Source organism: Mus caroli, unplaced genomic scaffold (genome assembly GCF_978045245.1).
Source record: "Mus caroli unplaced genomic scaffold, Mus_caroli_1 scaffold_10, whole genome shotgun sequence".
Taxonomy (NCBI): Eukaryota; Metazoa; Chordata; class Mammalia; order Rodentia; family Muridae; genus Mus; species Mus caroli.
This window is the reverse complement of record NW_028227265.1, coordinates 9,392,416-9,534,544: the sequence shown is the minus strand read 5'-3', so window position 1 is coordinate 9,534,544 and position 142,129 is coordinate 9,392,416. Positions and strand designations below refer to the sequence as shown.

General features: G+C 49.9%; 2 protein-coding genes across 5 annotated transcripts in view; both read left to right on the top strand.

The window, feature by feature from the left end:
• The window catches only part of Usp10 (ubiquitin specific peptidase 10), a 47,749-nt gene extending 2,495 nt beyond the window's left edge, over positions 1-45,254 (top strand). For 2 of the 3 annotated variants that reach the window (XM_021170187.2, XM_085843548.1), the window contains exons 2-14: positions 18,568-18,636; positions 23,325-23,382; positions 27,998-29,023; positions 34,247-34,338; positions 34,870-34,979; positions 35,587-35,642; positions 35,849-35,952; positions 38,266-38,365; positions 39,766-39,943; positions 41,010-41,175; positions 42,586-42,730; positions 43,935-44,000; positions 44,285-45,254. In XM_021170187.2, coding sequence (XP_021025846.1) covers positions 18,568-18,636; positions 23,325-23,382; positions 27,998-29,023; positions 34,247-34,338; positions 34,870-34,979; positions 35,587-35,642; positions 35,849-35,952; positions 38,266-38,365; positions 39,766-39,943; positions 41,010-41,175; positions 42,586-42,730; positions 43,935-44,000; positions 44,285-44,472 — 2,358 coding nt within the window. In that variant the 3' untranslated portion in view covers positions 44,473-45,254. Of the gene's footprint in view, positions 1-18,567; positions 18,637-23,324; positions 23,383-27,994; positions 29,024-34,246; positions 34,339-34,869; positions 34,980-35,586; positions 35,643-35,848; positions 35,953-38,265; positions 38,366-39,765; positions 39,944-41,009; positions 41,176-42,585; positions 42,731-43,934; positions 44,001-44,284 lie in introns of all 3 variants that reach the window. The other variant, XM_021170186.2, reaches the window with a different exon arrangement.
• Positions 45,255-81,810: 36,556 nt separating this feature from the next.
• On the top strand, positions 81,811-141,646 carry Crispld2 (cysteine rich secretory protein LCCL domain containing 2). 2 transcript variants are annotated; one of them, XM_021169838.2, is made up of 15 exons: positions 81,811-81,905; positions 99,468-99,784; positions 103,047-103,165; positions 104,323-104,455; positions 104,706-104,821; positions 107,703-107,803; positions 112,563-112,697; positions 115,056-115,116; positions 117,988-118,054; positions 118,453-118,583; positions 119,593-119,636; positions 120,290-120,362; positions 122,634-122,709; positions 129,057-129,190; positions 140,094-141,646. In XM_021169838.2, exons 2-15 carry the CDS (start codon positions 99,545-99,547, stop codon positions 140,146-140,148), a joined length of 1,485 nt encoding a protein of 494 aa, XP_021025497.1. In that variant the 5' UTR covers positions 81,811-81,905; positions 99,468-99,544; the 3' UTR covers positions 140,149-141,646. The 2 variants fall into 2 exon arrangements, with proteins under 2 accessions (XP_021025497.1, XP_021025496.1); XM_021169837.2 differs by having other exon boundaries at positions 112,560-112,697.
• The last annotated feature ends 483 nt before the right edge of the window (positions 141,647-142,129 follow it).

Genomic DNA, 142,129 nt, shown 5'->3' with positions numbered 1-142,129 from the left:
TTTTGGAGACAGGGTTACAATGTTGCCCTGGTGTGCTTTAGACTTGAGTTTTCCTGCCTCAGCCTCTCAGGTTTTAGGGAGGAGCCTAAATATACACTCGGGCTTTGTTGAAGTAACTGTCACAGGTTTACAGTTAAGGGTCAATTTTCAGTGGACTTTCAGAGGTTACAGGTTAACTCTTTCATGTCCATGTTTTGGGTTTGTTTGACTCCTGTTTTGTGAATTGAGGGCGACTGTGAACTTGGAAAGACTCTGAGTTTAGGGCGTTCCTGTCCACCAGCTAAACCAGTTTAGAGAAGGAGCTCTCACCTGAGGTGGAAGTGAATCTGGCATTCTTGCTGTCAGAACTGGCTCAGTGAGCTGAGCAGATTAATTTGAAGCTACCAGCTTTCCTTATACTTGAAAAGCTGGCCTTGGGTCCACAGTGTAGATTCTGTACCCAGGTTGGGTAGAGTGCTATTGGTTTCTGTTATCCTTAACATAGATCCCCACATTTTACATGCCGGGAGTTCCCGGATACAGTTTCTAGCACTGTGGCAGAGTGTTACACTGTTTTGGACCTGCCTTTGTTACTGATAGCTAGATTGGGGTAATTCTTAAAGATACTTTCCCATTTTTGAAACAATGTTTCATTATGTAGCCTGTGGACCTAACTGTAGGGGCTGCAGGCAATCTCACACTTCCTAGTCTCCCGAGCTACCATACTCTGATACTAGATCAGAATCTTACACAGCTTGTGCAACTGAACTAACAGTTTTGAAGTGGCTATGGGGTATTTGGAGATATTTTTGTGCGTAACAACAGCAAAACACTTCCGTCAGTGCTGAGACTATAACTGCTATGAGTCCCGGAGCTGGGAGTCCTCTGAACACTTATTGTGTCTCTGGGCTTGCCCTCCTTCCTCTCAGCTCTCCTTGTTGGGAACTCATCACCAACAGTTAGTGGACAGACATGATTCTGGAGTCTTTTCTAGGGCTACCACTAGAACAGGTATCCCAATTTATGTTACGTGGGGGTAGCATGATTTGAATAGTGGTGTACACAGGAAAATTAAAAGGAGAAAGATGCCATAATTTGGTGACAGCCTCATGCAGACTAAATTGTCAAGGGTGGGGAAAAGCTGTCCTCTTCTCTTGGATGAGGTACATCAAGCCATGGTAGTTTTGCAAATCAGAGTTGTGTGAGCATTTCTGAGCGATGGATCAAGTTTTCAGGATGCACTAGATGGGGCTGGGAGACACTTGTCATTGATAATTAACCAAAGTAAATGTTTATGGGAAGTGGTTAGCAGAGCTTGCTTTTGAATTTGTGGTTAGGCTAGTGCATTGCAGTTGACTGGCACACATGAGGAGCCATTGCTGCAGAGCAGACACACGGCTGCAGTGGAATTTGCTGGCCATGGGATGTTGGATTAGTGTCATTTGTCTTTTAGTGCCACTTCAGCAGGGCACTATTCATTTCTAAGACTTGCATGTGCTTGGACTGCAGTTTTTCTGTCTGGAAGTGATCTCCCAAAAGGCCTTGTGTGACCATCCTGTCTGGGCAGGCTGGATTAAGAGCTGTTAATCCAGGGCCTGGAGAGATGGTTCTGTGGAAGGAACACTGCTGCTCTTGCAGAGGACCTGGGTGTGATCCCAAAGGGGAGCTCATAGCCTTGTCTGTAACTCCAGTCCCAGGATACCTGGCACCTTTTCATGGCATTTTTGGGCACAGAATGCATGTGATATCCAGACATAATGCAGACAAAACACACATATTCATAGAGTTGAAAGAAAGAAAAAGAACAAGTAAGCCTTGGACTAACCTTGGTGGTGCACATCTGTTATTCCCGAGTGCTGGGATTAAAGGCGTGCGCCACCACAACCGGCATTTTTTTTTTAAAGCTTTTATGTATGAGTACACTGTAGCTGTCTTCAGACACACCAGAAGAGAGCATCAGATCCCTTTACAGGTGGTTGTGAGCCACCATGTGGTTGCTGGGAATTGACCTCAGGTCCTCTGGAAGAGCAGTCAGTGCTCTTAACCACTGAGCCATCTCTCCAGCCCCAAGGTGTCCATCTTTTAATCCTAGCACTCAGGAAGCGGAGGCAGGTGGATTTCTGAGTTCCAGGGCAGCCAGGGCTACAAAGAGAAACCCTATCTCAAACACTGGCAACCCAAATTGTGTGTGTGTGTATGACTTTAAATGTAGCTAAGGCTACCTTCAGACTTGCCCCCTAGCCAGGGATGACAATAACCCCCTTCTACTTCCCCAGTGCTGAGATCACAGTAGTATGACACCATGCTGGTTTGTGTGATTCCGAGGCCACAGCTCAGAGCATTGTGTGTGTAGCAGTTGGCATCCAAGTGCTCCACAAGAATTAGACTCAGAAAAGTACTGAGCATGCAGCACTGGCCACGCTATAGGCCAGTGTCAGTGGGTGACCAGGCTGTGGCAAAGAGAAGCTGCCTGATGACGAGTGCACCCTGAGGCCTTAGTTGGTCTTGTGGCTGGCGGGACATATTTGGTACAGCTCTGTGTTCACAGAGACAGAATTTGGAAGACTGAGGTCTTGCTGTGTCACAGTTGCTGGCCAGGAACGGGCAGCAGTCATGTCTCAGTCGCCTGAATGCTGTGATTAGAGGTGTATACCCTGCAAAATTGATCTTATGAAATACAGAGTGAGGCTGAAGTAATATATGGATTACATTTTGCAAGACATGGACCTTGTCACTAGGCTGCCAAAGAACATTGAATGGACTCCATTAGAAAGCCAGAGTCACCTTTGCATGAGCGTTTGTGGCTGCAGCATTGAACTCTCACATGCACACTGGTGCCCTTGCTGGGACAGAGGGTGTCCACCTCGACTCCATCACTGTCATCTGAGCAGGCTCAGGACCATTATTAGCTTATGGATTGATTGGGATTCCAGCAGCTGTCAAGAAGCTTTCTAGAATTGCTTTCTTTCTGTCTCTTGCATCTTGCCTGTGTTAGGCAGCTTATCTCAGAAGTAAACCCACCGAGGGTATCTCCTCCGTGTGGGAGGTGCCTGGGTGCCTGGGTGGGAGCTGGAGGACTGGAGGGTTAGTGGTCGCTTTCACTGTAGGTTTTTTTCTGTAGCTCTGGTAGTCCTGTCCTGGAACTCACAGTGGAGAGCAGGCTCTTGTCAAGATTCACCTGCCTCTGGAGCGCTGGGATTAAAGGCATGCACCTTCACTGCCTGGCTCCTTCCACTTCTGTGTGGGTTCCAGAGGTGAGACTTAGTATGTATGTGAGTTTCAGAAGTAGAACCCAGATCCATCGATTGTAGCCACAAGCCCAGGGTGTAACATCTTTTTGTTACAGTGTACCCATCAAAGCTGTGGGGTAAGAAACCACTTTGAAAAGGAAGCTTAATTCCAGGTTTTGTGATACCTGCCCATTCTACCATCCTTTCCCCCACCCACAGTCCCTCTTGTGTATGAGTGTCTGCATGTGTTTTTGGACCAAAAAAACTGTACTTGAATTAGAGACAGCTTTGAGCCACGGTTGTGGGTGCTGGGACCTGGGTCCTTTGCCAGAGAACAGCAGTGCCTCTAACCACTCTACTATGCCCCTTCTAAAATTTAAATATTTTTTTTCTGCCCTGAAGCAAGGGTGTGCCTGGAGCCACAATCCTAGCCCATATCTTGATATATCTAAACTTTTTTTATCACCTCCCCTCTTCTGCATACAGGGTTTTCCTGACTGTCCTGAAATTTGCTCTATAGATCAGGCTGGCCTCAAACTCAAAGAGATCCTTTTGCCTCCCAAGTGATGGGACTAAAGGCGTGCCCACCACACCACACTTGGCTTTCTTTTTCTTTTTCTTTTTCTTTTTCTTTTTCTTTTTCTTTTTCTTTCTTTCTTTCTTTCTTTCTTTCTTTCTTTCTTTTTTTTTTTTTTCTGAGACAGGGTTTCTCTGTAGCCCTGGCAGTCCTGGAACTCACTCTGTTGACCAGGCTGGCCTTGGAACTCAAGTCTGCCTCTGCCTCCTAAGTGCATGTGCCACCACTGCCTGGCTAACTTTTTTTTCTTTTAAGAGTAATTTAAGGATTACAGCAAAATTGAGACGTTAAAGACATCTCCCACATAACCTTTTGGTATTTTAAGTAATGGTTTCCTTTGGGTGGGTGCCAAGGCTGTCACTCTTTAAGACCAAAATTAGGCTTCCTGGGTAGGTGAACATTGGACAAGAAGGGGTATACTGTATCACACCTGACTTTGAAGGGACATTGCAGTGGCTGGCACTGTGGTCCTCCTGTGTGGCCTGTGTCAGCTGTCACATACTGTTATCACTGTCCCACACACCACAGAAGAGGCAGCAGGCCTCTAAGTTAAGAGGCTGACAAGTCAGGGTTAGGTCCTTCTGGTTTGAGTTTTCTACTTCATAGAATTGCTTTTACAGAGGATATAGGCCAGGGCTTGATGTCCACCGAGGGATGTTATAGTGATCCTCAAATGAGAGCTAGAATCAGAGACCAGTTGAGATGAAGAATGTCGTGAATGTGTGCGTGCCTGCCTGCCCGCCTGCCTGCCTGCCGGGGTTACTGTGCATTAGTCCCGCAGTCCAGTCCTTTCTGATGATTTTTACTTCTAAAACAAAGACATGCTATCTTGTGAGCCACTCATCCCCTGCAAAGGAGGTGGGAGATGTGAAAATAAAGAGTTTCTTCACGGATCCTTCATCTTTACCTTGTCATCTGGATGTTTTCGGTTAGACCTTTTTGTTTTGGTTTGATTTAGAGACAGGTGACAGGTTCTCTGGACAACTTGGCAACCTGGACAAGGCAGTGTGTTTGGAACATGCTTTGTTGCCCAAGCACTGGGGTTAGGTACTGGAGCTGCCTCACACTGTGTGTGTGTGTCTGTGTCTTGTGTGTGTTTTAATGACAGGCTCCTCCCACCCCGCCTTCCCATCCTGGCATCACACTTTAGGATTATAGTGTACCCCATACTTGGAACAGTTTAGAAAATATTCTGAAATTTGGTAAATTTTATTATTATTTTTTAAAAGATTTATTTGTTAACATACATAAATACACTGTAGCTGTCTTCAGAGGCGCCAGAAGAGGGCATCAGATCTCATTACAGATGGTTGTGGGCCACCATGTGGTTGCTGGGATTTGAATTCAGGACCTTCAAAAGAGCAGTCAGTGCTCCTATCTGCTGAGCCATCTCGCCAGCTCTTATTATTTTTATGTGTATGGGTTTTGTACCACATGTATGCCTAGTGCCCACAGAAAAAAGAGAAGGCATTGGATCCTCTGGACCTGGAGTTTCAAACAGTTGTGAACCACTGTGTGGATGCTGGGAATTGAAGCTGGTTCTTCTGAAAAAGTAGCCAGTGCTCTTAACAGCTAAGCCACTTCTCCAACTCCATAGTCCACTGTAGCTCTGTGCTCTGGCTTTATACTATAAAAGAGACAATTCTCAAGTTAAGTTCTTGTTTCCTCTTCTATAGGGCCCTAAAGGACAAACCCTCCATGGTTTGGAGAGAGTGGTAGGTCATCTGCCTGAGTGGCTAGAAAAGAATCTGCCAATTAGCCTGAAATGTTTCTTTTTTCTTTTAAAACATTTTTCCTTTTTATGTGTGGTTGTTTTGCTTGCCTGTATGTCTGTGCTGTGTATCACACACATACCGTGCTAGTAGAGGCCAGAAGAGGTGATACCATGGAACTGAGTTAAAGGTGGTTGTGAGCCACCTTGTGGGTCCTGGGACTTGAACCCTGGTACTCTGGAAAAGCAACCATTGCACTTAACTGCTGCTCCATCTCTACAGCCCCTTAACCTGAAGTGTTTCTTCTGTCCTCTCCAGAGTTATCTTTCTTCTCATCAATGTTCTGCAGTGGCCAGATAACCCTCTAACTCTTGCCTTTCCAGACTGGCACATTTGCTTCACACCCTAATAAAATGCAAACCGAGGTCTTCTGTATCAGTTCCTTCGTCTCCCCTCCCCTCCCCTCCCCTCTGCAGCTCTGGCTGTCCTAGAACTCACTGTGTAGACCAGGCTGGCCTCAAACTCACAGAGATGCAAAGTCACATAGAGCAAGTGCGAGATTTCAGTCCTAGCACACTCTGGGCAGAGGCGGGTGGATCTGAGTTCCAGCCCAGCCTGGTCTACAGAGTCAAAGTTCCTGGACAGAAACCCACAGATGGCACCTGCTTCTGCCTCATGTGCTAGGATTAGACGAGTACCCCATGCCCTGACACAGTGCCTTTTTTTTTTGGTTTTTAGAGACAGGGTTTCTCTGTGTAGACCAGGCTGGCCTCGAACTTAGAAATCCACCTGCCTCCCAAGTGCGCCACCACAACTGGCCCGACACAGTGTCTTTAATGCCTCCAGTTTGTGTGGGTGTGAACGCCAACAAGAACGCAGGCTTGTTCTCGGTGGTAGTGTCTACTAGGTGCAGTGGGTGGGACTGGCCCCGAGGAGCCTGCAGTCTCGCCCTGTGAAGGTCTGTATGTTAGCTCTTCAGTGTGGTATCTGTTTTATTTATGGGTCACTATGTGTGACTAATATCCTTCAGCAAACATAACCAGCTTTTGTTTTCTTCCCCTTATCTTGTTGCAGTTCATTTGTTATAGCCATAGGTGTCCCCCAGAGCAGTGGCTAGTGGCCGCTTCAGGTCCCTCTGGAGTTAGGACCTCAGACTCACACTGTTAACTGAGCACGACGGCTTGAATTTGAAACCGCTGGCCTGGAATTCCCTGGAGTTGTACACAGCTTTGAGTGGGAGTGGTCGAGCCTGGGTGGCTCCTGGTCTTGGATGCGCCTCCTCAGGATGTCTCTGGGTTTTCACAGGCTGATGCTTCTGCTTCCTCTTTACTTCTGAGTGACTCCTGCTGCTGCAGCCTATTATGGGTTTATGTCCCCAGTCTCTGTGCCTGCTAATCACAGAGCCATTTAGAATCTTAAAAACGATTCTCGCCAGATCTGGCTGGATGCTTAGTTTGAATCCAGGGCTAAGCTCATGGCCTTCCCAGTGGATAGTGTGTGTAAGTGAAGGGAACATGGTAGATGTGTGGGCTGCTTACTGCCTTGAAGGGCTGATTAGGGTTCGGGAATGTGCTTTGAAGATTTTCTTTAGATGCATTTTTATGTGTGTGGATGTTTTTGCCCATATGTATACATGAGCCTCGTGCCCATGGAGGTTTTCAGAGTCCCTGGAACCGAAATTATAAGAAGTCGTGAGCTGCCACGTGGGCAGTAGAAGTTGAACCCAGGTCCTGTGCAAAAGCAAGAGCTACTTTGCATGTATGTCTGCATGACAGAATAGAGCATCAGATACCATTATAGTTAGTTGTGAGCCACCATGTGGTTGATTGAACTCAGGACCTCTGGAAGAGCAGTCAATGCTCTTAACCGCTGAGCCATCTCTCCGGCCCCCATTAAATCATATTTTTATTATACTGCCATTTTCTTTTTCTAAAAAAGATTTATTTTTTGTGAGTGCACTGCAGCTGTCTTCAGACACACACTAGAAGAGTGCAGAGGATCCCATTATGGATGGTTGTGAGCCACCATGTGATTTCTGGGAATTGAACTCAGGACCTCTGGAAAAGCAGTCATCTTGAATTTTGAGCCATCTCTCAAGCCCCCATTAAATCCTATATATTTAGTATACTGCCATTTTCTTGCAAGAGGACAATACCATCTTTGTCCCTGTTTCCTCCCCATCTTGCGTTTTAGTGTCCCCTCTGCCTTCATGTCCTCATGTGTGTTTGTAATGAAAGGGTCCATGGGTGAATGAGGAGAGCAGTGGCTTTTGTCGTCCTGAGACTGCTTTATGTGATCTCCAGCAGGGCCCACCTCCCTGCAAATGACGTAGCTTCATTCCTCCTGTGGCTAGAGGATTGTTGTCCACTATGTGTGTACACATTTTCTCAGTTCTTCTGCTGTTGCTGTTCGAGGTTTGTTTTGCTTGGTTTTGTTTTGTTTGAGGTGGGGATTCTTGTAGCCCAGGTGGCTCTGAACTGTACCTGAGAGTGACCTAGAGCTTTTGATCCTCCTCCACTGGAATTAAGTAGTATAGTACTGGAATTAAGTAGTATAGTACTGGGATTAAGGTTGTGTGGGCAGTGGTGCTAAGGATGGAGCCCAGGGCTTCCTTCCTGCATGTTATGCAAGCACTCTACTGGGCTACATCCTCAGCCCCAGGATTCTGTCTACATAGGTCATAGTTCAGGCTTATCTCCAACTCCAAGTCCCATCTCACCTCCCAATTGTGCCACCACCATGCCTGCCCCTTAATTCAATTCCTCCCCTTCCCCTTCTCCCTCCCCTTCCCCTTCCTTCCCTCCCTCCCTCCTTCCTTCCTTTTTCTTTTTTGAGAGAGGGTTTCTCTGTAGTCTTGGCTGTACCAGAACTGTGTATGAACGAGGCACAGCGAGCCTCTGCTGGGATTAAAGATGTGCACTACTACTTACTCCTAGTTCTAGTTTTTTTGTTTTGTTTTGTTTTGTTTTTCGAGACAGGGTTTCTCTGTGTAGCCCTGGCTGTCTTGGAACTCACTCTGTAGACCAGGCTGGCCTTGAACTCAGAAATCTGCCTCTGCCTTCTGAGTGCTGGGATTAAAGGTGTGTGCCACCACTACCTGCAGACTTGCTGGGCGACCTGAGACCTGATTTTTCTTTTTGGGGGGGGGGGTTTCGAGATGGTTTCTCTGTGTAGCCCTGGCTATCCTGGAACTCACTCTCTAGTTCTATTTTTAAGATGCTCTTCTGATAAGAATTGTAATGAAATAATATTTCTCAAAACCAAAAATGTTTCTTCAGGCCAGGTGATAAGCGGCAGCATGTCCTGTTGAAGTTTCTGTATCATATTCCCCTGTAGTTCCTGACAAGTGCAGTCCTGAGGGCTGAGGGAAAGACAGCACCCCTGTAGAGCCAGCAAGCACAAGTGCATTAGTGAGCATGCCAGTTCCCCTGCTGGCCTGGCTGAAGCCACAACTGTCCCTGAAGCCTTAGGACTCTTCTTAAGGCCACATCTCCTAATTCTTCTCAAACAGTTCTACCCATTGAAACCAAGGAGTCAAATATATGAGTCTATGGGGAGTCATTCTCTTTCAAACAACCATAGCCTGTCTATGTGCGTGTGCACTGAATGCATGCCTTGTGCTTGTGAAGGCCAGGAGAGTATGCTGCATCCGATTGCCAAGCCAGCTCTTCAGCCCCATTGCTGCTGTTGTCATAGACAAGGCCTCCACATAGTTCTGATGATCCTGTAACTTTCTATGTAGCTAGTCTGGGTTAGCTCAAAGAGGATTAAAGATGTAAGACACCACACCTGGCATTGTTTGTAATTGATTAATTAATGACAGACTCTCACAACGTTGGTTGGTCCAGGCTGGCCTCAAACTCAGATAGCTCAAGCTGGCCTGAAACTTGGCAGACCATTGGCTTTACCCTTCTACTTGCTGGGGTAAAGGACATGAGCCAGTATACCTGGCTTTTAAAAAGCCATCTACCGTTGCTAATGATCAAGAGGGCTCAGAGATTCTCTCCGTTGGTCCATCTATCCATGAGTAAATGGTCCAGATAACTACACAGAGGAGTAGTTCTGACCTTCCTGTTTCCGCTTAGTTTTTCTCAATCCCCTCTCTCCGTCAGGGCTGACAGTGGAGTAGCACAGGTTTCTCTCAGACCCTGGGATTACCCCCAGTCAGAGATTCAACCCAAGCAAGTCAGAATCAGTCAGCTCAGTGTGTCTCAAAGCTGGGATGAGGGCTGGACTCCACCCCAGCCACTGATGGGAGTTGTTACAGGCCTGGCCTATATGCTGCAAGCAAGCCTAAGAGACCCTCTAGAGACTTCCCGAGGCTTCAGGTTACATTTTTCTACAAAAACAAAACAAAATAAAACAAACACACACACACACACACACACACACACACACACACACGCACACACGCACGCACACACACCCACCCCTTCAGAAGAGAGCATCCAATCCCCTGGGATGGAGTTAGAGGTGGCTGTGTTGTTGGGATGGAGTTAGAGGTGGCTGTGTTGTTGGGATGGAGTTAGAGGTGGCTGTGTTGTTGGGATGGAGTTAGAGGTGGCTGTGTTGTTGGGATGGAGTTAGAGGTGGCTGTGTTGTTGGGATGGAGTTAGAGGTGGCTGTGTTGTTGGGATGGAGTTAGAGGTGGCTGTGTTGTTGGGATGGAGTTAGAGGTGGCTGTGTTGTTGGGATGGAGTTAGAGGTGGCTGTGTTGTTGGGATGGAGTTAGAGGTGGCTGTGTTGTTGGGATGGAGTTAGAGGTGGCTGTGTTGTTGTGGGTGCTAGGAATTGAACCTGTAAGATAGGATAGCAGTGATCTTAATTAACTTCTGAGCCATTTCTGAAGCCCCTAGAAACTTTATTTTATGTTGTTTTGTGTTTGAGACAGGGTTTCTCTGTATACTGTAAAGAAACTTTTTCTTTCTTTTTTTAACATTTACTTATTTGTCCCTGGGTGGTCAAAGGACAACTTTGAGAGCCAGTTGTAAAGCAAAAGTCAGGGTTGCGCTCAGATTGTCTGGCTTGGCAGTAAGCACGCTTGCCTGCTGAGCCTTTGCCACTCTTCCCTACTAGAGAGGTTCTCTATTGACCTCCTCCTTAAAGTGGGAAGAGGTGTGTGCTTCTTAACAGCTGCTCTAGATTCTTGGGGTTTAAAACCAACCTTTGGGGAAGCCAGCAAGCCAGGTCAGTCACGGCCTGAAGCTTTGTTGCTGTGACTTCCTTCCCTGCAGCTGACCTTCAGCTATTGGGACTTTTGTTGGTTTTGATCCAGCAATTCCATTCAGTGGGGAGTCCTGTAGACCTCAGGGCACCTGCGGGTGTCTGCCTGTGCAGAATTAACACCTTGGGGGTGCTGGGCACTCAGTAGTTAGTTGGTGAGGTCTTGGCCAATGAACTGGCAGACAGCAGTGTGTTGAGCTGTCCTGTACAGTACGTGTGCCCACCATAACTCCTAAGACTTACAGAATATTTCCTTGCCCAGAGGTTCCCACTGTTGGAGGCACTAGTATCTGCTGATGAGTGCTCACCCCTCAGCCCTCAGCCCCGGGACTGCACCTGCCCCTGCCCACCTTTATTTATTTATTTATTTATTTATTTATTTATTTATTTATTTTACTTACTTACATGGTTCTTTTCCTGCTTCTCTTCAGGCTGGCCCCGGGACTGCCCCTGCCCCTGCCCACCTTTATTTATTTATTTATTTATTTTACTTACTTACTTACATGGTTCTTTTCCTGCTTCTCTTCAGGCTGGCCCCGGGACTGCACCTGCCCCCTGCCCACCTTTATTTATTTATTTATTTATTTATTTATTTATTTTACTTTACATGGTTCTTTTCCTGCTTCTCTTCAGGCTGGCCCCGGGACTGCACCTGCCCCCTGCCCACCTTTATTTATTTATTTATTTATTTATTTTACTTACTTACTTACATGGTTCTTTTCCTGCTTCTCTTCAGGCTGGCCACAAGGTGTCTGCGGCAGCAGAGAGTATGTGGGACTTCTCCATTTGTCCACTTGTGTTTGTTAGCAGTTGTAGTGTGAGGAGAGCTCTGTTAGCATCCATTGCTGCTCTGTCGACAGGACTGGGAAGCTGCTAACAGTGGGGTTTTCTTACATGAATCATGGTTTCTAATTCTGAGATTGCGTCTGTAGCAACAACTTAGCTCAAATTTTCAATGAAAGTACCAAGAATATGCAGCCAGCCTGTTGAAAGCCTGACAAGATTTTAGTACTTGGAATAAAATAGGCAAACAAAGTAGACACCAAACCAAAACCCACACTTTCCAAGGCTGGGTGCCACTCTGTTGTGGCTTTGTAATGCTAATGACGTTGTTCCCTTGGCTCAGAGAGATAGCCCTGAAGTACCAGCCCTTTGTAACATTCACCAGCCTGCAGTTAGCGTGCCTTGTGACAGCCATCGAGGGTTGTGATGTCCCAGTCTTCAGTATCTGCTCACGTTATCCTCAGTCTCACCAGTTCACTTGGGGGAATTGTGACATCAGTGAAACTCCCGGCTTGCAGTGTCACCTTCAGGTGTCCCCCAAGCTATCACACCACTCTCTCCAGAGTGTGACTTGTCTAGTGTGGCTGTTACTGAAGCCATTTAGCATCGACCTTGAAGTGTGTAGCAACCCAATGCTTTTCCTTCGGGTACAACTCAGTCTGAGGCTTATTGCTACCGCCCTGTGTGGGACAGTGGTGTGACACTGTCCCTAAGGTATACACACTCCACTGTCCCCTTTCTTGCCTTCCATCCTGCAGTTGCTCTGTGCTGTTCCCTCCCTGCACCCTGGGAAGCTTGTGCTCCCCATGTGAGCGGAGCTGCGGGCAGTTGGCCTTACCTTACTCTCTGACTTTTTCATGGGTTGTTTTTGTTTTTTTTTTTCTCATACACTCTATTTTGATGTTTTTCTCTTCCCAGATTCTCTCCATCTCCCTGCCTATCCAACAACATGTTCTGTCCGTCTCCCCCCACCCCCAGTCCCCCAACAAAAAACGAAGACAAAAACCACAAACAAGCAAAGCAGCCACAGAACTTGTTGTGTGCTGGCCAAGTCTGCCTAGGCATGGGGCCTCCTGAGGTGTAGTGGTTAGTTAGTTGGTAGACCCAGTGACAGACACTCCTGAGAAGGTGACCTCCTCTTCCCCAGCAGGCATCAATTGTAAATGGTTTCTTGGTTAGAGTAGGGTTTAGCATCTTCCCCTTTTTTCTTTTTCTTTTTCTTCTTTGGTTTTTTGAGACAGGGTTTCTTTGTATAGCCCTGGCTGTCCTGGAACTCACTTTGTACACCAGGCTGGCCTTGAACTCAGAAATCCACCCGCCTCTGCCTCCCAAGTGCTGGGATTAAAGGTGTGCGCCATCACGCCAGGCTCCCTCTTTTCTTTTTGAGACTTTTTTTTCCTGTCTAGCCTTGGGCTGTCCTAGAGCTCCCTCTATAGACTACAATGGCCTCAAACTCAGAGCCACCTTCTACCTCCTGAGTGTGCGCCACCACTGTCTAGCAGACCGTGTTTCTCTGTATAGCACTGGCTGTCCTGGAACTCACTTTGTAGACAAGGCTGGCCTCAAACTCAGAAATCTGCCTGCCTCTGCCTCCCGAGTGCTGGGATTAAAGGCATGTGCCACCACTGCCCAGCTTCTAGCAGACTTTTTAAATACATTTTAAAAATAATTTTTATTTTATGTTCATTGTTTCTTTGACTGCATGTATGTCAAGCCCCAGCATTGAAGTTAATGTAGATGATGTGAGCTGTCATATGGGTTCTGGGAATTGAACTGGGTCCTTTGGAAGAATCAGTGTTCTTAACCATTGAACCATCTTTCTAGGCCCCATCCCAATATTTATTTGTTTGTTTGTTTTGAGGCAGGGTTTCTCTGTGTAGCCCTGGCTGTCCTGGAACTCACTCTGTAGATCAGGCTGACCTCTGACTCAGAGACCTGCTGCCTATCTCTGCCTCTCAAGTGCTGAGATTAAAGGTGTGGCACAGTGCCTGGCTTACTTCCCCTTTTCAGTGCTGGCCTTTTTTCGATTAAGGTTTAGAGTGTTGAGTAGGTAGGTACTGGTGTGATGTGTGCAGGTCCATGTTTCTCTCTTTTTTTGTTCATGCTTGTGTTTTGCTTGTGTTGTTTTGTGTTTGCCATGCTTGGGGCACAGCATAGAGCCTCACCAATGCCAGGCACCCCCATCCTCCCACTTCCCCCACCCCCACCTCCCCAGTCCTACCCATGGCTTCCTAATCCTAGTCAGGCCCAGGACTCTTGTAGTTGGTGAGAAATCTGGAGCTTTGTGGGCGACCTCATCCTCTGCAGAGAGAATGAAGGCTTTGCTCCCTCATAGCATTTGTTGTCTCATAGGATGGCCCTGACCTCCCAGGTAGAGAGGCTGGCTCTTCAGCCTGCTTGCATAGTTGTGCACTGCAGTGGGTAGCTGTCCTGTTTGGTCATCTCCCTTGATACTGAGAATCACTGAACAGAGCAAAGGGTTAGCTGATTACTTGCTTCAGAGCCACTTCATATTACCAGGTAAAGAGCACTAATTTGGGTCAGCTGACACACCCTCAGTTGAGTTTCAATAGCCCCTTTGGAAGCTTAGAGGCTGAGGAATGCTGTTCTCCAGTGCCCCCTAGTGTCACACCGATGGCAGTCCTCAAGTTTCCTGTGATACTGGTCTACACTCTGCAGTAGCCTGGGTCACCTCTCCACCTTCCCTGGGAAGAGACAATTTTTGAACAGGATGTCTTGTCTTGGTCTTTCTTCCCCGTCTTTTCTTACATTTGTAAATCCTGTCTTCCACTCCCAGGAGCTTTCTCTGCCTTTTGCAGTTTATCAGCATGTTGTAATTTCCCTTTTCACCTTCCTAGAAATGTAAACTGTTAAAATGTGTCCGATAGGAAGTACTCTGTGATAGTGGTTAGGCCTTTTCAGAAAGACTCAGTATTTTTTTTTAAGTTTCTTTTTTTTTTTTTTAAGATTTATTTATTTATTATATGTAAGTACACTGTAGCTGTCTTCAGACACACCAGAAGAGGGTGTCAGATCTCATTTCGGGTGGTTGCGAGCCACCATGTGGTTGCTGGGATTTGAACTCTGGACCTTCGGAAGAGCAGTCGGGTGCTCTTACCCACTGAGCCATCTCACCAGCCCCGACTCAGTATTTTTAATTTAATTAATTATGTGGGTCTTTTGCCTGCACATGTGTCTATGGACCATGTGCTCTTCAGGAATCCCCTGGGACTGGAGTTACGGATGCTTGTGAGCCACCTTGGGGTTGCTGGCAGTTGACCTCCAGACATCTGGAAAAGCAACCAGTGCTCTCAACTGCTGAGCCATCTCTAAAGTGATCTCTCAATGGTGTGCATGGCTGTAAAGCCTTTAAAAGGGATGGCACGTGATATCTGCGCTTAACATGGTCCATGCATCACCCCGGGAAGTTCTACCTGTTTTTTAATATTTATTTTACTTACACACACACACACACACACACACACACACACACACACACACACACACAGTGTTTTGCGAACATGTGTACCCTTGGAGGCCATAAGAAGGCATTGGGTTGCCTGGAACTAGCATTACAGGTGGCTGTCAGCCATTATGTATGTGGGTGATAGGAATAGAACTCGAGTTCTTTGGAAGAGCGGCAAGTGCTCTTCCTGGGGCATCTCTCCATCTTTAACTGGTTGCCTCCCAGGTATGAGTCACCTTGATTAGGCAGATATAATTATGTATCTTGTACAGTAAACCCCACCTCCCTTTTTTAATGAGTCCTTGGCCTCCGATCTTAGTGTCTCCATCTTCCCTGACTTTGACAGTGACTTTTCAAGTATCAAGGGTTCTGTTACACATTGTGACTTTGTCCCATCAGAATGATTTTTGAGTGAACAAAGCTGGTGCCTAGGGAAGGCCTATAGGGATGCATTAGCAATCAGAGGTGGAGACAGACCCTGGCGTATCCAGTGCACCGATGTTAGAACCTTGCCTGCTGGTTTCAGCTACAAAACTGAAGCAAGACGTTTTATATGTTGGTGTAATGGCTCACTGAAATACCTCATGAAAATAGATCTCATTGTGGCAGGGGGATGTGCTCTGTGCGTCTTGATGGGATTCATTGGTGCACAGGAACCCGTGGGAAGGGAGTCAGGATGGAGGTGCTAACAGCCCTGCTGTCCCCTTGTCAGTCACCAAATGATGTTTGGTGTCGCATAGCTCCAGTTAACAGGTCCTACAGTGTCCTTTGGTGGATTCAGTATTCTCAGCAGGATGTAGCTGAGGTCTTCACCACACACACACAGTTGGTGCCTGTGCAGCAGGGGATTTAAGCAGGACCTGTGAATTCTGTTTTTTATACCAACACAGTTTTTCATTTTGAATTTTGAGATGTGGTCTCTACACATCCCTGCTGTACAGGAAATCACTCTGTGGACCAGGCTGACCTCAAACTCAAGAGATCCCCCTGCCTCTGCTTCCCAAGCGCTATACTGCCATCCTATACTTAGTTTCTGTCTTGCCTGCATGTATGTCTGTGTAACAGGTGCATGCCTGGTGCCCATGGCGGCCTGAAGAATGTAATAGAATAGAGACAGTCAGACAGTTGTGTGACATCACGCGAACATAAGGAATTGAACTTCAGGAGTAACTTATCTTAGTCATTGAGCCATGTTTCCAGCCCCTAGTCAGTTTCTTGAATAAAACATGATTTAAAAAGAAAAATTCTAAAATAATACACCCTACTAACAACACTCCCTCCACAGAGCTCTGTCAGGCCTGGCTAGGTCACTAGTCCAGAGCTTCTGAACAAATGTGTGCATTTTTATTTCGCATCATGTGTGTGCCCACGCACGGGGGTGGGGGTGGGGTGGGGGTGGGGCTCTTTGATCAGCCTTATGTCTCTGTCTCCTTGTCTGTCTTTAACAGGCCCTCTTAGGTGGCCTTGAACTTAGACATCTGATACCCGTCTTCCTCTTCAGTGCCTGGATTAAAGGCAAATGCCACCATGTCCTGCTATGAATTATTTGCAAGAAAAGCACTCTGGCAGACTTTCAAGTGACACCAAATAAGGAACTAAGTGGAAGTCCCAGGAGAGATTGTCACCTGGTTCTTGTCACCTGGTTCTCCCCCCAGGAGGGAGCCTGGGTTCTGCAGTCAGACTGCACATTGCCAAGGTTTAGCCCTTTCTGAATTAACCATTTCTTTAAAAAAAAAAAATGGATTGTATGTGAACAAACTAGAAAGTGTGTTTCCAAGTGAAATTTAAGTGAACATTTCTGAGCTGGAGAGATGGTTCAGTGGTTAGAACCCTTGCTGCTCTGGTGGGTTTAGCTCCCAGCACCCACATCAGGCAGGTCAGAGACACCCATAACTTCAACAAGTCACACTGATTTAATTCTCATCCATAGATATCTTTCCTACATTGTTAGTAGTTAGTTAGTAATTAGTGCTTATTCCTAAGAGGACCCAAAAGGCTTTCTGAGTGTTGCTTCCCTTGAGAAGGGAGGTGTGGTCTCACTGGTGTCTCTGAGTTTCATTGGCTTTCACTGTATCCATCCCTGTCTGTCACCATAGTTCTCTTAATGGGGTTTCCAAACTTCCCATAGATGTCAGGATGTCCTGACCCCAGGCCCCCGCCGCGTGCTTTACAACTAACCACACCCCTGCTCCTTGAGGGTGAGTAACGTATTTATGGGATGGAATTCTGTGGAAGTAAGACGTCAGCATTTAGTTTCTTCTTGAGTTTTTAAAACCTCCTGATTACTATATACATTCTGCCACTAAGCACAGCAGTTGAAGTTTTTAATAAGTAATTTGAGTTGTCTGTTGTTCACCATTCATACTGTGGTTCTCCTGTTTCCTTCTCACACACTGCTCTGTGAGTGCTGTTAGTATAAGCTCTATGCTGCGAGCAATTGGTAAGAGGCTGAGTCAGAAAGCATTCATGAGAAAACTCTGTTTCCACCGTGACACGACGGCGGTCCACTGTCTGCTTGTGGTCCAGGACGTGTGCGGACTGCGGGAGAGGACGGCTTTGTCTTCAGGGTAGCCCCAGGGTGGTCTCCCTGTCACCCCCCCCCCAAGTGCTTTTGCATAATAAAGAGTGTTTTCCACTTACTTGGTGATAGGGTGTGCTTTGTAAACTTCCCTGGAGGCTGCTTCTGAATTTTTAATTTAATTTTTTGTTGTTGTTGTTTTTCCCGAGACAGGGTTTCTCTGTGTAGCCCTGGCTGTCCTGGAACTCACTTTGTAGACCAGGCTGGCCTCGAACTCAGAAATCCGCCTGCCTCTGCCTCCCAAGTGCTGGGATTAAAGGTGTGTGCCACCACGCCCGGCTATTTCTAGATTTTTAAGCTGCAGTAGAGCTGGAGAGACAGCTCTGCTTGTTTTCAGGACCCAGGCCTGAGTCTTATATATATGTACTTTGCTGGCTGGCTGGCTGAATGAATGCATGCATGCATGCATGCTGTGGAAATTCCATAGTGATACTTGTTAGTGGCAGACTTCTTGAAGCTCTTAGGAGCTGGCAGTCATGTGGCAGAGTCACCTGTGCTGTACCAGATCCTGTGAGTTAAGGTCACTCACAGCAATATGAAGCTGGAGTCCTGTTCTACTTTATGTTTATAATAAATACACATCTCTCTTGAGATTGTTAGTCAGGGTCACTGACATTGCCCAGTGAATTGTCCTATCCTTTGGCAGGGAACAATAAAATGGAGGTAGGTAATAACATGACTCAGCAGAAAGCTAAGTGGAGGCGAACCAGGAAGACTGGTTGGGGAACGGCAGGAGCCGACATACTCTGGGACTAAACTTGATTTGCTTCAAAATAAGCTTTTTCAAATTTGTTCTTTGACAATTTACAGAAAAGGCTAGATGACGTTTTCTTGCTGGTCATGGGGAAATACTGCCTGCCTTAGGAACCTTAGCTTGTAGTCCCTCACTGCTTACTTGAAAAGGATTTGGAAAATTCTACTATAGATGCTTCCTAAGACAAACACGTGTAAAATATGTGGCTTTTACAAAGTAAGTCATGTGTAACATGTAATCAAGTGTTCTTATTTTATTGTTTCAGTATATCTTTGGCGATTTCAGCCCTGATGAATTCAATCAGTTTTTTGTGACTCCCCGCTCTTCTGTTGAGGTAAGAAAAATTGTTGTCATGTACATATTTGTAGAGGTGATTGACAGTTCACTTTCACTTTAGTTGAGAGTTCTAACTCATAAACGAGTAGAGATTATACTAGGAGTGCTGGGCCCGCTCGCTGGCTTTTGTAAGTCCTCAACAAAGAAGTAAGGTATATCCTCACACACAGGCCAAGCCCCTGTTGCTTTCTTCTTCACGCCTGCCTTCCTGAGGCTGCACTGTGGGTGGGGAGCACTCTGTCTACAGGAAGGGTTGAGTGCTGTGTGTGCCTCCAGATATCCCTTTGCAGCTCACCTGAAGAGGATGCTGAGTTCTCCATGCTAAGACATTGCTGCTTTGTTTTTGTTTATGGTATTATTTGTTCATTTCTTTAGTGAGTATGTGTTTTGCCCGATATACATGTGACTTGCATGCCTGGTGTCCACAGAGGTTACAGGAGATACCCGACACCCTGGAGCTGGGATTACGGATGCTTGTGAGCCATGTTGTGGATGCTGGTAACTGAACTCCGGGCCCTCTGTAAGAGCAGTCAGTGTTGAGCCACCTCTCCAGCCCGTTTTCTGACTTTAACGGCTCAGCATGGTCCATCACACATTGTGGTTAATTTGCAACAGTATATTTGTGTGCTTATTTCTAGGGGCTTCCTGGTTGCCGAAGTGGGTTCCTGAGGGAGTCCCTGGTGGTGTTTCACATTCCCATAGATCCCTTTCCCACCATTTACCCATTTACCTATTTATTTATTTATTTATTTATGGCAAGGACTCGTTGTGACTCAGAACTTACATAGCTCTGGTTGGCCTTGAACCCACAGAGACCCACCGCCTCTGCCTCCCAAGTAGTGGGATTAAAGTGCACCACTACAACCAGCTTTAACCTGGAATTTTAATTGTGTGTGTGTGTCTGCATGGGGTTTGTGTAGTACTGTGTGTGCAGTGTCCCCGGAAGCCATAGCTGTCAGATCCCCTGGACCTAGAGTTAGAGGAGTTACAGGCTGAGGTGAACTGACCATGGTACCCCTGTAAGATGAGGCCTTCTGACTGAGTAGAGGAGGCAACTGGAAACATTACCCTGTGTAGGCTGCCCCTGAAACTTAACTATGTATCTCAAATTGAATTCATGGTGAATCCCTGCCTCTGCCTCTTGACTGCTGGGGTTCCAGACAGAGACCTTTTGTATTCTGAGCAGCTGTATAGCTGGAGAAGGTGGCCCATTTGGATGGTTCTGCTCATGGTGTTGCTGTGTCCATCGGCACAAGGGACGTTCTTAGTGAGGCTGTCGTTGATTGGGTGAAGGCTGCTGCACACCCAAGAGCAAAAGTAATCATAGTTTTCCCAAGTTGTACTCTGCGGTGCAAGCTGGCCTCACACTCAGCAATCCTCCTGACTCCACTTCCCGAGTACTGAGACTGCAGGTGTGCATCACATACCTGTTACAGTTTAACATTCTTCTCTCATATACACATCCCAATTGCAGTGTCCGCCTTGACCTATCTATCTCCTGTTCCCCCTGCCCGCCCCCACAAAAGAACAGGCCCAGGAACATCAGGCTTATATGGCATAACAAAGCTACAATAAGATCAGACACGTAGCATCACATCAAGGCAACCCAGTAAGAAGAAAGGGCAAGAGTCAGGGTTAGCCCCTCATTCCCCATTGTCAGGATCCCTACAAGAAGACCAAGCTACTCAGCCGTAGCATATATACAGAGTCAGGCCCCGAGAGACTCCTGACCTCTGTGAGGCCCAGAGACTCCCAGGCAGTTGATTCTGTGGGTCTTGTTCTCCTAGTGTATCCCCAGCCCCCTTGGCTCCTCCAGGCTTTCCTCCTGCCCCTGAAGGACTCCCAAGCTCTGCTCAGTGTTTGGCTGTGGGGCTCTGCATCTGCTCCCATCAGTTGTGGGGCAAAGTCTCTTGGTCTTTTTAATGACAATTCTGCTAGGCACTGGTCCCAGAGTCTGCAGGCAGGACAAACTGTAGGTCAAAGCTTTTATGGCTGGGTTGGTGTCCTGATCACTCCACTCCTGGCCTTGTCTGGTTACATAAGATGGCCGGTTCACGATCCATGTTCCCCATCATGGAGTCTTCGCAAGGGTTGCTCTCGTAGGTTCCATGGGGTTCCCACTGCACTAGATTTCCACCTCAGCCCAGTGCCAATTCCAGTCATTTCTCCCACTCTTCTCCTCCCTCCCCAACCTGGTGCCTCCTGTTCTCAACCCCACCTGCCCTGTTACGTTGGGTTTTTTGTTTTGTTTCGTTTTTTGTTTTTTCGAGACAGAATTTTTCTGTGTAGCTCTGGCTGTCCTGGAACTCACTCTGTAGACCAGGCTGGCCTTGAACTCAGAAATCCACCTGCCTCTGCCTCCCTAGTGCTGGGATTAAAGGCCACCATTGCCTGGCCCTGTTAATTATTTTTACCTTCATTTGTGTGTGTGTACGTGTCTGAGTATGTGTGGGAATAGAGGACAGCTTGTTGATTTTCCTCCGACTGGGCGGGTCCCTGGGATGGTAGCAGCTAAAGTAGGTAATAGTGTGTGCTGGAGGTGGTGGTGCAGGCACACACTTTATCCCAGCACTCAGGAAGCAGCTGCAGGTGGGCCTCGTGTGTATGGGGCCGGGTGCGATGGGAGACCACACAGAACTACTTTGTGGAGTCACTTGCAGGAATTAAACTCCAGTTGCTAGACTTGTTCAGTAACCTTCTTATCTGCTGAGCCATCTCACCAGACCCTAAAGAAAAATGCCCGAAATATACTCAGTATACAATGATAGTAAGGCTGGAGAGGTGGCCCAGTGGGTAAAGGTCCTTCCTGCCAAGCCTCATGACTTGACTTGAGTCCCCAGGATCCATATGGTGTCATGAGAGAACTGACCCTCGCATCCCAAGTAAATGATAAATGAAATTTTTGTTGTTGTTTGTTTTTTTGTCGAGACAGGATTTCTCTGTATAGCCCTGGCTGTCCTGGAACTCACTTTGTAGACCAGGCTGGCCTTGAACTCAGAAATTCGCCTGCCTCTGCCTCCCGAGTGCTGGGATTAAAGGCGTGCGCCACCACACCCGGCTGATAAATGAAATTGTCATATTGCCCCAGTGATGGAAACAGTTAGCCTGACAGTCCTATTCTGCTGTCTCAGAAGCCCCCTCCTGAGGTCCCGGGAGCAGGAGTGTTGGGAGCCCTTGCCCATCACAGCGCCTCGCTGTGCTCATTGCTGGTGCCATTAACAAGTCTTGCTGGAGGGCGGCTGGTGGTTTTGAGAAGAGCTGCTTAGCTGTCTGACTTACAAAGTCTGATGGTGGGAATGTTGGTAGCTTGTGTTGATAAGACCTCCGACCGAATAGTCCCAGGGGATTATCCTCTCTGTCTCAGTCCTCTTGTTCTGCCCTACTCACCCGTCTGCCTTTTCTACTTCCCAGAGACCCCACCTATGCACATTACAAGTGAAGTTTCTGCTTCTAACCACACTGATGTGAAGCTTTGGCAGGGAAGCTGGGTGCATTCCTGGGGTGGTTTACCTTCCCAGCAGGTCTGGGCACCATCGCTGCTCCTCCCTAGGCTTTCCCTTCTAGATTCAGAAGGTTTCTTTCCCAGTGTTAGGGTGACACTTGTGTGAATGGATTGATTGACACCTTTTTAGGCGTCCAGATTATACACACTTCCGTCTGTCCCCTAGTACCATCCACAGAGCAGACAGTCTCTGTAAGGGTGTCTTGCCCTTTTGTGACCTAGATTTGGTGAGAAGCTGTGGTGATGTTGCTTCTGTGTGCTGTCAGTGATGGCATGTGGAAGTGTTTGCCTCTGTGTCAAGGTGCTAAGTCCTAGGCGCCAGGTCCTGAGTGGTTGGGCTCCTTTCCAGCCATGGTTGGTTTTTTCTTGCTGTTTGTCATCACCACCTGGCGAGAGAACCCAGCACTTTATTTTGGGGGAAATAACCTTGCCTCGTTATAACTGTTGCATTGGCTAGCCAGAGTTCATCCGGACACATGAGCCTAGGAGGCCACGGGCACAGCCGACAGTGATTGCCCTGGGCTAGAGACTCCTGGACTTCAGTGACCAGACAGATGGTGTTTGGGGCTAGGTTCTGTCAGCTGACTCACTTCTCAGACACCCCCAAATCCAAAATAAATAATAGAATTAGCAGGAAGAAGTATTTGAGAGGTTCATAAAATTTGCCAGGTTTTCACAAAGTAGCCAGACCTATGTTGTTCTCTTCCTTTCTTCATACAAGGAAGGTGACTTTAAACCATTAACTCATCTGCACGGCGCACTGTAAAATGACAGCCAAGGGCCCAGCCCTTTCTTCTGGGTCTGGTTCACTTCTGCCAGTGGTGCTGGCTCTTCAGTTCCCACTGTTAACAGATGGAGTGTTGGGGTTGGGATCATCCTGCCTGCCTGACACTCTGGGAAGGGAGGGAGGGAGCGAGGGTGGGTTTTACAGTAGCCTGTTCATGTGTCAGCAGGAGTGTGTTTTCAGTATCCCAGTCTCGTTTGCAGTGTATTTAGCAGTGGTAAATGATTGAAAGCATTCCTACACTGTTTGGTTCAGATTGGAGTGAATCTTTGTGTTGTTCTGGGAATGTGATGTCCTGGCGAGTTGCTTGTGCAGAGCTTAGAGGAAGGGCTGTGCTGATGCAGTGGCTTCTGTAGGGCTTTGATAATCTGTTAAGATTTGTTTCTGACTTTTCTCGCAGCTCCCTCCATACAGTGGGACTCTGTGTAGCATACAGGCTGAAGATGAACTGCCAGATGGTAAGCCGGGCGCATGGACTGGGTGGGCAGGAAACCTGCAAACATGTCCAACATTGGGTCATCTTTTCTCAACTCAAATTTTAATTTATTCATTTATTTTGGAGTATGCTTTTATGTGGATGTCAGCGGTCAGCTCTCTGGAATATGTCCTCTTCTGCTTTTGCCTGGGTTTGGTGATTGGACAGAGGTCATCGGGCTTGTGCAGCAAGTGTCTTGCTGAGCTGTCTCCCTGATCTGTCCCTGTTGACTCCCATTCCTTGTAGGTTAGCAGGCTCAGGTTTGTGATCTTAGCTCAGCCTCCCCAGAGCTGCAGTGTCAGTTCAGCCGGAGTCAGCATTTCATTAGAGCTTCAAGCTTCTGCTCTGACCTGCAGCTCGCTTAACTTCTGTCTTACAGTTTCCATCGCTGTGAAGAGACACCATGACCAGGGCAGCCAGTATGAAGGCAAACATTTACTTGGGGCTGGTTTACAGGCTCAGAGGTTCAGTCCATTATCATGGAGGGAAACATGGCAGCATCCCGGCATGCTTGGTACTGGGAGCTGAGAATTCTCTATCTTGTTCTCAAGGCAAACAGAAGTCTTGCAAGCAGTGAGGAGGGTCTCACAGCCCACCCCCACAGTGCCAGTTCCTCTAACAAGGCCACACCCACCCACAGTGCCACGGCCTATGGGCCAAGCATACTCAAACCACCACAACTACCAAGTCACTCAAATTGGCAGGTGTGCTTTCAAGGTTGTGCCACGCTCCAGAACTCTGGGCATGGTAAGTTGTGGTCAGGAGAGAGGTGCTGTAGTCTCCTCAGCAGGCCCTGGTGTTGTGGGTGTGGCATCCCACATGGCTGTGCTCAACTCTGCCCGGTCCAGGGAGTTGTTACAGCAGTTGGTGTTCATGACCCATGCCTGGGCATTTAGGCCTCCAGCATGAGCCCTGGCCGATTTACGCCTAAGTGTCATGTTTATCAAGGTGCCCCAGTGTTTGTTACTGAGGTGTGTTTAACATATCCTGGCTATACAGTCACTGCAGGCCCACGTGATCATTTCTAGTCAGGATTGTTTTAGGTTCCTTGCTTCCAAGAAAAAGAAAGTCGTTTTTTTTTTTTTTTTTAAATAGAACCAAGGATTAGATTCCATGTTTAGCTAGCATGTCAGACCTGTGTTAATTATAAATCAGGCTCATGCATGAACTTGGAAAGACTAAGGCAGCCTTATCCACGGGAATATCTCTGAAAGTGAGTAGAAATGTTGACAGTTAGTGCTGACGGGAGAGCCTAAGGGCCAGGGCAGGCTTAGAAACAGCTTAGCATAGTTAGCAAAGTGAGCAGAGCTGCAGAAGCCAGCTGTCCTTTGATCTGCTGCTGTCCAGCTCCAGGTGTGGGCCCGTGGGCATCGCTGTGTGAGCTGGCGGTGGTCATTCTTTACCCTGTGGTAAGACGTCTAGGGTCCTACTGCCTGCTTGCTCAGTCAGTTGGTACAACCACTTAAGGGCTCTTTGTCTCTAAAATCTGTGTAGCCTCTTTTGTTTTCTCTCCGTAGAGCAGTAGTTGTCAGCCTGTGGGTCACAGCCTTTAGGGGTTGAGTGGCTCCTTCACAGGGGCACACCAGATGCTCACATTATGATTTATAACTGTGACAAAATTGCAGTTAGGAATTAGCACCAAAATAATTGTATATTTGGGGATAAACACAGCAAGACAGACTGTATTGAAGGGTCGCAGCATCGGGGAGGCTGAGAACCATTGCCCTAGGGCCTTCCATACCGAGTTAATGAGTCTGCCTCCCTTTTAGGCTGTCTGGACGTGGATGGCAGGGACCACCCCCATATCTGAATGTCTGCCGTGGCCTAGTGTCTAGAAAGTGTGTGCGTGAGGAAGAGGAGCTTCCTTCTTGTCTGTCTCCCAGCATGGGCAGTCACGGCAGGTGACCTCAGGACACCGCAGCCGCAGCCGCAGCCGTGCCTTACCTGCCACCGTTTTTGTTTGTTTGTTTGTTTTTTTGTTTGTGGCAGCTGCTGAACTTTGTAGCAGTGCGTACTTGCTGTCCATCCAGTTAACTGTTGAAGTCCTACTGCTGTCTGAATAGCTTCTGTGGGAATTGTGCACAATGCTGGAATTAAAGGGTGTCACCGCACCCTGCTGGGACAGTTATTTTCATCACACTAACTTTTGAGTCTTCTCTTGCCCTTGGCTGGCCAAGTCAGCCTCCCTCTGAGCCACACCCGAAGCCCTTCTTGCCTTTTTTTTCCCACTGTTACCTCACTTGCTCTCCCCAGTAAATGTGAACTCACTGAGCCATCCCTGCTTGGGAAGTCTCCAACCGCCATAGAGATATGCGTACTTGATGGAACTCACTTTGAGAAATATTGCTTTAAAATGCCCTCGCCTTTTCTTCTCTTTTTAATGTATATGTAAGTTTTTTTACCTTTTATGTGTATATCTGTATCCTGTGTGTGTGCCTGGTGCCCAACAAGGACATGGAATCTCTTGATCTGGACGTCCATACAGTTGTGAACTCCCATGTGGTTGCAGGGAATTGAACCTGGGTCCGTCCTCTGGAAGAGCAGCCAGTGCTGTTAACCACGGAGCCATCTCTAACCTAGGCTGTCTGGCTTTCCCTGAGCTCCTTTCCCAGCAGAGATACTTTCACAAGCCCAGGGTGTTGTCCTCCTTATGCGGTGCTGAGCTATTCAGAGTCACATATGTAGGCCTCACTTTTCACCCGTTCACCTGAAGGATGGATCTAAGTCTGAGCTTTATGCTGTGAGTGTACACACACACACACACACACACACACACACACACACACACACACACGAGAAACTGACCTGAAGTACTGTGCTGTGATATCAAGTCACACCTAGAGTATTGTTCTGGTAAGATTTAGAATGGATGTGAAAGGCCCTTTTCTTTCTACTGGAGTAAGCAGTCCTGTAAGCTTTACAGCCCAGCACAGTAAACCCGAATGATTTCACAGCAGCATTTGTGTCTCAGCGGGGAGTCATCCAAGCACAAGCACATTAGTGTTTATGGCTGGCAGCTCCAGGCATCGTGGATGTGCTTGGATGTGGAGTATCATAGAATCTAGACTCTAGGTGTAATAGAAGCCATTGATTTTTTTTTTTTTTTTTTTTTTTTTTGGGTAATCCATTCTAAAGTGAAGGGAAAAAATTGCTCAGTCAGTGACCCGCTGCAAACACAGGCAAAACTGCTGTGTCACTGCTAGTCACTGTTTGGGGTAAAATTGCCTTTCTTCCTTCCCCAGCTATAGGCACCTCTACCCCACAGTCAGCATGTCACTGGCTTAGGCACCTCCACCCCACAGTTAGCATGTCTTTGGCTTTCTGCTGGACCTTCATTTCCCATCACAAGCCCTCCAGGGTTAAACATTCTTAGGACATAATTTTTGGGTTATGATTATGTCCTTGAAATGAGGGACTTAAAAAACCGTTGCCACCTTGTACCACAGTTTAAGGCGTTAATTTTAGATGCATGGCATTTCACACAGTGGTCTTCCATGTTGTTGAAGGGTACAGTTGATTCTAGTAACCTACTTGCGAAGATGTAGACTAAGATACAGTGTCCACCGTGACGTGTATGGGAGGAGCAGGCTAACACTGACTGGGAAGAGCATATACTGGAGCTTGCAGTGTGAATTTTCAAGTTCAAAACCCTGGGCAGGTACAGTGTTTGATGCCTGTGATCCTAGGCCCCAAAACAGGCTGGGCTGGCTACACAGTAGATCCTGCCTCAGAGTCCCTCAAAGTTTAGTTCTAACTTTGGTTTTATAGGCTTGCAAAGTGGCTTTACCACCGCCAACCCCACCCCCACCCTCACCCCCGTCTGAATTGAGTAGTCACTAGCTAGCTGCTATTGAGGCAGGGGCTGCATCTAGACCTCAGTCAAAGTGTTCAGTGGAGGAGTCCGAGAGAGTGGGATTGTGCACACAGACTGCCTATGGGGTCCTGGTTCTGCAGCTTCCCGGGAGAAGCTGACGTACCAGTGTCTCAGATTGTGCCACCAGAGCCCACATTCCCTCTGCTTAGGCATGAAGCACCATGAGGTCTGCAAGGAGGGACAAGGTCTCACTGTGCCGTCCAGGACTTGGACTTTTTATGCCTCAGCTTTGTGTGTCAGGATTACAGGTGTGAGCCAGCACCTGTCCCTGTACCCCTGAAGACACGAGTGACTCCAGGCAAGCGTGCTGTCTGCCGCTGACTTAAGCCACAAGATGCATGTGTGTGGGTTTGTACAATGAGGCTGCCAGCAGCCACCATGGAGTGGAGGGTGACCTTGAATTCCTAATTCTGCCTCGCCATTCCAGGACTGAAACAACATACCCCAGTAATTTTTAATTACAAATTTAATTTCTACCCTCTGTTTTTTAAACTCTTAGTTACCCAGATATCCAGGGATGAGAATAGACTTCTATTTTTTATATACCCAAGTTGGTCTTGTTTTAGATGTCATTTTCAACAGATTAGGCTAAGGCCTGTCATAGCCCTGTTAGGAAATGATACAAAGTGTCACCTCTCAAAGAGGACTAGTGGTTTGGGTACTATGCACCTTGCACCCTGTAATCTGGATGGACGGGCATTGACTGATCATTTCTTCTCAGCAGGACAGGAGCACCAGAGGATCGAGTTTGGTGTAGATGAAGTCATTGAACCTAGTGAGGGGCTGCCGAGAGCCCCTAGCTACAGTATTTCAAGCACCTTGAACCCCCAGGCACCCGAATTTATCCTTGGTTGTACGACTTCCAAAAAGATCCCTGATGCCGTTGAAAAAGACGAGACCTACAGCTCCATTGACCAGTACCCGGCCTCGGCCTTGGCTCTGGAAAGCAACTCTACCGCCGAGGCCGAGACCCTGGAGAACGACAGTGCTGCTGGCGGCCTTGGTCAGAGGGAGCGGAAAAAGAAGAAGAAGCGGCCCCCTGGATACTACAGTTATCTGAAAGATGGCGGTGAGGACAGTGCTTCCCCAGCCACCCTGGTCAATGGCCATGCCACCTCAGTGGGCACGAGTGGCGAGGCTGTGGAGGACGCCGAGTTCATGGACGTGCTTCCTCCAGTCGTGCCCAGGACTTGTGACAGCCCTCAGAACCCCGTGGACTTCATCAGTGGCCCTGTCCCTGACAGTCCGTTCCCCAGGACACTAGGAGGCGATGCCAGGACTGCAGGGCTGTGTGAGGGCTGCCACGAAACTGACTTTGAGCAGCCCTGCCTCCCTGCAGACAACCTGCTAAGGACAGCTGGGACGCAGCCCTACGTTGGCACCGATACTACTGAGAACTTCGCAGTTGCTAATGGAAAAATACTTGAATCCCCAGGCGAGGACACTGCTGCCAATGGGGCAGAACTGCACACCGACGAGGGTGCAGACCTGGACCCTGCAAAGCCAGAGAGCCAGTCACCTCCTGCCGAAAGTGCGCTCCCTGCCTCTGGCGCCATCCCCATTAGCCAGCCTGCAAAGTCCTGGGCTAGTCTCTTTCATGATTCTAAGCCCTCTTCCTCCTCACCCATGGCGTATGTGGAAACTAAGTGTTCTCCCCCTGTCCCATCCCCCCTGGCCTCTGAAAAACAGATGGAAGTCAAAGAAGGGCTTGTTCCAGTGTCAGAGGATCCCGTAGCCATAAAGATTGCAGGTACAGTTAAAGGACAGGCTGAGTGGGCCTGGGAGCCGGCTGTTGGTACCCAGTGGTGGTAGCTGACCGGTGTGCAAACAGTAGTAAAGTAGTAAAGTATGTGTTAATGTTATCCAGTAGTCAAACGGTATACGTAGGGAGGAAGATGGAGGGAGAGGGTGCCATGCCTTTATGTAAGCAGGGAAAACTCACGTCTGTTATGACTTTGTTCTGACAAACTCCATGTCCATTTCTCGGTGCCATACTATTGTCATGTATGGCACACATGCCCTGTGCTGTAGCTAGGGTGTCCATCAGGTCTAGTAAGCCTTCTCAGCTCACACTCACTGTGTACGCTCTTTCTATATCTACAGAAGAAGGCACTCTAAAGAATAATGCACCCCCCCCCCCCATCTTCCTTCCCTTAGTGACTTTGGGTTCAGTGATGGATTTCATTGAGAATCATAGCAACAGAGTAAGGGGAGAAGTCAGGCAGGCGCCAGATGCGTGGTGCAGAAGCAGGTCTTCAGGCCCCAGCTCCTGAGACAGCTGCAGCGGGCCCCTGGAGTGCTCAGCATCCCTGCAGACATTAAGGCGTATCCTCTTGATGGTTGGGGTGACAAGTTGAGGAGTTTAATCACATTGGAAACACAGACCTGTAATTCCAGCGCTTGGGAGGCAGAGGCAGTTTAAAGTCAGCCTGGCTTCAGCAGCAAGACCCTGTCTCAAAAGAAGCCAAAACAAAGATGGTAACATTTTAGGCTGTATGTGATAATACTGTTCTGAATAGTCTTAGTGTTCTAAGGTCTCTTCAAATGAGAAAATTGATGAAATTTTTATTTTTATTGTTTTAGGCTTCATATGTATGTTGGTCTTTGGTATAACATCTTATCATGTAGCCTAGGCTGGTCTTGTACCAGGCTGTATTCAAAGTGGATTTTTTTCCTGCTCCCACCTCCTGATGGGGTGCTGGGATCACAGGGTTCACCGCTGGGCTCTGTGGGGGTCGTTATTTATTAATTTTGACTTTTATGTATGTGGGTCTTTGCCTTCATGTATGTCCAGGCAACACTTGTTCCAGAAGATGCCAGAAGAAATCATCAAATTGCCTCCAACTAGAGTTGTAGTCTGTTGTAAACCCTTGTGAGGGTGCTGGAGAGTTAACCGGCCTCTTCTGGAGTAGTAGCTGGTACTGTGAAAGCAAAGTGGTCTTCCTCTCTACATACCACCCACCAGTACCTTTTTCCTTTTTTTTTTTTAAATTAAAATTTTATTTTACTTTATGTAAATATGTTATGTGTGTTTTGCCTGCATGTGTGCCATGTGGGTGCTAGGAATTGACCCCACATCTAGAAGAGCAACAAGTGTACTTACCTCTGAGCCACCTCTCCAGCCCATTTTCTTTTCAGTTTCACTTTGTATCGCATGCCTTTCACAGATTGTAAAGTTTTACTGCCCGTCTCCCAGGTGCTGGACTGGGAGATGGCTCAGTACATGAGAGGCCTTGTTATGCAAGCCTGAGAATCTGAGTTTGATTCTCTGTCATACGTGTAAGAAAGCTATGGCCTGTCACTCTGTCACTGGGGTCAGAGACAAGGAGATTCTGGGAGCTTGCTGGGCAGCAACCTAATCTAGAGGTGGATCTCTCTGACTTCTGTGCCAGCCAGAAAATCTTTTTTTTTTTTTTTTTTTTTTAAGATTTATTTATTTATTATATGTAAGTACACTGTAGCTGTCTGTCTTCAGACGCACCAGAAGAGGGCATCAGATCTCATTACGGGTGGTTGTGAGCCACCATGTGGTTGCTGGGATTTGAACTTCGGACCTTTGGAAGAGCAGTCGGGTGCTCTTACCCACTGAGCCATCTCACCAGCCCCAGCCAGAAAATCTTAACAGCACAAGGAGTACTAGTTTCAACCAGGCAGGTCTGGAGGATGGGAGACACTCACTCTTCTGTTTACTTCGGTTATTCTAAGTGCATATTGGCCCTTTGTGTAGTAAGCTCAAGATAGTGTCTGTGTAGCCCTGGCTCTCCTGGAACTCCATCTGTAGACCAGGCTGGCCTCAAATTCAGAGATCCACCTGCCTCTGCCTCCTGAATGCTGGGACTGAAGGTGTGCCCCACCACTCACCTATATTGGCCAGTTTTAGTAGGAGTAACTGAATCAGGAGATCAGTGGAAGGAAACTTGAGAACCATGGAACTGGTATACTGCTGACGGAAGAAGAATGTTTGCACCGCTCTCGGGAGTAAGTGAGCAGCTCAGGGCTGACTGCCCAGGGCTTGCGGAAGGACAGCAGTCTGGGGACAAAGGGCAGGGCATGTAGCTTCTCCTGAAGTACCAGCATTCCAGAGACTCTAAGGTGCTGAGCCGTTTCTCCAGCCCCAAGAACAATGGAGTAATTTTTAGGGAAAAAAAATCTAGGTCTCTCTTCTGTACCTGCCTGTAAAGAGTTACCCTGCACTTGAGAATTCTACCAGAAGGAAGGCAGCCCTTTGAGCACTGCCTGTCCTGTCTGTCCTGTCTGTTGCACAAAGTGTTCTGTCTCAGGTCTGCTTGCCTGCAGGTTTTGAACAGACCACTGGGTGGCGCTAAGAGACAGGCTCGCTATCTTGGAAAATGGATCCTGCTGGTTCTAGAAGAGAAGACCATGCAGAAATGAGCCTTGAACATGTGGTTTCCCAGTTGGGAAGAAGTTGACTAGAGCTGGCTTCAGATTGGATTGCATTCTCCTGTGTCACCTGTGGGAGCCCCCAGGCTATTGAGGCTATTCTCAAGTGCAGGGTAACTCTTTACAGGCAGGTACAGAAGAGAGACCTAGATTTTTTTTCCCTAAAAATTACTCCATTGTTCTTGGGGCTGGAGAAACGGCTCAGCACCTTAGAGTCTCTGGTCCACAGAGGCTTGTTCTAGGGCTTAGCGCAACCCGCTTACCCAGTTCCCTTTTGAAAAGGAATTAGCTGTCACATGTGGTGCTGGGTTCTTTTTTACACTGATGCAGCACACCCACACCGCTAGTCTTACGGTGTGTGTGTGTTCACGCATGTGTGAGTGGGTGTGCATGCTTGCTAAATAAAGGCATCTCGTGGTGTCAGAGTCAGCTTTTAGGGAGCAAAGTCTTACTTTGACCTATCTTTAAAGCAGTGTCTTTTGTTTCTGCCACTTCACTGCATGCTGTACCCAGGTCAGGTACCCGCAGGTTTGGGGAGATTCTCACCTTAGCCTGCAGTCTCTCTGTACCCCTGGAACTAACTTGCTGTGTAGTGACCATGAACTCCTGATGCCCACTGTAGCCTCCGAATTGCCAATTTATAGGCAAGCGTCATCACATAGGTCTCTCATCTTTTAAAAATGTGGCCTAGTCAGTGCCCGTGCGAAAGCAGGTGTGAATATCATGGTGCCCCATCCCTTCCAGCCTTCAACTGACAAAAGAAGGCTTTGCCTTCACTAGGAAAACAGAATTTTCTCCGCCCATGTGGCTCTAACTTCTGGGCCAGGCATCCCGCTGAGCAGTGTATACTGGCTTCCACCCTCTTACCCAGATCTCTGGCTTGCTTCTTCATATTGATACTATTAGTCTGCACTGTGAACCTGAAGGTTGTGCGTGACCATGGGAATATTGGGACTGCAGCACGCTGATGCCTATGTGTAAGTCGCCATTCAGTGTTCATACTTCCTGCTGTCCTTTCCGGATAGACAGACACCTTTCCCCCACTGCCTGATTTCTGATGTCTGCGCCTCCAGTCATCTAGCTGTTCTCTTGGTATGTCTGTAGGTGAAGCATACTCCCCAGACTTTTTTACAGTCTGTGGCGCTGCCCACCGGGACAGTGAGCCCTTCATTACCTGTCTGAGCTGGCCTGGAGCGGGGCTAGTTGCAGGCTTGGGTGCACGCGGGATATATTAGCTGTTCTTACAGAGGTCAGCCATGGTAGGAAGACCGAGCTTCTAATTCTGTAAAAGCTTGCCACGCTGTTGATGGCTGCTGTAGAGCCTGTGGTGTTGCGTGGGGTGTGTTTTTGTTTGAACACACAGGTTTGGAGGTTACTGTGATCAGTGCTGTACTATGGTTCCTCGTTTAGCCCAAGAACAGGTGGCAGAAGGCTGTGGGAGGGGGGAAGGGAGTGCCCCGCCTCACAGAATATTTAAAAACATTTCTTCCTTAGACTTATTTGCTCCTTCTGTGCTTGCAAGCATGTTTGTGTGTATGTACAAGTGTGCAAGCATGTTTGTGTGTATGTACAAGTGTGTGTGCTTGTGAGGTCAGGTTGTGGAAGTTGGTCGTGTTTCTACCACAAGGGGCTGTGAACTCAGACCACCAGGCCTGGCAGCAAGTGCTGGGAACACCTGAGCCCACCAGGTAGACCCACAGTTGTATCTGGCTCAGTGCTGTGACTTCAGTTTTCTCATCTGTAAGATGAGGTGTCAGAGTCCCTTCTTGGCAGAGTTATGACTATGCAGTTGAGTGTTACTGGACAACTCCAGGATTGGTGGGAGCTGTCAGCATGCGTCTTCCTGTCCTAGATCCGCACCGCACACCTTTCACTAAGGGACTGCTCTCAGTGGCTGTGGCTGGTGCTTCTCTGGAGCCTGTAATGGTTTAGTTTCTCAGATAAAGTGATCTATGGGAGCCATATCAAGCCACTCAACTGTGCCTCCTCAGCTTACAGCTTTCTTAAAGCTGGAAAAAAGTGGTTTCCGGGGTGTCAGGAGAGAAGCCCCACCCGCTTCTGAATGGAGTGAGGAGTTAGGGGACGAATGGTTGATCTCACTTCTGAAGGGAACCGTGACTGGCAGGAGCCGCTGCTCCCACTTAATATGCGGCCGTCGAGCGCCCACTGTGGTCTGCCCGGTTTTCTGGGAGCCCGGTGGCACACTCCTGCCCCCACAGTCCCTTTGAAGCTGGTATCCAGGGGACTTAGCTGCCGGTGAAGCATGCTGTCAGCCTTGGTGGGGAAGCCAGTGTCTTCCACCTCCGCTCTCTGCTGCTAGCGATTGTGTATTGTGTCGGTGTCTCTGGCCATGGAATGTCCTAGTGTAAACTGAGAGGATAACTGTAAATGTTGATGATGTTCAAGACAACTGCCCCCACCCCCCACACCCCCACTTAGTAACAAAGCGGTGCTAAATGCAGGCTTTCAGAGGACACACTCTTCTGAAGGAATCTCTTAGCACTTCAGAAACGCCCATGCATGGATTCTGACTGCAATGTTAATGTCTTCCTTTGCTTCTTCACTCTTGCAGAGTTATTGGAGACTGTAACCCTAATACATAAGCCAGTGTCATTGCAACCCCGTGGGCTGATCAATAAAGGAAACTGGTGCTACATTAATGCCGTATCCTTCCTGGCTGCCAACCCCGCGCCTGGCCACCATGCCCACTCTCCCGTCCGGGTGTGTTTGATTGCCGCAGCGTCCCCAGGGCTGCCGGCCTGCACTCTGAACACGGAGACTGGGCCATCGCTCGGTCTGCCTGCCTCATGGTCGGTGGTACTCTGGAGCCTCTGTCCAAGGATTGATCTGTTGGCTTGTGAAGGGTAGAGTCGGGCATGTTCTGTTCTCATTGGAGTGGTGGTAGATAGTAGGACAGAATGGCCGCGTAGAACTAGAGGCTTTGCTCTAACTAGCGGGAGTGTTTTGCTCAGCTAGCTAGGCTCTTGAGTGTCCTGCGGCCGGCTGACAGAGAGAGGATCCTTACATGGCCTTTACAAGGCAGCTGGCTTCTCATGTGGTTTACTCCTCTTTGTGTTTACATATCCCCGTAGCTGAGTGTCCTTGGCTTATCTTTTTTTTTTTTTAACGTGCCTTTTAGAAAAGTTCCTCTGTGTCTGTTTCATTTCCTTTACACTTCTTTACCACGAAATTTAGACCCTGCAGGCATTGGTGGCTTGCCCTCCGATGTATCACCTGATGAAGTTCATTCCTCTGTACTCAAAAGTGCAGCGGCCTTGCACATCAACGCCCATGATAGATAGCTTGTAAGTAAAGCGCTCGCACACGTGCCAGTGGTTGGGGGCTCTCCCTGCGGTGATGGGAACGAGCGGTTTGGCTGAGCAGGTGCTCCCGGGGCTGACACCAGCTCTCAGTTCTCAATTTGCTACAGAAGAGTGTTCCACCATCTCCCCCGTCCTGCTCTTACATTTATGTGAATGCGTGTTTTGCCTGCATACATGTAAGGGTACACACCACATGTGGGCGGTGGCAGGCAGAAGACTTTGGATCCCCTGAACCTGGAATTACAGCTAGTTGTGAGCTGGCAGTGGGTGTTGAGAACTGAACCCTGGTCCCTTGTAAGAGCAACAAGTCTCTGAACCTCCAGCCTCTGGAGTTCTCCTTTAAAGGGAGATGCTGTTGGGATTTTCTATGGAAGTTGATGTGGAATATAACTGGAGAGTTTGCTGCCCTTCAGATTCCATAGAAGAGCCCGTACTGTTTACCAGCTTAAAATGCCATCTGGAAATGGTCCCATAACATGTGTAGATTTTAACACAGAGCCCCTGGGTGCTGTTCCAGCTGCTGGTTAATGTGCCGCCGTGCCCAGGCCCACTCCTAACGTGGGCTCTGCTTTGCTCTTTCTCCATCTAGTGTTCGGCTCATGAATGAGTTCACTAACATGCCAGTGCCTCCCAAGCCCCGCCAAGGTGAGTCAGAGCTCGCGCCGGGATAGGCGCCTTGTCATTGGGGACACGGAGCGAGGGGGTGGCGTGTAGTGAATGTGTGGTCTTACTGAAAAAAGTGTCTTATTTAAACCAAGGTGTTTTCCCCGTGTGATGGGAGTTTGGGTGGATTTGCTTTCACCTCTATGTGGTCTCTTTACTTACCAGAATCTTCTGGTTTTTTCTTGCAGCTCTCGGGGATAAAATCGTGAGAGATATCCGCCCAGGAGCTGCCTTTGAACCCACATACATATACAGACTCCTGACAGTCATCAAGTCGAGCCTGTCTGAAAAGGTCTGGGGTGCTCTGTGGTTGCTATGGAAACTGCTCCCAAGAGCTGGGGGAGGGGGCATGCCTGCAGTCCTAGAGCATAGGGGCCAAGGCAAGAGGATCTCTGGGAACCAAGCCTAGCCTGCTACAGAGCAAGTTACAGATGACCCTGAAGTGGCTGTTGGCGCGTCCCTCATGCTGTGACTTGGTGGGCTGAGGACTGGGTGAGGTTTATGGTGGAGACACTCAGTGACTTAACATGTGCCAGTTACCCACATTTAATAGCATCAAGAACCAAGGACTGAGTCTCACTGGCTCCACCAGCCTGTGAATCCACTGCTGATGGGCAGAGCCTGGCTTCTGAGTCTGACCCTTGTTGCTGCAATGTGCTTGGGTAGAGGGGGGTTCCTCCTGGTCCTGGAGTGCTCTGCCTCCATCTTAGTCCTGCTCAGGCTACAGCAGTGAGTCTATCAACTCAGCCATTGTAGCCTGGTTTTTCCTAAAATACTGCATAGCAGGTAACTAAGGGGAGGTGAGCAGGTGAGCGAGCCAGGCGGCCTTCCAGTGGTCATTGTCTAGAGCATCCAGCTGGTCTTCCAGTGCCAAGTCTAATGCATTGGCATGAGCAGTGCAATGCAGGTACAGACAGGAAGCTTACTCAGACAGGAAAAATAGTAAGAAAATGCCATTTAAATGAATAGTCTGAAAGCTGTATTGCTTTAAATAGAGTGAGCATCCAGGTACATAAAGACACCAGCTGCACAACTTTAGCTTTTCCTTTCTCCCCACCCCCCTCTTTTCCCTTCCTTCCTTCCTTCCTTCCTTCCTTCCTTCCTTCCTTCCTTCCTTCCTTCCTTCCAAGATAGGGCTTCTCTGTGTACCCCTGTCCTGTGCACTCTGTAGACCAGGCTCAGAGATCAGCCATGCCTCTATCTCCCTAGTGTTAGGATTTAAAATCCTGAGATCCTGAGCCACCGCCCCCACCCCACCAGCTTTTTTTTTTTTTTTTTTTTTTTATGCCTGTGATACAGCTTTTCTTGTTTTGGAGTTTCACTTTCCACTACATGGGATTTGGGGTGCTAGGGATGCCTCCCAAGGGTGGGGATTAGAAGCACAACCAGAAGTGTAACAACAGTGTGCAGATGCAGTGGAGCGGAGGTGGAAGGCACCCAGGGACCTTCTAGAACTGTGGACGTTTTCACAACGCTGAGTGGAGCTCTTGTCTAAGACCAGCTTGGTCATTTCCTAGCTGGAGCTGGGGCAGCTGGTGTGCAGCGGGCACAGTACTGCAGCAGACAGATCAAAACCTCAGACTGCCCCACGGTGTCCTTCAGTATTGCGTGGTGGCCCATGTGGTTGGTAGAGGGGCTCCTGGAGCTCCTCAGGTCCTCAGGGACTGCACTGGAGCTCAGCACTAAAACACAGTGCTGTCTGCGTACACAGACACAGTTCTTTCTCCATTCTGGGATAGGTTCTCAGATCTCAGCCAGGGGCCAGCCTGCAGGCAGGCCTGGCCTGGGATTCCACGCTTCCATGTCTGCTGTGTGACTCCTGCTGTACCATGCCCCGAGTCCTTGTGTGTGTGTGCAGGACTTTTATTTTGTTTCGTTTGTCAGTTTGTTGGCTGTGCTGGGGATTGTGTCCATGCAAAGCAAGCGTAAGCAAGCAAGTAGCCTTGAGCTCTAACTCCTAGCCCCAGTCTCTGTAAGTTGCCTAGGTTGGCTTTGAACTGGGCAGACTTTGGAGAGCATATAATAAACCTGTGTGCTCCACCCAGAGGCCCAAGCAGATGGATGCCCATGTGAGCCCTGTGTAGCAGGTGACTGCTGTCTCGAGATGGGTTTGCAGGTACAGAGTGTAAGTGTAGGTGCCGTGAGGGCTCGCAGATAGAGCTGAGTGTATGTGGTGACTCAGTTTGTGTTGGGAAGTGGCCCTCAGTGCCTTGTTCATGGGCTATTTTTTAAAGCACTTTTAAAATAGTCATTTGTTTGTTTATTTATTTAGAAAATAAAGTGTTTCATTTTGTAGCCCTAACTGGTCTGGAGCTAACTGTAGACCAGGCTGACCTAGAACTCAAAGAGATCCCCCTGCCTCTGCCTCCCAAATGCTGGGAACAGGTGTACGCACCACCTTGCCCAGCCATTTTTTAAAACTATAAAGCAGTACCTGTGGCTAAGAGGTTAGCTATAGAAACAGGCTGCAGAGCTCTCATGACCACTCTGGGGTTGGGTGCACTGGTCTAGAACATTCATCTAAGGTGTAGTTGCTCTAGGTGCTGGGGCTTCTCGAGGCCTTCCTCCAACTGCTTGGAATTCATGTGACCATGTCTGTCCTCAGGGCCGGCAGGAGGACGCAGAGGAGTACCTAGGGTTCATCCTCAATGGACTCCATGAAGAGATGCTGAGCCTGAAGAAGCTACTCTCACCCACGCACGAAAGTAGGTTCTTCTGGGTGAGGCTGTTTGCCTGATAGTGGCTTAAAGGAAGGTCACATGTCTGTGCTATAGATACATACACACGGGCATGCATGTCCATGTGCAGGCATGTACACCGGTCAACAGTGCTTAGGACACATTAAAAGCCAGCTGCTGTTCCTTTCCTAGTAGAGCAGTGAGAAAGTTGGCCTTGGATAACCGAAATGTATCCAGCTCACGCACATTGTTTCAACTTTTACTCTAGAGGGAGATTCTATAGTTCCTGTTCTGTTGCTGTGGGGAAGCAGAGGAAAGGCTTTGCTCTGGCTTAGGGTTAGAGTCCATCACAGCGGAGGGCACACTGGCAAGCTAGATGACCACGTTTACCCACACACAGGGAGCAGAGAGTGGGCAGAGCATAGAGCCAGGCTGTCCTTCTCCTCCAGCCAGCCTCTACTGCCTAAGCAGTGCCACCAGCCGAGCCCTTGGGTACATTTCACATTCAAATGACATCTGAGATACAGAAAGACAGAAGCGTGTGGGAAGACCCCTGTGGGTGCAAGCTCACTCCAGGCTGCTCTGCTCATTTGCCTTAGGGATGGGAGGTTGGTCCCCTCAGGCCACAGAGTATCTTCAGATTTTTCCAGTTGTCCAAAGACAACTGTGAAATGTGAATGTCTCTAGATTTTGAGACAAGCTCTTTCTCTGAATCTCTGGCTGGCCTGGAACGCTTAGCTTAGTCTTTGTGCTCGAGCCTGTCTCAGTGCCCCGCCTAGTGTGGCATTTCCAGAGCTTGGTGTCTGAGTGAGTGTCCATTGAGGCTGGCTGCTTCAGTTTCTTACTGTGACTTCCAGTGTAGAGAATAACTAGATCTTTTTATATGTGTGGATTTGCTAGACAGGGTTTCTCTATGTAGCCCTGGCTGTCCTGGAACTCTGTAGTCCTGGCTGGCCTTGAACTCACAGATTTGCCAGCCTCTGCCTCCCAAGTGCTGGAATTAGAGGTGTGGGCCACCACTGCTTGGTCACCTGTTTTGGTTTTGGGGTGGGGTCTTTGTTCTTTGTGGGATTTTTTTTGTTATTTTGGTCCTTTCTGTGTGTGTGTCCGTGTGTGTGTGTATGTCCGTCCCCCCACCCACCCATGTGCAATTGTAATTGTGTGTGTGTGTATGTGTGTGTGCTAGAGAGGCTTCTGAGGTAAAGTGCAGGTCAGAGGACAAATCAGGAGTCAGTTCTCTTCATCATGTCGCCCCAGGAATTACATTCTCGTTGTCGGGCCTAGAGAACGTGGCTTTACCCGCCGAGCTTCTCCCTGGCCCTCATGAGTCTGTTTAGCCAGTTCTTATCATAGAATCTGTGTGGACGTACTTGCTTGGATAGTTTGTTCTTGAAAACAGTAGCCTCAGCAGGCCCTCTCCTTTTTAGAGCACTCTGTTTCCAATGGACCCAGAAGCGACTTGATAGAGGACAAGGAGCCGAAAGACACGGGCGAGGGCAGCGAGGACGAGTGGGAGCAAGTAGGTCCCAAGAACAAGACGTCCGTCACCCGGCAGGCGGACTTCGTCCAGACGCCCATCACTGGCATTTTTGGGGGACACATCAGGTCTGTGCTTTCCCATGTCCCATGGGGGAGGGATGACATCTGGATCCTTGCCTGCTTCCCCCTTGCTCTAATGCCCTGCTCCCACTGCCTGTGTGCCTCTGCTCCCAGGGCTCTGGCCCATCAATTGACAGTTGGGGTTTCTCTGTATATAGCGCTCGCTGGTTGTCCTGGAACTGATTCTGTAGCCGAGGATGGATTTGAACTGTCTGAGTGCTGGGATCAAAGGCGTGTGCCACCACTGCCCTGGTTTATTTTCATTGATGTTTTTCAACTTTCTTTTGGGAACCGAGGGGGCATCAGTCATTGCCTGGCACTCAGGAGGAAGGCTGGGGCATTTGACTCTGACAGGAAGGATTTCAGCTGGGTGTCACATCTGTCCCATCAGTCAGAGCCACCTCCCACCAGCTCTGCTTTGCTCATAAACTGGGACACCAGGTTGCACAAACAAGATTGAATCATAGAGTGTTCCCTGGATGAGGTGAAATGAGAGATGAGACACTTATGGTTTTTATTCAGAAGAAGTTAGAAAAAGAAAGATGAAGAAAAACAACTGAGGAAACAGCAAGGTCGAGGTGGTGCCTTACCCTCAAGGCTGGTCGTCTCTCCTCCCAGACCACCAACATGGTTTTATTATCGTTAGCCTGCTCCCCGTCCCCATCCTGATGTTTTTATAGGAGAGCAGCATTAAAAGTCCTGGTCCCTGGGGACTCCCACAATCCCCGTTGCACTAGAACAGGCTGTGGCACTTTGTTAAACATCTCCACCCCTACTCCACTCAGTTTGTTAGCTGGTGCATGCTGTACTCTGGTGTACAAGCAAAGAATTTGGAAATTGAAGTGTCTGAGCCAAGCTGGGAAAATGTACAGATCAATTGCTAGTCACAGAGGCTGGTAGTCAGCGGAGTTATTTTTAAATTCAGGGTGGTTTCGGCTGTTCTGTTGTCTCTGGTCCTGTGATACTGAATAAACTGGCTTGTGTACTTATTCCTTCTCTGTTAGTTAATTTTAAGGGAAAGTGACAGAGAGTGGCCTCTTACTTTTGTTTGTTTTCAATTGGCAATCTTTAGGTCTGTGGTCTACCAGCAGAGTTCCAAGGAGTCAGCCACTCTGCAACTGTTTTTCACGCTGCAGTTGGACATCCAGTCTGACAAGATACGCACAGTCCAGGATGCACTGGAGAGCTTGGTGGCCAGGGAGTCTGTCCAAGGTTACACCACCAAAACCAAGCAGGAGGTAGGGTCACCGCTGGCTGAGGGAAGCCCACCTGAGTCCGCCTCTCATGCAGTTGCTTTACTGAGAAGGCCCAGGGTTTCAGGACGCAGTAGTTGAACCAGACGGACTCCCAGCTGTGTCTCTGGCTTTTGTGACCCGAGGGAATGTCTATCTTCTGCCTCTGTGTCTCAGTTCCTCAGAATCTAATCCTGGGATCTGCAGCTAGCCTACTTCTAGCAGAGGGAGGCGTTAGGATGTGAGGGAGTTCCGGGCACATCTGTGTTGCATAAGCATAGATACAGACTATTCTGATGCTTGCTGCTCTTGAATGTTTCCATCCTGGACAGTCAGGAGCTGGGCTTGCAGCTTATGGAGAGGGGTTGGTGTCGTCTGGCTCTCGGTGACCTGCCCGACTGCTCTGCAGTGGAGGCCATCCTCTCTCAGGTCCTTTGTAGACTGTGGCATTGAGGTCATAAGGCAAGATGGATGCTGGCTAGTTAGGGTGGCGCTGTTCTGAAGAGTTCTTGGTATTGGAAAGCTGGAAACACTCAGTGGAGTGTAGAGGCTACAAGGTTAAATAAGAGTTCCGACCTGTCTTCAGAAATGTCCTTCTGTGAGCTGTGTACTGAGGAGTGAAGACACCCCAGCCTCGGCTCCCTCTGAGGTCTCCTACTCTGGCTGGCCAGCCATGCCACACTCTGGGGACCTGCAGAAGGAAGGTCTCCACCGTGTTGTCTGATTTTGGGCCTGGTGGTTGTTAAGTACCAGGAGCCAGGGACAGAAGCCCGGTAGCTGGCCTGAATAAGAAGGCCTGCAGCAGAGGGCATGCGGGTATCCTTGATCTGGCTGTGGGCAGCTGCTAGCTGGCTCAGCCTGTGTCTGTGGGTTTCTGTCTTTTAGCTTATTACTTAAATTCTCTTTCTCTTCAAGTAAATAATGGGGTTTTGAGGAGTGAGCGACTGAGGAACCATTTGGTGGAGACAACAAAGAAACCCTAAGTGCCCTCATAGCTGGGAAAGTGCGGTGGGCAGAGAGAGTCAGGGCTCCAGTGGCCAGGCCGCACTCTCCTGAGTTACACTCCATTGAGTTTTATCTTCATTGTTGCTTAAGGATCTTAAAAGATTCAGGAGGCCGTGAAAGCACTAAAATGCCCAGGGAGTGAGTGGCAGGACAGGTGGCTTTAGGATTACTTGAAATGTGTGTTTGAAGAAAGATTCTAGATAGGTTTGTGAATGAGATGAAGAGACAGGCTAGTGCTTACCCGTTCCAGCCTTACCTCAGCCAGCTTACTTCATAGCCAGTGAGCCAGTGTATCACTTAGAGCCAAGGTCTTCGGATGGCTCAGTTGCAGGTGTCCATAGGGGTGGGGTGCCCCACAGGGTGCAGCTGTAGCCAGGCAGGCAGCCTGTGACCCTAGCTACTCTGTCCCAGGTTGAGATCAGCCGCAGAGTGACTCTGGAGAAGCTGCCCCCAGTCCTCGTGCTCCACTTGAAGCGCTTTGTCTATGAGAAGACAGGCGGATGCCAGAAGCTGGTCAAGAACATTGACTACCCTGTGGACTTGGAGATCAGCAGAGGTAATGCTGGCCTGTGCCCACCGCAGGCCCAGGAGCCTGTCACCACCCAGTCACCAGGGAGACCTTTAGTTAGGACTCTCTTTGTTTAAATTTATTGACATTTGTGGACTCTATACGGAAATGCTCATTACGGTGGTTTTCTTATTTTTAAATTTGCTTTAGGGGCGGTTTGCCTGTATGCTCAAGTTTGCCCTGTGTGCTTGCCTGGTGCTGGCAGAGGCCCAAAGAGGGCATTGGATCCCCTGGGTTTGGAGTTACAGGTGGCTGTCAGCCGCCATGTGGGTACTGGGAATCAAACCCTGGTCCTCTGAAATTGGACAGTGGTCTTTAAACTACTGAGCCCTCTATCCAGCTCCTCCTACTTTGCCTAATATTTTAGTCAAGTGTTTTATCTTTGTTTTAAGGCAGGGTCTCTATATGAAGTACTGACCGGCCTGGAGCTCTCTATGTAAACTAGGCTGGCCATGAACTCTTATTATAGTGATTTGCCTGGTGCAGGTAGTAGCAAAACGTAATTTAACTAAATCAGAAAGCAGGAGAAGAGCAGCTGGTGCTGGCAGGGTCTTCACCCGCCCACACAGCAGCACGGTGCCTGTGCGGAAATGTGCTGGCTTCTGCGTTCCACAGGCCTCTGTGGCTCAGCAGCGGTAGCACCGCATATCTGCCCGGTGCCCTGCAAGGGCAGCCAGTGCTGAGGCATCTCACTAGCTCTGACAGCAAGTTTTGAAGAGCCCTAAGAGACAGGTACTTACTATAAATGCAGGTTGTTTAAATAGGTGTGTGTGTTGTGTATGTGGGAGTGTAGGCATTCATACCAGAGCACATTTGTGTTGGCTTTTATGTCCTAGCCTTCATGTGGAAATCACAAGGCACCTTGGAGGAGTTGGATCCACCATGTGGGGGAACATCTTAGATGGTGCTGGAGTGTGGCACAGAGTACAGAGAACGGGAAACCAAGAGACAGTTGTGTCTTGCTCTGCTCTGATCTGCTCTAAGAGAAGCTCCTGGGTGGAGCTGGCCCTCCTCTGTCCCAGCACTGCCTACCCTGATCTCCTAGTCCAGGAGCAGGGTGTGTGCTTGCCTCTCCTGCCCTGTGGCTGTCTGACCCTCAAAGTGTGTGTGTATGGGGGGGTTGTTTCGGGGGACCCTGTCATCAGCCAGCCCTGTGAAGACTTTGTTTAAGTGTTGCTATTTTGTTTTTCAGAACTACTTTCTCCAGGAGTCAAAAATAAAAATTTTAAATGCCAGAGAACCTATAGGCTGTTTGCAGGTGAGTGTGTTTGCCTCTGGTCCCCCCAAAACACAGTGAACAGAGTCTAGGGTGCCAGGCAACACTCCCACAGAGATTGTTCTAGGAGAGCCTGGTTGTCAGGAAAGCATTCAGGACCGTGTTTGCCCTGAATTGTGGCTGACAGGAGAGTGTCAGTGTCCACCTGAGTCAGTAGCCTGCAGGCCCTAGTGGGGCCACCTCCCTGTGGAGGGGGTCGTGGGAGTGGGGGCCTGTGGCAGCGGAGTGAGAGCCTTTTCTCATGCCTGCTCGGTGCTGTCTTCCAGTGGTCTACCACCATGGCAACAGCGCTACAGGCGGCCACTACACTACGGACGTCTTCCAGATTGGGCTTAATGGCTGGCTACGAATCGATGACCAAACGGTCAAGGTTATTAACCAGTACCAGGTGGTGAAACCGCCTGCTGACCGCACAGCCTACCTCCTGTATTACCGCCGCGTGGACCTGCTGTAACCGTGCCCGTGTGCCCGTGTGTGCCTGACGCTGCTTCCTACAGTTCCCAACTCACTCACTACCCACCTCTCTAGTGGCTCTGTAGAGAGACTCCCTCTGCGCCCGTGGGCTTGGATGGAAGGTGCCCGCGGGCTCGCACAGCGCAGCTTGTGCTGACTGACTTCAGAGACTGGACTGTTGCCTGGGTGAGGGCATGAGAGCCGCCGCTTCTGAAGAACCGCTGGTTCCCGGGCGGAGGAGGCGGCTCGCACGGTGTCCCAGTCTGATCGCATAGTGGAATAAGTCCCGCACCAGCAGCTCTTGTAAATTTGTGAAAATGAATTTTATCTTTCCTTAAAAAAATAATTTTTTTAATTCATCACACTCTCCTCCTTTACCCTGTAGTTTTTGATAAATGACAAAATCGAGCCAGTCGTCAACAGAGCTCGCTCTTACTTCAAAAGGAAATAAATACAAAAAACTTGTTGCTGGTAAGAGGAAACACATTTTAACGATTATGAGAGGGAAACCGCTGACGTAGACACCGCGGGTCAGACATGTGGGTAGACGTCAGGCTGCAGAGGTGGGTGACTGTAACTTTATTACCATGAAAAGATTTCAAATCACATCCATGCTGTGTACACATGAACAGTGGGCACAATGATGGACCGACAGTTCCCAGTGTCTGCTGTGTAACTTCCTGCCACGCCTCTCTGATGCCGTGTCCCCCACGTACACAGTGTATTGATTCCTAGGAGTATAAAGTTGTCACCCATCAATAAAGATCACAAAGTTGGTTTAAAGCTGTGTTTCTTGGTGTGCTCAGCCTCGGAACTCAGCCAGGACCCTGACTATGCTGGGTTAGTGTGGCTGTTGCTGAGTAGGGGAGGGCCTGTCCTGGAGGCTTGCTCCCTCTGATCTTGTGACTTAGGTCAAAGCCTGAGTCTTCCCTGAGTATTTCTGATGCTGCCTCAGTTCCTGGCAGAGATGAAGAGGCCTCTGCCAGCCATAGGAAGTCGGCTGTGCACGGGGCTTGCACAGGGCAGGGCTTCCATTGGCTTGAAACCGTTTACTCTGGAGCGCCTTCCTTCCGTTAAGGGGCAGTGTTCTACCCAAGTCCTGCTTAGCCTCGCTTCAGGATGTGGAGCTGGTGGCTCCCGTGCTTCCTGGAAACCTGGTGACAGCCAGGGGGACTCAGCTGCTCGTTCCCCATGGGATGGTGCTGGGTCAAATGTGTCCGAGCACACCATCCCACAGCTGGGGCTTGCTTACTGTGTCTCAAGCCATTACAAGAGGCCCGACACAGGCCTTCCATGTAGATGAACAACTGCATGTGTGCAGGTGAGTTTACCCCCAGTACCGTTGGAGCCTGTGTTGTCCTGAGAGATGACGGCCATGTAGAACGGTGAACAGCGAGGAAGTGAGTCTGGTGCAGGGCAGCGCATGGGTATCTCCATCAGCTAGCAGCTTTGCAGCTCTCTTCTGGGGGCTGTCTTATGTGGTGTGTCTGGACTTTCGACTTTGGCCACTCTGTTGCTAGCATGAGATTCTGCTCCCTTTCCTGTGTGTGGCTCAGGTCAAGAAGAAAGCTGGCATTGGAGGGCAGTACTGAGTACACTGTAGCTGTACAGACGGTTGTGAGCCTTCGTGTGGTTGTTGGGAATGGAATTTCAGGACCTCTGCTAACTCCAGTCGGCCCTGTTTCACTCTGGTCAGCTCCGCTCCTCAGTCCCTGCTTGCTCCAGCCCAAAGATTATTTATTATTATTATACATAAGTACACCGTAGCTGTCTTCAGCCGCACCAGAAGAGGTTGTCAGATCTCATTACTGGTGGACGTGAGACACCATGTGGTTGCTGGGATTTGAACTGAGGACCTTTGGAAGAGCAGTCAGTGCTGAGCCATCTCGCCAGCCCTTAATTTAACTCTTTACCGATCACGCTGCTATTCTGATACTGTTTAGCCATAGTTGTTGGTCAAGAGGGGGCAGATCCTGTGTCTAAGGCTTCCTGACTTACATAGACACTTCAGTTATCCTCCTGAGGCAGTATGAACCCTAGTTTTTGGGTTTTTTTTTTCCCCCTAGAAGGCATTGCATTCCTCCTAGACCCTCCTAGCCGTTAGCCCAACCCTAATGGCTCCCCAGAACCTTAATAGCTTCCTTCCTGAGGTTCAAGGTCACTGGAGACAGATGAGCATAGCTGTAGACTCTGTATGGTTTAACTTAATGCAAGTCTTAAATTTTTTTGTTTGTTTGTTTGTTTGTTTGTTTTTTCAAGACAGGGTTTCTCTGTGTAGCCCTGGCTGTCCTGGAACTCTCAGTAGACCAGGCAGGCCTTAAACTCAGAAATCTGCCTGCCTTTGCCTCCCAAGTGCTGGGATTAAAGATGTGCACTACCACCACCCTGTGTCTTTAAATTTCATATTCATACATATATATATATATTTCATATTCATATATATCAATATCAAAATATATCTTAGCTAGGACTTCAAATAAAGCAGCGTTTCATACTTTAATATTTTGATATTTTTACTGTTTAAGACACACACACACACACACACATTGCCTGTGTGCATTTCAGTGCACCACATTCATACCTTGGAACCAGTGTGCTTAACGCCTAGTCAGGTCCCCTGGAATGGAGCTGGAGTTCGCTAGATGGGAGCCACTGTGTGATGTCCTTGCTGAGCCTTATCTCGAGCCCGGAGTCTGGAGTTTTGGTAACATCTCAGTTTGGCATTGCCTGAGCTACATCAGTACGTAGTCAGGCGCAGATAGGTGCGCAGAGCTGGGGTGGATGAGACACACCAGCTCAGAATGAAGGGTTGTCAGTGTTCTCTCCCTGGGGCACAGGCCTCCTATTGTTCACCCTGGAGTCTAATCCTACCATGATGTTGGTGCTAAGGTACTAAGCTTCCTGATGGGGACCCCTGGCTTTGACTCATTCATACTCGGCACTTCCTGCAAACTTTGCTATTGCTATCAGGGCTTTTGAAGTAGCTGTTTTCCTGGCCTAGTGTTCAGGGTGTCGATTCCTCTAAGTCAAGGTGAATGAATGCTAAGGTGACATCCGTCATGTATCCCCAGGATGGACATTCAGGATTGGAAGCCTCAAAGCCCATCTGGAGCGTGTTGGTTTACAGTGTTGGGCCGGGTCAACACTGTAAACGGCTCCAGGATGCTCCCTGGAGTCCCAGAGCAGGGTCGCTGTACATTTGCCCTTGGGCTCCTAGCCTATACTTTTAAAAAATACGTATTTTTTATGTGGGGATGTTTTGCCTGTATGTGCCTGTGCACCACATACATGTCTGGTGCCCGTGGGGCCAAGAGAGGGCATCGGATCCCTGAAGCTAGAGCTATGGATGGCTGTGAACTGCTGCTATGTAGGTTCTAGGAATCGAACCTCTACAGGAGCAGCCAGTGCTCCTAACCGAGCTGAGGCGTCCATCACTCCAGCATCCTCCTAGCTAGAACTTCAAATAAAAGCGGGGTTTCATACTTTACCTTAATATTTTGATATTTTTACTGTTTAAGAGAAATTACGTATTTTTCTAAAGTAAAGAAAATGTGTGCGAAGTGTTTCTGAGTGCCCAGATTCTCTCCTGAGGGAGCACTTCCGGACCGTGGGCAAGCCTTTATTGCTCCTTGAGACTGTTCTCCTGTGAGGCCGCCAAGACTCGCACATCCTAGACTTACATTTTCATATGTAGCTTATAGCAGTTGTCTGTGCTCCGCAGAGGAAAGAAGGCAGCTCTCTAGTGTCTTACTGACTGGGCTGCAGTTGCAGATGCTACCCCGTGAGGTTGGTAAGTTGGGTCAGAGCGCACCCCTGGTTCGCATCCCCTTACCTGCAGCTTGATCTTGTCTTCCAGTTTTCCCTGTCTCTGTCTGCATTCCAAGCTGAAGGAAGCTCTGTGATTGGTCCTCCAAGCAGGCCCCAGGCTTGTGCGCCCTGGCGCCCTGAGGCCATTGCAAGGAGTATCTGCTTTTGTGTGTGCACTCGGGGACTTGGCAGGCACTAGCCTGCTCTGGAGTCTGTGCCAGCCATTCCTGCTGTGCTGAAGACAAGAACTCACACCCTTCCAGACCTCAGCCTGTTGAGGGAGCCGCTGGTGACTGACTGCCGTGAGTCACGTGGTGTTTGTTGGGAGGCTGGTGGCTGTAGAAGAGAAATAGAAACACGGGCAGGAATCCCCAGAGCTGTAAGGCTCCCACAGTGACTGAAGAGGGGAGCAGAGCCCACGGGGCCAGCCTTGTGACATCTAAGCAGCAGCCCACCTTCCCCCTCTTGTGATGTCACTGTGAGTGGGGTGATGCCCGGGTCTCCGTACTGCTCGTATGTAGGGGCACAGGCCTGTAGGACAGGAAGGAGCCAGCTCGACCAACACAAACTAGGTGAGCCCCTGTGATGCACTGATGCCTAAGGAGCTGACACTCAGCTGGGTCACAGGATGATCATGCTGTCCCTGTGAAGCCGTTCTTGTGCAGGAAGTTGTAGAGAAGCCAGTGAATAGGCCCCATGGTAAATGTATTCCCAGGCCTGCGGCTCAGGAACAGCCATGGGCAGTTGGCTCTTTTTTTTTCTTCCTTCCTTCCAAAAAGAAAAAGATGGTCTCTGTAGCCTGCAGCAATCATTCTGTTTCAGCCTTTGCAGCTGAGTTTCAAAGTCCTGCCTCCTCCTTTCTTGCCTGATCACTAACCTGTGGGCACACCTTCCTGTCTCGTCCCCCGCCCCCCCCCCACCCCCCATCTTGGTTGCTATCACCCTGTCAATTCTGGGTGCTTCACTGAAGCTCATGTAGTTCAGCGAGCCACCTCCAAGGCCAGGGAGATAGATCTTACCTGCTGGGTGCTTTTCAAGGAACCCACATGCTAGGCAAATGCTCTGCCATTGAGCTACATTCCTGCCAGCTATTAAGAAACAGCATAAGGGGTCTGTGTCCTAGGCAGCCCCACCAAAGCAGCCCAGGGAGATTGCTATGTGGTGGCCCTGGAGGGACAGAACCTATGTTCTTCCAGCCTTTCAATGGCCAGCTGGGAGCCAGCTGCACAGCTGCTTGTTTATTATTATCTATTATCATTATTATTATTATCTACTTCCCTTTATAGCAATACCACAAGCTTTCTGAAACCTTCTGAGGCACAGAAATAACCCGGGTAGAGACTGTCCACCCTGAGACCAGACTCAGCAGCAGAGAGCACTTCTGCTTGACCAAGTTGACAGCCCCACATAGGAAGGCTCATTTCTGGATACAGCAGGAGTATGCTCTAATTCTTCCCAGAGGGCAGGCATCTTCCTTAGGGTTTTACTGCTGTGAACAGACATGACTAAGGCAACTGTTGGAGAAGCCCAGAAGATGGTGAGCTGGATGCTAGACAGTTTGCTTTTTTTTTTTTTTAAATACTATTTATTTATTTATTTATAAGTACACTGTAGCTATCTTTAGACACTCCAGAGGAGGGCATCAGATTTCGTTACAGATGGTTGTAAGCCACCATATGGTTGCTGGGATTTGAACTCAGGACCTTTGGAAGAGCAGTCGGCGCTCTTAACCGCTGTCTTAGTCAGGGTTTCTATTCCTGCACAAACATCATGACCAAGAAGCAAGTTGGGGAGGAAAGGGTTTATTCGGCTTACACTTCCATATTGTTGTTCATCACCAAAGGAAGTCAGGACTGGAACTCAAGCAGTTCAGAAAGCAGGAGCTGATGCAGAGGCCATGGAGGGATGTTTCTTACTGGCTTGCCTCCCCTGGCTTGCTCAGCCTGCTCTCTTATAGAACCCAAGACTACCAGCCCAGAGATGGTCCCACCCACAAGGGGCCTTTCCCCCTTAATCACTAATTGAGAAAATGCCTTACAGTTGGATCTCATGGAGGCACTTCCCCAACTGAAGCTCCTTTCTCTGTGATAACTCCAGCCTGTGTCAAGTTGACACAAAACTAACCAGTACAACCACTGAGCCATTTCACCAGCCTGACAGTTTGCTTTTGATTGTGACTCTGATATTTTTTTCCCTCTTGAAGGAAGAAAGTATTTTAGCGGAGCCCACAGTTAAGAGACTTTTAATTGTGAAAAGATTTTGGATTTTAAAAGAGATTGGATATTTTAAAGGGATTGAAATTTTAGTATGTAAGAATCTGGAAAGACTGTGGGACTTTTAAAGTTATTTAGATCTTGGGGATGAATAAGAAAGTAAGGGTTGGGCTGGTGAGATGGCTCAGTGGGTAAGAGCACCCGACTGTTCTTCCGAAGGTCCAGAGTTCAAATCCCAGCAACCACATGGTGGTTCACAACCACCGGAAATGAGATCTGACGCCCTCTTCTGGTGTGTCTGAAGACAGCTACAGTGTACTTACATATAATAAATAAATAAATCTTTAAAAAAAAAAAAGAAAAGAAAGTAAGGGTTGAGGCTTAATAGTGATGTGTTTGTGTGTCAAGTTGACAAGGGGTCAGTTGTACCGGCTGGTTTTGTGTGTCAACTTGAGTTATCTTGTGATGACTCAAGTTATCTTGGAGAAAGGAGCTTTAGTTGGGGAAATGCCTCCCTGAGATCCAACTGTAAGGCATTTTCTCAATTAGTGATTAAGAGAGGAGGGCCCATTCTGGGTGGAGCCATCCCGGGGCTGGTAGTCTTGGGTTCTATAAGAGAGCAGGCTGAACAAGCCAGGGGAAGCAAGCCAGTAAGTAACATTCCCTCCAGGGCCTCTGCATCAGCTCCTGCTTCCTGACCTGCTTGAGTTCCGGTCCTGACTTCCTTTGGTGATGAACAGCTGAATAAGTGGAAGTGTAAGCTGAATAAACCCTTTCCTCCCCAACTTGCTTCTTGGTCATGATGTTTGTGCAGGAATAGAAACCCTAAGACAAAAAGGACAACATTTAATTGGGGCTGGCTTTCAGGTTCAGAGGTTCAGTCCATTATCATCAAGGTCAGAGCATGGCAGCGTCCAGGCAGGTATGGTGCAGGAGGAGCTTAGAGTTCTACATCTTGTTTTGAAGGCAAACAGGAGAAGACTGGCTTCCCGGCTGCTAGGAGTAGAGTCTTAAAGCCCACACCCATAGTGACACACTTCCACTAACAAGGCCACACCTCCTAATAGTGCCATACCCTGGGCCAATCATATTCAAACCATACTGACTCCTTTATTTCATGCACTGGATATGATAATTGACACACATGTCCTAACAGGCTGCAGGATCCCTGGGCCTTGCGTGAGCTGAGGCCTGGCTGTCCTGTCTCCAGTCTCAGTCTAGATGGTGTTGGCTTTAGGAGTGCTCTCCTGTGTATGCTAGCATCTAAGGCCCCGAGCATGTACATATACACAGCATCCCCACCCCACTTTCAGGGTAACTGTTAAAAAGGTCTCCAGAGGTTGCCAAATCCCCCCAGGGTTTCATTTCCCCAGGTTAGCAGCTGATATTTTGGACCTGAGTTTCTATCAGCCGCAAACACAATAGGCACCCTCATCATCGCCCCCTACATGTTCATGGTGTTCCCCTTTGCTGCCGAGGTCCCGCATTTCTGTTTGTCTCTGTGCGTGGATAGATTTGCTACCAGCGAGGTCTGCTCTGGATGTTCTTGGGTCCTTTGGGGGTCACCAGCAGTTTTGCAGCCTCAAGTGTGGACCCACAGGGCCTGGGGCTTGCTGCCTCCCCAGGAGTCACTGGCCGGCTGGTGTCCAGCATTCTTAACCTCCACTAACGTAATGAACATTTGCGGTAAGGAACTCTGGAGTTGGAGTCTGCTGCAGGGTAGGTAGCTTGACCATCAATCAGTCCCTCTAGCTCCTGGACTCAAACAGTTCCCAAGTTTGCCAATTTCCTTGACTGTATCTCTTGCCTCTGAACTGTGTTCTGTCTCTTCTTCCTGACTGCCACTTGATGGCAGTCACCAAGCCCTCCGGTGCCAGGCTGAGCCCACACAGCAAAGGAGCAGACATCACAGTCAGCAGTGGGTGACTTCAGGCACTGTCCCTTGCCCACCTTGGTATGTCCCTGCTGCTCCCCCTGATCTGCCTCTGCTAAACTGCTTGCTCCATAAGAAGAGCAGAGACCTCAGGTGCCTTTGCAGAAAAGAATGCTGTGGGCAGAGCTGCATTGACCTGGGGGGGGTGCTGACTCCTGCTGGGCCTTCCTTCTGGCTTGTGCCACCCAGCCCCACTCTCTGGGTCCTGTAAGTTTTGCCAGGAGGACCTGGTGACATGCCACAGTGATGCATCCTTCTTCCTTTAAGCGCCACGCCTGGCCCCTGCAGAGCCAACTCTCAGTGCAGGGAAGGAAAGTGGATTCCAGTGTGAGCCCAGCCAGGATGCTTGTTTTGTGCTGTATCTCTGCTACGGGTTTTCCACACGGGCTCTTCTTGCTTATTGTTTGTGTTTTGAGACAGGGCTCTAAGTAACCCAGGCTGGCCTTGAACTTGAAGTTCTGGGCATGTGCCATCACACCTAGCCACTTTCCCCTTTTTGATCTGCAAAGTTCGTCTCCTCCGTTTCCAGGCCCAGGGAAGCCACTCCTGCTCACTCCCTTCATTGCGGGAGACCAGTCACCCTTCTCCAAGGCCTGAGGTTTCACTGTGCCGTAAACCCAGCACACTTAACTAGGGAACACACAGGCCAAGTTCTGTGCCCTCTTGAAAGGCAAGCCCTGACTTCTGGTGTGAGAGTTAGCATGACGGTCTTGTGCCCGTAAGACACCAAGATCCAATTCCACGTCTACAGCACCGGGCACGGAGACGTCTTGGGCGCCGAGTGCCATTCCGTTTGGGTGACCTAAGCACAAACAGATCCTAGTCCTGAGGATTAAGTTCCCCCTTAAATACTTGTGGGTTACGAACTTCGGGGGGAAGTTTGCTTGGGAATGCTGTCTTGGGATGTCATCAAACATTTGGCAGAGAGTCTGAAAACATATTTCTAAATCCTCCATGGTCCCAGCCTCAGACCTAGTTGGTTTTTAATAAGCCTAGCTCTGAGGGGTTCCTCATGCTATTATTATGACTGACTGAGCCGATAGCTTCCCTGAAAGTCTAGGGTGGTATGAGTGGACCCTCTGTGATCCCTCTGGCAGGCTGCAGCACACACACGTGAGCTTTCAGAAACAGCTGCTTCAAATCTGATATCAGAATCTAGTGATGCCCCATCTTCATGTGCGAATGTTTATTCAGTCATCAACCACAGATTCTGCTTTGCTTATAGTGCATGGAAACTCAGGAGTTGGGTTTTACCCTTCTCCTCCTCCTCCTCCTCCTTCTCTTCCTCTTCTTCCTCTCTCTTCCTCTTTTCCCCTTTCCTCTTCCTTCTCCCTCTTCCTCCTCTTCCCCCTCCTCCTCTTCCCTCTCTTTCTCCTCCCCCCTTCTCCCTCTCCTCTTTTTTTCCAGCACTGAGGGTGGAAGCCAGAGCCTTGGCAAGTGAGCCAAGCATGCTACCACTGAGCAATGCTTCCAGACCTTTTTCTATTTTTTCAAAGAGCTATATTTATTTTATATGTGTACGTATGCTGTCACTCTCTTCAAATACACCAGAAGAGGGCATCGGATGTCATTACAGATGGTTGTGAGCCACCATGTGGTTGCTGGGAATTGAACTCAGGACCTGGAGAGCAATCAGTTCTCTTTTTTTTTTTTTTTTGGTTTTTCGAGACAGGGTTTCTCTGTATAGCCCTGGCTGTCCTGGAACTCACTTTGTAGACCAGGCTGGCCTCGAACTCAGAAATCCGCCTGCCTCTGCCTCCCGAGTGCTGGGATTAAAGGCGTGCGCCACCACGCCCGGCGCAATCAGTTCTCTTACTTAACTGAGCCATCTCTCCAGTCACCCTATTTTTTTCTTTTAGATATGCTCTCATTAAGTAGCCCAGGAATGCCTTCAATTCACCCTGTAAACTATGGCGATTTGAACTTGAGATCCTGCTGCCTCAGCCCCCTAAGTAACTAAGATGATGGCCAGAGCCATCATGCCCTACCTGACCACTACTGTTTTGAAGAGCTCACAGCTAGTGGGAAAACAAACAGGCCAGGGACTGTGAGGAATGTCACCTTATGGTTCAGGCTCCCATTAGAAAGGACAGTTAAGCCCTGCTCCAGGCATTGTAGGACTTCTCTGGCACACAGCTACAAGCTCTTGCAAACTCCTCCAAAGGCTTTGGAGCCCCCTGGGTGGATGCATCACAACAATGACTCCACTCTTCACCTTCTGGTACCAATTTCTGTCTGCTTTACTTATCTGATTGTTGTGACCAAACTCCTGTGTGGTGGTTTGAAAGAAAATGGCTCCCATAGGCCCATTGCAAGTGGCCCTGTTAGATTTGGCAGTGTTGGAGTAGGTACAGCCTTGTTGGAGGAACTGATCTCTGGAGGGGGCTTTGAAGTCTTAGATGCTCAAGCGTGGCCCTGCTGCCCACCCATTGGATGTAGAACTCTCAGCTCCTCCCCACTATGTCAGCCTCCATGCTTCCCACCAGGATGATAATGGACTAAACCTCTGGATTTTTAGGCCAGCCTCAACGTTGTCCTTTATAAGACTTGCCTTGGTCATGGTGTCTCTTCAGTAACAGAAACCCAAACTAAACCCAAACTAAAGACATCCTGACAAAGGCATCTTAAGGAAGAAAGGGGTTTCTTTAGGCTCACAGTTTTGGGGGTCCATCATGGTGGGAAAGGCACAGTGGCAGGAAGGGAAGCAGCTGGTCACGTGGCATCAAGAGTCAGGAGGTGGGGAGGGAGAGAGAGAGAGACTGGGCTGGTGTTCCATTCACTTTCTCGTTTTTATTTACTCTGGAACGACAGCCTATGGGATGCTGCCACTCAAACTGAGTCTTACCTGCTCAGTTAACCCGATCCAGACACTCCTCACAGACAATCCCAGAGCTGTTTCTGTGGTGATTCTACACACCATCAAGTGGACAGCCAGGGGGAACCATCGCAGCCCATGCTGTGGACAGCTGTTGGCAGTCTTTCCTCCATTTTTACCTTCTTATGTGTGTGGATGTGTTGCCTGCATATGTGTCTGTGCACCAAGTGTGTGCCTTGTGCCCCCAGAGGCCAGATCCTGTGGAACTGGAATCATAGATGGTTGGGAGCTGTCTTGTGGTGCTCTCTGGACGCCCCTGCCCCCCCCCCCCATTGCTCTAACCATTGAACCAGTCTGTAGAGGACACTCTGTGGCTGATGGCCTGGGATGCTGCCTTCCGCTCTGCCCAGTCTGTTTTTGGTTTTTGGTTTCCCTTCCTTTTTTGAAAGATTCATTTACTATTATTGTGTGTGTGTCTTCGTCGGGGTTAAGATTGCTGTGATAAATACCATGGCCTAAAGCGATCTGGAGAGAAAAGGGTTTACTTCAGCTTATACTTCCAGGTAACATTTCATCAGTGAGGGAATTTGGGACAGGAAATCACACAGACGGGATCCTGGAGGCAGGAGCTGATGCAGAGGCCGTGGAGGAGTGCTGCTTACTAGCTTGTTCCCCGTGACTTGCTCAGCCTGCTTGCCTATAGAACTCAGGACCACCAACCTAGGAATGACCCCACCCACAGTAGACTGGACCCTCCTCCATCAATCACTAATTAAGAAAATGCCCTTACCTACAGCCCATCCTGATGGAGACATTCTTTTAACTGAGACTCCTTCCTCTCAGGTGACTGACTCAAGTTTGTGGCAATTAGCCTAAGTCAAATTAGCCAGCCGATTGTGTGCACAGTGCCTGAGGCGGCCAGCAGAGGGCATCGGATCCTCTTCAACTAAAGTTACCGGGCTGTGACTTGCCCTGTGGTGCTGGAAACTGAAGCCTGGTCCTCTGCTGGAGCAGCCAGCACCCAAACCACTGAGCAGTCCCTCCAGTCTCTCTTCCTTTTCTTCTGTCCTTGCCTGCCTAGGTATCTTGATAATAAGGGGAGCTGGGAGTTCAAGTGTGAGGGTGGCCGTTTCTAGACTTTCTGAGATGGTATCTGGCTTTTCTCGAGAATGTGATGCACCTGGAGGAGGCGGGGGTCCTCTCTGCTTTTCCAAAGTTTGTTTGTTTGCTTCATATTTCTTGTTATGGGTCATAGTTTCAGTCTGTAGCCCAGGCTGTCCTGGAACTCACTGCCTCAGCTCCTGAATCCTAGGATTGCAGGTGTGAAACGCCATACCCAATAACCTCTTACCTTTTCATAGAAGTAATGCATAAAGGGTCGAGCAGTCGTCCTTTCAGCAGCCAAGGCTTCTGCCCAAGGCATCAGCTTCTCCAGTTGCTCATATTCTTCATCCTGCATTTTTGCCAGCGTGAAGTCTGTCCTCTTCCTCACTGGGGCAGTGAAGACTGGGGACATTACCACATCCAATCGTGTACCAGATTGTCAGTCAGCTTCTGCTACTGTGATAAAATGCCCGAGATAAACATCTTACAAGGAGAGAAGGTTTATCTGGACCTGTAGTACAGATGTGTGTGGAGCATGGCCAGATGAGGCTCGTTCATTTCTGGTGGCTTGGGAGCAGAAAGGGAGGGATGAGAAGGGACTAGGGCCCCGATACTAGGTACCAGTCCCCATCCAAATGGCATGGCTATACCATCATCCATAACATCACTGGCTGGGGACCAAGTCTTCAACATGTGGGTGTTTAGGGGCCAGTCATATGAGCCACAGCACACATAGTAGGTAAGGGGCATAAAGAAGATGTGTTTGACTGTAACTATGGTGGCACTGAGTACTACTCCAGGGCCTCTGCCATTTGTGAAACTGCGGTTGGTAAGCAGAGCCACAGATAGCCTGCAATGATGGAGGGAGAGTGACCTGGGCCAGCAGGTCACTCTTCAGTGACAGGGTCCTGAGAAAGAGCCAGGATGTCAGAAGACAGAGAAAGTTTCTTAGTTAGAGGGTTTTAATGCTGTGAACGACATCATGACCAAGACAAGTCTTATAGGGACAACATTTAATTAGGGCTGGCTTACAGGTTCAGAGGTTCAGTCCATTATCACCAAGGCAGGAACATGGCAGCATCCAGGTAGGCATGGTGCAGGCAGAGCTGAGAGCTCTACATCTTCATCTGAAGGCTGCTAGGAGAAGACTAACTTCCAGGCAGTTAGGATGAAGGTCTTAAAGCCAACACCCACGGTGACATACCTACTCCAACAAGGGCACACCTCCTAACACTGCCACTCCCTGGGCCAAGCATATAGAAACCATCACAGAAAATAAGAAAGTCTGAGATGCAGAGGTCTTGAATGTGCTGTGTCTACTGCCAAGCAGGCTCCTCCTCTGTACATCAGGGTCTCAGGGAACACTCGGTTGATCAGCACAGCTGTCAGCAGGAGGGTTGGGGGCCTGGGCAATCAGAGCTTTAGTGAATGGGTGGCTTGCGTCAGGAACACAGCAAGGGACCCCGAGTTTATTTCACTTCACTTTTCTTTTTCTTTATCACTTACTTTGACCTGTAAGTACTTTTTAATTTTTTTAATAGTTCTTTGAGAATCTTGTATAATATGTTTTGATTATAGAGTCACCCCTCCTCCACCTCTTTCTTGATCCCTTAGTTTCCCACCCAACTCTGTATCCACCACACTCCTACCCAGCTAACCCAGTTTGTGCCACCCATCCATTCTTGGGTGTGTGGCCACCCACTGGAGTGTGAGTTGGCTTAACTGGCTTTTCCTCTCCCAGCAGCCTTTGCTCCTCTGCTCAGGGGAGGAGGACTGGGTGGCCTGAGCTTACACAGGTCTTGTACATGCTGTCACGACTGACTGCTGTGACTTCATGTATGCAGCTGCCCTGCTACATAGGGAAGACGGTTTCCTGATGGTCAGTCATCCACAGCCCGTGGCTCTTAATGCTCTCTCTGCCTCCTCTTCCGTGAAGGTTCCTGAGGCTGGGGAGGAGGGCCTATGACACAGGTGTCCCAGTCAGGGCTGAGCATTGCACAGTGTCTTATTCTCTGCACCTTGACCAGTTGTGGATCTCTGTGTTAATTACCTATTACTGCCAATAGAATCATCTCCATGAGGGCTACGAGACTTACCTGCCTCCAGCATCTTAGGAGCCTGTAGCTTAAATGATTGCAAACCGCCACTCTCGAACAAGGGCATCTGGGCACCAACTGTGCACCTAGCGCCTCAAAAGCTCTTCATTTACAGAGCAGGGGAGGGGGTCAAGAGAAGGTGATGGCACCAGGCTGCTCAGCGGGGATTCAAACCCAGGCTAGCTTCCATGGAGCCTATGAGATCAGCAAACACTGGACCCAGGGACTCCTGGGAGCTGCTGAGCCTCAGGGGCCTTGGTGATGTGGGAAATGCCAGTGAAGAGCGCTTTCCCTCAGAACTCACGAGGTTGGCGCATTCTGTTTTGGTTAAGAGTTCTGGGAAGCCAAAGTTCTTTCTGAGCTGCCATTCCCACTCTCAGAGTGCTGCCTCCCTCCTGCCCGTGGGAACCCAGTGGGTGACTGCAGCCAGCAGCCAGCAGTGAGCAGCCTGACTCACAGTCCTTCCCCAGCGCTGGCAGAAGGTATAATGTTCTAGCTGCTGCATCAGGACCCCCCCCTCCCCCACTGAACACAGTGACTGTCACAGACTTCCTCCCCTGAGAGGCTCGTGCAGTGATTGTCACCCTGTGCAGTCCCTGCTGACAGGTGACATTCCGACTCCCTATGCATCTCGCAACAGCACACAGCTCTTAGGATGCCACAGTGTGGGCAGTCTGCCCTGGGTCACAGATGTCTTGCTGTCTGTCACACAGCTGTCCATTGCCTAACAGGGCAGAGGAAAGCTGCTGGCTACTCCTAGCCTCTCCCCACCCCCTTCAGGACTCCCGCTCTCCCACGTTCCCCTCCCTCCCGAGTCACAATTCCCTACCTGCTTCTGTCTCTCTCCCTCCCGTGGGCATACAGACATTCCTGCTCTGACACAACAGCTGGGGAACCTGGCCACCCATCACCCCCTTTGCCACCTTCCTTTTTCCCTCCGTTTTCAGCTCTGTACCGCGATTCCGTTTTTGCTTCTGGTTTTGCTTAATCTGTTTAGCTCCTGGAGAGCAATGCTAGTGTTGCCCACAGGACTTCGGTGTGTAGTTCTTCACAACGTAGGAAGAGTTGCTGCTCTCCCATGACTCCTGGGGTGAAGCGGGAGCCTGGTAACACCATGCCAGGCTGCTGTGACCGTACTCTCTGTATCCCTCAGTATTCCATGTGAGTGAGGCAGACACCCTCGCCCCCAGCCCAGTGTCAGGATGTGCTATAAACACTGGAGTCAGCTCATCTTTGGCTGGGATTTGATGGCTGATTCTATGAGGGGAGGAGGTCACTGACTGTCCTTTTGTCTTCTTGAGAGCTCTTTTGGAGGCTGTAGCAGGAGTGCAGCGACTCATGCAGCCTTGACCAAAGTCCTGTCTTCTGGAAAGGTTTCCCACTGTTGGGTCTTGGGAGAAGCCAAGAAAACTCACTCCAAAGACTCACTCCCTGATGCCCTACTAATTAAGGTAGAAATCTACCATTGTCCAGAGAGCCTTCTGACCAGACCCAAAATGGCGGACTCTCTGTCAGCAGGGCTTCTCCTCAGACCTTGTCTGGAGAAGTCACACACACACACACACACACACACACACACACACACACACACACACCCTGCAGAATGTCATGATGGTAGCCTTGGTTATATAACAGGTTCAGTTATCTTACTCAGGAAAAGAACCTGACCCGCGAGCACTTGAGACCCCTGGAGAACCTGACCAGTGAGCACTTGAGACCCCTGGAGTCCCTCTCCATGCTAGTGAGGCGTTTGAGTTCCTTAGCCTTCAGCCAATGACCTTTGCCCACCCTGGCTATTCCTACCCATCTTCCCCCCCCACCATGCTATAGAACTATAGAACCCTTGATTCACCCTGAGTAAAGTTGGAGGCAGAGGCAGGCAGATTTCTGAGTTTGAGGCCAGCCTGGTCTACAGAGTGAGTTCCAGGACGGCCGGGGCTACACAGAGAAACCCTGTCTCGAAAAACCAAAACCAAAAAGTTGGTGTGTCCTGTACTTATTACCGCTTATCCTCATGGGCCGTCTGAAACCCTGTGGATCTTCTCTGCTCTCTTTGTCTTCCTGGGCCGGTGGCCAGTGTCTGGGGAGCAGGAAGATCCAGGAGAAACTTAAAGAAAGACCTTCTTTTCTGCATGCATGGGAGACAGCCAGTTCAGGAACTGAACTTCCTTCCAAAGGGAAGTCAGACAGCATTTGTAAAGAGTGGGCCATAAAACCAGGGGATTGTCTAAAAAAAAAAAAAAAAAAAAAAAAAAAAAACTTTGACACAAAGCGTTGAGTAAGGGAGTATCCGTGGGTGGTTGAGCGTTATCCTGGGTTTCTGGTTTCAGGTCCCGGATCCATCTTTCTAAACACTTGCTCAGGAGTTTAGGTGATGCAGGAACAAAGGAATGGACCAGCCGCAGGGAGCCGACTGAGGCATGACGGGTTATCAGCTATACGGTTTACAATTTGTGTACCTGGGCAGCAGTGCCCTAATTTACACACTTTACTAGTTAAAGGACAATTAAGAACCCCCTCCCAGCCGGGCGTGGTGGCGCACGCCTTTAATCCCAGCACTCGGGAGGCAGAGGCAGGCGGATTTCTGAGTTCGAGGCCAGCCTGGTCTACAAAGTGAGTTCCAGGACAGCTAGGGCTACACAGAGAAACCCTGTCTCGAAAAAACCAAAAAAAAAAAAAAGAACCCCCCCCGCACCCTTCCCCCCACCAGGGAGAAGCAGGGTAGGCTTTGGATCTTGAACCTGGGAATATGAACTCAGTTTGACCCCTGCTAGCAAAAATGGAGGAGCTGCTTTTGAGATGGTTAGGCTCTGGCCACTGCCTCCTGACACTCCTGTTAGAGGAGACAGGAGACCACCCTTCCCCCACCTCCCAAATGGTGGAAATGAAGTCCCACCAGTCCACTCAGCTTTTTTTTTTTTTTTTGGTTTTTCGAGACAGGGTTTCTCTGTGTAGCCCTGGCTGTCCTGGCACTCACTTTGTAGACCAGGCTGGCCTCGAACTCAGAAATTCGCCTGCCTCTGCCTCCCGAGTGCTGGGATTAAAGGCGTGCGCCACCACGCCCGGCTCCACTCAGCTTTTAATAAGTAGTTTCCCAGTTTACAGTAAGATCTGCATGGGGGGTTGGTGTGTAAGAGTGGGGTTCGTGCGCATGAGTGTCTACATGTGACACCGTTGTCATCTAGCCTGCCAGCTGCCCCAGAGGATTTCCTGTCTCTTCCCTGCCGGCTGGGGTTGCAGCTTGTGTGACTTCTAGGGATCCGGATTGTGGGCGTTCACACTTGAAGGTGAGGGCTTTATCCACTGAGCTGCCTCTCAGCCCCCGAGGCTTGGTGTGTGCACAAAGTGTGAGCTTCCGGTGTCATTTCTCAAGAGCCTCCACCTGCTTCTGAGACAAGGCCTCTGGCCCGGAGCTTCCGGTTAGGTTGCGGGAGTCCCCAGACTCTGCCCACCTCCACCAGGCCCAGCTCTTTGCTTCTAGAGATTGCCCTTGTGTTTGCATGGAAAGCACTTTATAAAGTTGTCTCCCTACCCCGTCTCTCTGTGTTTGCTAACAATACATCATACAGACGCACACCTGGATTAACCTGTGGGCATCACAAGGTAACAGAATGGAAGCTAGGCGGACGTCAATGTCTTTTCCTGTACTGAGTCATCTGGGGAGCCAGGCCATTTGTCCCGGGTCACAGGACACAGCCTTCTTTCTTCCTCTGGAGCTGAGTGTGTGTGTGTGTGTGTGTGTGTGTGTGTGTGTGTGTGTACTTCTCTGGCTTGCTGGGGCTTTCTCTAGCAAACACTTCCCAGGTCTGCTGCTGAGGGCTGAACCCTGTTCATCACTGAAGGAAGTCAAGGCAGGAATCTGGAAGCAGAAGACATGGAAGGGTGCTGCTTACTGGCTTGCTCCCCATGGCTTGCTTGGCCTGCTTTCTTAAAAAACCCAGCCACCAGACCAGGGAGGGCACCACCCATAACGGGGACTGGGTTCTCACCTGTCAATCACTAATTAAGAAAAATGCCATGTAGGCGTGCCTGCAGCCTGGTCTCACGGAGCCATTTTCCTGATTATGGCTCCCACCTCTCAAATGACGTTAGCTTGTGTCAAGCTGACATAAAATTATCGAGCACAGTTGACCCCTTGTCAACCTGAAAAACACATCACCATTAAGCCTGCACCTTCCTTTCTCAGTCATTCCTGGGAAGGGCTTTCCAAAACCTCGTATTAAAAACATCACACACCCCTACATACACCACCCATTCATTACACACTTACACACACTACACATATCACACACACATGACACATACATCACACACCCCTACATACACACAGACCTACATACACCCACCACTCATAACACAAATGCGTGCACACACACATACATGCACACCTACATATATCATACAAATACATACCTGCACACACCACACATACCACACACACACACCTACATACAAATACACACATACCTGCACACATCACATATGCTACACACATGCACATATACATACAACACACACATACCTAGATACACCACACACACCACACACACAGATGCCATGACCATGGCTTAGTGGTGGGGCACTTGTGTATCGTGAAGCAAGCCCTAATTCCCATCTCTGGCCTCAAGAAAAGGGCACTTCATAGTCTTGTCGCCTCAGACAAGCTGGCAGACTGTTGATTATTTTAGAGTCATATGAATGTCCTTCCAGAGGACAGCAAAGGACTCAAAAGGGATGCTCCAATGGCCCCAAGTGCCTGCTGTCTGTGGTCTCTGCCACCCTCAGTCCTGTGGGGCTTTTGCAGGCATTCACAGCCTATCTGGTCATCCCCAAGTCTCCTGTGTGGGCTGCCCATACCTGGCAGTCTGAGACTGGCTGCTGGCCAGTTTGTACATCTGGGATGTGTTAATTGATGGCTCGAAAAATAAATAGGGTAATCGCATTTCTGGTAAAGAGGCTTGGATAGGTACCCGTCTGAAGCCAGAGCCCTGGGCCACGCCTAGTGGTGTGTGGTCTGGGAGCCTCTAGCTACCTTGCCCTTTCGAGACTCTGCCCAGAAACTGCTGGCGGTGCTATGGGCTGATTTATGGTGGTTTCCTGTGGAGCCTGTGGCCCCAGTCTGCGGCCTCTCTGCCACCCTCTCACAGGCACAGCTAGCCGTGGGTCCGTATGAGTTCCCTGTGGTTGCTATAACAAATGACCACAGTCTGAGTTGCTTTATGAGGTATAAACTTACTGTCTTCATCCCAGAGGTCAGAAGTCTCAGATCTGTCTCAGTGGGAAGGGTCTAAGTGTGTCAGGGCTGGCTCCGGAAGGTGCAGGGGTTAAGTTATCTTCCTTTTCCAGCTTCTGGGGGGGGGGGTCCCATGCTCTTCCTCAGAGTGTTTCCCTCAAGGACTGCTCCTGCCATCACATCCTCCTCCCCTGACGTTCCCTCTTAGAGCTGATGTGTCCCATTCTGTCTGTCCCACTGTTTCCTTCAGGACAGACTTTATGGTCCTTAGTCCCATGCACCTAGGAGTGTCTCCAAATATTTGCATTCAGCAGGCCCATTAGCAAAGGCTTAAGCTCTGTGTGAGGTGCCTTTGTGTCTAAACTTTTTCTTTCTGTGTGTGTGTGTGTGTGTGTGTGTGTGTGTGTGTGTGTGAGTATGCTCTTGCAGCACACTGCTCATGTGGAGGTCAAAGGGCACCTTGTTGGTGGCGTGGGGATGGGAGTGGGGGTGGAGTGGGGTGGGGTAGGGTGTGGATGTCTCTCTGGTGTCCGCTGCTACACTGCCTACTCCAAACTAGCCTCTGGCTGGTTTTCCTGTCTCCTCCTCCCATCTTTCCATAGGAGTCCTGGGATTATAAATGTGTGGGATCTGGGGTCAAAAGTGGGTCACCAGGCTGGTGTAGCTACGTCTGCAGCTCTTCTACCCAGGGAGTCATCTCTCCGGCCCTCACACATTTAGAAAAAAATCCATAGACAGGTATATATTATAGATACAAAATAAAATATACTGGCAAAAATTCGTAAAATAATTTTGATAGCCGGGCGTGGTGGCGCACGCCTTTAATCCCAGCACTTGGGAGGCAGAGGCAGGCGGATTTCTGAGTTCGAGGCCAGCCTGGTCTACAAAGTGAGTGCCAGGACAGCCAAGGCTACACAGAGAAACCCTGTCTCGAAAAACCAAAAAAAAAAAAAATAATAATAATAATAATTTTGAAACATGTGAGGACATCTGATCCCTGGAGCTGGAGTTACAGACAGGTGTGAGCAGCCATGTGGTTGCAGGGAATTGAACCTGGGCCCTATGGAAGAGCAGCCAGTGCTCTAACCACAGAGGTACCTTTCTAGCTTTTTATTTTATTTATTTATTTATTTATTTATTTATTTATTTATTTATTTATTTATTTTTGAGACAGGGTCTCTCTGTGTAGCCCTGGCTGTCCTGGAACTCACTCTGTAGACCAGACTGGCCTTGAACTCAGAAACCCGCCTGCCTCTGCCTCCGGAGTGCTGGGATTAAAGGCATGCGTCACCACGCCCAGCTCCTTTCTAGCTTTTTAAATCATGTTTTTTTTTTTTTTTTTTTTGTTTTGTTTTTCGAGACAGGGTTTCTCTGTGTAGCCCTGGCTGTCCTGGCACTCACTTTGTAGACCAGGCTGGCCTCGAACTCAGAAATCCGCCTGCCTCTGCCTCCCGAGTGCTGGGACTAAAGGCGTGCGCCACCACGCCCGGCAAATCATGTTTTTATATGGGACAGCGGGGTGCCTCAGCAGGTAGGGTATTAACTGTGTAAGACTTGTGTAAGACCTAGGTCCAATCCCTGGAACTCACATAAAGGCAGAAGAGGGGACCTCAAGCCACAGAGTGGCCCTCTGACTGTGGCCACAATCCCCTCCCATCACACACACACTGATAATCAATAAAATTTGGAATGAAAACAATTCTTTGGTATATATAGATTATACATAGTTTTACCATATATACATACATACATATATACATACATATATACATACATATTTTTTTTAACCATTGGAGACTAAGGTAAATTTCCATATTCAGGAGATGGATGTGTTTGTTTTGTATAAAGCTTTAAGTCTGGGCTGAATCCTCAACACCATGCACAGATATTACATAATGTTTTCAGACTGACCCACATTCTGACGCTACCTTTAGGTAACCCATAGTACACAGAGACAGAAGAACATTTAGTAACAACATTTCAGAAACTCCTCCTTAATCCCAAGTTACAGAGTTCTTTAGCATTACATTATTATTATTATTATTATTATTATTATTATTATTATTATATTTTTGAGCTGGGTGGTGGTGGCACATGCCTTAAATCCCAGCATTCAGGAGGCAGAGGCAGGGGGATCTCGGTGAGTTCCAGACTAGCCTGGTCTACAGAATGAGTGACCCTATCTTAACAAAAGAAAACATTACTATTTGTCTTTTCCTTTTTTATTTATTTATTTATTTTATGTATATGAGTACACTGTAGCTGTCTTCGGACACATCAGAAGAGGACAACGGATCCCATAACAGATGGTTGTGAGCCACCGTGTGGTTGCTGGGATTTGAACTCAGGTTCCTCTGGAAGAGCAGCTAGGGCTCTTACATGCTGAGCCATCTCTCCAGCACCCCCCATCCCACGCCAAATGACTATTTTTTAAAAATAAAACTCAAGCTGGCAATTCAAACAGCGATTTTAAAAAATTGAACCTTTTAAAACCATACAATCAAAAGAGATAGGAACTTGATACATACGTGTAGTATGAATTTATAATCCTAATACCCCCATATAAAAGACAGGTAATCCAGTATTTTATTTACAAGCCATATGCTTAGACTGGGCAGCTCTAAGGCTATATACTAATTTATTCCCCAGCTATAAACCCCTCTTTACTTGCTGTTTCTCCTGGCCACGAGGTTCTGGTCCATGGCAGCCTCCTCCTCATCCGTCTTCCTCTTCCCTCTTCCTCCCCACTCGAACCTCCAGTCCCATCCTTCTCCCTCCACTGCCCAATCTCAGGCCTTCTAATAACCAGTTAAAGTGGGGAGAAGGTTCACATGGCATCCCTCATTAGGGCAGCCACATCTTGAGGAGCCAGTATTTAGCATTAGAATACAAGCAGCCTCAGATCAACCTACTCCACATATGGCCACGTGACTCAACTTTTACTGTCGACAAACCTCTTTCACTCACCCACAGTATAAGAAGGCATAGACTGTGCCTTCATTTGGAACCAGGTCCTTACAGGTGTGCTCAAGGTAAGGCCATATTCACAGTGATTAGAATGTTCGTAAGAGAGAGACGTTGGCACAGACACATAGAAAATATCATGTGACAGTGGTGGGGTTTGGATGTGGTCACAAGCCAAGGAACACCGAGGACTGTGGCTGCCACTAGAGGCCATCGAGAAGAGGTGTGATGGGCAGTTCTCACCTGAAATGTAGAGAGAGGCTGAGTGTGTTCACATCTCTCCGCTCAGGTTTGTGATCTTCATGGCCAGGAGAAAAGACATTTCTCTTTCCTTAAGCCAACAGCTCCAGTGGCCCCTAACACATCCAAGGAGGGTGGTCACAGGCTCCAGGGGACTGTATATGGCACGTAGCTGCCAGTGTTCAGCAGGGGACCTGGGCAGTTCGGCGGGGGAGGGGGCTGCCCACCTCTGTCAAGCTGACATAGTTCCATGGGGACAGTGCTCTCTGGACACCTGGAGAAGATGGCTTTGTGAACAATGAGGCTACATCAGTAGATAACAAGGTGGCCTCTGCCACGGGCTTGTCGTTTGGATTCCTGTCTTTCCATTTCCCATCTGTGTGCACCTGAGATGACAGGGCAGATGCTCGGGGGCCTGGCCGTCACAGGCAGGAAATGAATGGTTCACATACCTGCTCTTCCAGCTGGGAAGCCCCACAGGTGGACATGGGCCTTGCCTCTCAAGTATGCTGGCCATGAATGGGCGAGCATCTAGAGCAGAGGTTCTCAACCTTCCTGATGCTGCGATCCATTAATACAGTTCCGCATGTGGCGGTGACCCTCAACCATACAGTTATTTCCATTGCTACCTCATAGCTGTAATTTTGCTATTGTTACGATTTATCATGTAAATATTTTTGGAGACAGAGGTTTGCCAAAGGGGATGAAGCTCCCATGTTGAAAACTGCTGATTTACAGTGTCAGGCAGACTCAACCCAACTGTTCCCACTATTGTGGGTGATTGGCTGCCTTGAAGAAGATACAGTACCTAGACAGAGCTGTAGCAGGGCAGTCCAGCTACACTGGGGCTGATGGAGGAGCTGAACCAGCTTCCCGCTCCCATCAGGTGAAGGCTGATACCAGCCTCCATTCTAAGGTGCAGTCCTACAGAGGCAGGAAGGCTGCCCTCACCATAGGCCTGGGCAAGGGACACAAATGCATCATGCTCTCTTCTGTGCCCCAGACAGGGCACCTCAGAGGCTGAGTCTCCTGTCTTGGCTTGGCTTCCAGATGCTGTAATAAAATACCCTGAGGAGGGCTGGAGAGATGGCTCAGCAGTTAAGAGCTCTGACTGTTCTTCCAGAGGTCCTGAGTTCAATTCCCAGCAACCACATGGTGGTTCACAGCCATTGATAATGGAATCCAATGCCTTCTTCTAGTGTGTCTGAAGACAGCTACAGTGCACTCATATGCATAAAACAAATAAATAAACCTTTCAAAAGGGCTTGCTAATCCATCCTGAAAGGTTTTTTTGTTTTGTTTTTAATTATCTATTTATGTTATGTATGTGAGTATATTGTAGCTGTCTTCAGACACACTAGAAGAGAGGACTGGGTCCCATTATAGATGGTTGTGAGCCACCATGTGGTTGCTGGGAATTGAACTCAGGACCTCTGGAAAAACAGTCAGTGCTCTTAACCACTGAGCCATCTCTCCAGCCAACCCCCTCCTGAGAGTTTCACAGTGCAGAACTGGCTGTGTGGCAGGGACATGGAGCGCCAAAGCATTCTGTCCTCAGTGTGGTTTGTGGTGACATGTTATGGTCTCAGTTCCCAGACTGTACGTACTGAGACCACAAGTCCTCATGTTCTGAAGCTGGCAACCTGGCAGTCCCTCTGCTGGTCTCACCAGGGGTCCTTTATGCTGCTGCCAGTCAGCTGATATCTCAGCTGGGATGGGGGTGGGGCGAAGGTCCATGGTGGCTCCTTGGACACAGCAGTTGGTTCTGGCTGTCAGTTCAGGCAGCATGTTGGCTAGATGGTCACAGAGGTCCCTTGAGAGCCCGAGCCACAGGCCAAGGGTTCCTGCTTCAAGCTGGGAACTGACGCAGTGTCAGTCCTGTTTCGTTCTGTGGGCCAAAGTCACACGGCCTTTGTGGGCACGGGGTGGGGGTGGGGTGGCAAACAGTAAAGGAAGGAAGAAATAGAGGCAGAATTTCCCAGGGCTAGCTCTCGGGTGGACCATGTGATTGCTACTCTTTCGAAGGGGCATCAGCAGCCCCAGTGAGCACAGAAGCAGCCATGGGTTGTGTGACTGTTGGTAGCCATCTGTAGGGGACACACAGGTGACGTCATCCTGCATTCTCCAGGTCAGATCTGTGATCGTAAGGTCATCAATTCACTGTGCCTTCCCAAAGCCGATCCAGCCTGGTTTGTCCTGGTTTACGTGCAACACGAAGCTCGTGTGGAGGTCGGGGGTGGGGTGGGGGGCAGCCTATGGAAATTGGTTCTCTTCTTTTACCATGCGGTTCTAGGGCAAGTGGTTCTTGGCCTTCCTAATGCTGCGACCCTTCGACACAGTTTCTCCTGCTGTGGTGACCCTCAACTATAAAATTGTTTTGTTATTACTTCATAGCTGTAATTTTGCTACTGTTTTGAAGCTCAGTGTGAATACCTGGTATGGAGGGTGCTTTAGTCAGGGCTTCTATTCCTGCACGAAACATCGCAAGTTGGCGAGGAAAGGGTTTGTTCAGCTTACACTTCCACACTGCTGTTCATCACCAAAGGAAGTCAGGACTGGAACTCAAGCAGGTCAGGAACTTGGTGGCAGGAGCTGATGCAGAGGCCAGGGTGGGGGTGGGGTGTTGCTTCCTGGCTTGCTTGCCCTGGCTTGCTCAGCCTGCTTTCTTATAGAACTCAGGTCTACCAGCCCAGGGATGGCAGCACCCACAATGGGCCCTCCTGCCCTTGATCGCTAATTGAGAAAATGCCTTACAGCTGGATCTCATGGAGGCATTTCCTCAAGGGAGGCTCCTTTCTCTGCGTTAACTCCAGCCTGTATCAAGTTGACACACAAAACTAGCCAGTAGAGAGGGTATCTGATAGGCAACCCTAGTGTAAGGGGCATTTTACCCCCAAAGGGGAGTCACGACCCACAGACTGAGAACCAATGTTCTAGGGGCTTGAACTCAGTTCATCAGGCTGGGCAGCTTCATGCAGCCCTCTGTGCCATCTCAGTGGCTCTGCGCATGCGTCTTACAAAAGAAAAGGAATGTTAGCCGGGCGTGGTGGTGCACGCCTTTAATCCCAGCACTCGGGAGGCAGAGGCAGGTGGATTTCTGAGTTCGAGGCCAGCCTGGTCTACAGAGTGAGTTCCAGGACAGCCAGGGCTACACAGAGAAACCCTGTCTCAAAAAATTCAAAAAAATCCAAAAAAAAAAATAATAATAATAGGAATGTTTGCCCTTCTGGGCTTGGTGATTTCTGGTTCCATCCATTTTCCTGGAAATGGCAGGATTTTTCTTGAATAAAACTCCACATTCTCTTTGTCCAGTCGCCTGTTGGTATCATCTAGGCTGGCTCCATTTCCCAACTACCGTGCATGCTGCGGCAATGCACATACAGATGGTCAGGGGTGCCTGTGCTGTGTTGACTTGGGGCCTTTGGGTCCACGCCAGCATTGGTAGCTGGGTCAGGGGTGGTTCTGTTTTGAGTTATGTTTTCTTCTGGAAACTGCACACTGATTTCTGTAGTGGCTTTGCCAGCTTACATTCTGGGTCCCTCTTTTTAAATTTAATTTAAAAGCATTATTTTATACTATGTCTTAGTTAGGGTTTTACTGCTGTGAACAGACCCCATGATCAAAAGCAAACCTTATAAGGCCAACATTTAACTGAGGCCGCAGGTTCACAGGTTCAGTCCATGATCATCAAGGCGGGAGCATGGCAGCATCCAGGCAGGCATGGTGAAGGAGGAGCTGAGAGGTCTACATCTTCATCTGAAGGCCGCTAGCAAAGGACTGGCTTCCAGGCAGCTAGGATGAGGGTCTTAAAACCCATACCCACAGTGACACACCTACTCCAACAGGGCCACACCCACTCCAACAGGGCCATACTTTCTAATAGTGCCACTCCCTGGGCTGAGCATATACAAACCACTACATACTACATGTTTAAGTGCTTTGCCTGTATGTAAGTCTGAGTGCTATACATGTGCTATGCTCACAGAAGCCAGAAGAGGTCACTGGGTCTCTTGGAACTGGAGTTACAGAGGGTTATGAACCACTGTATGAATGCTGGGTCTAGAACCCTAGGCCTCTACAAGAGCTGCCAGTGCTCTCGACCTTGACCCATCTCCACAGTCCCTCTGGTCATTTAAAACAAAACACAACACTTCAGTAGGCGAGCTAACCAAACTCTGTCAATACTCTCACACAACCGAAGGAGGCTAAGTGTCCTGGGTCCTGGACAGTGGGGTGTGAGGCCCTTGTTCTCTTCTCACGGTTGTTTCTGCAGTGGGGGTCCCCTCCCCATTGTCCTACCTAGCCCTGTGCTCCATCCTGTCCTGGTGGGGTCAGCTCTTCTGCTTCTGTGCCCAAAGAAGCTGCCTGCAACTATGCAGCTTTGGGGTGCAGACGCGCTGTCTTCTCTGCCCAGGTAACACACTCCTTTGTGTGGGCCTGGCTCAATTCCTGCTCTGCTGTGAAGTTCCAAGCCAGGGGAACACGAAGGCCACCTGCCTCCCATTCCAGATGGTTAGGGTCTGTGATGGCTAGCCGTAAAACGCTATCCCTGCCAGGCCCTTGGCATAAGTTAGCTTGTGTTGGGTGGCACAGCCTTCCTCTCCCCAGTAACTACTTCCTGCGGTCACCCTGTTCATAATGTGGTCTTGTTCAGACACCATCTTCACAGGCGGAGGGGTTTGAGGTAAATACATCCATGCCAAGTCAAGTTGGTGTGGCATGGTGCAGGACACATGTCCTTGCAGAGTGACAAAGAAACAAGACCCTCACTCCATAATTACAGATTTAAGTGACTTCTAGTTGTGAAACTGTTTTATTTTTGGTTCTGCAGAAACTGGGATTAGCCTGACAATCTGCAAAAATGGCTGGGGGGGGGGGGCCGTGACACAACAACCCTAATGGCATCGTCATGCCTCCTTTCGGTTCTCAGAGGTACAGTCTTCCCTGTGTCTAGATCTCTCCTCCCCCAGTTACCTGTCCAATTGGTTCAGGATGCAGAGCCTTCTCGAGCATGTCTCCTGGGGCTTGAGAGTTTCCCCTTTTCTGACACATGGGCCCAGTCACAGGAATGCCTCTAGCTCCTCCATTGATGTCTTTTTAGACTGGGTCTCTCTATGTAGCTCTGGTTAACCTGGAACTCACTATGTAGTCCAGACTGGCCCGTCTCTGCCACCCTGCCATCCCACCTGGCCTCAGCCTTAACTTTTCAACTTCAGGATGTTCTGAGAGGCCTAGCCAGACATGCAGACACCAGATGCTAACCGGGGACGACTGGAGTTTGGTGCCTCCTGCTTCTCTGGGATTCTCTGACTTCATATTAAAGATGGGCTATGATTCTTTCTTTCTTTCTTTCTTTCTTTCTTTCTTTCTTTCTTTCTTTCTTCTTTAAAAGTTTTAAAAATTAAATTTATTCATTGTGTGTTTTATATGTGTTTGCCTGTAAGCACATATGTGCACCACATGTGTGCCTGGTGCCCTGGATTGGGGGTGGGGGGTGATGTCATCAGACCCCCTGGTGCCCTGGATTGGGGGTGGGGGGTGATGTCATCGGATCCCCTAGAACTGGAATTACGGATGGTTGTGAATCACCACTTGGGTGCTGGGAAATCAAACCCAAGTCCCCCGCAGGAACACCAAGTGCTCCTGAACACTGAGCCACGGCTCCTGCCCTTGATCATTTTTTTTTTAAACAGATGCAAAGACTCAGCATAGATCCCACTGAGCCACCTGGCGGAGATTGGGGTGATACAGACACAAGCTGAGGGGTGTCAGGACTGCTGGCCACCCCCAGGACTGAGAACTGCCCAGGCTGTCAGTGTGACCCCACTATGACTCCACCCATAACTCGAGGGTAGACCCCTGGTCCCAGAACCGGAAGGAAGCACCAGAGTGGTGCTTTTTGGGGGGTCTGAGGTGTGTACCCCAGCATGGATGCTGGTCCAGTCTCAGGCCACAGGCTGTGCTTGTCTTCCTTTCTCTGTTATGGGACACTTGGGTGGCCTGCAAGAGGTCATGCTTGGTACTTAGTACTGGAGCTTTGGCGACCTGGAGTTCAGAGAGGAAGGCGACGTTCCAGGGCTGAAGAATTCTCCGTGGCAATTCACACAGCACACTGGCTTTTGGTGATGGGTCTTTTTTGTTTGTTTGTTTTTGTTTTGTTGAGCCATTGTCTCGCTGTGTTCTAAAGGCTAGCCTGGAACTCACTCTGTTAGACCAGGCTGGCCTCAAACTCAGAGCTCTGCCTGTTTCTACCTCCTGAGTGTTGAGGTTAGATGTGTGCACCACAATGGCTGGCTTTTGAGGAGCATATTCTAACACTGTCTGTTTTCTAGATCCTGGGGCCAAGGCTTAGAAGTGACCAAACTAGGCCAGGCAGTGGTGGCGCACACCTTTGATCCCAGCACTTGGGAGGCAGAGGCAGGCAGATTTCTGAGTTCGAGGCCAGCCTGGTTTACAGAGTGAGTTCCAGGACAACTAGGGCTATACAGAGAAACCTTGTCTTGATGAAACAAACAAACAAAAAAAAAAACCCCAAAAACCCAACAAAAATAAAAAACCAAAACAACCCCCACCCCTGAAAAAAAAAAAGAAGTAACCAAACTGTCTCCAGGCCTTAAGGGACCTGGGAACTGGTAGATTTAGGAAGGTGTTTCCTTCCCACCCTAAGCTTGGATGGGAAGGGCTCTGGCTAATCAGTCAGAGGCCCAGGTCATACCCTAGGGCTAGAGATGGGGCCCAAGTCAGAACTGAACTGTTACAAGTTTAGGTCTGTAATCTTCTAGAAACACAGGGCCATTCCCTGTCAGCAGAGCCTCCTGCTGGTCCTAGGCAGGGCTGCAGTCCACCATGCTGACTAGCCAGAGAGGCCTGTACTGGGGTGCCTTCCAGTGGACACTGCTTGACAGGTCTTGGGGCTCAAGAGCCAGAAATGGGGAGCTTTTGGGAAGGTGTGAGTCCAGGTTGACCTGCTGTAGGAGTTGAAGCCAGTGCCAGGTGAATGGCCAGAGGCAGCAGGAGCCAGGAGCCTGGGATTTCTCAAGCCACCGCCCTTCTCGGAGGAGATGCTATCAGATTTCCGCTTTCTGATTTTTCCCCCCTGAGGATGGAAACACAGGAGGAGGAGCCAAAGCGGAAACACAGAAGAAAGAAAAGAGAACCACTGCTCCAACAGAAGACAGTCTTACACTTTAAAATACAATTTGTAAGTTTTTATGCATGTGTGTGTATGTCGGTCTATGGGTGAGTGTATGCCAGGTATGTGGGTGCTACAGAAGTCAGGAAAAGGTGTCAGGACCCCTGAACCTGGGGTTACAGGTAGGAGTGAGCAACTACGTCGGTGTCAGGAAGCAAACCTGAGACCTCTGCAAGAGCGGCAAGCAGCGCTTAACTGCCAAGCCATCTCTCCAGCCCCAGCTAGCTCGTTTTTTGAAGACTGGGTCTTATTTTGTAGCCCTTGAAACTTTCTATGGAGTCCAAGCTGGTTTCAAACTCACGGAGATCCACCTGCCTCAGCCTGTTGAGTGCTGAGATCGCGGGGGAGTTCGGCAGGACAAATGGGCTGTGTGGCGCTGAAGACCAAAGTTAATTTCATGTACAGCAGAAAGACACTTTCCAGTTGAGCCGGATCCCAGCCTACGCTCACTTTTGGAAGTGTCTCAGGGTTAGCCACACTGAATAAGAAAGACCCTACCCCCTTCCTCTCCACCTGACTAGGGGTAGACACTTTCTCCCGTCCCCCCACGTTTGACTACGTCACTTTTTTGCATGCTACAAGCGGTGGGGCACCATCACCCCATGGACCAAAGTGGTTGCTCAGTTTCAGCCCTCGAGAATGTATCCCAGGTATTTAAGAAGCAATGAAGGCCCTGTCTCACCTCCTCTCTTTTCAAGACAAAACCCAGTGCTGTTGAGATGGCTCAGCGGTGAAGGGGGCTTGCCACCAAGCCTCATGACCTAAGTTCAATCCCTGGGAACCCACATGGTGGAAGGACACAACCAACTTCCTGCAAGTTGTCCTCTGACCTCCAGATGAGCGCTATTGCATGTGTGTGTCTGTGTATGCCCGTGCATACATGAAGTATACTAACATTTAAAAAGGATTTATTTGTTTGTTTGTTTGTTTGTTTGTTTTCTGTATATCAGTACTCTGTAGCTGTACGGATGGCTGTGAGCCACCTTGTGGTGCTGGGATTCGAACTCAGGACCTTCAGAAGAGAAGTCAGTGCTCTTAACTGCCTTTTTTTTTTTTTTTTAAAGCCAGGTATAAGGTACATGCCTCTAATACTAGCACACTGTGAGTCTGAGACCACCTAGTGAGTCAGGCTAGCCAGGGTTACAGAGAGAGGCCCTGTCTATACATATAAATAAATAAATAAACAAATCAATAGAATGCATCCCAGTCTTCAGAGATGGTTCATCTAGAGTTTGGATCCTCAGAACCTAAGTCCTGGCACTCAGAACACTGAGAGAAAAGATCCCCCAAGCAAGCTGGCCAACTCGACCCACTAAGTCTTTGAGTTCTGGGTTCCAGTGAGAGACCCAGCATCAACTTCCAGCCTCTATGATACACACATGCACACATGTACCCTAACTCATTTGAACACACATACATACATGCATATACTGCACAAACATGCCTACTACATACATGTCAAAAACAGAACACAAAAACCCAAGATGTTCTGTAGAGTCATACACAACTGCCTCTCTCTCTCTCTCTCTCTCTCTCTCTCTCTCTCTCTCTCTCTCTGCACCAAAGCTTAGTTTCAGAGATGGGAGCAGCCCGAAGGCCAGCGAGTCAGCGAGTGGCCAGGTGTGTGTGTAAGTCAGGAAATAGGCAGAAAATCCTGTTTTCTGGGGCAGCTGTCCCAGACGTGCCACTCATTCTAGGGATGAGTCGCTTTGGGGTGGGGGGAGGTGAGGTGATAATTTTTATGTGGCTGCCTACTCCTAAGCCTCGCTCTTTCTTGTCTTACTGATGTCCCCGTGAAAAGCCAGCTGCCCTCTGAGTGTGACCTGCTGACATTCTCCTCCAGGCCCTTCTCTCTCTTGTTTCTGTCTTCTGTCTGTCAGAGTACCACCCCCTCGGGCAGCGCACACCCAGCAGATACCCAGTGGGCACATGCACACTGCTCAAGCAGCCTTAGAACATCCCTTAACTTCTGCATCCCCCTCCTCAAACTCTGGGTCCTGGTTCTGATTCCAGTAGCAGACACAGAGCTGAGGGTTTAAGGTCACCTGTGAGAGGCACAAGGAACGGAGATATGGGAGTGAGCCGGAGTCCCTGGAATCTCTGAGAAGCCAGGAAACATCTCCACATCCCTCAGTCATGGAAGAGGGTCAGGGCGACATATACCACAGTGTTGCTGGACCACTGTTAATTAAGGGTCAAGAGAAAATCAAACCCAAGGCGCTGGGGCCATGACGCCCAGTTGTCTTTCCTACTGTTTGTGCTGCTAAGACAAAAACAGCAGAGCCTAAAAATGTTTTCAAGATTTATTTATTTTTATGAGTAACTTATGTGTCTGCATGAGCACACACTGCATGTGGGTGCCCACTGAGACCAGAAGAGGCCATCAGAGTCCTCTGGAGCTAGAATTACAGATGGTTGAGGGTGTTGGGAACTGAACTCAGGTTCTCCCCGAAGCAGCTAAGTGCTTTTAAATATCTGAACCATCTCTCCAGCCCTCAGAAATTTATTTACTTATTTTAAAAAAAGATTTTATTTATTATCTATAAAGCGATCTTTATGCATGTATGCCTGTAGGCCAGATCTCATAGATAGTTGTGAGTCACCACGTGGTTGCTGAGAATTGAACTCAGGACCTCTGGAAGTGCTCTTAACCTCTGAGCTATCTATCTAGCCCTCAGAAGTTTGTGTATTTATTTATTTATTTATTTATTTGTCTTTTCGAGACAGGGTTTCTCTGTGTAGCCCTGGCTGTCCTGAAAGTCACTCTGTAGACCAGGCTGGCCTCGAACCCAGAAATCCTCCTGCCTCTGCCTCCCAAGTGCTAGGATTAAAGGCATGCACTACCACGCCTGGCAGAAGTTTATTTTTTAATTAAGAAGTTTTTAATAGTATTAAGCATTGATCCAAGGGCCTCACACATACTTGGCAAGTGCCCTACTATTGAACTCTACTCCCAGTCCCACAAACAGTACACACATACTTCTTACACTTCTGAGGCCCAGGAAGGCCCAGGTCAAGGCTATCATGAGGACTGGATGCTGCTTCCAAAGTGACACATTTTGTATGTCCTCATTCATGGTGGATGACAAAAAGGTGACCCTCTTCCTCAGCCCTTTTGGAAGGTCCCTGCTCTCACCCCTGAAGACCCCGCCTTCTAACTCTCTCCCCTTGCCGATTTAAATTTAGGCATCTGAAAGGATTTCTGGGAGCACCTATAGTCTTTAGAGTATCTTGGTGGGCTGGTGTTCCCTGCTATCCTGTGTCCTCGATGTAGCCCTTCCTTGAGGCTCACTTAAGGGTTTCCAGCACTTAAAATTTTGATTGCATAGGATCTTGGCCCCAGTGTCCTCAGAACTCCTGTCAGAGTGAGGTATGGACCCCTACATGTGCTCTCTTGACCATGCAGACATTATCAATCGCACCCAGAGGAATGAGCACACGGACACAGAGGCTCACCATCTCGGTGGCTCTCCCAGAGCTGTGCCCATCACAAAGTGGTACCGCATGTCTCTTTGACGAACTTGTGGCCCGGTGACGTTCTGCAGCCACTCGTCAGTGCACAGAAGCCAGGGAGCAGGGGAACTCCCGGGCATTGGTGTTCTATGTCCAGCTCAAGAAACTCTGATAAAAATAGCTGGTGAGTAAGAACCCGGGTGGGAAGTGGGCCAGCAGCCAGAGAGGGACACAGCAGGAGAGCCTGCAGCTCTGCATGGAAGGATCAGATCGTCAGACCACTGACACCTCCATCTTGCAGCCTGTTGTGGTCCCTCGACCTCTGATTGGTCCCTGGAAGGGGACAGTGGGCTCGGGGTGCACTGCATGCCCCTTCAGGTCAGAGCGGAGCAAACCTTTTCAGATCTGGCTCCCTAGAGGGACTTTCTCTTTGTCTCAACTTCCCCAGAATCCGACACTCTCCCAGGTCACAAGGACATTCTTGATAGTATTTCCCAGGGAATCTGTGGCTAGTCCCTCTCCTGGGGACAATTACATGGATCTTGGTCCCTTCTCTTCTGGAACCTCCCAGGCATCCACAACGCCCACGTTACCATTATTCAAATACAAAGGCTGTAAGTTTTCTCTCTTCCTTTTTAAAGAAATTACATCCTGAGATTGCAAAAGTCTGGGAAATTTGATTGGAGCTGAACTTCCGAGAGCCCTGTGGCCCTGGCAGCACCTATGTTAATCCTTGATGTGACATGCTCCAGTGATTTCCACGTTAACCATTTAAGGATTTAAGGAATAGGGATGGGGGTGGGAGTGTTGGTTGTGATGGTCACCATTGGAGGAGCCCTTATCATCACAAAGGTTAGCAACTTTCTCGACAGATGGAAATTCACTCTGACTGGCCCAGGATGACACCAACTACCACATTAAAGATATCATTTGTCCCATAGGTGCTCCTCAGAGAAGTCAGGTGCCTTGAGCTAAGGTACACAGCTGGGCATGTGCATGAGGAAGGAAGCCCAAGTCTGTCATGACTCATAGATGGTGCTCATCACTAGGTTGGGTGCTCATTACTAGGTTAGGTGCTCATCACTAGATTGGGTGCTCATCACTAGTTTGGGTGCTCATCACTAGGTTAGGTACTCATCACTAGGTTAGGTGCTCATTACTAGGTTAAGTGTTCATCACTAGATTGGGTGCTCATTACTAGGTTAGGTGCTCATTACTAGGTTAGGTGCTCATCACTAGGTTAAGTGTTCATCACTAGATTGGGTGCTCATTACTAGGTTAGGTGCTCATTACTAGGTTAGGTGCTCATCACTAGGTTAAGTGCTCATCACTAGATTGGGTGCTCATTACTAGGTTAGGTGCTCATCACTAGGTTAAGTGCTCATCACTAGATTGGGTGCTCATTACTAGGTTAGGTGCTCATTACTAGGTTAGGTGCTCATCAGTAGGTTAAGTGTTCATCACTAGATTGGGTGCTCATTACTAGGTTAGGTGCTCATCATTAGGTTAGGTTCTCAGCCCCTAGGAACAACACCTTGTTTTTTATGGAGCGGCTGTATGGTATCTGGTCATCTGTGGACTTTTTTTTTTCTTTTTTTTAAGACTCTGCAAATTTCTTCATTTCCACTAGCATAGGTCTGTGCTTTGTGCCCATCTCCACAAAGCTGATTAGCCTCTGTAGTTTTAGCAAAAGAGTGAGGCATGTCTCCAACACCAGGCCATCAAAGGCCCTCCCAAGGCACCTGGCTCTGGAGGAAGCTTGCTCTAGGGACAGCAAGGCATCACGTGTCTGACCACCTGACACTGTCCACTGGAAAGGCTGGAGCCACTACGGCCAGCAACCCAGCTGGTATCCCTCCCACAGCCGATATCAAACACTACTCTCAGTGTCTAGCTCCAGCCAACAGCTAACTACAGCCAATGAGGGGCCTAAGGAAGAAACTAACGGCACTAACCACACCTTTCCAGAGTCCCCTATCTAGTACATTATAGGCCTAACAAAAAAAAAATGGGGCTGTTAACGATGTCTCATGTGTGTGCGTGTGTGTATCATAATCATACTATTGGGTATCAAAACAGGTAGATATGAATATACACGTCTATCATCAGCACTAAATAACCATTATACAACTGGAACATCTCCCTCCTGTTACACAGCAGTACTAGCCATGACATTCTACTTTAGAAATTTGTTTAGCCTCCCCGATATATCAACAAGAAATGAAATAGCTCTGAAGTATCCAATGTGTTCATCTTGTATAAATACAAATTCTCTAATCTGCTTGCCACATGACTTAGAGGCCAACGTGATAGGCTCTCCTGGTCCATTTGGACTGCTGGGTCAAGACGACACTGGGTGACAGGTTATACACAGGGGAGCTTGGGCAGCGAGACTGTCAAAGGTAGTGTCTCAGCTCGCAAATGGGGATATCACAACATTCCAACTTGCTCTCCCCAACCCTTCCCTAGGTAATTAGATCTCAATGTAGCAATCTTGTTAAGATACATTAAGATATAGTAGGGGCTCCAGCACAGGCTGCCTGGGTTGGGATCCCAGTCTCACCAGTGGACAACCAGGTGACCCTGGACAAGTGCCTTCACCTGCTTGTACCCAGTGTCCCCATCTGTAACCAGAGGCCCCTTTCCATCGGGCCGTGAGAGGTTGACCAGAAGATACCCTTGAAGTTCCCCTGCATAGGTCCTGATACTCTCCTGGTGAAGGAGAAATGGGGCAGGTTAGAGGAGAAGGCCACACAGGGGAGGGAAAGGGGAAACTGAGGAAGAGTAGGAAGAAGAGCTGGAGGTTCTGGGGCAGGGATGGCCAGACCGAGGGAGACTTGGCATGTTGATTTGACCTGATGATGATAGGCATGTAGAATGCTTCGGTGGGGAGGGGTGTCTAAGAGTCACACCGAGCTATCAGGGAGCTTTGCAAGGTTGTCATGAAGAGCGTCAGCAGGGCGGTGTGGTGGGGCCACTCAGAGCCTGGGACTTCTTATTACTGACAAGCCACTCCTGCCCAAATGCTGGGTCCCAGAAAAGCCCTGTTCCTCATCACTTCCCGTTCCTGGGTGGGTAACAGGACCCAGTTTATCCTGTTTTGCATTCAAGGCTTAATGGTCACGGACACTGGCAACAGAGTGGGCACGTGCACTTTGGAGACCTGTGACTCAGAGATGCGTGCAGGAATCTCTGTGTTGGTCAGTCCCTTCACTGAGGAGAATAGGGATGCTGGTGTGTGAGGGTGGTCAAGCCAGATTGTCAGCACCGGAGAATAGCACATAGAGCACAGGGCCCACCCTCACTGGCCTTGTCCTGGATCACCCCCAGGGCTGCTAATCAGCCCTGTTAATCAGCACTGACTCCTCTGGTACTTGGAAGACAGCTCAGGCTGTAGCAAGTGAGTGCAGGTCTCTTGATGATGGATGCTTCCAAAACTGAGCATTAAGGACGGGATTTAAAACGAAAAATATTAACATATCTGAATCTTTATCTGCGCAGTGCTGCGTCAAGGACTTGGGTAAAGATCTCTGGTTGGAATCCAGGTTCCCCAACATGTCACCAGGAACCCCAGCGGGCTCCGCTGTACCTGCTCCTGGTAGTATTTGTGGAGGTGTTAGTGGGAGGTGCCTCTTAGTGGATGGGTGGTCTTCTCCAGTCCCACTTTAAGTGACTGAGAGTGTTCTGGGGGATCTCTTAGCTCTTCCCGCTCATTCCCTCACTTGCCCTTAAGGGTTTGGGTGTCAACCTTACCTAAAGTAATTTCCCGGATTCTAACCTCGGGATATTTGCTCCAGGTGACCGCCAAATGCCCTGGGGCACATGGTACTAAGTTTACTGGAACCTCACCCTGGGGTTCTTGAGGAGGCGGGATAATCTCTCCACAGAAGTGGGACATAGCCTCCTCCCTAAATTGCTGGGAACCCCCGAGATCCTCCTAGTTTGGGAATAGGTCGTGGCGGATAAATGCTCACACCCCGGCTCAGCACGTGCTTCCCGGTGGTCTTTTGTCCTGTCCTTCACTTGAGTAGTAGAACCGGGTGGGGTCCACAGGCCACGGACTGTCCGGGGGTGCCCAGCCTGCCGCGCGCAGAAAGAGCTCAATGAAAACTACTTTTATGGTCACGGCTAGGGGCCGCGCGCTCCTTGCGCATCGTGGTCCTTAGTGCCTCCACCCTCCCGAAAACAGGAGGCGGGGCCGGCGCCTTGCAGCCCAATCAGCGCTGCCTGTGGACTTGGGGGGCGTGGCTCAGGATGCTCTAAGAAGCTACCAGGGGCCGCGCTCAAGTCCCGGACCCACTCAGAGCGCCCAGCATCCGCAAGGTTCCAGATCTGCAACTTGCTTGCCCAGCGCTCCCCAGGTTGAGGCCAGAGTTCCGCACAGGTGAGAGGGACTCGGTCCCGCTGTTCTTTTGTCTGTAGGAGACAGGTCTTGTTGCGTAGCCTACGCTGTTCTCGAACTCTTAGCCACCTCACTGCTTCGGCTGCAATGTCTCCTCTTTCTGTCCTTTTTCGACTCTCTTGCCCTGACTAAGGCAGACGTGGTGCTTCAGGGCTGTGTGCCGCCGTTCTGCAGAGCCCTTACCTGCAAAATCCTTTTCAGATGAAGAAATTGAGGCTCAACTACGAAGCTTTTTGCCCGGGACTGACTCGCGGTTAGGAAGCTGTTGGAGCTGGGATCCCTAGCCTGGCTGCACGAAGCTTCGCGCTTCACTGAGGCGCGCTCTTTTGCCCACCCAAGGCAATTTGCCACCATTTGGGGCGGTAGTGTGTTGTCAGTGGGCGTCGATAACTGGCTCGATGATGGCTTGGTTGCGTTAGAGGGGTGTTTCACTCTGTGAGGGTAAGGTTCATGTGATCACAGGGGCAGGTAAGTGCCTTTGGTTCCAAATGACAGAGCCACACCCCTTTTCCATTGGCAACAGGCTTGTGGTGAGGGGGGTCTCCTAACCCTATTTCAGATTAAAATATGGAGGGTCAGAGGGGTAAAGTGAGCTGGACTACAACAGAGACAGGTCTGGAAGCCACCTCCGACTGCCTCCAAGGCTTCCCAGGGACGTGTCCAGGTGTAGCACAGTCTGGATTCTGGCGCATAGGAATCCTTCTGTCTCAGTTTCCTGAGTGCCGGGATTATAGCAACTCCTCTAGAGACCGTTTTAGGGAACACATGACAGGGTCTTTTCCTAAAGTGGGCATCTTGAATTAAGTCCTCCTGTCAGGAGTATTGGCCCCAGATGAGGAAAGCCAAGATCAGCTCCTTTGGGGTATAGACTCGGCGCCAGATACCTGTTGCTGCAGTGCAATTTGAACTGGCCCTCTTTCCAGGGAAAGGTGAGTTGCTACGGTGACTAAGCCGGTGTGAGAGGCTGTCTGGATGCCTGGCTCTCCTGGAGCCAAGAGCAGGGCTGGAAATGTCCACTGTTAGACCTGGGCTCCTTGCCCTGGGGAAGTAGGGTAGTCCTGCCTTCTCCAGATGATCTTACACTCCGCACATCAGGTCTGGAGTCTGACAGCCCTGCAGAACAAGGCTGGACCACGCTGCTTGCCACAAACGAACTGAGGGATGTACAGCATCACTTGGCATCCTCTATCTGTCACCGTCCTCACCTCACCTCCAGGAGGAATAGCAGGTGTGGGGCTACAGTGCCTGACTTGGGAGCGGTGGCTGGGGACCTGGGTCAGTAGCTCAGAGTCCTGAATCTGGGCTGGAAGTGGAGAGTGACTTGTGACTATACCACCATAGGTGGGCCTGGCTCTGGACTCTTAACACCCACAACTTGTAGGTCCTGCCTTTTAAAGACAACTATCTATCTATCCACTACTGCCTCTGTCTTCAACCTGACCTTCACAGGGGGGCTTTATCTAAGGGGTCCTGGACAAACATCTGGACGAGGCTCCTGGAGAGAAGTGAGGACGGAGGTGTTGATTCTTACAGTTATAGTAAGGCTGGCACCTGACACTCCTCTGGAACATCTGTGGCCAGCTATGGCCAGGGCTGGCCCTAGCCATCTCTCGACTGCCCTGTGAGCCGGCATGCTCCACCCACTGATGCATGAAGTGCACACGTGTGCAGAACACGAAACAGCTGGGCCCCTGGCTGAGCTCCACTGTAGGTTCAGAGGAAGGTGCTGTACCAGATGACAAATGTGACCGGCACAGCAGAGTGTGCCACAAGGCTTGTTTCATGACATAAGGGTGCTTTTAGCATCTCCAGGAGCCTGGCCTCAGATGGGGTTGGTGGGGGCGCGGTGTAGGGCCAGAAGGGGGCTGTACTGACTGGGCTCTTCACCAGGACTCGGTCCGTTGGTACACTGAAAGTCTGCCTGGTGACCTGGGTCAGTGAGGCTCCCAGAGCCTGGCTGCTGTGCTGCAGAGGGGTGGGGTTGGTCTGCAGGGGGAGGGCCTGAATGGAGGAAGAGGATCAGGAGGCCCTTCACAGCCGCCCCCCTACATACACACATGGCATCCGTCTTGTGTGAACTCTACTGGAGTGTCTGCAGGCAGGACCCTGGTGCTGACCTTGGCCTTGTGGGAGCTGGCTCGAGGCTCTTCTCCGTCACCAGTGTAATTTGTGAGTAGGGGAGGTGCCTCTGTGTCTGCTACTCTGGGAGCTAGAAGCTTAAAAAAGATTAAAAAAAAAAAAAAACTCACTGCGTTTGATGAGTCCCAGATGTGCAGAGCCCACGTCAGTCAAGGGGTTGATAACTGGATGGCTCTTCAGGATGGGAAACCTCGGTGTGGCCAGAGTGCCATCATTTCATTCCATGGAGAGGCCCTTCAGCTAGGGACCTAGGTTACCTTATGATGTCCCCAACTGAGCACCGTGCAAGCAACAGAGCAGACAAGAGCAGCCACATGAGAGGGTCCTGAGTCCAGGGCATTCAGTCATGTTGTTTTTGTTTTGTCTTTTCTTGAAAGAGTAGAAAACACACATACAAATATCATTTTTATTTTTAAATCAAAAAAAATTGATATTTATTGAGTGTGTGCGTACGTACGCATGCACGCATGCATCCATGTATGTGGGCATTGGCATGCACGTGTGTGGGCATGCACATGCCATGGGGCATGTGTGGAAGTCAGAGGGCAACAACTCATGGAATACATCTCCGTCTGTGCTTGTGGATCTAAGGAAGTGATTGACTTCAGGTTCTCAGGCTTGGTAGCAAGTGCCTCTCCCCACTGAGTCATTCCGATGCTCCACCCCCCCCCCATGCACTACTTTAAAAATATTTATTTAGTCATTTTATGTGCCTGTGCTCATCTGTATGTGGGTCTGTCCATGGGATTGTACTGCCTGAGGAGGATGGAGAGGTGTCAGAACCCACCTTGGAACTGGAGTTCCAGGTGGTTTGTGAATCCCCCCCTCCCCATGAAGATACTGGGAACCAAACTTAGGTCCTCTGCAAGAGCAGCAAGTGATCTTTCTTAGCTGCTTGCTGAGACATCTCCTCAGCCCTCCTCACGGTCAGTTGTCCATGCACAACTGAGGGGCATTGAGTATGTCGGCGGTGTTGTATGGCTAACGCAACCATCTAGTTCCAGAACACTGGCATCCTGTGTGCGTGGACAGTTATGCCCCAGGCTACTCCAGCAACTGCTCATCTCAGGTGACTCTGGACATCTCCCACAGATAGAATCCTGCAGCATGTGGTCTTTGTGCCTGGGTGTTTGCAAAATCCATGCATTCGGTAGACCATATCTGAATATTTTTACTGCCTTTTTTTTTTTCTCTCTCTCTCTCTCTTGAGACAGGGTCCCACAATGTAGCCTTTGCTGGCCTGGAACTTGCTCTGTAAACTAGCCCGGTCTCTAACTCAGATGGCCTGCCTCTGCTTCCCAGAGTTCTAGGGTTAAAGCTATGCGCCAGAGCACCTGGTTTTAGTGTTTTGTTTTGTTTTATTTTGTTTTGTTTGTTTTTGTTTTAGTTTGCAAAGTGGTGGTTTTGTTACAGCGTCTTCTTTCTTGTCTTGAGACAGGGCCTCACTGTGTCACCATGGCTGGCTTGGGAACTCACAATGCAGCCCATGCTGGCTTCGGTCCTCTTATTCCTTGGATTATAGTTGTATCACTACCACTGTGATTGGCTCTTTTGTGTGTGTGTGTGCTGGGGATGAAACAAGGCATCGTGTGTGCAAGGCCAGTGTGCCTGCCACTACCGAGTCACTCCCCAGCTTGTCACTGGGGGTTCTAGGCAGGTGCCTCTGAGTTGCATACCCCCACTCTCTGTAGTGCATATAACTTTGCATACTTCTACAGACATCTTGCCCTACACCCCCCACCCCCAACCACCTGGGGCCAGGCACCTGGAGATGCTAAGATCACCCTTACATCATGACAAGCCTTGTGGCACACTCTGTTGTGCCGGTCACATTTGTCATCTGGTACAGCACCTTCCTCTGAACTTACAGTGGGGCCCAGCCAGGGGCCCAGCTGTACTGCCTAGTCCTTTAGAGTAAGGCACACAACCTAATTCTGGTGCTAGAGACGGAGGCAGGAGGGTCAGGAATTCAAGGTGATCCTCAACTATGTGATGAGGTCAAGGCTCTCTTGCTCTGTGTGAGATCTTGCCCCAGTTGTGCGTGTGGTTCTGTGGATGTGTGTGCAGAGGAGACAGCAGGTCACACGGTCATTGGATGTGTAACGGTGAGAAAGCTGGCTCCATCATCCTCCGTGAGGTTGGCATGAGCCAGGCTTTCACCCGGCAGGCAGGGAGTTCTTCCGTGGTGGGTACGGACAGACGCTATTGCCTAGAGTTTTGTGGCAGGGCTGACGTCTTGTCCTGAGTCACAGAAACCCACTGAGAATCATGTCTGAGACATTGCCTTGGGGCAGCACTGCTCTGTCTCCGACCCCTAGCTTGCAACTGTGGCACTTTCGGGCAGCCCCCCCGCCCCCCTTTCCAGGCCATGAGGACATGATGATCCAGCCAGAACGAGGTTTGCCTGGCCTCCAGTGCTGTGTCAGCTTAGGAAAAAGCCACAAAACCGGGGTGGGGGTGGGGCGAGGGGGAGGTGGCTAGTGAGGGATTTTGCAACTTCTGGCCCATCATTAAAAACAAACAAACAAAAAATACAATCTTACAAACTATGAAAGCCCACATTTTTCAATCCAGGTTCTGGAAAGTGTCATGTGTTGATGCTGAGTGGTAACATCCCAGAACAAAAGGCCCCCGTGCTTCTGTTTTGCTTGTAGGGCAGAGATCCCAGAGCTAGCCCTGTCCCCAGGCAGAAAGAATCTAACTTGCTCTTAAGGACTGGGAGCTGGTGTCTTCTGACCCTTCATGGAGTGGGCCCAGGACACCAGACCTCAACTTTCTCAAAGGGAAAGGGAAAGTGGCTGCGGGAGCTGATGACTGCCCCAGGCAGAGCTCCACAGGGCTCCAATAGGCCTGCAGTAGGAATGGCCAGGGTGAAGGGTCAGCCCAGGGCGGCGGGGTCATCTTGCAGTAATGGGTTGCACCACTGAGCAACTACTACCTAGGAACAAGTCCTGAAGGAGATGGAGGCTTTTGCTTCTAGAATAAGTTGTGTTGCCGGGGTGAGGGGACCCAGGGACCTTGAGGATCTGAACACAACTCATGGGATTTTCTGGAGCCCTGTGCTTACAGGGTAGTAAAAGCGTCCGGTAGGGCCATCTAAGCCCCACACTATGCCACGTCCTGACCTCTTTTGCCGTAGAAGAGCAAGCCCTCTGTAACTGACCTCTGTGGCCACTTACGTTTGCTCTGATTTTATTCCCAGTGGCTCTTCATAGCAAGTTCTCAGAGTCCTCATGAGGGGCAGAAGTAAAATGACTTGGAAAAAAAAAGAATTTCTCAGAATATTCAATTCCATCTCTTCTGTATAAAATACGGAGTGCATGCTGGGAGAGACAGGCGGCTAGGCTGAGCTCTGGATGTGCTGGGGTCTGGGGAAAGTTGAGGAAACAGGGGAAGGCGACTCAGCTGGAAGAACACTTGCCTAGTGTGCGCTCAGAGCCCTGGGTTCCATCCCCAGCACCCCATAAACAGGGCATGGTAGCACACACCCCTAATCCCAGTGCTAGAGACGGAGGCAGGAGGAACAGGGATTCAAGGTGATCCTCACCACAGGATGAGGTCAAGGCTCCCTTGCTCTGTGTGAGATCCTGTCCCAAGCAATCAGATACAACAACAAACCCAAGGTGTGGAATGACAGATGGCAGGCAGGCTCTTGAAAGCAGGGATCCCCTAAGTGTGGTCCCCAGACTAGCAGCAACCCTGTGGCTTCAACAGAAACACAAGTGACCAGGCGCCATCTGAACCAGGAGGTGCAACTGGCACCCTGTTCTTCTCTTCTAAATAGATACTGCTATGTAGCCAAGGCTGGCCTCAAATCTGCCATCCTCCTGCCTCTGGAGGAGCTCTGTGGCTGAAATGTCCCTGTAACCAAGACCCAAGGAGCAGGGTGTTTGGGGCCAGGGTTACCCTCAGCTGTACAGCATGTGTAAGCCCTGGTTTAGTAGCAACCGATAAGCCAAAACCCAAACTTTTCGTGGGAAGCACATGGCACCTGGTAGCACTCTGCACAAGGCTGATTCCAGATACTCTGGGACCCTAGTGAGTGTCACAAAGATCCCATTCTGGAGCCTCTGAGTGACAGGGACCTTGCTGGGTGCATCTACTGACCTGCTCTGAAGCCAGCTCTGCACCAACCACGAGCCGCTCCAGCTGTAGGGCTGTGGAGACAGCTCAGGTGACAAAGTGCCTGTTGTACAAGCCCAGTGACCCAAGACCAATCCCTAGAGCCCATGTAAAGATGCTGGGTGTGGTGGCATGTGCCTGTGCTTCCAGCATTGTGACCTGCTGTCCAGCAAGCCTAACTGAATCTGCAAGTCACAGGCCAGTGAGAAACCATTTTAAAAATGTAAATAAATAAATAAGGATATGACTCCTGAAGAGTATCAACACACACACATACACTCACTCACACACAAAGACACACACAGAGACACACACACACACACACAGAGATTCAGGCACACACAGAGACTCACATATAAACACAGAGAAGATATATATTATATATATACATATATACATATATATTATATAAAAGATATATATATATTATATATATATACACACACACAGACAACACACATAAACACATACACAGGGATAAGCACACAGACACACACAAAGAGACTCAGGTGCACACAGAGAGATTTACATAGACACACACCACATACACACTGACACAGACACACAGAGACACACGTCACATAGATACACATAGACACACACAGACACACACAGACACAGATACACACACAGACATACACACATAGACACATACACACAGACAGACAGACACACACACACAGACACTCAACACATAGACACACACAGACACACACACATAGACACAGACACATGCACACATAAACACACACAGAGACACAAAGAACACAGACATACCACATACACATTGACACACACAGAGACACACAGAGACACACATAGATACACACAGACACACACAGACACAGAGACACACACAGACACACACACACAAACACACACAGACACTCACACATAGACACACACAGACAAACATACGTAGACACAAAGACACACACACAGACATATATACACACACACACACACACACACACATAGACACATACAAAGAGACTCAGGCACACACAGAGACTCACATACAAACATACCACATACACACTGACAAACACACACAGACACACACACATAGACACAGACAATGCACACATAAACACACACAGAGACACAAAGAACACAGACACACACATACACACACAGAGAGACACATAGAACACAGACACATACACACACACAGAACTCCCTACACATCCTAGCTGTCCTCCCCCGTGGCTGAACACACTATTTATTTCCAGGACCTTGGCAGCCCGGCTAGCACCAAGAGATATTTTCATCAGGGCCTTGGCAGTGTGGGACAAAGTGCCCTGCCAGCTTGGGGATGGACCCGGCCCTGTCTGGGTTCCACACTTCCTGGCTGGCCCTTATCTGGACTCTTTCCTCTTGGTTTACTTTGCAGGGGTGTTGGGTCAGTCTCAGCCTAGAGATTCTTGAGGGGCTAGCCTCTGATGGGTGCGATTCTCTCCTGTGAGCCGGCGTAGTTTTTGAGGGGCCGTTCATGCCTCTTGTAATTCATCTTTCAAACAGTCTGAGATATTTTCATCTTAAAATAAACCTAGTTTTCACTGAAGCTCAACGCGTAAGAGAGGGGAGAGCATCACTCACCGGCTGTCAGGTAAATCTCCTCCCAGATGAGGCTCCCGAGCCCAGCCAGCCTACAGACGTCCCCGGGGCCCTCCCACTGCCCCACCCTCAGGGTAACCATTTCCAGACTTCTAAAGGTGCAGGCCAGGTTTAAACTTCACATGAAGGAACTGTGTGTGTTTAATCCCCAGAGTCTGGCTGGCTTTGGGCCACACGCAAAGGTGAGGTTCTGCCTTCCTGCTGACCATGGATGGGCTTTTAAAGTTAAACCAGACCTCAGCCAGCGCTTGCTTTCTACAGAGGATCCTCTGCACTGGATAGAAAGGAGAGCTCCTTATAGCTGCCTTCCAAACCCCTGGCTACCTGGCCCTGGCTGCCTGTGATCCTGACTCCTTTTCTATGTTTGACTTTAGTACATGCAGGTGGGAACCCCTCCACATCTTCATCCTTCATTCATCCCAAACACAGGGGTCATGGCCTCATCTCTGCAGGGGCCTTTTCCAGCCTAGCTCCCAGCACCAATGTTGACTGGGAAAAACCTCTCCCTTCCTGGGCAGGATCTCAGGACTTGCTTTCTCTGTGGAGCCCAACAGAGGAGACCCCACATCTAGTTCCCGGCTCGGCCATGTTGATGCTATTCTACCTTCCTAGGGGGCATCATATTGGAGCTGTTCTGGATGCCCCCGTTTCTCAGAGCAAAGGCCATTTGGGATTCCAAATTCACTCAGAAGGCAAAGGGAAAGAGGTACTGTGGACACTGGTCAGATAGGCAGCAGATCCTGTGGTCTTCACACCTGTCCCGGCCCCGCCCTGCCGTGTCCCTGAGGAACTAGAGCTGTGGCGAGGTAATGACCCTGTAGGTAGCAGGTAGCTTTCCATAGAGGATGGGATTTGAACCCAGGCCCGACTCAGACACCTTCCTACACTGCTTATGACTGTGGCACCAGTCATTTCCTTATCCAGAGTTTGATGGGAACGGTTGCCATGGAAACCTTCCCACATCCGCAGAACAAGGTCAGGCCGAGGAGTTCCACATGGGTTATTTCTAAGAAAACATTAATTTGTTATCCAAGCACTTAATTTGTCCTCTTTATTTATTTTTAACATATTATCTTGACTTGCATGGAACATGCTTGGTTTTAGCACGAAGTGATTTACATGTTTATTGACTGAGTATTCTTTTTGTCCAGAACTAGTCTAGCTTAGTTATTTTAGGCCTTTGATCCCATCTCCTGGAAAGACTGGGGCGGGAAGATCATGAGTTCAAGGACAGCCTAGGTGTCTTATTGAGACCCTGGTTCAAAATAAAAAGTGATAAGAAGATATTGCTTAATGGTAAAGCCCTTGGCTAACATGAAAGAGTTCTTGTATTTGTTAAGCATCTGACTTTGTTCCACGAGTCCCCTAGTGTCTCTTGCTGGAGGCACAGAGGACACCTGATTCTGTAAGACAGAGACCACGGAGGGCCAGCACTTAGATGTGGGGAGTTGGAGTGACGGTGGGGTGGCCAGCAGGGATAGAGCCAGTCTCTCACCTCCTTTGGGTCTGACCTTGATCAAAAAGCAGACGGGATCCATCCAGGAGGGGAGACGCCACCGCCCGCTGTCTGCTGCTCACCCAGGCATCTGTAACGGGATGTTCCCTGCCCAGCCTGGATCACTGAGATCTGCTTGGGGGTTGGGGTGGGGGTGGGGGTGGGGGTGTCCCTCCTCCCAGCCACACTTCATTCCCGGGATTTCTGGGTGGTTTGTGGGTATGACTCTGATCTGTCCTTGGCTTCTTGCTCAGACTTCAGCTCTCCCTTTTTAGATTTGAGGAGAAGTGAGCTGGGAAAGCCCTCGGCTGTGTTGAAAGTCAGTGGCTGTCCAGGGAGCAGGCCTCTGGGTTGTGGTGTCTCATCGATGTGGGGCAGTGAAGCAGAGGTGCTGCCTGGGTAAAGTGGACAGATGGGAGACTGGAGTATAAGGAGTAAATTTGTCCCTGCCCCTCAGGCCTTCTCTATGACCGTGACCAGGCTGTTTACTATCTTTGTTTGCTGTCCTCTATTTCCTCATCTGTGAAATGGGGCTAATAAAATCAGTGAGCCCATCTGTTGTGCAGATGATGATACAGGAGATTCCAGGAATGAAGGGACCGGTACACTGCTGGGCCATCCCCATTTGTCACACCTTGGCCAAGTCATCAATGGGGATACGGATGTGGACTCATTAGCCTTTGGTATGCCAGGGCTGATGGCTCAATTTTCTTATAGGTCACAAACCGGAAAGCAGAACCTCTGTGGAGGCTAAATCATATAACCTTGAAGAAAGGAAGTCACATTTAAATGGAAGGCAGCCTAGTCCTAGGGCTGAGACCTTTCAGACAGCTTCTCACTCTGTCTGTGCCTCGGGGTGGCTGATGGCCAGTGGGCAATTGCAGTGGTTTTTCCTACAGACACTGTCTTTAGTGGCTTCACATGGGTTGGTGGCTTGGAGTTGGCCACAGTGGGATGTGTAGGCCAAGGGAAAGGGTGAGCAATATAGAACAGGCTGTATGCTCGGGTGTCGGTCGCCCAGCTCCCAGCACATAAGGAAACCCATTGTGGTGATCATAGTGACCAGGCCCAGTGCTGGGGGGGCCAGCTCCTGGACAGGCAGGCCTGTGACACAGAGGAAAGGGGGCCCCAAAGGAGATGACCTTCTTCTCTATTCACAGTTGGCTGGGTGTTTCCCCAGAAAGCCAAGAGGCCCAGGCTAAAGGATCACTAAAGGGTCACTGAGTCAAGTGTCCTGGGACTCCTTTCCCCCAAGTTCCAGATGCTTAATAGGAATTTTAAGTTCTATACTGCTCAGCCCAAATCAAGACTTTGAACTAAGAGCTGCAGGGGAAGACTATCCTATCAGCTCCATGCCCTGGTCCCAGACCCTGTCTATTGCTTGTTTGTTTGAGATGGGGTCTCAAGTAGCTCAGGCTAGCCTCAAGCTCAATATGCCTCCACCTCCCAAGTGCATCTTCAGGCTGTGGATGGAATGGAGGGCTTTGTATATGCTACACATTCTACTGATGGAGCTGAGTTCCAGCCTTTGAAACCATGTTGCAGTGTGGTCCTCCATCACTCAGAACTGTAGGGCTTAGAGCACCCCACCCCACGTGAGGAGAGAAGCTCAATGCTTTTGTCTGAGGCCACACAGCTGTGGAGAGGCAATGTCAAGGGTCAGACCCAGGTTCTGTTTCCCCGAAAGCCCAGGATGCAGCCATCAGAGAGGCCCCCATGGACCACAGCCCTTATATGGCTCTTCTGATCCAGAACGGAGGAGGAGGCATGCCCCTCCTCGCTCATTCCATAAATATTTATCGAACAGAGAGATGTGTCAGACAGACTCTGGGACTCAGGGGTGAGTGGGCTGACAGGTCTGTGGCGTGATTAATTCCCTCAAGGCTTTCCAGGAAGGAGAGTTCAGAGTGAGCAGAGGTTCACCGGCAGGCTTGGCAGCGGGCACTCTGGGGTCAGGGGCCGGGCTGCAGGAACAGCGTGTGCGGAGGCCGGCCGGGCCAGCAGCTGGTGTCTTAGCCCTGACATCTTTTTGGCAGGCTTCCCTAAACACAAAGCATTTGGGCTACATGATGCAACCATCTTCCCTGCCGGACTAGGAGCTTTGCTAGAATTTCAACAAATCTGCATCTCAACCTCTAAATGGCATCAAGTACCATCTGGTGCTGGGAGGGTCACTGGAAGACTAAAGCAAGGGAATCTGTGATGAGTCCTCAAGCTTTCAAAAAAGCTCTGCCTCCAATGGGCTGCCCAGACTCCCAAGTCTGTTCATGTGTGCAGGACTCAGTTTTGTGTGCTGTGAAATGGGGCTGCAGAATCTTCTGTCCACAGTCATGACCCAGGGCATGCCAGTCAGTCCTAGTGGTATAGGCAGTCCAGCAGGGTTGATTTCAAAATCTGAGTCTCACCATTGACCCTGGGGTTCAAGACCATTGTCTAAGCTTCCTGTACCCCTCTTGGCTTGTCCTCATGGGAGCTGCATGCTTTAGCTGGCTGGGGTCTCCTGGGTGCCGGTGACCTTCTCTTCTCCGCATAGAGAGGGTTTGCAGGACTGGGAAGCAGCAGTATTTACCTTTCTTAAACTCTTTGTTATTCTAAGGCCAAATGCCTCTGGTTTCTGATAATTAACTCTTGCTGTATAGCAGCAGGGGATTAGGGGAAGGATTTATTGCTAGCTCTAGCTTCTCTGGCTAGCTACCCAGGAGCCCCTTGTTGGCCAGGCTCATTAACTCTTTCTGAACCAGAGAGAAAAGAAAAGGAAAAAAACGAAATTAAATCACACACACACACACACACACATTTTGGTCAGTCTTCTTACCTACACATAGACAAACAGACATATGCATTTGGTGGATGGATGGGTGGATGAGTAGATGAGGGAAGAGTCCCCCAAATCAGCAATGTTATTTCTTTTCTCTGGCCTTTTTACACCTTCTTAGACAAAAATTCTTTAGAAAATTATCTCAGAGATAAAATGTTACAAAAGGGGAGTAACAGAGGGATGTTGATATTAAATTCAAAGGCTTGTTATAAGTTCAGAGCAACAGTTTCACATGGCCTTGTCTTAGTGTACACCTGTGGCTTCATCCTTGGACCGGAATGTTTCTCCTTGAACACACGTTTGTCCCAAGCCTATTTCTCTCTTTAGTGTGGTTATGAAAGCTCATTGAATTCCTTATTATGCAGCCTTTACTTACTATTCTGAGGAGTGGGCACATTCTATTCTTGATTCTAACTTTGTTACATCTTTCTAGCAAAACAACTAAAACCATTTCTTTTTTTTTTTTTTTTTTTTTTTTTTTTTGGTTTTTCGAGACAGGGTTTCTCTGTATAGCCCTGGCTGTCCTGGAACTCACTTTGTAGACCAGGCTGGCCTCGAACTCAGAAATCCGCCTGCCTCTGCCTCCAGAGTGCTGGGATTAAAGGTGTGCGCCACCACACCCAGCTAAAACCATTTCTTAAAATGTTTTCTTCCTAAGATAATTTGAATCAAATCAGCAATTCTATAACATCATGAATTCATCCAAACTGCATTAATTCATGAAAGTTCATCTTTATGTTGCTCTGCAGGAGGTCTGCTCCACAGGGTGGGTTGATGCTCAGATATCCTTAGCCTAAGTAATAGTGACAGGAAAGACATAACAGCAGCAAGAAGCAATTTTGGGGTGAAGTCTCTTGGGACTTTGCCTCTCAGAGCTCACCCACCTTAGGCCATTGCAAAAAAGTGGGCCACCTCCAAGAAGGCCACCTGCTAGCCTTAGCTCTTGCTAGATAGCTCCTGACACTTGGATTCTCTTTGTCACTGTAGTAGAAGAGAAGGAGACCTTGCAGAGTCCCTCTTAGCTGTGTGGCCCTGCAGCCCCCATGGGGATAGTCCAAGTTGGTGAGTGATGGAGTGTCAGAGGTTGGTAGGAGGAGGCTCCTCTAGAAATGATGTTGAGGATCAGAGGTGTGGCTCAGGGTGTAAACAGATTCCTGCACAAGTGTCAGGGCCAGGGTTCAGATCGCTAGAACCTATGTAAAACCTCGGTGGTTGTAGTGGAGACCAGATCCCCCGAGCAAGCTGGCTACCTGGGCTGGATGAAATCACGAGAGACTGACCTTCGGTACATAAGCTGCAGAGTGACTGAGGAAGACATGTGGCCTCCACGTGCACGTGCACACGGGTGGGCATACAGGCAAACATGTGGCATCATGCATATTCGCACATGCAAACGGTACACAGAAATGAAAAAGGGTGTGAAATTTGGCAGGGCCAAGGAGAATCAGGTGGGAGGGAAGAGCCCAGGAGTGCGAGCTTTATTCCAGAGACAGGGGGAGCGTCGACCCAGGCCCACACTGTGAGCAGCTGAAAACCTGAGAAAACTGAAGCCTGGCTGCAGATGGAGAGGGCAGCCCACACAGTGTCAAAGACGTGGCATAGAGGGTACTGCGCATGCTTTTGCTGAGGAGGGGCGTGTCTTAGCTAAGTATCCGAGAGAGGCTCCATTTGTCTTCCTGGAGTGACACATTAGGGGATCCTCATTGACCAACTTCCCAGCATCCTTCCCAAGAGGCAGGATAGTATGCCAGAACCTCAGAGCCAGATCTGATTGCTTGGCTGTCCCTGAGTTGAATGCCTTGGAAGGAGTCAAAATGGAAGCCTTCGGAGAGAGTCTTGAAAGAGGGTGAACACCCCTCTAGCCCTAAGAACAGCCCTCTAGCCCCAGCTTCTGTCTCTGGCTGTCCAATGTTGAGCAGCTAGCTACCTTAATGCTAGCTATCCCATTTATAGAATAGGAGCCGTAGGATCGTACTTCTAAGGAATGGAGAGCCATGGCAGCCAGGAGACTAGAAAAGGGTAGGACTCCCTCTAAAAGCCGCCAAGACTGTCAGGATCAGCTCAGTCATTGCTAAAATCGAGGCAACCAGGCCAGCGTGTACTGCTCCTTTACAAAATGTCTTTGGGCCAGTGAGATGACTTAGTACGTGGGTGAAGAGACTTAACACCAAGCCAGATGACCTACATCTGATCCCTGGGACCCACACTGACTCCAGCAAGTTATCCTCTGACGGAATTCCGTGTGCAGCCCATTGGCAAGCACATATCACACACCATTTAAAGGAAAGGCAGGCACGCATACACAGTGCTGGGAGCGTGGTCCCCTGCAGTCCAGCCCTTCGGGGTGTTCATTAAAAATTTTCAAAATCCAGTTTGTTTATGTATGTGACTGTTTTTGCCTTTGTGTCTGTGTACCATGTGGGTGCCCGGTGCCGATGGAGGTCAGAAGAGGGCATCAGACCACCTGGAGTTGTAGTTGTAGATATAACTGTAAGTGACTATACAGATGCTGGACTCTAACGTGGGTCCTCTACAAGAACAGCAAGTGCTCTTAACTACTGAGTCATCTCTCCAGTCCCTTATTTTTTCTTTTCATTTGATACAAAATCTTGTCAAGTGGTGTTGGATGCTCTCAAACTTACCTTATACTCCAGGCTGGCTAGACCTTGTGATCTTCTGGCCTCAGCCTTGGAATACAGGGAAGGCTAGCACATCTGGTCCTGTTTTAATACAGCTGTTTGGGTAGTGAGTGGTTGGTTCCCCACAAGCTGGGATTCTGGACATGTCCCTGTGAGCCATGCTACAGCTTGTGGCTTACGGCAAGCACTGGGTCCCATGGACTGGAGTCTTCCTCCCTCTTGTTCCTTTAACATGCTATAGCCCACGAACACCTGAGGCCCACCCCCTTCTTGCTCCTGTATTGCCTGATGTGGAGTTGCTCTGAAGTGCCAGAGACCAGGAGCCAGAGGCGGAGCTGTGGGTGGGACTGGCTCTTACTGAGGTCTCCCCTGGCTTACAGGTGGCATCATCTCTCTGTGTCCTCTCATACGTGTCTCTCTGCTTGTATCTGTGACATGATACTTTAAAGTTTCTTTATTTATAGTAGGATGTGTCTAAGTGTATAGATCTGTGCATAGGTGTGTTCAAGAGTGTGGGTGTTTACATGTATGTGTTTGTGTGCATATCTGTGTCTCTGTGTGCATGTATGTCTGAGTGTGTGTATATATATATATATATGTATGTGTGTGTATATCTGTGTGTGTTGTATGTGTGTGTCTCTGTGTGTATATATGTGTACTTGTGTGTGTGTGTATATATATATATATATACATATATATGACTGTATATATATATATACATGATTCTGTGTATATATATATATATGACTCTGTGTGTATGTGTACGTGTGTGTATATATATATATGACTGTGTATATATTTATATATGACTCTGTGTGAATGTATATATATATATATATATATATACACACACACACATATATATATATATATAACTCTGTGTGTGTATATATATATATGACTCTGTGTTTTTTTTTGTTTTTTTTTTTTTTTTTTTTTTTGGTTTTTCGAGACAGGGTTTCTCTGTATAGCCCTGGCTGTCCTGGAACTCACTTTGTAGACCAGGCTGGCCTCGAACTCAGAAATCCGCCTGCCTCTGCCTCCCGAGTGCTGGGATTAAAGGCGTGCGCCTATATATATATATACATATATATATGACTCTCTGTGTGTATATATATATATATATATATATATGACTCTCTCTGTATATATGTGTGTGTGTGTGTGTGTATATATATATATATATATATATATATATATAACTATGTGTATGTGTATATATATATGACTCTCTGTGTATATGTATATATATATATGGCTGTGTGTGTATTGTGTACATATATATATATATATATATATGACTGTATGTATGTGTATATATATATATGGCTGTGTGTATATATTGTGTGTATGTGTGTGTATGTATGTATGTATGTATATATATATGACTCTGTGTATGTATGTATGTATGTATATGTATATATATATCTACAATTCTGTGTGTGTTCTCTCTTTCTGTCTATGCTTTTCCAGCTCTGTGAATGGAAGGTGGCCAGGTGTCTCACTGCTCCGTGTATCAAGCACACACACTATCATCTTCTACCGGTTTTTAAACTTACCACCATGCTGTACTTATTGGCTCCTTTTACCCCCTATATAGTTCTCTACTCCATTTCCTGCCACCAGTCAACCCACTGCTCCTCCTACTGACTGCTCTCTGATTCTGTCTGTTTCTGGGTTTTCATCTGGTTGGCCATGGTAAGGTCACATGACAGTTAATGCTTTGGGTCCTGCCCTTTGAGCTAGACAAGCACGGAAAAACACAGGTGGGGCATTGCCATGATCCCAGGGTGGAGAGGCAGTGACATGTTTTGGTGTGTCACTTTGATCTGACTCTGCAGCTTGGGATGTGTGTTTATGGTGATATGACCGACCCAAGAGAGCTTGGACATCCTGAATGTTCTGCATTCTTGGTGTGCTTCTTGGCTGGGGCCATTGCACACAGTGGGCCCTCTGCATTCTCCTGGGCTCTGCCCCCGAGGCTTCCTCCCTTGGAGCAGGGCAGGGTTTGAGTCTGGCATAGGAGAGAGCAGCGGAGCCCCGCCTCTCTATGTTGTGCCTTTGGTCTTACACAGGCTTGGTTGGGACCCTGGAGGGTTTCCAGGGGCGTGCCCTGGCTAAGCATCCCAGAGACTTAATTAGTGAGTCCTGATCTACAGAGTCACCGCTTGACCTGCCTCCGAGCATCCTTCCCAGAAGGCAGGACAGTATGCAAGAACCTCAGAGCCAGACCTGATTGTCTGGCTTTTGGGTGTCCCTGTCCCTGAATTGGGTGTGTCGGTATTCTCAGGTCAAAATGGAAGCCTTTCCAGAGAGTGTCATGAAACAGACAGTGAACACCCTGCTAGCCCTAAGAACATTGCTCTAGCCCCAGCTCCTGTGGGCAGCTACCTTAACCCATGCTGTCCTGTTTGTTAGAATGGGAGCTATAAGATTATACTTCAGGGTAATAGAGAGCATTCTGGCTCTGCCTGCCTCCTGGGACAGGAAATAACTCTCTAGAACTCTGCCTCATCTTCCATCCCCTCCCTTCCTCTGTCCACCTTGTCCCTGGAACTCCCAAGCCCACATGACAGTTACATCCCTGGAGTTTCTGTGTGAGCAAAGACAAGGGGCAACTTTGACTAATGGGACAGAGCCTTCCCTGTTCTGATGAGGTGGTATGGCTGACCTGGTTCTAATTTGCTGTATCCCATTTCCTCTTTTCCTTCCAGAACCTTCCGGTGCCCAGCCCTACTTCAGGAGCCCAGGCTGACCCCTCCCCCTTAGTTGTGGCTGAAGTCGTGAAGCCATGAGCTGTCTTCTGAACAATATGGTCCTGATGGGGCTGGCTCTGCTGGTCTGCGGAGTACAGGCCTTTCTCCTTCCCAACACCACGAGCCTGGAGAAGCTGCTGAGCAAGTACCAGCATGCAGAGCCACACTCACGCGTGCGCAGGGCCATCCCCATGTCAGACCGCCAGGAGATCCTCATGCTACACAACAAGCTGCGAGGCCAGGTGTATCCCCCTGCCTCCAACATGGAACACATGGTGAGCATCCCACCGGGGTGATGGTGGGCCCAGGGGAGGGGCGGTGTCTTACGATTTTTTTTTTTGAGAGGTCTCACAAAGTCCTGGCTATCCTTGAACTCACTATGTAGCTGGGGTTGACTCAACTTCGAAGTGACCCATCTGCATCCAGCCTCCTAAGCGTTGGTGTTACCAATGTGCCTTTCTGACAGCTTAGGCTGACTTTAAACCCGATCTGTAGTCAAGGATGGCCTTGAACTTCGGGTCTTCTGCTCCATCTCCCAAGTGCTAGGACTACAGATGTCCACCACCATGCCCAGTTTATGCAGCGCTGGAGATGAGCCCAGGGCCATGTGCATGCGAGGCAAGCATTCTGCCAACTGAGCTGTACTCTCCGGACTCAGCTACAGGCTCTCTTCTAACTGAGATGCACTCTGCCCACCGGCACCCCACTTCACACCTCCTTTCTCTTCTAATCCCTCCTTTCTCTCTCTCCCTCAGTGGACCCAAGGCCAGGCTTCTCTCGCTGTTCAGCCCTGTTTCTGTCCGTGTCCCCCATGTCACAGGCTACCTCCTCTCTGAAGCTGCCATTGACTTCTGTCTTAGGGTTTCTATTCCTTCACAAACATGACCAAGAAGCAGGTTGGGGAGGAAAGGGTTTATTCAGCTTACACTTCCACTTATTCAGCTGTTCATCACCAAGGGAAGTCAGGACCGGAACTCAAGCAGGTCAGGAAGCAGGAGCTGATGCAGAGGAGGCCATGGAGGGATGTTCCTTACTGGCTTGCATCCCCTGGCTTGCTCAGTTTGCTTTCTTATAGAACCCAAGTCCACCAGCCCAGGGATGGTACCAACTACAAGGGGCCCTCCCACCCTTGATCACTAATTGAGGGAATGCCTTACAGCTGGATCTCATGGAGGCATTTCCTCAAGGGAGGCTCCTTTGTCTGTGATAACTCCAGCTTGTGTCAAGTTGACACACAAAACCAGCCAGTACAACTTTCTCCCAGAGACCACCCTGGGATTCATGGTCTCAAGGGTCTAGAATGAGTGGCCAGCTATGTGGGCCCCAAGCAAGGCTGCTCTGGGGTAGCACGGTATAAACCTGTATCTTTTCCCTCTGGAAATCTGTGCACCCTTCCAAGATGTCATCCCATGGAGTGGGTGTGTGCTTCTTTTTGCAGGGCATGGTTAGAAACATAAAAACTCGTGGCAGAGTTCTTGGGTAGGCTCCTGAGGTACCTAGGCAGTCTCCTCTTTTAGCTGCTCTGTCTCATGCCTGGCCTTTGCCAAGGATGACAGAAGCCAGAGAGGCCAGCTCTCCCGAGCTCTTGCTACAAGCTGGGGTAGCCAAGTGAAGTGGCCATGTGTCCCTGAGTTCCAGGGTGGAAAGATTCCCCTTGGCTGGCTTTCCAGAACTGGGTGAGGATCGGGGTGAGGACGAAGCTGGCCACACACCACAGGGTCACTCCTTGTCCCTGGGAGTGACCCTGCCTCAGTAGATTGTAAACCTTCAGAGACTTGATGCTCACTGCTTCCCAGATACTGCACAGGTGGCCAGGCACCTCACACAGGAGTGGGACCTCCAGGGACGGCTCAGAGAGGCCATGTTGTCAATGGTAGCTTCAGACTGTCCTTCTACCGCCTTTGCCAAAGATGAGGCAGCTCCTGCTGGAGGACCATGTCCCAGCAGCTACCCCTGGGCAGGTGGGCAGTGTGGTGCATCTTCCCAGCAGAGACACCATGGAGAACCAGGTTAGGGGTGGGTGCGTGAGGACCTGAGGGGCCCTGCTGGGACTCCGGGGAACAGGAAGTATTGATTCTGGTCTGCAGATGGGAAACTAGACTCAGGCTAATCTGGAAGGGTCATGGCCCTGACATACATAGTGAGGGGATAAAGATAAGAATGTGGGGGGACCACAGGCTCCGTCCTGTTTCGGGAACTATCTAGAGCTAGCCTCTGTGCCAGGTCTCTTGGCCCACCAACTCTCTCGGCTCGCCAACTCGCCCGCCTTGCTAGGCCATATGGCTTCCACCAGGCCATTTCTTGGACGCCCCCCCTCCCCCGAGTTCCTCTCACTTTCATGCAACACCCCACACACCCCTGGTTAGCCATCTCAACACCTAATTACCTGGTAGAATCAAGACTCTTACTGCTTAATTAGCCAATCAGATGTATGTATCAATAACACAATTTACAAGATGCCGATACAATAATCTTGGAGCCAAATGATAATGATTAAGTTTTAACACAATTATTCTAACCTTTTGATAACACCACTTGTCAACCTCCATTCTGGTTCTCCCTCTCCTCCTCAGCCCTCTCTCTCATCTCCCCAACTCCTCGCTCTGCCTCCTTTCTCCTGTCCAATTACAAGCCTTCCTCCCACTGCCCTAATGTGATTGGACAGGGAAAAATCCTACCTTTCACGCCTTCTGCCTGCATGAGGTTTAGCTTATTGGAGAGTTCTGTGGAGTATTTGAGCACACGGTCTAGACATGCACATGGGGGGTGGGGGAATCTTCACATAAGGTGGATGAAACCTCGTGGGGCTGCTGACCAGAGGAGCCCACGCCCCCCGCTGCTGCACCCCCTGACAGCAGGCTTCTAGAGACTGAGGACACCCAAAAAGCCCATGAGGGGCTCAAGGTGGCTGTAGAAGCTAAAGGCTGAGGTGGTCGGGAGCGGGAGTATGAAGATTGAGTCCGTGAGCAGGGAAGGGCGCGAGGGCACGGAATGCAGAAACCTCGATACTTTCCACAGCTCCTTCCCTAAAAAGGCAACAAGTTGGGGGTTCCCCAGGGGTCTGCTGGTGCTTGAATTTCTGATTTTTTTTTCCTGGCAACACATCATGGTGATCCTGGAGATATGGGTATCCCCAGACAGACCTACGGGCCTAGGGCCAGAGCCTGGTTCTAGACTATCTGGGTATGAGATTGTGGGCATCTGGCCTGGCTTCTCAAAGCCTCTGCCCTTTATTCTGTAAGATAAAATAAGACCAGGAATGAGGCAAGAAGACGGGGAGAGACTTGGGTGCATCCAGGGCTGGCACTGGGGCTGTGAGTGGGCTCTTGGCCCCTAAGAATGGCCCGTGAGTGACCAAGATCTCACCTGGCCTCTCGGTGTCTGACTGTCATTTGGCACACCCCGCCCGATCCTCTAGTTGTGCGATCGCCTGGGCTTCTCACAAGTTAGAGGCACAGCCTGTGCTGACAGTCCCCGGGGCTGCTGTTTCTGCTTCGCCCTCCTGACGGTCAGCTGCCGTCTCTGTCTGCCCTACAGATTTGGGATGAGGAGCTGGAGAGATCCGCAGCAGCGTGGGCACATAGGTGCCTGTGGGAGCACGGGCCTGCCGGCCTTCTGAGGTCCATCGGGCAGAACCTGGCTGTGCACTGGGGCAGGTAAGAGCAGCTAGCACCCCCGAGCTGCAGCATCCCCTACCTGAGTGTGAGTTGGCTGCTGGCCACAGAGGACTTGGCGTTCCCACGTGTCATCAAGGTGTGTGTCGGGGGCGGGGGGGGGGGGCGGGGGGGTAGAGTACGCATCTGATAGGTGTGAGGCTCTGGGTTCTATTCCTAGCACAACAAGCAAACAAACAAACAAACCACTTAATGGGGCAACCTGCAGCTCTGACAGGCTCAGCTCTTCGTTTTTAGCCTGCTGCTTGGCCAGGCACCAGTGCATTTTTACAAAATTCCAACTGCAGCCCAGACTGCCCCCCACCTCCCCGCTGACTTCCCTTTTCCTTCTATGGGCCCCCTTCCTTCTAGCATAGTGGTGTGTAGCAAGCACAGCACTCCTTGGGTGAAGATGGCCTTTCTGTCCCCACGGCTTTGGTTTGGTGCTTGGTTCTATTCTGAGGCCCTTCCCTCCAGTCATCCCCCAGGGATGCTGGGACAGGGATGGGGTTAGAGGCTCAGACTGTCCCTGCTGTGATAGGTAGAGTCCTCCCCTAAGGCATGCTGGTGTGGGTTCAGTATCTGTAGGAGTGACAGGCAGGCCCCCTTCTGCCCCAGCTCCTCATGGCACGTGCCTCTGAGGGACTGACCAGGGTGGGAGGCCAGTGTCCCAGGACTTGCTGACCACAGCTGCTGATGCTGGTCCCGGCTGGTAATTGTTACAAGACCTCAAACTGCCCGGCTGACCGCAATGCTGTCATGAAGGGTCACTTTGCCTGAGACCTCATTCTCTTCGAACCACTCTGTTTACACTTGCTGTGGGTTCACAGACAAGTTCTTATTTTTGCTTCCTGACTGAAACCAAACAGAACAGGGAGTGCGGAGCGGCTCACACCTGGAACCCGGGCCCTCAGGATGGGCAGGCAGGGGAGTCGTGAGTTCAAGGCCATCCTGGGGCAATGGCTGCAGGTCTATGGTCCCACCACAGTGTCAGAGCTGTGTGTCACTCCTCAGACACTCAATGTCTGTAAGATATGTCTGCTATGTCTACTTTTCATCCCTCTGTCTCCTTGCAAAGTACTTCTGCTTGGCCCTGATTGATTGATTGATTCTGTCTGTCTGTCTGTCTCTCTCTCCCTCTCCCACTTCTGTCCCCATAGGTACCGCTCTCCTGGGTTCCACGTGCAGTCGTGGTACGACGAGGTGAAAGATTACACCTACCCATACCCCCACGAGTGCACTCCACGGTGCCGGGAGCGGTGCTCGGGACCCATGTGCACCCACTACACACAGGTAATGCGGGCACTGAACTCCACTCAGCCTGGGCCCCAGACCTGGGGGGTTGTGTTTGGAAATGGGAGTGCATGAGGCCTTTGCTTTAATTCGGTTTGTCTCAGAGCACACTGGTTGATTCCCACTTTTTGCTATCCATGAGCTCACGGAGGAGACACCTGGAGTAGGCTCTGGAAGCTTTGTTGCTGAGGTTTTTCACCGGTGCCCTACAGAGTCACCCTTGAGCTTCAACACAGTGCTGTCATTTCAGATGGTCTGGGCCACCACCAACAAGATCGGCTGTGCCGTGCATACCTGTCGGAACATGAACGTCTGGGGAGACACTTGGGAGAATGCCGTGTATCTCGTCTGCAATTATTCTCCCAAGTAAGGCTACGTAGTCTTGGTCACACAAGCCAAGCTGGGGTATGCTTGTCAGCCATGGCAGAACGAGCTAAAACTGGCCTCAAGAGTGAAGTCTTAGTTACCTCACTAACAAAGAGTCTAGAAATGGCTGCATCTAGGCGAGCAAACGCTCTGGAGAGTCAGTCAGCAAGGACTTGGGCCATCTTAAGGTCCTCATGGCCCCAACGTGGCTGCTGAGTTCCAGCGCTCTGTCTTCACATACAATTCCACTTAACGTAGTAGAATTATAGGAATGAGTCGTCTCCTCTGGAATTGCCCCACAAAATGCTTTTGACCAGAGCCTAGATCAATCATAGACGAGGGGGAACCACAATTGCTCCAACTGGTTTTCTGAGTCATCTCCTAAAACCGCTTGTACAAGCAAGGGTAGCCGTTGTCTGGCAGGAGGGAGGAGCAGAGTGGAGAATGAGGTGAGGAGAGAGTGGAAAGAGAGGAGAGGGGCAGGAGACAGAGAGAGAGACAGACAGACAGACTTCATCATCAGTGCCATTTTCCCTGAAGTGGAGCCACAGATTGAGTCCTCTAATCAGAAACCTAACTCTTGGGGCCAGTGAGATGGCTCAGCAGGTAAAGGGGCTTGCCTCCAAGCCTGATGATCTCAGTTCGATTCCTAGGATCCACATGACTTCTCACCAGACTGGGTCTCTCAGGTTCTCCTTCCCCTCCTAAACAGGCCACACCAGGTCTGTCCAGTGTAGCTGCCCTCTTCACAGAGCAACTCCAGTCACAGGGCGTCATTCACCCAACGGCTCACTGCACAGATATGTACAGAGCGCAGAGCTACTTCCCCGTTTGCAGCCTGTGGTTTGAACAACCATGCTGGCCGCCATCCCGGCACGGGCACAGGCGCTGTGCTGTGCTGTCTGACATGCTTACTTATAAGAGGAATAAAGTAATCCAGGTCAGAGGAGGGGGGGTAGGGTGGGGGTGGGGAGCGTGGCTTTGGGGTGGCGGCTGAGCAGCCACCTTCCTGGGGACTCTGCTTCTGAGGCGAGGCGACTCCTAGCTCAGCTTAAGGTGCAAAGTGAGAGACAAGTTGGATTAAATTTTTATGTTTAAAAAAGAAAAATGCTGGCTCTAATCAGAAACCTAAACTCTCGGGGCCAGTGAGACGGTTCAGCAGGTAAAGGGGCTTGCCTCCAAATCTGATGACCTGAGTTCGATTCCCAGGACCCACGTAGCAGGAAGTAAAAACCAACTTCCACATGGATACACACATACACATTAAATAAATAAATGCAAAAAGATTTTTTTCTTTTCCTTCCCTGCTGCTGTTCTCTCCCCTTTCTTGGTAAAGGCACCACAGGGTCAAGGGTCTTCTGTCGAACCAGCCTAGGACCTAGAGTGAACTCTTCAGGCTACATCCTGTGTGGGAGGGCAGAATGAAGGCCCGGGAGGCACTGAGTCTAGGGAAATGTCCCCTGGCTTGCAGTTACCACTCTTCCTTCTGCACTCCCACTTGGCTGTGGGAGAGCAGAGAGTGAGCATGCTGGGCTGTGGGAGAGAGCAGAGAGTGAGCATGCGCGGCTGTGGGAGCGAGCAGAGAGTGAGCATGCGCGGCTGTGGGAGAGGGCAGAGAGTGAGCATGCGCTTTGGAACTCCTCTTGTGAAGGTTCTGGTCCTCCTGGAGAAGGGCCCCACTCTTGGGATTGCATTAACATTACTTTCCTAAAGGCCCATACTGACGTGTGGCCTTCATTGCGAATGAGGGCGGGCACTGCCTGTGAGACTCAGCCACGGTCAGTTTGTTTGCTACTTAGTTACTTTTGACTGCTGTATAATATTCCACACTTCCCATGGCCTTTCTCTTTAAGAGGCATTCCCAGGCTCTTAGCTGCCCGGGACACCATCATGAAACCAGGGAGGGGACAATGCACAAGAGGCTGGGAATAGAGCAAGATGTGCCTGGCTCTTGCCCCTATGACCTCACGTGTGCATACAGTGCCATCCGTGGGATAGTCCAAGGTTTGGAAGCCTAGCTGTCTGCTGTCTAGCTAGAAAGTCCAGCCAGCTCAGTGAACACTGGTTTCTGCCCTTTTGGACCAGGAAGCCTGGAAATGTGGCCTATCTTTAAAGAAACAGAGTCCAGTGTGCAGAGAACTGGGCAGGGGAACAGAACCAAACCCCTGTGGGCAAGGGGACCACCACACTCTCCCACGAACAGCTATGCCTGATGTCCCACTGAAGTTCACCTCAGTGCCCCCCACTGTGTGTCCCCAGACCAAATACTTGAGGGCTTAGAACTGTGGGGCCCACAGCCACATCCAGAAATTGTTCCAACTGTCCAGGTGGGTCTATAGAGAGGAGGGTGTTCTGCGACGGTGCAAAGGAGAGAGCGAGACCCCCTCCCCCAGTGTGGGCCACCTCCCTCCCTGGCTCAGGGTTGTCATCACCCTTTGGCCATTGGAGTGGACCACAGGATACACAGAGGTGTCTGTAAAGCATCTCGCATCTCGATGGCTCTAGCGGGAGCTCCTGCCTCTTTAGAAAGCCACCACAGGCCACTCTTGTGGGCCTCTTTGCTTTATACATACTATCAAGAACATTGACCGAGTGTTGCCCTGGTGATTATCCACTAAATGAATAATGAGCCAAAGCTACGGGTTGGGGACAATGGCTGAGGTCACTTAGATGGATCTGAGGCCACATATGTCACCCAGGGAGCCATTTCTTACACAGTGCTCAGACAGGCTCTCATCATCGTGCCCAGAGCCCCCTGGTTGACTGGTACTGGAGGGAGTCGACAGCTGCCTTTCCCTGACCCATACCTACCAGGGACTCTGGGGTCCCCTGGTGGACCTAAAGGATGGCCTCCTTCATGGTGTTTCTGTTCTGTCTACAGGGGAAACTGGATTGGCGAGGCCCCCTACAAGCATGGTCGTCCCTGCTCTGAGTGTCCATCCAGCTATGGAGGAGGCTGCCTGAACAATCTTTGCCACCGAGGTAGGTGGCATGAGGGCCACAGCCCTGGTATGGCTTCCGGCCTCTGAGCCACAGGTTGTGATGACTGAGGTAGAAATGAAGTCAGCTCCAGACTCACTCTTGCAGCCACCCCTGGGTCCCCTCTACCCTCTGCACTCAGCCCATGCACCCCTGCAGACACCACTGTCCTGAGATGCCCCTCACGGGCAACTCCTTGGCCTGGTCCCAGTGGACAGTGGACATGGCCTTGACCTGAACCCCTCCCCCCAACTTCCTTAGCACGTTCAGTCTGCAGTCTGCTTAAAACAGATGTCGCTTAAGTCAGAAGTGGTAGCTCACACCTGTCATCCCAGCACTCGGGTGGTTGAGGCAGGAGGATTGCCATGAATGTGAGATCAGCGTAGGCTATTTAGTAAGACTCTGTTTCACTCCCCCAACAAAACCTGCACACACACACACACACACACACACACACACACACACACACACACAATCGAGGTGATTAAATGTGAGACTCAAAGTGGACGGTTCCCAATCAGCCCCTGGCACTGGCATCTTGTCTTCACCATGGCTCTTTTCCTCTTGAGAGTGGCTGCTCTCAAGGCTGCCTGGGGCTGGGGCAGCTGGGGGACAGACAGGCTACTTTCTGTCTCCAGGGCAACCTACAAGCATGGCTCTGTTGGCTCACACTGGGCTGCTTAGAAAGCATCCATTTTTTTCCTTCCCACCGTTAACACACACGTTCTCAAGCCTAGCACACTCTTTACATACTGGAATAGTTCTTCTGGCTCTCAGAAGTTGTGTTTCAGAAGAGGGGTTGAGATAGCCGCCTGGGCAGATGTCTGTGGCTGAGAGTTCTATTCTGTATAGTTCTAATAGCTGGCCTAGGCCGACAGGGTAGGGAGTGGGGTCCACTGCAGGGGAGGGTGCTCACACAGTAGTGACCCTCTTGCCTGTACTGTCCCTGAGATGGACTTGGGGTCAGTGTGTTGGATCCTGGGGTGAGGAACAGCAGAGGTCATAGTTCACAGTAGGCCCTCTGCTACTCCAGCTAGCTGATGTGAAGGGCACCACCAGAGGTCTGGGATGGACACAGGAACAATTTAGACCCTGTTTGCAGTCTGTCCCATGAACTGCTTTGTGCCAAGTTCCTGTGACAGCTCTTCCCTAGAGACAAGTCTATCTCCGCCTTCAGGGAGTCTCTGGATGGCAGACAGACATGCACCTGCTACCGTGCTCCCATGAGCCCCAGACTCCTTAAGAACCTGGTTGTCCTGTTATTACAGCTGCTGGTGTGCCCCAGGGCACAAGGGGTGGTGGTGGTGGTGGTGGTGTGTGTGCAGGTCTGTTGAGCATGCCAGTAAATAGAGACCCTCACCGCCACAGAGGGCTCTTTCAAGCAGCCAGAGCACACAGAGGCCCCAGACACTGGCTTACCCATCCCACGGTGCCCGTGGGCTTATTCCTCTATTTGTGGTGGAAAACACCCAACTCTTGTTTGGCAGGCACGATGGTTTTCTCAGCTAGCCATGCAGAAAACCTCCCCTAACCCGGCTTATCTACATAAGCCACTAACTAAGGGTGTGCCATGGCACCCTTAAGGCCATGACCTATAATGGGGACAGGGGATTTAAGGATAAGGATAGAAGTTTCCTTCTATCCGGCACCTCCCTGTGGGGGATAACAGGCTGGGAAGGAACCCAGCTCCCTGGCCAGCTACATCCCAGCTCTGGGAGCTTAGATGGCTTCTTTATATCCCTTTACCTCTCTGAGCTTTAGCGTCTTCATGTGAGGAGTGGTTGCCACGTCTCTTCTAGCAGAAAGATGAGGCGTCATGAGAGGGACTGAAGGCTCAGTTGTCATCAGACTCAGAGTTAGGGGAACCCAGAGCATACTGTGTGTTGAATATCTTGGGAGTAAGCAGAGCTTGGTCTAGGCAGGGATGGTCACCAGGGAGTGCCCAAGTCCCTATGGGTCACACATCCCTATGGCATCCCACGGAAAGGGTTGGGTATATGATTTTCAGCTTTCCACTTTTATGTCTGGGGCTAGGGACCAGGACTGCTCGCCCTTGCTCTGAAAGCGTGAGCCCCCGTAGACTCTTTCAAACCAGATTTGGCTCAGGGAAGCTGGGCTTTTAAGTCATCAGTTTTTAAAGCCAGTGGAAGAAACCCAGCCCATGCCCAGACAGCCCCGCCATCAATGAGGGGCCCTGTGAATGCCTGCATTGATCAGACGGGACCTTGAGGCTGCCTGTGCAGCCTAGGGGCTCTGTGGAGGTTCAGCCCAGAGCTGGTGCCACTGTGCTTTGGAAATTCCAGCCTTGGGAGCCTTAGACCTTGCTGCTGACATTCTTTTTTTTCCCCTTGGCTCTCAGTGGGTGGGGTTTGAATCGCTTGCTCACTTTGGATTTTGGTAAGCTTCTCCCATGTATGGAGAAGGGAGTATGGTGGGCCATGAAGCTGGGTCTCCTGGTAGCAAAGATGAAATTACAGCCAGCCATATGAATGTTCTTTTATCTCTGCCTTCAGTGTTCCTTCTCTTCTCAGGCCAGGGCTAGCCTGGGATAAGTCAGTCCCCACTCGCTGCCTGGTGCTCGCCTAGAAAGACAGGGGGCGCCTCACCTCTCTCGTTGGCCTTTCATTTGGATACCTATCCTGCTGGCGGGGGACATCAAAACCCAGGCTGCTGCTCTATGAAGACAGCGCTTGGGGATGACGGGCCTCTGTGGAATCAGACAGGCCTGTGGGTGCTACATTTTTTCCTTCTTGAAATAGTCTTGGCCCAAACTCATCCACTGACGGCAGTCTGACTCCGAGACAGCATTTTCCTATGAAGCAGGCTGCCAGCCTGGGGGGAGGGGGCACTCACCCCCTCATTGGCCTGTGGGAGTGTTAATAAGCAAGCTCAAGGTGGGTGGGCTGAGCTTCAAAGGGTCAGTGAGGGAGGTGTGTCCAGGTTTACTGGACACCGGGGAGTCTCTGGGTGTTCCCCTCTGAGGTGTGCGGAAGGGCACTTCCTGACTCTTGAGAGCTGTGGTCCTCAGTGGGGCTGCCTGGGGGCTCACCATGGGTAAGGTAGCTTGGGGTGGCCAGCCCACTCTCAGACTCTGCTTTGCTGGGGGGTCAGTGTGGTGTCCCGTCAGCCCACTTTCGGAGGGAGCCACGTCTGTTGTCCTGAACAGAAGTGGAGATCAGTGGGCTGAGGCTAAGAGCCTCTTGCACAGTTCAGCCCACAAACTGAAGTGCTTTAAAATGGGGCTGGGGGGGGGGTCATGGTGACAGAGAAAAGAGAGTGCAGGGTGCCCTTAGGAGGGAAAGGATTGTGGGATTTGGGCCAGCTAAGCTGCAATCTTTGAAACCACGGAGCTGGGGTTTCAGATAGTTCAATGTACCAGGTCTAATATGTTTTGAAACTGAATCTCAACCAGTCCAGGCTGTCCTTGAACTCACAATTTTCCTGCCTCAGCTTCTGGAGTGTGACAATTACAGGTCTGTGTGACATGCCCTGATTTTTAAGTTGAGAGAGAGCAGTCCTTGAACTCATAATTCTCCTGCCTCAGCTTCTGGAGTATGACAATTACAGGTCTGTGTGACATGCCCTGATTTTTAAGTTGAGAGAGAGCGAGTATGTATTGGTTAGGGTTTTTTTGTTTGTTTGTTTGTTTTGTTTTGCATCTTGACACAATCTAGTGTCACCTAGGAAGAGGGAACCTCTGCTGAGAAAACACCTCCATCGGCCTGGCCAGAAAGCGTGTCTGGGGACGGAGCGTTTTTTGACTGATGGTTGATATGGGAGGGCCCAGCCCACTGTGGGTGGCACTACCCCTGGACAGGCAGCCTCTCTTGAGTTGTATAAAGAAAGCAGGCCAAGCAAGCACCAGAGCAGGGCAGTCAGCAGTGTTCCTTCATGGCCTCTGCTCCAGTTTCTGCCTCTAGGTTCCTGCCTTGGCTTCCTCACTGAACTGTATCACCCTGTGAGCTGAGTAAACCCTTCCTTCCACTCTTGGTCCTGGTGGTTATCATATCAATAGAAAGCCAACAAGGGCATAGGGTCTCCTTATGTAGCCTAGATAGTCGTGTTACTCACGATATAGCCGGGCTGGCCTTGAACTTGAAGCAATCCTCCTGCTTCAGCCTCCCTGCACACTGAGTCACTGTGCCCGGCCCCGTCCAAGGTTGAGACAGCAAATCTCCGTGGCTGAGCCAGGCTTGAGCCAGGCGAGGGGTTCCTGTCACTAGGGGTAGAAATGAGGCATGAGTCTTTGTGACTTTGCCCCAACAAATCTAGGAAACAGAGGTCCCTCTGAGAAAGCTCCAATTCTGGGGCTAAGGTAGGGACGGGGACAGACAGTTTTGTGGAAGAAGAGGTGCGACACTGATGTCCAGGTGTGGCTGCTGCACCCTACCCTCACGCAGGGCTGCTTCTCTGAGGTCCAGAGTAAACATGGATGCGAGCTGACCGTCCTCAGGGCTGGTAGAATTCCACCTGGGCAGGCCTGTCCTCAGCCTAACCTCCGCTCTGCGGATGAAATGACTCTTTGTGAAGCCAAATCGCAAACGAGTTCCGTCTGTAAGGTGCTTTTTTTCCAAAGAGGATTTTTAGGGATGGATCTAGTGGCTAAGGAGCTCCCTGGAATGTAGGAGGCAGAGGTGAGTGGATCTCTGAGTTTGAGGCTAGCCTGGTCTATACAGTAAGATCCTGCCTTAAGGACAAAAACAAAAACGAAGGGTATTTTGGTCGAATCCCGAATGTTCTCTTTCCCCCTTACCACCAGCAGAAAAGCCTCACAAGCATAAACCAGAGGTGGATATGATGAACGAGGTGGAATCGCCTCCTGCTCCCGAGGAAACCCATGTCTGGGTTCAGCCCAGGGTGATCAAGACCAAGAAGACCGCAGTCGTCAACTTCATGAGTGAGTTGCTGTCTCCAGTCTCTGGGGTGCCTGCCCCCAAGCCATATTTGATAGGGGTTGGTGCAGAACCAGAGCTGGGTATCCTGGCGATAGAGACAGGGTGGGGTGGAATTGGCTGGATGCAACCCCAAAACTTATTTGAGAAAGATGCTTTTAAGTCACAGAAATGAGCCTTACGGGAGGATGCTGGCTGGCTCTTTTTTCCAAGCTGGATGTTTGCTTGTTTGTTTAAATGTAGAGCCTCAGGGCACCCAGACTGCTCTTGAACTTGCTATGTAGCCAAGGATGACCTTGAACTCTTCATCCTTGTTTTTCTACATCCAGTGAACCTAGTTTAATGAGGTGCTTATGACAGAACCCAGGGCTTCCTGCATGCTAGCCAGGCAGACTCTGTATCCACTGAGCTACTCTCCCCTGCCCCCCAAGACAGCTGTTTTAATGTTAGATTTCCCTGAGGCTTTCGAAGGGACTCTGGGAGGAAGCGGGGTTTCTCTGGGATATACTAGTCACTGGGAAATCAGAGCACAACACATCCAGGCTGGTTCTGGGATAGTCCACGCATCCTTTCCCAGGTTCTGTCTCTCTTAATCAGCCCCTTGCTCCACTCTGTAAGGCTTCATTTGCTTATCCATACAAGAAGGGCGACAACACCCATAGCTACAACAGGCTGGATATGGACAGCAAAGATGGCTCATAGCACTGTGAGTGCAGCACCCAGAGTCAGCAGATGGCTCCCTTCACATTGAGACCAGTGCGAACTGCTTCCAGTCCCCACCCTTTGGGTGGACATTTGGGATCTCCATAGACTTCTGGAAATCCCAAAATATGAATGGTTCCAAACTTATCTCTCTGCCCCTGGACATCTCACCTCCCAATGCTTACTGTATCCCTGCCCAGCTAGCCCTCAGCTGCTATCTGGTTGGTATGTAGGAACTGGGTAAACAACCACCTTGGCAGAGGGATAGGCTGATGAGGTGCCTCTCACAGCAGGGCCACTGGGCGTGCTGAATGTCTGGGATTCCCTATCTCTAAGCATTAGAGGGTACAACAGTGGTCCCGCCAGAGAGAGGTGTGTCCACTCTTCTAAGATACCCCATAGTTCTTTCCCGGCACGAGGCTCTTTGGTTTTCAAACATGTCATACAAACTACAGTGACTGAATAGCCAGGAAGTATGCTGGTGCCCTGATTGTTCCGACAGGACCAGCTTTAATACTGTACAATGACAATCTTGTTCATCTCTTTTTTTAGATTTGTTTTGACTATTTTCAATTCTGTGTATGCCTGCCTGTGGATAGGGTGTATCAGTGCAGTGGTCCACAGAGGAGGTCAGAGCCCATGGAGATGGAATTACAGACTGTCTGACCATGGGCACTGGGAGCTGAGCAGTCCTCGGCAAGAGCAGTGTGTGCTCGTAACCGCTGGGTCGTCTGTAGGCCCCTTGGTAGTTTTCCCTTAAGCAACACTGCTCTCAAGTCCCCAAGAAGTCCTTATAAAACAGACGGCTGTGGAAATGTTGGCAAAACTCAAATTGGTTGTGAGAAACAGTATGGGTCAGAATAGCCAGGATCCCTGTGTCCAGGCTAGAACGAGGGTCCTCACAAACCCCGCTGCCTTTAAATTTACCCTCTCACATCTAGCCTTTATAGACATCCCAACCCTGTGTCTAGTTAGCCTACCACAAGCCACGCCTCTTGTACAGCCCACCCCTTGGTAAGCTTTACCTTCCTAGACCCAAGTGGGGCTGTGGGTACTGACTGTGTCAGCTAACATTCATGGTCACATGTTTTTTGTTTTTTTGTTTTTTTAATGCCCACAAGAACCTTTTGAGATGGGCACTGCCCCCATTTGTTTTGCTTGAGGGTGGTGGTTGGATACCAGCAGGAAATAACTTATGCAATGCCACAGCCGCCTTTGGTAAGTGGTCTGGAGCTGGGCATGGTGATGGAAATCTGTCATCCCAGCATTCTGGAGGCAGAGGCAGGAGGATCTCAAGTGAGGCCAGCCTGGGCTAAGAGTGAAAACACGTCTTAAAAATTACTAGACGCTGGGCGGTTCATGATTTTAATCCCAGGACTTGGGAGGCAGAGGCAGGAGGATGATTCTCTGATTTCCAGGACAGCCTGGTCTACAGAGTGAGTTCCAGGACAGCCAAGGCTACACAGAGAAACCCTTGTCTCAACAAATAAACGAAAAAAGAAAATCAATCCCGGGTCTATTGTTCCAGCCATAGCCAGCAGCCGCTGCTGCACTTGCTCTTGTGGCCTGGATTCCAGAACATTCCAGAATGTCCCTGGGAATGGGGGAGGGGTCTTCTAACCCTCTTGGCCTCATGGTCCCATTTCCCGTGTCTCTCCTAGCCCAAGTGGTCCACTGTGACACCAAGATGAAGGACTCATGCAAAGGATCCACGTGTAACAGGTGAGGACCCAGCAGGGCTGGGCTGGGCTGGGCTAGCTGCCCTTGGGACCCTCTTGAGGTATATGTCAGTCACATGATCTGCTAAAGCGCTGCTTCCTACTCTACTCTGAGCCTGCTAGACCCACAGGGGTGGGGGGCAATAGCACTCATACAGTTAGCACCATGTACACCAGATTGAGCTAGAAGCTTCCATGTCTGACGTATGCTGATTAGATTAACCGCGACACTCGTCTGTCCCCCGGAACTGTTACATCTTGCTATCTCCCAACCGTGACATCCTCTGTCACCCCTGACCACTGCCTCCCATTGAGCACTTGACTGATGAATGATCCACCTCTGTCACATGTCACCTCTCACTCCTGGGGAGCATGAGACATTGAGATAGGACACCACATATATTATGGGATATTGAGAAAGTCCCAGACCTTGATCTCTACCAAATGCCAGTGGGGACAACTAAAACTCTCCCCAGGCGGTGGGCAGTGCATTCTGCCAGGCACATGTTACTGCCAAGTGCTTTGTCTCTGGTCCAGAGAGTGCTACAGCCTGCAAGGCCCCCATGGAGTATATTGTGGGAGTGACACACCTGAAAATGCTCTTATTGTAACCAGTGTATCTGATGGGTTCTGGCAAACCAGTTCTCATTCCAGTCCTGTGGCCCACCCATTATCGTGAGTCCTCCTCTTGGAGCTGGCGTCAAGCTAACTGAGGTTTAGCCCAGAGCCTGGGGTCTCTGAGGATTTAACAGGATTCCCTCTCTAAACAGAACATGAGTCCTGAGCGAGGGGGGGGGGGGATGGGGGGTGGGGTGGGTGTGGGTGGGGGTAGTACACTTATCTGGGGGAGTGTTTACAAGGTATCACTCAAGGTCTCTGCCAAGGGACACTGGCACCATCTGAGCCTGTCATGAACTGAGTGAGTTATTTGAAGCATCCTTTGGAAGGAGAAGGTGGCTATCCACATTACCCAACCGACCTGGATCCCAGTGTGTGGGAGAGCCCTTCACTCACACAGGAGTGACAGGAAACAGGATAGCCAGGATGTGACTGTCCCAAGAGCACACCCACCGGGTGCCCTGCACAGCAGTGGGGGACCTTTGCAGAACTGTCTTGTGAGAGGAAACCACTGAGCGATGGTGACACAAGCCAGATGTGGTGGAATGACCACGCCTAAACCCAGGGGGACATTCGCTGTCTGCATTGCGTGAACTGAGTGTCAAGCAGGGACTCCCGGACCACATCTTTTGAGAGCTCTGGGGCTGTCTAGGTTCTCAGAAGATGTCACACATTGTCAGATGGCTCTCCTTGGGCAGCCAGAGGCCCAGGGTCTGTTTATAGAGGCTTCAGAGTCATCCAGTCAGTCAGTCAGGGCAACTCAACCCAACACAACCTATGGCAGCCCGGCCTCACTATAAAAGTGACAGCCACTGGGCTTCCTTACAGCCTTCGACACTGAAAGGTATTTTATTCATTATTTCATTTAGAAAACAACAATCGATAAAAGAAAAAAAAACCCACAAACCCCACCAAGCCAGAGCCTCATCCACATGACGTGTGCTCCCTCTTCTTTATCCATGTGCCTGAGGCAGGTCCTGCTCATGGACTCACTGGTCATTCTCCACACTCCACCAGCACTCCTCAGGCTCTCTGTTTATAGTAGCCATGTAACAAGCTGACATCTGGTGATGCAAAGCTACGTTTGGCTGTGCCTCTGTCACCTGCTGCCATCTGCCTGGTCTTCTTTTTTAAAGATTTATTTATTTATTAAGTACACTGTAGCTTGTCTTCAGACACTCCAGAAGAGGGAGTCAGATCTCGTTATGGATGGTTGTGAGCCACCATGTGGTTGCTGGGATTTGAACTCCTGACCTTCAGAAGAGCAGTTGGATACTCTTACCCACTGAGCCATCTCACCAGCCCCTGCCTAGTCTTTACAAGTCCCAGTACACTTGATGTGCAGTTGGGGTAGCTTGCTGACTTTTTCCTGGGCACGTACATATTTGGAGGGGAGGTTGGGGCATGGGGTCTATGACATGGACTTGAAGACTTTCCTATAGGTTAGTGTTTGGTCTGTGGTGAACAGGGGGAATCATCATTCTATATTAACCTCATTAAATAACAACAACAACAACAACAACAACAAATCCTGGGTTGTGGAGATGGCTCAGTGTAGGCGAAGGCTTGTTGTGCAAGTATGTGAAACAGAGTTTAGGTCCCTAGCATCTTCGTAAAAGTTGAGTGAGGGTCTGTACCCCAGCACTGGGGAGAGGAAACAGAAAAAGGTGGGTCCCGAGGATTTCCTGGCCAGTTTGACTCACTAACCAATGAGCCCCAGGTTCAAAGAGAGACTGGTCTCAAAAAAAAAAGGGTGTAGAGTAATCAAGGAAGATCTAACACTACACACACACACACACACACACACACACACACACACACACACTGGGTAATGTATGCCTGCCGTCCTAACACCAAGGAGACAGAAACGGGAGGATTGTCACAAATTCGAGGCTAGTCCCAACTACATAATTAGTTCCAGGTCTTACTAGGCCACAAAGTAAGACTCAGCCTCTAAACAAACAAATGGGCTAGAGAGATGGCTCAGCAGCTAAGAACGGTTGCTGCTCTGTGTGAAGACCAGGGCTTGAATCCCAGAACTCACAGGGTGGTTCACAAATGCCCGTCTCTGCCTCTCCAAGGGATCTAACTAGCTCTTCTGGCATCTGCAGGCACCTACACCTCTATGTGCACACAGAAACACACATCGTGGTTCACAGCAGAGAGGTCTGTCAGTGACATGTTTCTCATCACTAGTGAGGAAGCGTGGCAATGTCACTGGGCCACCTCACCAACGAGCTTTTCATTTGCCTCTCAGGTACCAGTGCCCAGCAGGCTGTCTGAGCAACAAGGCGAAGGTCTTTGGCTCTCTGTTTTATGAAAGTGTAAGTATAGCCAGTGGCTCTTTACATCAGAAACAGGAAACCCCACCAGGTAGCCTAAAGTCAGTGGGACGTTTAAAGATAGGTCTCTCTTAGCTCAATCTGGAACGCCCAAACGGACCGATCTGAATGGACTCAGGGCTTCAAAGCTAAAACCACTTCTGGGAACTGAGACCGAAAGTCTCTGCCGTTCAGGGGTCAGCATGCTCAGCTGGAAGGGCTTAAGCAGCCAGGATGAGTTCTTAAGCCATGCAGGAATAGGATGTAGCTAAGGACAGCGGGGAGTGGTCGGTGGGCTGTGTTTCGGTCCAAGTGTTTGGGTTTTGGTTGGCCGGGGACAAATGCCTCAGATGGCGCTGGAAGAGGAATTCCACATTTGTGCTCTCTGTTCCGCGCTGTAGTCTTCCAGCATATGCCGAGCTGCTATCCACTACGGTGTCATCGATGATCGAGGTGGCCTGGTGGATGTCACCAGGAATGGGATGGTACCCTTCTTTGTCAAATCTCAGAAAAATGGCATGGAGTCCCTGAGGTACCTGTCCTCCGTGTGTGTGTGTGTGTGTGTGTGTGTGTGTGTGTGTTTTGGGAGGGTGATCCTTACTGTTTTCCTTTCTTTCTTAAGATTTATTTATTATTATATGTAAGTACACTGTAGCTGTCTTCAGACACACCAGAAGAGGGCATCAGATCCATTACAGATGGTTGTGAGTCACCCATATGATTGCTGGGATTTGAACTCAGGGCGTTCAGTAGAGCAGTCAGTGCTCTTAACTGCTGAGCCATCTCTCCAGCCCTGTCACTGTTTTCTTATTGTAGAAGTGGTTTTGAGGGCTGGGGAGTTGGCTCAGTGGGTGAAGTGCTTGCCATGCAAACACAGGGACCCATGTAAAAAGCCATGTGGGGCATGTATTTATAATCCTGGCACTGGGGAGGCAGAAACAGGAGGATGCCCAGAACTCCATGGGCAACTAGCCTACTTGCTGAGTGCCAGGCGAATAAGAGACCCTGTTCCCAACATCCTACCCATGAAAATGTGGACGGTCTCTGAGGCCCATCTCTGGCCCTCACACATATACGCACACGCTTGCACATGTGCCCACAAGCATACCCTCCCCCACCCCCACGTATTATTGAGACTTTGGAAGCATCTAAGGAAACAGGAAAACAAAAGACAGCAAGACAGCCAGTGTCCCACCGTTGACACTCGCCTGTGAGCCAGAGCTGATCCAGTCCAGGGTCACCTAGGGTTGGACCAGCCACATCTTAGGTATTTCTGATCCTTTATTCTGGCTGAAGCAGGATCACCACGAGTTTGAGGCTAGCCTGTGCTACAGTGCATTCTAACCCTGCCGGAAACCAAAAAAAAGTATTGTTCTAAGAAGGGGTCTGAGGGCCTCCCTAGGCTGCAGCTGACGAAAGGCTACACAGTTCCACTCTAGAATACTCTAAGCTCCTTGGGTTCCCGTGTTTCAAGCAGGGCAGTGTGAGGTGTGTGGCCTGCTTGGAACCTAGTATGTACTGATTCGTGTTTTCTTTTCCAGCAAATACAAGCCGTCTAGCTCCTTCACTGTGTCAAAAGTGACAGGTAAGCTGGCCAGGCCCCGAGGGAACAGAAAGATGTGTGAGCCTGGGATTGCCCCAGAAATAAATTCCCCTTCCTTGGGTCCCTTGCTTTATAGTTACCATTTCAGCCTGAGGCACTGTTCCCAGAAAGGCTCTGTGAGGGGGAGTCCTAAAGGTCACCTCTCTCACTGATTTCTAAGTACATCTGGATTTGAACTTGGCTGCACATGTCTGAGTCAGAGACACAGGATCATGGCTGCCATCTGAATACCACAGACATGGTCTGTGTGACATGGTCTGTGTCTCCTCTTTAAAGGCCTTGATGGGCGGAGTCACTGTCCTGGCAGGAGTAGATGCCAGGGAGATCTAAAACGGAAGCAGGAGCCACTAGGGACCCTCGGCTTATCCATGTGTAGATGCAAAATCACACCTGGGATGGTCAGAGGTGGTAGAGCAGGGGACAGGTTTCAAAAGCAAATATCAGTGTTCAAAGGGAGCACGTGAGAATCCCACGGAGAGAGAGACCAAGAGAGATGTCTGTGCCTGTAGACACACTGGGCTGTGGGGCTGTCTGCGCTCCACTGGTCTGTGAGTGTAGGCACACAGCCAGAACACAGCCTGTCCACAGCCCTGTGAGCTATGGCCTGACACTTTCTCTCTGTCTCCTATCCTTAGAGACGGCCGTGGACTGCCACGCCACGGTCGCACAGCTGTGCCCTTTCGAGAAGCCGGCCACCCACTGCCCGAGGTAAGAGAGACTGAGACTTTTCTCCTGCGGTGTCATCTTCTTGTGGGCCTGCCTGGGATCTGGCTCTGTCTGTGCCAGGCATGAGCAGAAGGCTCTGTGCTGAGCTGTACCCAAAAGTCAGGTTTTTTTACACTAAGCTGGAGACATCTAATTCCCATCTTAAGTCCCTCTACCCCAGATGAGTGGCAGGCTAAGATCATTACCCGGGACCCTCCACAGACACCAGAGCTTCAGGGGAGAGGGCCTCCCTACATGGGAGCTTCCCTACCCCAACTTCCAGGAAAGAAAGAGAAAGCAAGTGTCTCCTATTTGAGCCTTGACTTGCCAGAAAAGGGTCTCCTTGTCCTAGGGACCCAGTTTCTAAAATTCCCAAAGCGGCCCTTGGAAAGGGACACAGAAAGGCCCTCCTTCCTGGACTCAGGAGAACCTGGACACATCTGCTTGCTCTAAGTTGTTTCCCTGTCAGAGAAGGTGACCTCGGCCAGAGCAAAACTCAGCCACACTGTATCTGTGGTGTGGTGTGTGCCCCCAGCACCCTGAGCTAGACAGCCTTTAGAGAAGTGCAGCCACCTCTGGTGTTGGCTGTGCTGCTGTACAGGAGTCCTGGGGCCTGGAAACTAGATTCTGGAAAGGGCCCTAGGTGAAGCTTGAGTCTTCCATCCCACCCCCACCCTTCCCTATACCCCTGTCTGCACAGAGGGGCGCCTATAAAGATGCCATTAGGCACATAAGACTGGCTGGAGTATTCAAGGGGCTGCCATGGGCATTTCGTGGATTTCTTGAGTGTGATAGAGAAAGAAAAGGAAAATGGCAGGAAACATGAGGAAAACCTTGTCAGGGTCCATGTACTCATGCAGCCTTCCAACCCGACACCCTCCGGGAGCAGGCGTGAGAGTTCTCAGACTCTCGAATTGTTTTTTTAAACCCACGTACACACATCCAACATCACACAGACACAGACACACACACCACACATACACACACCACACTCACATACACATACCACATTCATACTCACACACCACACACATACACATATACACACACATACACATATACACACACATACACACATACCACACACATACACACACCACATATACACACACCACATTCATACACACCACACACACACACCACATAATATACACATATACACACAAACACATATACACATATATACATACCACACACATACACATATATATATACACATATACACACACATACACACCACACACAGATACACACACCCAACATAACACACACTTAAACATCACACACACACACACACACACACACACACACACACACACACACACCACTCTTTCCCTGCCTGCTCCTTCCATTCCTCCCAGGAGCTGCCTCAGCCCGCCCCATTGACTTCCTTCCTGCCAAGCATCCTGCCTGTATCTGGGCCAGGTGGCTTTCGGCCGCCATCTTGGCTTTGTGGTCCCTGGGCTCAGCCTGTGGTAAACTGTTCCAGACAGACACAAAGGGCCTTTTCTTAGTCAAAGCTCGTGCTTTTTCTGCCTGGCATGGGGCTTGCCAGCCACCTGGGGCCCTCCTATTTTTCACTCTGAGGAGCCCTCTTCAACCCTGGGGCCATTAGCTGGGCTGAGGCCATGACTTCCATGGTAATCTGACCCTTTCTGCCTGGAGTTATCTGTGCCCTTCTTGGAACATTCTGAGTCACTGAGGTGAGGGCTCCCCACCCTTCCTCTCCACATAGGGAAATAGCCTTAAAACCCCTATTGATAATGATCTACATTCTGCACCCAGAGCACACCCTGTCAGCACCCAGGTAAGGAAGGTGCAACCCCACAGTCCAACACGCCTGTCCTGGGGCCCTTTATTTCTCTGTGGCCGTCTCTCTGGGGCTTTTGAGTTTTATATGCATGGTTAAATAAAGACAAGGATGTGTTTACCACAGCCACCATAGGGGACAATTGCTTCCTTTCCTTCTTTGCTGGCCTTGATCCTGGACCCTGTGTGTTTGAGACGTGCCCCAGCCCTGAGCTATGATTTCTAGGTCTCTGTCCCATCTGCATACTAGCAAGATGGCTCAGAAGGTGAAGGCACTTCTTGCCAAGTCTTACAACCTGAGTTCGATCCCCAGGACCCATGTGGTGAGAGAACCAATTCCTGCAGATTGCCCTCTGACCTCTACACACAAACCACGGCATGTATAAGTCACACACACACACACACATATATGTACACGTGTGAGCACATGCGCACACATTTACTATGATTACCTCTCATTTTCAGAATCCAGTGTCCTGCGCGCTGTGGAGAGGAGCCATCCTATTGGGCTCCTGTGTATGGAACCAACATCTATGCTGATGTGAGTAACCTAACTTCCTCAGAAACCCAGTCCCAAGGTGTGGAAGCCATGACCTGAACTCATGCCAGAGCCTGTGGCTATACTCAGCCAACCTGTTCCTGCGGCCACGGCCCCTACATCCCATCCGTCTGCCTATCTGTCTGTCTGTCTGTCTGTCTTTGTGAATGGAAGCTCTAGCACCTCTCCTCTTACAAGGATGGCCTGTCCTGGTTTGAAGGTCTTTGCGGTTCACAGGTTTCATTTTCTCGGATGTTTACTCGCCGCCGTTGTTAGGGGCTCTGTTGCCGTGATAAGCACGGTGGCCAAAAAGGGTTTCTTTCAGTTTACAGCTCACAAGTCATAGACCATCATCACTGAGGGACGCCAGGGTAGGGACTCGAGGCAAGAACCAGGAGGCAGGAACCGACTACACACTGCTTTCTGGCTACTTCCTTTGTTTGCTTTCTCATAGAACTCAGGGCTACTCGCCCAGGAGCAGCACTGAGTGAGCCTAGGGTGAGCCGGGTCCTCCCACATCCATTACTGAATCTAGGAAATGCCCTACAGACTTGCCTTACAGGCTAATTGGATGGAGGCATGCTCTCATTCGAAAGTCCATCTTCCCAGAGAACTCTAGCTTGCATCAAGTTGACCAAGAACTGGCCAGCAAGTTCTTTGCATGCCACTGTATCCCTTCCACAGGTGCGGTTAATCCGCTACTGTTTCTTTTTGCCTTGTATGCTCTCAGTTGTAAGCACACAGAAAACAAAACTGTGCCCCCATCATCCCTCCTTACTCAGATGTGAAGGCCTAGTTTTGCTTTGTTGATTTTTCAGAGCTCAGCCTGTTCCCTCTGATGTCCAGGGCTTAGGGACGCAGTGACCCAGAAGGGGCAGACCCCTCCCCCACCCCACTCCCCATCTGCCCGAGCCCTGCCCCCCTCTCCCTCACAGCACATGAAATTCCTCTGAGGTCTTTTTGTCTTCATGAGTGGAAATCACAGAGCCAGCCAGACTTGTCCAGCCCACGGTATCTTCTAGCTCTACACCCTGCCAGCTGGTCGGATCATGTCTCCAGCTAACCCATCCCTCACACTTTCCCGGTCCTCTGCAAACTGCTCTCTTCCCTTGCCACCACCATCTTTGTTTCCATTTGCCTTCAATTGTCCCAGATTCCTGTAGGCGTGAAGTCACTTAGTTCCTTAAGGCCAAAGTGGCCTTCATGACTAAGCCTTTTTCCTTGTCTTTTTTTTTTTTTTCCTTTATGAGGAAAGAAAAAGCCTTCTGGAAAGCTGTTTAGCTGAAATTGAGTTCTGAAAGTTAGAGTTTTTATGAAGAAGGAAAAATATGATGTATTTCTTGTTAGAGCTCACCTAATAGGAAGCCCCCAGTTCCATCCTCAGAACTAAAAAAAGGAAAAGAAACAGAGAAAACAAAATAAGATAAGCCCCAGACTGTGGTTTTAAAATGTTTTCAGAATAAAAGAATGGGCAAAACCTTTTTTTTTTTTTTTTTTTTTTTTTTTTTTGGTTTTTCGAGACAGGGTTTCTCTGTGTAGCCCTGGCTGCCCTGGAACTCACTTTGTAGACCAGGCTGGCCTCGAACTCAGAAATATGCCTGCCTCTGCCTCTGCCTCCCGAGGGCTGGGATTAAAGGCGTGTGCCACTACACCCAGCTTTCAAAAACTATTTCAACTAGATGCAAACCTTTTAAAAAGTTGCCAGTTAACTGATAAAACACAACTCAAATTTAAATGTACTGAATGGAATAAAACAACCAACTCTTCATGTAAGAGCGCAAGAGATACACAGAAAAATGCAGATTTTTTTCATAAGAAGATATGAAAACCAAATCTGTATGCAACAAATAATATAGCAACCGAACACATAAAGCAAAAAGTGAAAAGTCCAAAACCAGGCGGCTCAGCGCCTTCCCCACCCACGTGTGAGAGCGGTGCTGCCTGGCTTTTTCTCAGCAGCTGCTGTGTCTCAAGTTTTAGACAAATACCTTGTCTAGGATCCTTATCATTTTGCAAAGGGAGAAAGTAGGGCTCAGAACAATTTGATTCAAATGCCACAGCGAAAGCGTGGCAGAGCGAGATGAGTTTACTCCCCCCCCCCTCCTCTTATTCGGCCTTCTTTATGATTATCTATATATGCTTGACAGGAGCAGGCATGCAGGTGAGTGAGGCTTTTAATGAAGGAATCTCCTTGAGCTTTGAGCCTTGGAAGTGGCAGGGCTTCTGTTGGGGCCTGGCATACAGTAATGGGTCGGTATTTGTTGCACAAAAAGAAACTGCAGTTGTTGATGCTAAAAACCCTTCAAACAGAAGGTAGGAAGGAAGGAAGAGAGGAGAAAATAGAGAAGGGGGAGGGAGAGAGAGACAGAGAGGCCACGGGCAGGAAGACGGAGCGAGAGTGTGCCTCCATCCCTAAGTTCTGCTGGCCTGTGTTTCTAGGTCACTTTGTATTCTGGGAAATGAGGCTGCCTCTTGGAAAATGTCTGTTTAGCTAAGAGATTTATTTTGGGAGTGTAGTCTCCAGACCTTTGAAGGGCCTCAGAGGGCCACGGATACAGCCATTTGCAGAGTGCCTGTCCTGGCTGCAGCTCCCTTTGTGGTGAGCTGCCGGCAGGATCGTCTGGGTGTGGCTCAGACACCAGAGCCGAGGTCAAGAGGCCCGAGCTGGCCCCAGGCGGGGGAATTACCCGTGCGGATTTCTTTCCCCACTGAACCTCAGTTTCCTTGCCTCATCTGCCGCTCAAACAAACTCCCATTGTGTGGGCATCAGGATCCCCGAGAGGAGCAGTGTGTATGTAGTTGAGCCTCCCAGCCCCTCCGCAGCTCTCCTGGCCCAATGGACCAGAACAGAGCTACAGAACCTGCCTTTGAACACACTCCCAGGGAGCATGGGATGCTGGGGGTTGTAGGCTGTTGCAGAAGGGCCTTGGAACTCAAGGACAGTCCTTGAGAGTTTGGGGTCCTGGAGATGGTGACAGTGGGTTCAGCAGTTGGTGGCCTTTGTCTATGCAGTTGCTCTGAGACAAGTCATGTGCAGCCCTGAACCTTGCTTGGAGAAACACAGTTGCCATTGCTCTTCACTGTCCCAAACTGTGAGACCATGCCTCTCCTGTCCTCGAGGGACTGTGGGAAAGTTGTTTAGCTCCTAACCCTCTATCTTTCATCTGAGAGGGATAGTAATGACCAGTGATCTCCTTGACCTTGTGGGCTTATGATGTCAGAGTGAGTGACAAGCTGGGCACACTTTCAGTGCCACCTTTGCCCGTGGCACGGCACATTGAGCAGTGGGTACGGCCTGCCCTGGGTCTCACAGCTGCCAAATGTCAGGGCTGACCAGTAAACCTCTCAGATCATAGCGGTTGTTGTGAAATGACCCTGAATTAATGTTGAGCCAGCATGTGCGGAGAGTGGACACCCTCTACGTGTGGCAGGAGAGGCAGGGGAAGGATGCGTGTCTGTCTGTCAGTCGTCAGAGATGTGAGCATCACCAGACATGAGAGGTGAGAGTGGCCTGCCACGCATCCAGGAAATGTGGGCGTCATGATATCTGGAATTCCTCAAGGGGCGGGGGGGGGGGATGAAGGACACAGCCATGGCCTCTTGGCTTCTGGAGAAGGCTCGCCTCTCATGGGGTGAATATGCAACCCCAGGGGACGTGGAGAATACTAGGAAGCCTCTCCTGGCACCTGCCCCAGCGGAAACCGATGCCTTGCTTCTGGAAATGCCAGTCCCTAGACAGGACGAACATATCTGAGGAACAGACGCAGTGACTGGCCAGTTGCCAGTCAGCACGCAATAAGCCGTTTGTGTCCACTCATAGACTGTGCCTCCGAGAAGTGGTTTCTGGGAATTCTGAAACTGAGTAATGGTGTCACCAGCGTCCCCACCGGCCTTAGGAACACATGTGGGTCTGTTGCTTCTTACTTAACCTTTTGCAGCACAGACTTTTTTGGGATTTGGAGCTTGTGCATCCTTCTTCAAGGGAGGAAAATGAAGATACTTCTCCATGACAACAGGGTGACTAGCCATGCTGCCATGCTCAGGATCGGAACCAGACCCTGCCAGGCACCGCCAGCCTGACAGGCCTCTCTGCCCAGGACCACTTGGGAATAAGGATCCCGTTTGCACCATCTGTTGACTGAAGAAGACAAGATGTGTCATCATGGCGTTAAAGACCTGGCTTTTGGTGTTTGAGCCTTGAGTGTGGGAGGCTGGAGTGGCTGCCGAGTTTTCCAGCCTTTGGAAACCATTCTAATTGCCCAGAGGTCAGGGCAAATTTTCCTGAGACCACGCAGTGCTGATTTCTCCCTAGATGGAGAGAGCACCCATAGACCAAAGAAAGAATTCCATCCAGGTTCAGCCTGGTGAGCCAGTGGGTATATGTATAGTCCTGTGGGTGACTCACAGGCCACCAGGAAGACCCATGGATGGAATTTAGGTAGCCATACCAGTGAAGATTTCCCCTGGAGTGGCTCAGGATTATACAGGAAGAAATCCCACCCAGTCAATTAACTCTAACCTCAAGAAGCAGGGGGTCTCTAAGGATCCTGGGAGCCCCGTCCGTTATTCTGGAATGTCCACAGGCTAGATTACGTGAGGGTCTCATGTAATGATCGAAGCGGCTCTGACTGAGGAGAGCCATGGTCAATCAAACCTGCAGGCAATGGCCACACACCTTCTCATGGAGTATCATGGTTTTGGAGGACGGATGTCAACCAGCCTGAAGCAGGCTCTCCCAGGAGTGCCTCCATTACAGCTCTGGGAGGCAGCACTCTGGGATGTGATCATGCAGTCACACATCTCTGGGGACGGTGGGGTACATAGCTGACTCTGCTCTTCAATGCAGAAAGAGGTCAAGCAACAGAGTCAGTGCCTTGGATGGTCCTAGTCTCCTCAGGCCACCCCCGGACCACCCCCGGACCACCCCCGGGCCTTGGCTCCTGGCCTATTAATGCCAGCAATGGTCCAGGGAAGGGAGTCTTATGTGTTCCAGCTCTGAGCCCTTCCCTGTTACAGGACACTGATGTCAGTGGGCCACGGGGATAAACCTGGTAATCTGCTACCCCAACATCCTTAACTTAATCCCATCTGCAAAGCCCCTTCTGCCGTTCACAGGTCTGGGGATTAGGCTGCGGTCATCTCTGGGGACCATTGTTATGCTGACCCCGCCCTCACCCTGGCTTCAGTTGGCGTCCACAAATCTCAAGTGGCTTTGGCAAAGTGACTGACCCTGTGTGCCCAGCGTGCTGGCCTGAGAAATGGGAATGATGGCCACCACCTGCTTCGTTGGGTCAAATAGGATAATAGGCCACAGCCGGGACCGAGATCCGGCCAGGGCCCAAATGCGCTCATACTGGGCAGGAGATGGGTCCTCCCTATGCCAACCAGCTCAGCTCCAGGGTGTGCATCTGAGACCTTCAGGAAGGAGGTGAAGACACATGTGCATCATCTTCAGGAAAAGACTGCAGCTGGTCCCACGGTAGAGCAGAGATGGAGACCATGGTCTGGGGGTGCAGTTCCAGGGCAGGGCACTTGGCTATTATTTGCGAGGCTTCGGGTTCCATCTCCAGCACACAGGGGAAAAGGGTGGAATCCACAGTATAAGCCACAAGGCTGACCCCGCCCAAGGAAAGCATGGTGGACGTGGTCAGGGAGTTAGCTCGGCAGCTCTCAGCCTTAGATGGACATCAGACACCCTGGTCCCAGGCTGCGACCACACTGGATGGTCTTGCTCCTAGGTGAAAAGTAACGGATGTGTCCTGCCCATCTTCTGTCCCATGAGTCTTGGACTTGACTCTGAAGTGGCTCACCCGGCACCGGCCTGGTATGCACTAGACAGCTGAGAGCATCCGCCTGTGTCCACGATGCCCAGAGTCACTGCATACCAGCCACCTTAGCCTGCTTTCTCCTCCTGGGACATGATGTGTTCACTCCTACCTCAGGGCTCTGCACAGTCTCCTCCCACTGCCTAGAATGCTGCAACTGGAATGTCTCTGTCCCTAGTCTGTCCTCTGCTGCTTTGGAGCAACCTCTTCCAGCCAGCTGCCAGCCACCTCATGACCTAGTTTTATTTCCCTCACAGATCTCCCTTGTGTGTGTGTTTGTGTTTGCTAGCTCCCTTGATGCCATGGAAGCAGGGTCTTCATTAGGTCCCCACTAAGTTCCCCGAGGTTCAGACACACAGTGTGACCGCTCTGAAAGGTATTTGTGGGTGACAGATGAGTGACAGAGCACATCCTCTGAGGGTCATTCCAGAGCTGAGGTCGCGTGGGCTGTTTCCTGGGGTCAGCGTGATCCGGAGCACCAGGTCCCGGGTCCTGGTTCTGACACACAGCCTCCTGTCCCTGCAGACTTCCAGCATTTGTAAGGCTGCTGTGCACGCAGGTGTCATCGTTGACGAGGTTGGTGGCTATGCAGATGTGATGCCCGTGGACAAAAAGAAGAGCTACGTGGGCTCCCTCAGGAACGGGGTGCAGTCGGAGAGGTAGGGCTGGCCCTCGGGCCCGGCAGCTCCTTACTTTTCAAAGCTGGTTAGTTCATCGTCACTACCGGGTCCTGGCCAAGCCTTCGATCCTCTCTCTGTCCATTCTTTGGCTTTCCAGGTTTTCCTTTTCTATGTCTTTGTGGAAAATGTAGGAATATTAGATATTCCTGGATCCTAGCATCTGTCTGCTGTCCATCACCTGGGAAAACAGCTGTGCATTTTTTTTTGTTTGTTTATTTTTTTGGCATGTAGGCTTCTACCTCTCATTCCTCATGCGTGCACACGTGTGTGCATGTGTGTATATGCACACACATGTGCATGCATATGTGTGTATGAGTGTGCATGTGTGTGCGCACATGTGTATATGTCTATGCATGTGCATGTATACATGTGTGTATATTGCACACATGTGCATTCATACATATGTATATATGTGCATGTATACGTGTTTATTATGAGCGTGTGTGTGTGTGTGCGTGCATGTGTGCATTTATTCCATAAGACATAGGGAACCAAGTTTTACTGCCCCAACAGCTCTGAAAGCTGCACACATGCTATATAAATGTTCTCTGGCAGTGTAGTCTTAAAAGCTGTATGGGGAATGCAGGACCCTGTAGACATTTTTGATGTCCACCTGCCTGTGATTTGGACGCCTGTCACCTCAGCCTGGTGGCTAGTCTCCCTAAGCTGTTTTTATCTCTGTGAATTGAGCACAGCAGGACCAAGGGACTGTGACACCCACTTCTCCCTGCAGCTGCATCTGTGTTTGGTATTTCTGCCAGCTTCCCCAGCCTCATGGGATGGGAGACAAGTCATTGAGACAGGGCCTGGTGGTGACAGGCAGGAAGTAAGGGCCTTGCTGACAGCTCTGGGGTTGTTCTTATGCAATCATAGGGCTAACTTCCTGCCCCTGCTGTGTCTGCTGGCTGTAGTTTGGAGCAGTGCATGTGGCTCCAGGCACTTTACCACTATCTAGGGCCATTCACACTTTGAGGCCTGAGCCACAGTGATAAGCTCCCTTCTTGTGGGACATTGGCACATACTCTCAGATTCCCCAGCTGACCTCTGAGGCTTTAGCATGACTTTCTAGAATGTTTTTCAGGATAGCCTTTGGTCCTGGCCTCTAGGCTAATTTTGTTCGTGTGACCCTATTCTGTGGAAATGGATTGCAAAGACCCATTTCCCATGTGGTTTCCTCCTGAGGACATACACTTCAGAGAAGGCCCTGCTTCCTCTACCCTCTAGCCTTGCTAAAGGATTGTCAGGACACCTTCCTAATGCAGATAGAGTTGAGGTCCTGGCTCACACTGATACATCCTGGCTGCCGTGGCCTTTCATTCTCATGATTCTGGAGACCGCAGAGGTATGAGCTTGTGAGGTAGTGGATGCTGCTTTCTTGTGTTCTCTGACATCCGAGGTCTGTCTCGCTCCTGTACTATGTGATGGGCCTAGTGAATCCTGTAAGTCTCAGGAGCTTCCTAAGCCTTGTGAGGCTCATTTCTCCCCCCAGGAGGGAAAGTTGTGATTGGGAATGGAAAGCTACAGCAAAGCGGCTCCTATGAAGTGGATGACGGGGTCCAGCAACCCTGGCTGCTCTCTCCAGTTGTTCCAAACCCTGAAAAATGGGTCCTTTTTACAGGAGTAGGTGGCTTCACTTCTAGAGTCACCTGAATTGGCTTTCAAAGGAACATGAAGCCCTCACACACGTTCCCTTCTCCTGACACAGTGGGGCTCTTTAATCCGTACCCACTCCTGTGGCTCCTCCACATGGGAGGCCCTCATGTTCCCAGTCACTGGATCCATCAAGGAGTGTGAAGCTGGACCCCTGTCCTGTGGTGTAGGCCTGGCCACCTGGTAGGGACAGACAGAAGTGAGACCCAGGCGAGAGAGCAGGTCACTGTTGTCAAAGTATAAGAAGCTTGGGCCCTTCTTGGCCACGAAGCTCCAGCAGACATGTTTGGGCATGGCAGACATGTTTGTCTTCCTCCAGCATCCTTGATGCTTGAAGTGACGTGACTGGGAGGTCTTCGTAGCCTGTCCCAGTGAATTGCAGGAACTGGTTTCAGATCTAGTAACTGCTAAGACCCTAGAGGGGTTAGAGGTGGTCCCAATGGTCATTAAGTTATAGGACATTCTGTGGCCAGTGTTTTCCAAATAGCACTTCATTTCTAATTAAAATAATTTTTATTTATCTTTACACTGTGTGTGTGTGTGTGTGTGTGTATGTGTGTGTGTACTCATGTTCCACAGCAACATGTAAAGGTCAGAGGGCAATTTACAGGAGTCGGTTCTCTCCTCCACATGTGGGTCCTGGGGGTGGAACTCAGATGGTTAGGCTTGGCAGCAAGCCCCTTTATCTGCTGAGCCATCCCACTGGCCCCCGTTATTTTCATTTTGTTCATTTGAGATAAGGTCGCATGTAAACCAGGATGGCCTCTGACTCACTGTGGAGCTGAGGATGTCCTTGAACTTCTAATCTTCCTGCCCCGACTTCCCAAGTTCTAGGGTTATTAGGCCCGTGGTACCACTCCTCGCTTGGCAAACAGTATTTTAAGTCCTGAGTGGTAGGGGGTGCTACCCACGCTAGCTGATGTGACAGCTTTGATTTCACAATGGTCTTCTTGGGGAAGGAGGTTTCCTGGAAGTTGTGAAAGGTGGGTGTGGGGCGTGAGTCTCCAGGACAGCCTGTTCTCTCCCAGTCTTGCGGCTTACATGGGCTGGGCAGCATCCTCACAGAGAGCAGGCACCAGCGTAGATGTCTGCCAGGCTCGGGCTCTTCCTAAACCAGGGCAACGGGGCATTCCCGGTCACCTGCCCTGCACAGTAAACTGTGTGCAGGGGGTGTGTTCAGACAGGCTTTTGCCTGGCTGTGGAATTGTTTAGTCAACAGTATGAGCAACTCTGACCTGGGCTGAGGAAGGGCATGGGTAACAGAGATAATCTCTACCCTAAGGGTCAACAGACACACCGAGAGCGCCACAGGCCCCAGCAGCTCCAGTAGCCTCTGTAAAAAAAAAGTGTGGAGGTTTTTGCTGCATTTGACTTTAAGCCCGGGACTTCAGATGTCTCTCAGGAGCGAGTGCTTGGGCAAACCTGGATTTTCAAAAGTACAAAATGAGGCTCAGAGAAAGAAAGGGAGACAAATGGGGTCTGCTTGGGGGTCATTTTGGTTTGGTTTGATTTTGGGTTTATTTTCGTTTTCGTTTTCCCTGAGGCAGGAGCTCATTATTGCATCTTAAAAAGCTCAGGCTAGCCCAGATCCCCCTGCCTCAGGCTCTCACATGCAGACTCTGACAGTCTCTGTCAGTACTGGGGTGAGACTTGGTCCAGCAGGGCTGCACATACATCTGTCTAGGGGGAGAGCTGCATGTGTGCATAGGGACAGCAACAGCAGCATCCCCCATCCTTTCCCCCTCCCTCCCTCCCTTCCTCCCTCCTTCCTTTCTTCCCTCCCTCCCTCTCTCCCTCCCTCCCTTCCTCTCTTCTTCCCTTTCTCCTTCCCTTCCTACACTGACTCGAACCCAGGGTCTCACCACTCTAGACCAGCACTCTCATTCCGGATCCACATCTCCAACCCCTCTTTTTTGCATTGTATTTTTGGGACCGTTTCTTCCTTAGTATCACGGGCTGAACCTGAATACACTTTGTAGCCCAGATAGGGCTTGGACCAAGGATCCTCAGGCCTCAGCCTCCCGAGTAGCTGGGAAGAGAAGCCTGCACAGCAGACCCAGCTTCAGCATCTCTTAGCAATGAGAAGGCAACCCTTTCCTTTCCAAGGCCAGAGTCAGGGACCTCTGTGTCCCAGGACTTCATGACTCCGGAGGCCTGTGTCCCAGGACTCCATGACTCCAGCTGCCAACCCATGGAGGCACAGGTTGTGCTGCACCAGAAGTAGCTGTCCTATTGCTCACTCCAGGCAGTGCTAGAAGGTTCCAGATGGCAAGAGCTCTTCCTCCCAGATGCAAGCACTGCTGGGCTGCCCTGCCTGCCCTGTAGAGGTCTGGTTCCAAGGCTCTCTGCAGAGACCCAGGCCAGCTATGCCCTGGCCTTCAAGAAGGCCTCCCTGCCCCTCTCCTCTTTTGTCCTTCGTAGGATTCGAGAGGCTTTAAAAAGAGGTAGTAAAAACAATGTGTGTGTGTGTCCTTGGAATATGTGTGTGTTCATGGAGTGTATGTGTATCTATGGAGTGTGTGTGTGTATGTATGTATGTATGTATGTGTATCACAGAATTTGTTTGTCCATGGAACATGTTTGTGTGTGTACCATGGAGTGTATGTGTGCCACAGTGTGTGTATGTGTGTGTATGTATGTGTATGTGTACTACAGTATGTGTGTGTACCACAGTGTGTATGTCCATGCAGTGTGTGTACCATAGAGTGTGTGTGTGTCCATGGATGTGTGTGTGTGTGTGTATTGTCAGAGGACAGATGTAGGGAGTCAGTTCTCTCCTTCCACCTACTTGAGACAGGATCTGCTGAGCAGAGTACTCCAGACTAGCTGGCCATGAGAATTCCTGTCTCTTCCATCTAGCTGTGGGGATCCGGGAATACAGATGACTTCCAGCACATTGGCCTCTTACTTGGGTTCCGGGGATCAACCTCAGCTTCTCAGGCTGTGCAGCTAGCTCTCCCACCTGCTGAGCCACCTCCTGGGTCCTAATAGTAATAATAATAATATATATATATATATATATATATATATATATATATATATATATGTTTTAGACAGGGTCTCACTGTAATAGCTTTGGCTGACCTAGAACTCCCTGCGCAGACCAAGCTGGCCTCATAATCAGAAATCTGCCTGCCTCTGCTTCCTAGGAGCTAGGATTAAAAGGGTACACCACTATGCCTAGTCCACGCTTATTTTTGAGAGGGGACTGCACTGGCGGCAGGGGCGAGCACTGTGGATGTTTCGCCATACTGTCTGGGTGGTTGGCTCACGGTACTCCCCAGCACATGCTGTTTGCTCACTGTGATGGCGTCATATCCGGCTGCTTCCTTCCCCATCCATTTTTCTGAACTAATCAGATGAGGAACATCTTGGTGCAATCCCACACACTCCTAGGTGGTCCCTCAGATAACTTCCTTTTAGTGAATGGCCCCAGCTACTACCATGCCCCTTCAAGTCTGCACCCGTCTCCTACAGAGCCCTTCCTGCCAATGGATTCCTGCTGTGCTGGGAACAAAAGCCACCTGCCAGTGCCCAGACACACCTCTCCTCCACACAGTGTCCTCCCCTGGCACAGCCCCACCATGCTTCCACCTCATGGTATTTCCTTGTTTTGGAACATATGGAGGCTATTTCTACCCCAGGGCCTTTGCACTTGCTGGCTTCTGACCCTGAGCCTTCTCAGCTCCCCGTGTGCCTGTGGCTGATCTTTTCTGCCGTTTAAATCTGAAGACAAGTGATGCCCCTGGCCGGCACCCTTCTCCCTCCTGACACTGCCCCCCTCCAGACCCAGCCTGTCCGTTTTTTCCCCACGTCATTACTCTGTGTCATTTCCTTGCACGTGTCTGTCTGTCTGTCTCGTGTAAGCTCCTTGAAGGCCAGAATCCATCTGTTTGGCGATCATCCTCCACAACATACTGAACCCGGAGCCTCACTTGTATTAGATCTGTAGTGAACAGTAGTCGAATGACAGACAAACTGTTGAGTCCAGCAAGTCATTTAGAACTGTCTGGAGGCTTCAGATAGCTTCAAATTCTTTTTTTAATGTTTTTTAAAAGATTTATTTATTATTATATGTACTTACACTATAGCTGTCTTCAGACACACCAGAGGAGAACATCAGATCTCATTACGGGTGGTTGTAAGCCACCATGTGGTTGCTGGGATTTGAACTCAGAACCTTCGGAAGAGCAGTCCGTGCTCTTACACACTGAGCCATTTCTTCAGCCCCCCATTCAAATTCTTTAATACCCTTTATGAAAGCTGACCATCCCAAGGGTTCAGCGGATGGCTAGGCAGGTAAAGTTTGCACAGCAAGTATGGGGACCTGAGTTCAAATCCCCAGCTCCCACGTAAAGCTAGGCATGGCAGTGCGTGTTATAATGATGAAGAGAGGCCTGTCCTGGAGGCTTGCTTGTCACGCAGCCTAGGCAAAGGGCTAACTCCAGCTAACCCTGTCTTAAAAGTAAAGTGGAGAGCAATTGAGATACCAGTTGTGGTTCATCCTCACCCCCGACTCCCCTATAATCTTCTAAAACAGCCTCAGAAGCTATGCCTTCTCCAGACATTTGTGGGGGTCTCGAGCTCACCATAAAGAGCGTCTGAGGGTTGGGTTTGTGAAAGGCAGGGCTAGGGAGATTACTTTATGATTTCTACACCCTACACACCTTCCTCAGACACACTTAAGTGTTGTGGCTTCAGGAAGAGAGCAGAGTCACCATCATTCACATGGGGACCCCGTTGCTGGGCTCCCTGCTATCAGGGGTGCAGACACTACCCTGAAGGGCTCCATAGTACCAGGCAAGATGTTGGGTGCTCCAGCCAGAATCCTCCAGCCTGGTTGGCAGCCTTAGGCCTCCCTTGTCACGGTTGCGTGTGCCAGCACCCAGCCTCCTGCCAGAAAGCTTTCCAGTTCTCTTCCCCCACGTGGCTTGCTCACGTGTGGGGCAGGCAGGGAACACGTGGCCCTGGGTGGTTCTCCTGCCTGCTCCTGGCTACTCAGTGGACAGAACCCTGGGAGCTGTTCAGCCTGAAACCCAAGGGGTAGAAAGCACTTTTGAGAAACCAGCTGCTGGGTGAGCCTGACCCTGGGCAGCTGCCTCTCCCTCCCCCCCACCCCCATCTCTCTGCTTGGTCTTGGCAGCCCCTGAGAATATCCCACCATGTCCTGGTCTCACGCCTCTGCCCCGCACCATGTCTCTGAGCATGCTTATCTGATACGTTTTTCCAGGGTTCAGCCCTGGGGTAGCCAAGAGCATGGGGCTGCCACAGGGAAGGCAGAAAAACAAGCAGGAATTCCAAGCAGCTGTTCCCACAGGACTGTAGCGCTCTGGGCCGCCCAGGGCCTGGCCAGCTATCAGGCCTAGGAGTTTGATCCAAGCTGGGCTCTCTGGTTCCCGGCGGAGACCCTGCAGGAAACAGCATTGATACATTGTGGCCAGGCTGTTCAGGCATCTTCATAAGATGTTGTAACTAAGGCCATGCTTCCCCAGTGAGCCTAGGACCTCGCAGGTTAACAGGCCACCCTGCACGCCTCCTGCAGGAGGTACCAATTAGTGCGATGTTTATGAGAAACATTTTGGCTGCTGTCGAGCTCTCAGATGCACCCAGGCCTTTAATTTATTGTTGTTATCATGATTATTTTTGTGGGATGCTGAGGGTGGAAACTGGAGCCTTGTGCTAAGCCAGTAACTATATTGCCATATCCCCGGCACCATTCTTTACCCCTTAAAAACATAATCTTGCTGTGTAGCCCATGCTAGCCTAGAATTCACGGTCCTTATACCTCAGCCTCCCAAATGTGCCACCAGTTTCGGCTCATTCCTGGACTCTGATCCCACAATACCAACCTCAGTGGCTGCAGGTCTCACAAGTGGGTGCACGAAACTTCTAGATAGCGGTGGTCTTGTCTGCCAATGAAATGACTAGAAAGAACTCCGTCTCCATCTCCAGAATCCCAGATAAATATAACGTAAGCCTAGCAGGGTTCTCTGCAGCTGAGAAAACAGAGTAAGAACATTCTAGTACACAGGGGGCTGAGGTAGGAGGAGCGCCACAGACAGACCCCAGCTCCGAAAACAAATAAACAAAAGTAAAACTCTAAGTTTTGTTATAAAGGGAAGAAAGCGAGAGTCGGATCAGTGTGTGTGTGTGTGTGTGTGTGTGTGTGTGTGTGTGTGTGTGTTTGCATCCATGGGATGGCTGGGTAGAAGGTAGTTGATGGGATATGGCAACCCCAGCTGCAGAGGCCTCAGGGGAGAAGAGCTCACTGAGGAGCAGTGTGGCAGGAAAGGGAGGCCTCCTCCTTTACAGTTTACAGCTGTACACAGGGCATCCCATGCACCAGCTAGGACTCTGCTTTTCCATTCAATAGCTTATTCCGTGTGTGTGTGTGTGTGTGAGAATATGTGTGTGTTTGTATGTGAATATATGTATATATATGTGTGTGTGTATATATATATGCATATATATATATATGAATGCATGTGCCTGTGTGTTATGTGCTTGTGTGTATATGAGGGTATTTGTGTATGTATGAGGGTGTTTGTGTGTATGAGTGCATATGTGTGTTTGTGTGTGAGTGTACATGTGTGTGTTTGTGTGAGTGTGTATGTCTTATGTATGTGCTTGTGTGTGTGTGAGTGTATAAGTGTATGCTTGTGTGTGTTTATGTGTATATTTGTGTGTGAGTGTATATGAGTGTGCATGCACGCATGAGCACGCATGTACGTGCACATGAAGTTCAGGGGGTCCAGGGATCAGGCTCAGGCTCTGTCCACTGAACTTTTTGCCCAATGAGTCACATCCCTAGCCTTTATTTTTCCTTTTAATTCTGGTGTAAGGAGAGGCTCCCAGATGACAGTTGTCACGTGAGACTGTGAAGCTGGGCCAGAGTTCCTAGCACGTCTGAGAGCACACTCAAGTGACTGGCAGGCCTAAACCCTAAAAGCTCTTAGAGGAAGGTAAGCATGAGTGTGTGCGATTGTGAACGAGCTATTGCCTTGTTCAGTATAACACCAAAAGCATAATTGTGAAGAAAATGATAAATTGGGTCATCTTAAACCTTTGTATTTAAAAGACACCATTAAGAAAATGAAGAGGCCGGGCGTGGTGGCGCACGCCTTTAATCCCAGCACTCGGGAGGCAGAGGCAGGCGGATTTCTGAGTTCGAGGCCAGCCTGGTCTACAAAGTGAGTTCCAGGACAGCCAGAGCTATACAGAGAAACCCTGTCTCGAAAAAAAAAAAAAAAAAAAAAAGAAAACGAAGATAAGAGGGACGGAGAGATGGCTCCATGGTTAAGGGCCTTCAGCACTCTTGCCTGTAACTTAGCTCCGGGGGTTCTGAATCCCTCTTCTGTCCTTCTGGGCCTGCGTGCACACAGTGCATATGCAAACACTTGGGAACACACATGAAATAAAAATAAATAAGTTTTAAGAGAAGACAGAAAAGTAGACACCGAGTAAGTAAGCTCAGAGAGCAGGTTGTGTGGCCGCCAGCAAGAGGCCTGGCTAGGAGCTGGGCGTTGTTGCTCGCCTTTGATCTCAGCACTCTGGGGGCAGAGGCAGGCAGATCTCTGAGTTGGAGGCTCTCCTGGTCTACAGAAAGAGTTCCAGGACAGGCAGGGCTACAGCTGTTGTTTTCTGTCTCAGAAAACAACAACAAAATCCTGGCTGTCTGTAGACAAGAGAGTGAGTGGCCTTACAGGAGACCTCTGTGACCAGGCCCTAGACCTGTGAGAACATAAACTTCCTCTCAAAGGAAGGAAGGAGAGTAATAAAGAGAGGTAGGCTTCAGGTTTGTAAGGGAGGGAGAGAGGCCGGAAGTCTAGCTACAGAATGGGAGAACAAGTTTCCAAATTCTGTATGTACTAAAGGATTTCATAGCTCGTGTGTGTGTGTGTGTGTGTGTGTGTGTGTGAGAGAGAGAGAGAGAGAGAGAGAAAGAGAGAGAGAGAGAGAGAGAGAAAGCATGTGTGTGCTTGCAAGTGGGAATGTGGCCTGTCTGTGAACTCTTACAACTCAACATTATGGTAACTCAGTTGGGGACTTTGGAGATGAGACTGGGCTGTATCTTGGTGGCAGAGTGCTTGCCTGGCATGCACAGGGCCTTAGGTTCCATCCCCACTACCACGTTAAAAAGAACTGCCCACACCAGGAAATCCATCTGCCCAGCCATGCTCCAGGGACAGCTTCTGGACCAGGGAGAATCTCTCAGCAACGGAGATGCAGATTCAGGCCAGAGTACCCAGAGTATCTGCACAGCAGCCATAAGACAACAACAGCTGTCAGTGGGGCTACAGAGCATCTGAAATGCTCAATGCATTGTGGGTAGGCACAGATACAATGTGGCCACTTGAGAAGCCTTTAAAAGGCGAATGTAGGTTGATAGCAATCCACCTCCCAAGCTACACCTCTGTGGGTGGAAAGCACATGTTTTCCAGAACAGACAAATTCACAGAGGCAGAGGTGTCAGCACAGAAGGAGGGGAAGCCGGAAGGACCCCTATTAATGCTTCCTCATCTCGTGGGTGTATATACCTAGGCTCTGGTGTAGAGGCCAGAGGACATGGCTGAGTTTCACAGGGCAGTATAGTTCTGTAACGGGGTTTTCAACATCTGGTTGAGAGCTAGGAATGCAGTTCAGTGGCACAGTGCTTGCCCAGCTGGCCGGGCATGCATGAAGCCTGGGGTTCAATTCCCAGCATGGCATAAACTGGAGGTGGTGGCACTTGGGAGGGGAAGGCATCAGGATTAGGAGTTCAGGGTCATCTCATCTATATAACGAGTTGGAGATAAGCCTAGGCTGCATAAGGCCCATCTCAAAAACCAACCAAGGGCCTGAAGGACTTGTCTCCCATCAGAAGAATGTGGTTTTGATTAACCGTGTGCCTCTCTTGATTCCTCCCCTGTATGTACCAACAGTAACAATAGCCCTGCCTGGAAAGGATAGCAGACCCATGATGGCAGATTTGGGTAGCATTCGGGTGTGTGTCCCCTTCAAGCCACCCCTTAAATCATCTGTCAACCAGATGTCTGAGACAGGTGTCAGTAAAACCCAGAGAGTCGCTCCGCAACCTCAGCCTGGGCTCACACCGCAGCTTCCTGTCGGCGCGAGTGGGCTCGTCCAGCTGGGTGTGACTTCTGTGGGCTCTGACCTTACCACATTGGCCCTATCGGCCATTCCTTTGCCCACAGCTCTCTCTCATAACTTCCTTCTCCCTCTTCTCTTGCAGCCTGAACACTCCTCAGAACGGAAACGCCTTCCGGATCTTCGCCGTCAGGCAGTGAATGTGGCGACCTGGGGAGAAGGGGGTGTCATCTACTGGGATTCGGGGTCCTGCTTTTTATCTGTACTTTGTCCTTTGGGGGTGGGGGGTGACAGAGAGTCAGGAATCTTCCTTTTGGTGTCATTGAACGTCCTGGGCCTCCATGGCCTTTGGCAGGGTGACCGAGCATCTTCCCCCTCATGAGCAGCGTGCCGTGGAGTCTCTTGGCTGGACAACCAGTGCCCAGACTGGCCAGGTGGCGGTCCCCATCTGGTGGCTCATCTCCTCTCAGGAGCTGCTCACTAAGACACTCCTTGCCATGTTTTCTTTGGTGGTGGAGGGGGAAGGCTTTCGAACCCTCGAGGATACAGGTTTGAGGTGTGTCGTGAATGGGGCTCTTGCCTGGGTGACAAGAGTTGACAGCTGTGAGGTTACAGTCCGTCCTACCGACAGAGAAATAGGCTCTGTGTTTGCTGGTCAGACAGATGGGCTGCAGGGAGAAGCCCCGGCCAAGACCTGGGCTCTGCCCTGGTGGTGTCTATCCGTGCTCACGTTCCCTAACCTTTTTGGCAGTCACGTGCTTATATGTCCAGCAGAGCTGGTCTATTTAAAGTTGGTAGCACTCCAGAGATTTATCTTGTCTTTGTCCTTGTCTGTGTGGCCTGTTCTCACATGACCTTTGGTCTCATGGAGGACCAATACATCAGGAGCCTTCCCAACCATTCCCTGACCCTGTGGCATCTGCCCCACCCTCGGCAGATCTAGGTGTCCTCCTCTGGAGTTTGGCTTCTCAAGAGGCTCCAGGTCTCAGATGTCTTCTCACTCCTTAGAATAAGGGCTGCCTCCCGGCCACCCGCCGTCGAGAGTGACAACTGAACGTCACTTCCCCCTGGTTTGGGTGACCTAGTTTTTAAGCTGTGGGAGGAATAGATTCCTGGCGCATTCCTCGTGGGGGTTAACGGAGTGGCCTGTGGTTGTAAAACCACCCATGACACACCAGCCACCAGAAAGAGGTGCCCGGGACACACAGGAAGAACCCCTCAGTGCCTGCCAGCATCCCCAGGCTCCAAGAGTGTGGTGAGCCCTGGCTCCCATCACTTAGGAGCCTGGTCCAAACCCACTGTAAAATGAAGCATGCTTCTGTAAACAGCTTTACTCTAGAGAAGGTGGAATCCCACCCCAGTCCTGAGCATGGGGCAGATTGCCGGTGAGTGCTAGCCTCAAACAGGGTTGCCTGCTCCAGCCAAATATTTCTTAGACCAAAAAAAAAAAAAAAAAAAAAAAGGGAAGGGGGTTAGAAAATAAAACAAAACACCGTCCCCCCAATCGAAAGGCTGGGGAGGTGGCTTGGTGGTTAACAGATCTTGTTGCTCTACTGGAGGACCTGCGCTCAGTTCTCACTCTTCACAGGCCGTTCAGGAGATCTCTGCTCTCCACAGGCACCACACACATTCACAGGAGCAAAGTACAAATGGTTCTTTAAAAAAAAAAAAAAAAAGAAAAAAACCCTAAGGGAGTCTGAACAAGACTCTCCCCCTAGTTGGGTTAAATGTTTATTTGTTTGAGACAGTTTCACTATGGTAGTCCAGGCTGGCCTTGACGTCATTATGTAGCCCAGGCTGGCCTCCTGAGTGCTAAGATAGCTTCCCCCCAATCCACCCCTTGTGGGGAGTTCATAAAAAGCACATAACCTCGCACCAGCTCTAGCTAGCCGTTCACTAGGCTGTTTCTGCCTCAGGGGTGTGGGTGTGGTGTCTTTGAAGGCATAAACTCTTCCACTCCAGATGTTGGAGCAGACATCTGCTCAGTCTGTGGAAGGGGACTTCTGGTTGCTACCAAACATCTGGGAAACTTCCCGAAGCAAGGAGTGCTGCCGTAGGACCCTTCACCAAGCCAGCAGGGCAAGGCTGACATGGTAAGGAAAACCACACCCCTTCTGGGTATCTAGAGTGAGCAGTCAATCCCATCTTCAGGGAACTTGCTGTGTGAGTCTGTACTGAGGT

Excerpts from the sequence above, each read along its gene's own strand:
- Crispld2 (XM_021169837.2), top strand. The coding sequence starts at position 99,545 with ATGAGCTGTCTTCTGAACAATATGGTCCTGATGGGGCTGGCTCTGCTG. Across the intron at positions 115,117-117,987 it reads AAAGGATCCACGTGTAACAG|GTACCAGTGCCCAGCAGGCT; the intron begins GTGAGGACCCAG and ends TTTGCCTCTCAG. Across the intron at positions 129,191-140,093 it reads AACGGGGTGCAGTCGGAGAG|CCTGAACACTCCTCAGAACG; the intron begins GTAGGGCTGGCC and ends CTTCTCTTGCAG.